This window comes from Saccostrea cucullata, unplaced genomic scaffold (genome assembly GCF_032062105.1).
Source record: "Saccostrea cucullata isolate Sc308-1 unplaced genomic scaffold, CSIRO_AGI_Scuc_v1 ctg2257, whole genome shotgun sequence".
Classification (NCBI taxonomy): Eukaryota; Metazoa; Mollusca; class Bivalvia; order Ostreida; family Ostreidae; genus Saccostrea; species Saccostrea cuccullata.
This window is the reverse complement of record NW_026920537.1, coordinates 1-126500: the sequence shown is the minus strand read 5'-3', so window position 1 is coordinate 126500 and position 126500 is coordinate 1. Positions and strand designations below refer to the sequence as shown.

Below are 126500 nucleotides of genomic sequence, written 5' to 3'. Positions count from 1 at the left end.
GCATGTCAAGATACATATATGATATTTGTACAGTGCTGTATAATGGTGAGCAAATTGAATAGACTTTTGCTTATGAGCATTGAGGTGAGCATAATTTTGCACATGTGCATTTTGGTTAGTATTTTCCTCCCTAACAAAGACTAACAATCTGCACATGAAGATGATGCATGCAATTCTTACTTGATTCTCATGTGAGTCTCATGAGCTGCTCATGAGCATTTGTTAGAATGTTTGGTACGGGAACCTGTATCAAAGTATGTGAGATCTACTATGTTTCCATAGTCGGACTTGTCTGCATTAATAGCTTTGTTCCAAGTGGTCTTTCCTGTCTCTATCCTGTTAAAAAAGCAAATCAATAAAAGAAACAATTCATTTATTTCTAACCTCAATATATAAAACACACTACTGACTTGTAAGTGTTGATTGCCACCCATGTCAGTGAATGTGGCCAGAGACAGCAGATCCAGGAGCTTCACAGAAAACTAAACCTTTCACTTTCTCTCCTTGTCAAACAAAGCAATAATCAGCACTTACACGTATCAATATTCAAGTATAAATCAGATAAAAAAAAATCACATATATTTTTCTTTTATCTTAAATTTTTTTTCTGACAATTCAAAGAAAATTGGGTTCATAAAAAAAAATCAATGACATAATACAGTGTAAATCAAAGTAATTTGTTATTTTACCAGGTATAGAAGAATAGACCAATCCACACTTTACAAAGGTTGCTTCCCCTTGCGGGGTCAACCAAAAGGTCAAGAGGGAAAGAAACAACATTTCTCCTTTTTATGCTACCAAACATTTGGGTGGGCTATGATGAATCCACTGTGTTTTAACACCCTTCCCCGCAGTCACACTTTTTAACACATATACCATTTCCTATCTCTAACGCAAAATCACGCACATACTGTTTTTTTTAAATCACACATTTTCTCACACTTTAAAAAGTTCATTTTATATTTAATTTTTTCCCAATATCCTTCTATTTCATACTTGCAAAAATCTTTAAAAAATAAGAAAATTAACTTATTTTTGTAATAAAATATATAATGTCATAATATTATGAATGCTAAACTTTATAGAAACATATTCCACGCTAAAAGGTGCTTACGGGAAATGGTAAATTTCTATTTCTATGACGTGAACATTAAGTGTATGTTGCATAATAGTTCAGTAAGTTGTAAAGACTTAAATTGTTTTCTTTGGATGTGTGGGTACATATAGCCCCAACATGGGGCAATCAGTGTACACTATGCAACGATTCTTCCCAGTCAAATGACAAAGTTACAAACCTGAAAACTTCGAAGGCTACTATGAGGATTCTTTGGGTTCATCCCTTAAGATGGCGGTCAAGGGACATAACTTTTGAAAAGTGTGGATTCAACTATTCTTGAGGGTCTGTTTAGAGCGGTTAACAACACTGTTTCTCTCCAGTTTTTCTGACTCCCATAATTTGACTGTATCATCATTGGAGGCCGTGGCAAAGAATGCTTGGTCTTGAGAAACTTGAAGCCTGCTAGTAAATAACACATTCTTTAATTATGTACATGGACTAGTATATAATTACTAGGGCTGGGTATTGGCCTGAGATTTCGGATTGCGATATATTGCGATATTTTTTAATGTATTGCGATATGTATTGCAATATTTTCAATGTAATAAAAATGGCATTTTCTTACTATATTTACTTAAAAGTATACACGCTATAACTTGCGCCAGTTAAAATACGATTGGAAATTGATATAATTTGTTTATCAATAAAAGTTAGGAAAATATTGTAAATTACACCATAAAAATTAAACGCGTTACAAAGTTATCAAATTATGATTATTTATTATCCTGCAAGGAAAGAAAAATAGCTATTTTTAAATTAACCCATCACGTGACGCCGTCGCAACTTTTAGATTGATAAACACACGTGGCGTAAAGAAAACAAGGTAGGCCATTTGAAATACTACTCACTTTTGACATGTATGGCAAGCGTCTTACTTAATGGTAGGGTGAATTCACCATGCATCGGATACCCTTGTACTTCAACAAGTTCTAGCGATATCGCTACCGACGGAAAATTATCAAAATGGAGTTTAATAATTATTTTTTGATTAAAATATCAATTTGGGACACAGTTGTATGCCCTTTATTGAGAAAATATCCTAAAAAATCAAGTTTTTAGGAATAACTCAAAATTCACCATGGATCGGACAGTGTTTACCATGCATCGGACAGACGGTATTTTGACCGGAAAAATATTATACCTTTATTAAAGTGCTTTAAAATCCTTGATATGGATATATTTTTATCTTTTATCTAAGAATTAACCCTCAACTTAAATTTAATTTACGATATCGTTGCAAAAATGTAGAACGATTCAACAGACCTCACACTGCCTTGAAAATGCTGTAAAATGCTAATAATGCGGTAATTCGCGCCTTTTTTCATGGTTTATCATACTCTGGTTTGTAGAAATAAATTGAGTCGAATTCCAGAAGTCATATATCGATAACTTGTATTTTGACTGAAAATATAGAGTTTTTATTTTCTTTTTCCGCAAAAACAGCTATCAGCTGGGTTCTGTATGAAAATGGTAGTGCTTACCTTTGCATCGGAAAGTGTCCGATGCATGGTTAATTTGTGTCCGATGTACGGAGAAATGAACATACTAGTGAAAACCAGCTCTTAAAAGAATTATACGAACATTGAAGTGAAATTTCTTTAAAATTTATGTAAAATTATCAATCTTTGACTTTATTCACCAAAGTCTGCCTCGTTCCGTTGAAGTCGAATTTTAAGAACGATAACTCTAAAAATCGCAAAATCATAAATTTCTGGTTGTTCCCCTTTGATGATGTAAAATATGACGTAATTTCATGGCCATTCTCGGGGTATTTTTATCACAACATGATAATAACAATCGGTATCATTATAAAATTCAAGTCTTCAGCTTCAAGACAGAAACAAATAAATACACGGAACTCTTAAGTTGAAAGAGAGTTTATTGTCTAAAGTTGTCCGATGCAAGGTATGTGTCCGATGCATGGTGAATTCACCCTACTTATTTTTTAGTGTTTTCATTACCAACCATCTTCTATATTGTGATGCATATTAACCATATATCAATAATTGTTGTCAAAATGCAACATACCTCGTTGTCTGTGCTTTCCCGTGGACATGTGTTTCTATATATAGGCCTACTGTTTACGCACTTCCTTTATCAATATTCATGAAAAGACTGGATTCTGAATTCCTAGATATTACAGCAACATCTATAGTACAATTTTGTGGAAAGTATTATTTTTCATGACACTTCATGTGTTTTAAATCATTTATCATTTTGTTTCACACAAAATTTGGCGTTCATATAGCGTATATGACTTTAATTTACATGCAGAATTTACATAACTATAATAAGTAACCAGCATGGAAAAAAAATCTTGTTGATTTTATTTAAGATATGCTCTGAAATGTTTTCACAAAACAACTTCCGACTTACTGTTTTCCTTAATAACAAACTTTCATGAGTCCATTTTTATATTTAATCATTTGACACAATCCCTTAATCTTTGCATATTGCCAATATATCGATATTACAAAATCGTATTGCGAATAATTACAAATTATTTGGCTAAGTCAGTTAAATTTCAATAAAGTCATTGCTAAATAGTATTACATAGAGAAGATAGATGTTAGTGCTTAGAAGAGTTATTCCTCTTGATGATGCACTTTACTTTTTATACAGGTCATTAATCAGTACTTTCTGTGACTCTCCCTACCTGTTGACTGCCGCCCTGTGTTTCTGGAGGTGGGCCACAAGAAGCTCCTAGTGTTTCCAGTTACTGGTTGGGGGCCTCCTCTCCCAGGGTTTCCAGTTACTGGGTGGGGGCCTCCTCTCCCAGGGTTTCTAGTAACTGGGTGGAGGCCTCCTCTCCCAGGGTTTCCAGTTACTGGGTGTCGGCCTCCTCTCCCTTGGGTTTCTGTTTACTGGGTGGGGGCTTCCTCTCCTTGGGTTTCCAGTTACTGGGTGGGGGCCTCCTCTCCCTTGGGTTTCTGTTTACTGGGTGGGGAACTCCTCTCCCAGGGTTTCTAGTTACTGGGTGGGGGTCTCCTCTCCCAGGGTTTCCAGTTACTGGGTGGGGGCCACCTCTCCCAGGGTTTCTAGTTACTGGGTGGGGGCCTCCTCTCCCTTGGGTTTCTGTTTACTGGGTGGGGGCTTCCTCTCCTTGGGTTTCCAGTTACTGGGTGGGGGTCTCCTCTCCCAGGGTTTCCAGTTACTGGGTGGGGGTCTCCTCTCCCAGGGTTTCCCACTTCAAGTAAGAACTCCTGGAGCATGGCTTCTGAATGAGACCTAATTCTGTAAGAGCCTGTAGAGCACCTAACGTCTTGTGTACAACAAATTCTTCTGGGTCACTCAGGCCCTGAAACAGAAAATCAAGTTTATACTGTGAAATCATTATTTCCATTGGGGATTTGATTATCACTGTTTCTGTAAGATTTGATTGGCTATAATTATTATCATCCGATTTCCATACCTGGTCAATAAGTGCGCTTATATGGCTTAATTCGGTATACAGCAGCTCTGCCACCTGACACATGCGGCCACACCCACAATGTTGTCAAAGAAGGAGCCACGGAGATGCCAGTCAGTCTGAAAATCAAGAATATAATGTACGTGTACATACAGTGTAATTTGGCTTTTTCAAATTTTAGCGCAATCACTGGGTATGAGTTGTTGGTGTTATCATGAATTTATAGCACTACACATGTCTGTGTCATATTTTGTATTAATAAAAGATTTCTTAGAGATACAGTAAAACTCGGTTATAACAAGTCTAGGGGACATCTGAAATTAATTTGCTGTATCCCTTATTCATTATATCCGTATAAGGAATTAGTTAAATTAATATAGATGGGGGATCCATGATAACTTTGCTATATCCATGGATTTGCAATATCCGTGTTCGTACTAAACAAGTTTTACTGTATTCATAAATTAGCACATTATCCTCTGTTCCAAAGTCTCTTAAATATGAAGCCTGCTATTCTAAATACTGTATACAGAGAAATTTTTGCCCCTTCCACCTACCCTCATTTGGGCAAAATCAAAGATTTCAGTATCATTTCTTAAACAAACAGTACCGATCACCAGACCCAACCTGACACCCAAGCAGTCCCAGAAAGCAGTCCCCGGGACTGCTTTGGGACCGCTCTGGGACTGCTGTGGGACTGCTCTGGGACCGCTGTGGGACTGCTCTGGGACCGCTCTAGAAAGCAGACCCAGGAGTCCCAGCCGTCCCTGGGACTGCCTTCTGGGACTGCCTTTGTTCACCCCTTTGTGAAAAAGGTTCTGAGTGACATGATAGCTCCGCCCCTTTGTGAATTCTGAATTTGCAGGCCCCCTGTTGTTTTGTTTACTTGCAGCAGAGATGAGTTTAAACTGTTTAAAAAGCAAGGATTTCTTACAATCTTTTAATAAGTAGAGATTATTATAGTTAATTAATATTTACTTAGACTGTATATTTACACAAATGTAGTTTAGAATAAACTTTTTAAAAATAAACTTGTTAAATAAGGAAGTCAGGAGAAGAATAATTTTTTTCCCTAAATATAAGATAAGGTTTATGAGAAAAAAATATCCACATGTAGGCCTTTTTATTATGGGGTATTCAATGTAAAATTAAATGCTAAAAATCTGCATTTGTACTATTTTATAATAATTATTACAATTAGATAAATGATTTTTTAATTAAAAAAGGTATATGTTTTTTACCCTCAAATATAAAATATCACACTTTAATAAATGACCATAAAATAAAATTAAAAAATTAAATTAATCAATGCTTCCATCAATTCTTCCGTAACATAAACAATGTGGAAAATCACTGGGGAAATTATTAATGAATTACCGGTAGTTTTTGATTTATATACAAGTAATGAAAAAGTACATAAATTTCAAAAATAAACAGTTGAAAATACCGGAAATTATGATTTAATTTTTTTTGTATTGCTCCTGTTTACACCGCCGATTAATGTGTATAAGAATGGTATCAACATGCACTCGCGGTTTCAATCGCCTTTGGGCAGAAAATCAGTGTATGTTATTTGGGTATACATATCAGCGTTACACATCATTGAACATGCTGGTCAACAATGATCCTAATTTCAATCTATGTAACGCAAAACTAAAATTGATAAATGAAATGTGTATGAATTTCTTTCAGGATTAATTAATTTTGAACATAATCTGAGGGTTCCATTCGGGTGATTTACAGATATACACTCTAACATTAACAACAGAAGTACTTAAAACTTAAAGCACAATATTATAGAGACAGAGAAATTTAAAATAATTAAATTGACATGTCAGTAAAAATAATCATGCCTGAAAATTAATACTTGGCAAAATCAACAAAAAAATTTTTTTTTTGAAAAGCCCCAATACTTAAGAAAATTTATAAGAGTATCCCGATAGTATGGAAATTGGCCATAAGGATACGATCTATTTAAAGCTAATTCTGGTGTAAAATAATTTAATTTTCTGTATAAAAAATAAATAGGGAAACAATATCAATTACAGAAAATAAAGAAATCGAATTATCAATATACCAGATAATTGTGATTTATTTTAATTAATAAATAATAAATTTTAATTAATTTTAATTTAGGACTGCTCTGGTATAATATTCATGTTAAGTTTAATTTCATACATATACGTGTGAAAGCCTTCTTCATTCGATTAATATTATTTCAATTTTGTTTCTATGCGCGTACTGTTCATAAATCATTCGCACACATGTAAGGATTCCAGGCATACTACCCAGAATCAAATTCTACAGCCTTTTATAGTTCCATTGTTTATTGGGAATCTCATTTCTGAGTTAGCTCCGCCCATTAAATAAATAAACCCCGCCCTCTGGGACTGCTGGGACTGCTTTCTGGGACTGCTGGGACTGCTCTCTGGGACCGCTGGGACTGCTGGGACCGCTCTGGGACTGCTGTGGGACTGCTCTGGGACCGCTGTGGGACTGCTCTGGGACTGCTCTGGGACTGCTTTAGCAGTCCCAGAAAGCAGTCCCCGGGACTGCTCTGGGACTGCTTTGTGTCAGGTTGGGTCTGGTCGGTACTGAAGCTATAACTGGATAAATTCTAATTGGGGAAAAATTGTTTGCAACTGTGAAAAGGCAAAAATAACACTCTATCACTGATCAGAAGTTTTCTTAATTTCACATAGGACTTTATAGTTTTAATTATTATTTAACAAAACCTGAGTTATCTTACCTTGTCACTGAGGAAAGTAATCATGTGAGACAGTAGCACATCACTGGCTGAAATTAAAAACAGAAATTAACATTTCTAAAAATTCAAATCAACCATCCTAAACCACATTTACTCTATATCAGGCTAGAGAATGAGATCAAACCTCAAACAACTACCACAACTCAAACATGTTTTAACTTTACATCCGTACATCAGATTGTAGAATTAAATCTTGTTGAGAAAAGTATTTTTCAATGCCTGATTTGGTAAAGTGAGTACCTTTTTGCCTGTCAAAGCAGACACACAGCTTTGTGATTCCGTTCTCCAGTAGGGTCTGTTTAACACTGTTGTCCGGGTCACTCAGCAGGGTCACGACCTTCTGTTGTCTGGGTCACTCAGCAGGGTCACGACCTTCTGTTGTCCGGGTCACTCAGCAGGGTCATGACCTTCTGTTGTCCGGGTCACTCAGCAGGGTCACGACCTTCTGTTGTATGGTCTCTTGTAGAGACAGCAGCTCTATGTCATAATTTGCCTGTTTAAACAACAAAGGCCCATGGGCCACATCGCTCACCTGAGCAATGTGGTTAGGAAAAAAGCATAAATTAGTTTATGATTGAAAAGTTGAAACCCACGCATGTGAGTTAAGGCTAAATATGGAGGTTTCTATGCAAAATATCTAATTAAATTCCATAATTGCTCTACCTACTGCACAGAAAATGTTAAGACTTGTTTTCTTTTACATTCTTAGTACCCACGACATGCAATAGACAGTACACATTATGACGTCATCAACCTCTACTACACAAGTTTATAAGAAACATCAACGAAATCGCTTCGGCGCAAGGGCATACCTTATTTTGTTTTACAGAAGCAAGGTATAAAAAGACGCAGGATATTCCAAGGGTTTAGGATATAGCTGCACAAATGTCGGCACTGCAATTGTTTAGTTACTATTCGTGCAGTTTTAAGTTTAAACAGAGAAAAAATTCACAGTCCAGTGTAAGTTTCCTAAAATTTTTATCGATTGAGAAAGTGCCTAGGATTTGTGCAGCAATTTTATTAATTTTAATAATATTCTCCTTAATATAATACATTATTTATTTTAAATTAGATTGGATATGCTCTTGCGCCGATGTGATTTTGTTGATGTGATTTATAATAAATGCCTTGAATGAGAGAGAACAATGACATCATAATATGACGTCATAATGTGCACTTGCATAAATAAGCCCTGGGTACCAAGTATGTATAAGAAAATCAATTTGAACTTTCTCTGTACATAAAATATACAACTTATGCATTTTTATTAGCTCATTTGCATAGAATATTCATATTTAGTCTTAACTCACTTGCGCAATAGTGGTCCCAAACAATCCTTAAAAAGGAGAGCTAGGACCATTATCTGAACAAACTTGAATCTACACTAACTAAGGATACTTGCATATTTCTTTGACTACCTGTGGTTTTATTGCCCTTTACATTTGAACTTATATTGTGGCCCTGCCCTACCCCCAGGGGTCATTATTTAGCCAAAATTGAATCTACACTACCTGAGAATACTTCCATATGAATAGGACTAATCATGGTTTTGATATTTTTGAAAAAAAGATTTTTAAAGATTTTTTTCCCACCATCCCTAGGCCATAGCGCACTGCCCTGAATGTACCTGCTGGGCCCATACTCTGGACACTGCCCTGTATGTACCTGCTGGACTTATTTTTATTTCAGCATTTGTATAAAAAATTCAATCATAATAAAACCTTGCTTATCGGAGGTATGTTTTGTAATATTTGCTTCTCTAACGTAAGTATGGTAGTAATATTTGAGGAAAAACATGCTTATAGCAAATTCGCTTTATATTAATTGTTATATGAATTTGTTATACGGATATAACGAATTATAAATACAAATACAAATACAAATATTTATTGGCACAAACACAATTACAATAATTTGCAAAGGCACATCATCAATTGTTCATTATATTTAAACAATAATCTGGTATAGAATGTAAGGCTATATATAATCATAGCTAAATTGTACATCATTTGTAAAATAATTATGTTAAGCAGTCATTTCTAGATGTAATACATTTTTTAACAAATGAGTTTGTTATTTTCAGTACTTCTGGACAATGGCTATTAAAGCAAAGTTTAACTTTTTGAGTATTAGACATATTTAATATTTTATCATGGAAGAAATTCATATAAATATAGCAAATTAAATTCACAGGTCCTCTGCATGGCTTTTAAATTAAATTCAATTATAAAAGGAGTGGAGAAAATGTATGGCTGGACAAGGAATCGAGCCCAGGATCTCAGTATCACTAGTCAGGTGCTCTACCAGTATTCAGGTTGATATCCATTACACAGTACTTATATGCGTATAAATCTATATCTCATTTACATTGTACTTGTATAGTGTATTATTTCTGTCCAGAATTAGTTGATGATTGTCAAAGATTTGCACAAATAGAACAATAAAAAGGCGTTCTGACAGTTTTCTAAATAAAATTAAAAAGGGTAACTGATTCTTCATGTTATTGCATCTTTTTCTGTCCATCTTTACACATAATTTTTTTTAAACACTTTGCTTTTAGGATAACAGAAAACAGAACATTATGGATATAACTTACCTACTTTTTCGTGTCACTATTAGAAGTGTTTGTCTAATATTATAGGCCCAGTGTACAACTGCCGACTGGCTACTTTGAGGACAATGAGGTTTTTTGATTTGACGCCAATATGAAACTAATATTTTTTCAATCTTGAACCCGATGCAAATTGACATAAAAAGTGAATACAGCACATGAACAGGTTTTTTAAATTCAAATGAGACAATTTGAAAAGAAGATGATCTTGTGAAACACTGATTCAGTTGATGAAAGCTCTATATGGGACAAGATTAAAGTTTTCAAATATATTTCAAAGTCTAAGATCAAGAACTAGGATTAAAACAGGATAAAATTATTGCACCTTTACCCCCCATCCCCCCATCCCTTTTACCAGTAAAAAGTTATGGCGATCACGGTTTTCAGTTTTTCATTACTTAGTAGATCATACTCCAAGTTTTTAATTTAAACAACTTAATTTAAAATTATTGGTACCAAAGGAAAGTTCTCAAAAGGAATACATATGATTCATGTGCAAGCACAGACACCTGACTTATTTTTTATTTACTTATTTTTTTTTCTTTAAATAAAAAATAGGATACATAACCCCTACCTAATAATTAATGTGTGAAAGCATCAATTAAATGATCTATAGAGCAATTTATGTTATGTAATAGCATAAAGTTATAGATAAGATGTAGCTGCAGATCTGTAGCGTTATGGTTTTATTTATTTGTCTTTGACCATAACGCTACAGATCCTGTAATGCAAAAAAGATGCATTATTGTGACCCACTTTTCCCAAAGAATATAAATTTTGTCTAGCAGTGATTTTTGAGATTCAGTGATTGAATCCGAATTTGTGTTTGTCTTAAAAATCATAATACTTGATAACAACTTATATAAATATTACGCAACTTAAATAAATTTTTTTATTAGAATTTCAAATGTATTTGTTTATAAAGCAAAATGTAATATGAATTCAACGTGATTTCAACCAAATATCAACGTTTGTACATCCGAAAAATTTCAATCAAATCTAAACCTAATTTCAACCAATGTTTACTTTTGTTCAATGTTGATATTTGACGTTGAAACAACTTTGAAGCTTAAACTTTGCCTCAACTTTCATTTGCAACCAAAAATCAACCATAAATCAACCAAAAATTCAACCCATTTTCAACGTTTATTCAACGTTGAAAATTGACGTTGAAGCAACGTTATGTCTCAACGTTGCTGCTGGCCATGGGCCCCCTAAAGTCAATGTTACATTACCAAGTTTTTCCCTCGTCAGATCAATACAGAACAGCTCCATCAAATGTTTGGTTCTCTGTCAGCATTATCCATTACAACTGAAGAACATGGCTACACAATTAAGACACCAGAAGCTGTATCCTGTCCTCCAGTCAAACCACTGCTTGATGAACCAGAGCTCATCACCACCATAGACACTGAATATAGATGTAGCTGCAGATCTGTAGCGTTATGGATTGTCTTTGACCATAACGCTACAGATCCTGTAATGCAAAAAAGATGCATGCAATTTACGGCGCAATATTTTTTGCGCGCTTTGGAGGGGAATTACCCACTTTCAAGTATTGGTCAATCAACCACCTTTCACTACCTAATTCTAGACACATTCTGTAGCCAATATGTATATTTTATACACCTCCCAACCCTTTTTACTCGTCTCTACAAGTGATAAATTCGCTTGATTAAAATTATTAGTTATATACTTCTAACGACTTCTAACGACTTTATTGCCTGAAGAGACAACTATAAAAGGTTGAAAGGTGGATAAAAAAAAGACAAATATATAAAATCATAACGCTACAGATCTGCAGCTAGATAAGATGTTGACCATTCGTGCAATTAAAAGAAAATGTCTGCTTTGAGAGTTTATTTTATCGCAATTTTCGCATATAATTCGCCTTAATTGTACAGGGGCGTAGCAACGGGGGGGGGGGGGGGGGGCTGCCCCCCCCCCCACTTTTTTTTCCCACTCTTACTGTTACTATAGGAAATATTAATTGAAAACCTGGTTGTTGCCCACCCCCCTTTTAGACTTTTTAAGTGATGTACCTTTATAACGTTTTTACCATGTACAAATGATTTATAATTTATAATTGGGTTCGCTTAGGTTTCCTTCCTAAGAATCACGTTTATATCGAATTATGACAAACTTCAATAACAAAGGCGAACAACTGACTGAAAGTCACTATATAAACTTTTTCCTTGGTCCTACCTGGATAATGATGAGTAAACTAAATAACAACGAACTATAACGAAGGAATCGCTTACAATCAAACCAAATGATCAAATATAAAATTAACCTATCTCTGTAGCTGCAGACTGAGTGGTATAACGAACAGTTCTGTTGTTTCCCGACACAGTCTGCAACTACCCTAAACACACCAAAATAATCACAAAGTAACATTATCATATTAAGACACACAAACACAAGCTAAAGTCACCAAGACACCATAGCTATTAACAGGACACGACTTTTGGTAAGACACAAGCTAAAGTCACCGAGACACCATAGCTAGTCACAAACTCACAAAGACACTAGGGAACTGGGTCCCTGGGCTGAGTGGTCTAACAAACAATACTGTTGTTTCCCGACACAGCCCAGGTACCCTTCCCAAGTCACCTAACTCCGACAAAGAGTTACACCAAAAGTAAACGAAACAAGATTGATCCTTGTATTTATACTATGCCTAATTACTACTGATTGGTTAATAAATTCTAATGATTTAATTGGCTAAAATATCAACTCTGATTGGCTACTCATAATATGATTGGGTGATTTAAAAACCTATTTCAATCCACTTAACTGATTCTGTTTCATTACACCTAAAATGGAGCATTAGAATTGGTACTGAAAGTATTTGACACTGGGAAAAAGTTCACCCCCCCCCTCGAAATAGGATTTCTGACTTTGGACAAACTTTTTTTGCTTGTCACCTTTTTTAGGTAAGTAAAAAAAATTCTCTGGCTTCCCCCCTTCAAAATCGATGTTACGCCACTGCATGTTGCCTGAAGTCACCCGTCGTTAAAACTTAGAAATACCAGGTACACGTGTATAGTTCATATTATTACAAACGTCTACAAAATTAAGGGAGAAAATATTTCAAAGACTTTTCGTTTAGACAAAAATATGATGGATATATACAAAGTTGGAAATACAAGATAGACAGAGTGACTCTAAAGTTCATTTTCATGGGTTTAATGACCATATACGGTAACTATTGTTAATAATACCCCTTAATTTTAATCTATTTTAATTTAAAGGTACTCTGTACATTGGTTGATATTTAGATAGCTGAGGTATTTAAATCACATGACCTGGTAACCAGGTTAATATTTAGACTGAAGACAAGGAAGTAAATTGTGATGTACGGGATTATCAGGGAGGCCATGTTGGATTTAGAGGTGAGAATAGATTATATCTAGAAAATTTAATATGTTTAACTCGCTGAAAAACATTTCCAGATTTCATTATTGATTTCAAGTCTAGTACATGTATTATACTTTAGATAAATTTCATGAGCGGGCAACTTTAGATAGATTATATAGATCATATTTATTAACTATATGAACTGTTTTGAATGTTATCTAACATTTTTTCAATTTTTTTTATCAAACATAAGAAAAGTTATCATACCAAATTAAAACTACAATTAAATAGATCCTTCCTGTTGATTATAAAACCGACGCTGTCCTACAATTTCTCTAAACAAAACATAACTCTTATATTTTATTTATTTTAAAAATTGCTTAACATTTCTGTAGTCAGTGAGCCATACCTACATTTACTTTATACAGGGTCGTCTGATTTTGTAACCAAAACCCAAGTGATGGACCCCCTGGACAGAGCTCAAGTTCTCCTCCTCTGTGACCTCTGTCAAAAAGCTGCATTACAAAGTCATTGTGAACTTTGTCAGATTAAACTGTGTAAGGCCTGTGAAGGGGAGCATCTCTCTGATTCATCCATAAGACACAATGTTGTACCATACAAACACAGAAAATCTACTCCTAACGTGAACTACCCAAAATGTCCAAACCACGCTCAGAAACATTGTGAACTTTACTGTGAGAAATGTGACTTTCCTGTCTGTTCTACCTGCATCTCCTCTGGAAAACATCATGGGCATAAATTAACAAATGTCTTACAGAATCCCAGCTTTATAAAAGAAATTTTAAACAATGATTTGAAAGAACTAGAAAAAAAAATATGTCCTACATATGAAGAAATTGCATCAGATTTAAACTCTGAAAAACTTACTTTGGAAAAACATTATGAGAAACTGACAACAGCTGTCACCAAACAAGGAGAAGACTGGCACAGAGAAATTGACATCATTGTCAACAAACAGAAATCTGAAATTGATGACATGAAATCTAAACACCTGGCTGCTCTAAATAAACAGGAAAATGAAATCAAACAGACCACATCTGATGTTAAACAGTGTATACATGATCTGAAAAAAATACTGGACTCCAATAATGTCTCTCTATCCTCTGCCTACAATTCAAGGAATGCTGAATTCAGAAATTTACCTCGTAAAGTAAATGTTTCGTTACCAAGTTTCTCTCCTCATCAGATCAACACAGAACAGCTCCATCAAATGTTTGGTTCACTGTCATCATTATCCATTACAACAGACAAACATGGCTACATAATGAAGACACCAGAAGCCGTATCCTGTCCTCCAGTCAAACCACTGATTGACGAACCAGAGCTCATCACCACCATAGACACTAAGTATATCGGACTATACAGTGTTTATACCTGTCTCAGTGATGAAGAAATCTGGATTCATGGGTATGACAATATAATGAAACTCTACAACCTCCAGGGCAAACTGCTGAAGTCAATCCAAACCAAGTCAGGGAACATACCAAGGGACATAGCAGTGACAAGGAGTGGAGATCTAGTTTATACTGACTCTGGTAAAAGAACTGTAAACATAGTGAAGAATAAACAGATACAGGAAGTGATCAGACTACAGGGGTGGAGACCTTACTATGTCTGTATCTCCTCTGGCGACCTCCTGGTTACCATGGTCAGTGATGATAATAAACAATCAAAAGTTGTCCGTTACTCTGGCTCCACAGAGAAACAAACCATTCAGTTTGATAGTGAAGGTAAACCTCTGTATTCATCTGGAACCTACAGTAAATACATCAATGAGAACAGGAACCTAGATATCTGTGTAGCTGACTATGGAGCCCGTGCAGTAGTGGTGGTTAATCAGGCGGGAAAACTCAGATTTAGATACACTGGTCATCCTTCTCCTAACAAAAGATCATTTAATCCATTAGGCATCACAACAGACAGCCAGAGTCAGATCCTGACAGCAGACTATAACAACCACTGTATCCACATCCTAGATCAGGACGGACAGTTCCTCCGTTACTTTGATAACTGTGATCTACAGCGTCCATGGGGTTTATGTGTAGACACCAGAGACAATCTCTTTGTAGCTGAGTATGACAGTCGTAAAGTGAAGAAAATAAAATACATGTAATCACTGTGTTTTAAATGATGACATGTTTTTGATAGAATTTTTTCCAGTAGCCAAAATCACAAGTTATAGTTTTTTCACTTTCTAGTGATGATATGTGCGTGTGTGTGAAAATATTTTAATATTATCAATAAGGTATAATATATAAATAAAAAATTAAATTATTAATAACAATCGTTTCAGCATTCTACCCAAGATTGAAATGACTTCTCAAAAATATAACATTACATTGGAAGAAAACTTCAATATTTCAAAATGACCAAATGAATACCATGTATATTTGCAAGCATGAAGAAAGAAGTAATATGATGTACATTTTTTTTCAAATTGATCCTGTTTCCTGCACTGCACACTGAAGGGTTGTGATTATACTGTACTTTTGATGTAGTTAGAATAAAATGCCCTTAGATCTAAAATAAATGCACATACTTTTTAATCTAAGTTATATGTAATTTATTTAAGAATCTTAATTGACCAAGATAAATTAACCACTTAATTTCAATGTTTCTTCATGGATTCATTAAGACTCATAGGGCAAAAGATAACAAGGTTTGACTGTATAAGTAACCCACAGTAGGAACTATATGCATTTTCAAAAAAGGAACACCAAAATGTACAATGTTTTGACTCAATTTAATTAAAGACTATAATTCTGTTAAATTACAAAACAAAGATGAGAGATCTGATTCAAGAAACTTTTTATTGTGGATGTTTTCATTTTAATTCACATACATCTTTAATACATGGTCAAAAATGATTTCAACAGATATTAATGCATCAAGTTCCATGGGATATCAGTTCAGTAAGTCAACTGTCAGTAGAACGTACTAAATATTAAAAGGTCATATCAAATTTTATAGACATTGATTATTTCAGTATATGTAGCCACACATCTGTTTATATAACTTATCAGCTCCCCGTGCTGAGCCTCAATAGTCTTTTTACTCTCCTTATGAGGGCCTCCACAAAGATGTAGTGGGTCCTGGACTTACAGTATTCCTAAACTTACAAGCAAAAAATGGATTAATCCAAAGACATTTTTCATAGGTGATGAATTAAGCAATCACAATGCTCGTTTTACGGTACTTCAAACATCAGTGCATTAGCCAATCAAAATGTGTTTTACAACAATCATATTGGAATTTAATTCCTATACATATATAATCCTTCAACTGTAAAACTTTGATCGTCTATTTGATCGTCTATTGAACCTTTGGGCTCATGATTTGAACAAACTTGAATTTACACCACCTGATAATGCTTTAATTTCACACAAATATGACCAATCACTGCTTTGCTGTTCTTAAAAAGCATTTTTAAAGATTTTCCTAAAAATCATTGTAAAACTTTGATTGTCCATTCATGATTGTGGCCCCACTCAACCCCCCCCCCAGGTTTCATGATTTGAAGAAACTTGAATCTACACTAACTGACAATCATTCCAATCATATGAGTTTAATCTTTCATGGCCCAGTGGTTCGATCTTGAGAACGATTTTTTTTAAATGATGCCAAAAATTTTTCACTAATTTGTAATTATATCCCCTTGAAAGAGGGTGTGGCCCTTCATTTGAGCAAACTTGAATCTTCTTTACCCAAGGATGCTTATAATGGCAAGTTTGGTTGAATTTGCCTGTGGTTTTTGAGAAGAAGATGAAAATGAGGATACATACATGTACATACTTTGAACATTTTTTAACTAAACTTTAGAAAAACAATATTACCAGTAAAAATATCAGAATGATAAAGTCTGCTGCCAAAAAGGCACAAACCTCTTGAGTTAGCTCGTGTCAGTACCGCTGTAGTTAGAGCTAGTTCACGTAGAGCTGGGAGACTTAAACTGGGCTGTCTGTCTCGTAGAATTCCGTGGAAAACTTCTCCGTGAGATAAGATAAACTGCATCACCTCTAAGGGCATGGAATGATGAACAATACTGTAACATGTCTGTGGGGGTCTGATATTACTGGATTCCGTGGGTCACTCTTACCCATAAAATTCAGTCCCATGACAATATTTCTTTAAATGTATACATACATGTATCAATTACTCGATTCTAATCTATTTTTAAGTAACCTATGAAATTATGTCTACAAGAACGTGTAACTTGCTTATGAACACCCATACCCACAGGTGACCAAACATGAGAAATTCTACTTGATACGCATATTTTCTATGGAACTATCTAAATACTGTTATTGGTCCATGAGGGGCTCTGCATTAAACAAATACAGCTGTAGTAGATATTTACTTGATTGTCACCGTCCTGGTTTTCTATGCCCAGTGAGGTCAGCATAGCCAGACAGAATTTGAGGGCGGCAAAGAGAATTGTTGACGATAGTTTAATTATATGCAATATGACAAATGTCGGGGTAAAATAAGATAGTAATGGAAGACCTACAAGTTTGGACAGATAGATGTACCGCACTCCTCCTTACCCGTCCTACGTACATCATGTCCATCACACGCGTCGCAACACACCATATTGGTCGCCACATTTTCCCGTCTCAGCTGTTCATACTCAGAGTGAGCGTCGGCCAAAATCCTCTTTCCAATCCCATCACCCCCTGCCTCCGTTAGAAAAAGGAAACATCATTATCAGCCTTTGTCATATAGTGTGGCAAATCAGTGGTTTTTAGTAAATAGATAATAAATAAAGAATATTTATCTAAAATTGTTTTATAGTTCTCATTGCCATCATTGCACTTTTCACTTTGCATGTTTAATGCTTCTTCTGACTGGCTGACCTTGTCGACCTTTGACATTACGTGTAACGTACCGTATATTCTCGCCTTTATCGCAAATCTCGCCTGAAAGTATTACACTGCGGCCGAAATAGCGTTGCCTTGAGTGATGACACTATTGGATTTGACAATTGAACAATTTGAATCACGGATTGAATTCTATAAAACAAGCGCTTTAATTGGTTGATTAGGACTCGCCCACTCTCGTGCAGTATCCTTTGCCTTTGTAAGTTGGAAAGCGTCCAACGGCCTTGTGATGGTCCAAAACCGATGGTGACTTTTTGAGAAAAAAAAACAAAGACTAACTATGAAATCACTTTATAGCATGATATATTCCTATCGCAGACTGTACATGTATAATCGTTTGATGACAAACACTAATTTCATTTTATTCTCCATATAATTCTGCCAATTTTCTATTCACGGCATTTTTAATTTTCGGTGACCAGTGCAAATTGAAAACGCGTACGTGCGTAGAAAGCATATCCAGCTAATATCGGAGCACCCGTTGGAAAAATATAAATTCATATGTGCCAAAACATCGGATTTGATTAAAAGTTTACTGTTTAGTTGTCACGAGTATATCAAAAATTACATGTTTCAAATGTGTGTGTGCTACTGCATACCTATTTTAATTGTCGTCATGGCAATATTTAAACTTGCGATTTGGAAAAAAAAAAAAAACGAAATCCTTGTGCAGTGCACTTTTTACTGTAATAGCGAATATAATTTACATGTTCACTATAAAATAATTAATATCACTTATATATACACCAAAACTAAGTACGTTAAATTTTATTGATCATGTTGATGTACTGAAGAAAAAAAGAAAAAAACGGCCGTGTTTTTCAATCGCAAAAATATGCCCCTGATGATGACAGATATTATTTGAAGATCATTACAGGTTACCCACACTTACAATAATTTAATAAGATTTTGCATAGAGGGTCCTCTGAATACTCCGCTCAGTAAAAGGGGGCCTACAACTCGTTTACAAGTTTCTTACAGCTGTTCTACAATGTATCTTGGAAACATTCCATGAGAAAGTGGGCGGGCCTATAAAAAATCACCAATCAGATTCTTTGTTGCATTGTATAGTTTGAATACAGCCGAATTGAATTGTTAAACTGTTAAATCCAATTGTGTCGTCACCCAACGCAATGCTGATAAAGTCAAAGTGTATACTTTTCAGCGAGATTTGCGATAAGTCGGTCCGCTTTGTATTTAATAAGCTTGTATTTCAGATGAACTGATCTCATAAAATACCATTCTTTTGATAGCTCACCTATAAGTCGGACGCAGAGTTTTGGACCAGAGATTGACTCCCCAAAAACCGACTTATAGGCGAGTATATACGACAGTTTTATTGGCCAGCGGTTTTGGTGGTTACAGTTTTCTATTGTTCAATGTGATGTGCGGGGGCACTTCCTTCTCGCAGGGAAAGCCAACGATACCGGCTGTGAGACAAGTCTGTCTCGACCTTTACATATTCAACAACATACATTATTTTGTGTTTTACAAGATTAGTATACAGACCACATTCATTTTAGTATACATGTAATATAAATTTGAACAACTTGTTACCAGCCTCTTAAAGCAGTCAGCCTAATTCCATAAATTGGTACGCTATAGGAATTATTACTTGTTTTTTAGATTTTTGATATACTTTGATAAATTATTCAAACTTACGTACATTTCTATCTACTAGTAAACAGTATTCTGTAAATCAAAAGAGTTATTTCCCATTTTACACATTCATAAAATTGGAACATTTATAACCTGTTAAATCTATTTTTATTTAAATCCGTGTCGATGTATAAGGACTGCATTAAACTGAATATATTGTTTGATGTCATTTACTTATTGTATTTTATTTCTTATAGGGCTGATATTTTCATTTTATTGATTGTTTATATGTGGAACAAGATCCTGGCAATAAAGAATCCATACCCCAATACACTGTGTTCATCATTCATCAATATGACACGGTCACAATAGTCGTTTATGTTTTTATTTCATATAATATCTCACTTGAAGAGCATGACTGTATTCTATAAATTACATACAATTTTACGTTGATCCTTGCATACCACAAAGTAAGAGCAAAATCTGTGGAGTTTTGATGACATTCAGGCTTTGACATCTTACTTTGAATTATGTTCTTAAACAAGACACGTGACATCTACTTAGACATACCTGTATCTATGTGAGTCAGTGACTTGGGTTTCTGATGGCAGGACCCCATATAGATTGGCTCTAACTCTCTGCTGGCCACCACCTTAACAGAATTAGATATTGATTAAAATTTCTTAGTTTTGTACAAAGATGTTTGAAATTATAGTTTTATAAACACGCACTTGAAAAATTTCTTTTCAGCAAATAAATATGTACATGTACACTTCAGTTATTTTGATATATTCTTACTTGAGAGCAGAATGTGATCTATTACTCCTCTAAGCACCAGTTGAAGGGAGGAAGCAAATTGGGTTCGTGACCCTGACACTTGACCCCATGACCCTGTTTGACCTTGACCTGCTGTGGAGTCAAGCATTGTGAGGAAGTGTGAGGTTTGGTCGTCGGTGACAGAATCCCCCCAGTGTTTCGGCCCCATTTTGATATTCGTTCGATTTTCGATCCCAATTTATATTTTGATTTGTAAATTGCGTTCATATATTTTTTTGTGTTTATGTTATGTGTTAAATGAGTTAAGACAAAGTTGAATTTTCATAATCTGATAATTGTAATTCAATCATATAATGTTTTTTTTTTTCAATTGGGCTGTGTCACATTTCACCGAGTTCATCCCATGGCACTAATCATGCTAATGTAAACACAGATTATCACCACGAAAGGTGATAATTGCTTTGAAGTAACTCACTGACAGGTTTGGCCGGATTAGAAGGAATGATTACCGTTAATTATGAGCAGTTTGGACCAGTATGGCTGTTCGGAATACAGAATAGACAGTATCCGGACTACACAGAATTTTTTCTAATGAATTTGTTAAAGAAGTGCATGGGACTAAAATTTATAAACATCCGGAGTACTCAGAGTCCGGATTAGACAAATTTTACTGTATATCAGATCATTCTCACCCCAATTTCACTTCTCTATGGGACCCTAGTTACCCTCTCCCTCTGGTAAGTGGATTCTCTCTCTCTCTCTCTCCACACTACAGAGTACATACCCTTGTCCCTCTCTCTCTCTCTCTCCACACAATTTTAACATACCCTCCTCCTCTGGTAAGTGGATTGTCTTCTCCACCTTTTTTTCTGGTTCCTCCACTTCCAGACATTCCATAAATCCGTGGAGCAGCTCCAGATGAGAGGTCTGGAATTATAAGGAATTTTATGTGATACAATAAATTAATGTAAACCAAGAATTACATGGCATAAGATTTCTAAAGAACCCTAATAACAATCTAGCGTACCCATTTATCTAATTCTGGAACTAGACACAGTGTACTATGTACTAGCATCTTTTTCAGTGTCAACCAGACTGGAAATAATTCTCAGTTCAAGGAGGATTCAGAGCTTTAAAAAAATGTTCATCTTGGTGTCTTAATCAAACTATACTGTTACCTGATGTGATGTGAACAGATTGACGAGAGCCACTAGGACAGAGCAGTGACACACGCGATACGGGATCTTCATGGCTGACTGGGCATGCTCAGGAAGAGGAATGTTGAACTGTATAAACCTACAAGATTATAAAACACCAATTGTGATCATGATCACACAATATAGCATCATAAAATTAATGTTTCTTACAACTTCCATTCTTTATAAGACTTGAATGACTAAAAGCAATAAAACTTTCATATTATTCAAATAAATTAAATGTTTTGCTTATTATTTTTGTTACTTTTATAGACCTACTTTGTGACATTAACGAGGTGGTCGGCTTTCCCGCTGCGTGGATTAATACTCAGGAGAAGACGATCAATGGCTGACACCATAGCGGAGGCTCCCGTCTCACGACACACGTCCAGGAACGTCCCCGACTTCTCCAGACTGGTCTCTATCAGCTGTAAACACAGCAGACTGGCAGACTCCAATGACTCCTGTCCTGTACAGATCAACCAATCATATCAACTCTCTTAGCATCAGTCAATACAATCAACCAATCAAATTAATTCTCTTAGCATCAGTCAATACAAACAACCAATTAAATTAACCCTCCTACTCCCCTAGCATTGGCCAGTAATATCAAACAATCAAATTACCTCACATAACATTATGTAGTCCATCCAACCAATCAAATTAACTTATTTAACATTTGCCAGTTCAATCAACCAAACAAATTTAAACACTTTACAAAACAAATAAAAACACCTGAATTTCTTTAATCACTATTTACCTGGTATAGCCTTGTATGTTTTAAGTTATGGGACACTGTCATCAAGTATTTTCAACACCTGAAATATGTAACTTCAATCCTTAACAATACAAAGCACATATGTCTCCATCTCCCAGCCCAATTTTAAAAAAAATTCTCAATAAAGATATCCATTTGAGCAGGAAAATATATGAATCTCACCGTGGACAGGAAGTGGGAGTCCTTCAGTAGGTGTAGCATCAGGATGTACCCCGGGGACTTGTTAGCGGGCACCATGCCCCCCATCTGTACCTCAAACAACTCCTCCCCAAAGTCCCTCCCCACCACCTCATACTCCCGCAGGAGCTTACATAGGATCCTCAGACAGTCACTGGCCACCTCCCACTGTAAACAAAGCTTTACATTTATACTTGAAAGAAATCAATCCTGCAGTTGTATACATGGGATTCTTGAACAGTCACTAGCAACTTAATTACCTTTGGCAATAAATCACACACAATAACCACATTTCAATTAATATCAATGCAAATGACAGATACAATTCTAAAATCAGAAGTCTCTGTCAAGACTGAAGCTCTACTGGTTTGTACTTATAACAAAGAATATAACAAGACATTTCTAGTTTTAGTAACAATGGTAACACTGTTCATTGAAATAAAAAACCGATGCTCTATTTTATGTATCTTAGTGTAGTCTACTTGTGTGCCAAGTTATATTAAAATCAGACCAAAACTGTAGAAGGTCAGTAGCGTTTAAAAATATTGTTTACAGTCAGACGGACAGCTAGACAGACAGACAGACGACGGACACCATACTATTGCATAAGCTCTTCTGGTCTGTGACCAGTAGAGCTAATAAAAAATTTATTGTTTCAATCTCTTTCTACCTTTTTTGTCTGTGTATTGTTCATTTTCGTCTGTAATTTTTTTCTTTACTTGATGGTAGTACAGTGTATGTATTTATCAACAAGATTGAAAAAAACATTTTAAAAAATCTTATATCCAACCTTTTCTGATTCTTGTAACTGCTGGCGTAAAACTTCTCAAACATTCTTGATAAACTCTAGGTAATATATATAGGGCTGAAATCCTGGGGCCCTGAGACCTGCCCCGAGTCCCGGGGGAACGGGAATGTCAGTGAGGGAGTCCAGTAAGGACAGGAAAGCTCGCGTCATGGGAAATTTCTCCGCTCGGATCTCTACCTCCTTCAGCTCCACCTATAGGGAAAAAAAGACATCAAAGGTACATAACTCTAACAAGCTTGAGAGACACAATTAGGGAATACCGTATATACTCGCCTATAAGTCGGATTTTTGGGAGTTAATTTCTGGTCCAAAACTCTATGTCCGACTTATAGGCGAGTTATAAAATGAATGGTATTATATGAAGTCAGTACCTTGATTTTTAAGCTTATTAAATACAACCGACTTATAGGCGGACCGACTTATAGGCGAGTATATACGGTAACTATCTTCTAATTTGGTATTTGCGACCGTTAATGCTGATTTAACGGTCGCAAACTGAGTTTTACCGGCAACGCGTAAGAGGAGCCGGTAAAACGGATGTTTTCGACCATTAAATCAGCTTTAACGGTGGCAAATACCAAATTAGAAGTTAAGTTATTCCCATTCTAATGCAATCAATGCATTTTGTCTATTGTTTACGTCTTATTTTGTTGAATTTTGTTACATGAAATACGTCATGGAGCAATAATTTTTGCGTCGCTCTATTATGACGTTACAATGAAAAAGCTTTCACGCTCGTTAATGCTCGTTTTACTGCTTCAAACATAAGTGTATCAGCCAATCAAAGAGTGTTTTACTAAACAATTGCATTAGAATATGTAATTACTAGTGTATTGATCTCTAGATAAATTTCTATGTGTACAGCAAGATTTAGTTCTGTTCTTTTTAGGCTGAAGAATTATAAAAAAGAACAGAGATTATTCAACCTGAGAAAACAAATTAACATTTACCTGGATTCCACTTTGAGAGGAACTGCTGCTCTGAACTGTGATCAGATTCTTAAAAACAAATTAATAACCAAATTAATATAGTAAAACCACATACATGTACATACAGTATAATATAGGGAAAACGAGAGGAGACGTGCAAGTCAATGCAATAAATACACTTAACATCAATAAAGATACAGTAAAGAGCAGTATTTCAGTGGTTTACCTGTGAGGCTTCCAGTGTATGCCACAGGCTGGCTGCCATGTCCGGCGTCTTGGCGAACGCTGCCAGCACCCTGAAGATCTCGGCTTTAAGGTCAAAGGGGATACTACTGGTCACCAGACCAAATAATAACACCGCCACCTGCCACTGATGGTTCTCACAGAACGCCACACGGCAGTTCTCATTCTGTAACATATATATAAGATGTCGATTTTTCTGGTGTAAGATAGTAATCTGCCATTTATGCAGATTTCGAAATAAGATTCCCCTTTTAAAAGTCTTTATTACTTCCTATGCTTTAATTCAGGAATATTAAAATTGATATAAACTCATTGTTATACCTTTAAAATGTGTTCCTATACAAATCTATACAGAAAAAAGTCTAACATTTTTAATGTTTTGCTGAGCGGGCATAAAAAAATCGATGTTTGACCGCTGAGTGAGATGTTGGACCACTCGGAGAGATGTTGGACCGCTTACGTCACAGGATGGGCGGAGCTTAATCTCATTTTCATTCGTTGGTGTTAAACAGTGACAGATCTGATGTTACATTACGGAATATAGTACAAAATACATTTATGTCAAAAAATATAAATTAAAATGAAAGGTATAACAAAACATTTATTGACAGAGTTCTCGGGCAAAATGCGTTTTGTAGGACCCTCGAACCAAACTGTCTGCCTTCGGCCTAACGGCCTCAGGCAGACAGTTTGGTTCTTGGGTCCGACAAAACGCATGTTGCCCTCGAATTCAGTCAATAAATGTATATTATTCAATACAACTTAAAAATAATACAGACCCATTATTATCATGCCTTAATAACAAACTACAATGAATTATGGGTTGATCAAATCAAAACCCTTGGCTATTAAAGTATAATTATTTTTTTTATCTGATGATGAACAAATGTACTCACATATTCAGACAGTTTCAGGACGACCACCAGCCCCTCTAGTTCCTGTGGGGTGATTCCCCGGGGGTGGGGACCTCGGAGTCCCATGTGAGACATGTCAGCACCGCTAGGAACCTCCCGACGTAAACTGGCGTAGTACTGATTCAGTGACAGGAAAATGTGCTGCCACGAAACGGCACTGGCTGGGCCTCCTAGTGTAAAAAATACTCATATAAGACAAGTTCAGGCAAACCATGTTAATTTTTTAGAACAAGAAATTACTTTGAGATATCAATGGTAAAATACTTAAAGAAAAAAGGAAATGGGTCATTCTTTTAATTACTTTGACTTACTTATATCCAAGGTATTCATTCAAGATACAAAACTTCTGTTGTATATTTTAGGAACAGATTCATATGGTAAATTAAGAAAGCTCAGTGCTTGCTGGAATCAATCACGCTCTAAAACTTTTAAATTGTCTTTTTACATCTGTGACTGCAGGTTAGACCGTTTGACAGCACACAAAAACATCTGTCTTTAGAACAATTTTAGAAACACAATTCCACTGAAGCTATCCAAGTTCCCTACCTGTTGTCTTTTCCATTTAAAGCACTAGTAACAGTACATAAAGACATCTGCCATTAGAACTTCTTTAGATACACAATTCCACTGAAGCTATCAGAAATTCTAACCTGACCCCTTCCCATTGACCTTCAGAAGGTCAAAGCAGTAGAGGGCAGACTGTGGGTTACTGCTAAGACCGATCAACATCTGGATGTAAGGTATGTAGAGGGAGGGGGCAGGAAGTCCCCCGCCAGACGGACAAACTTATACAGCGACACCTGTAATGTAAATCAGACCAATCAACATCTGGATGTAAGGTAAATAGAGGGAGGGGGGCAGGAGGTCCCCCGCCAGACGAACAAACTTATACAGTGACACCTGTAATATAAAACAGACCAATCAACATCTGGATGTAGGGTACGTAGAGGGAGAGGGGCATGAGATCCCCCGCCAGACGGACAAATTTTTTCAGCGACACCTGTAATATAAAACGGACCAATGAACAACCTGATGTAGGGTACGTAGAGGGAGGGGGGCAGGAGGTCCCCCGCCAGATGGACAAACTTTTACAGTGACATCTGTACAATTGTAACATAAAACATACAGTCTATGTACATTCCCTACTTATGTAAGCCTAAAATCCTTCTCTTTTCTAAAACTTGATAGAAGATTATTTTTTCTTTGCAGATTTTAATTTTTATCTACCTGTCTTTGTGGACGTTGAACATTGTACATCGTCTCATGAGGTCGGTAATTATCCTGGGGACACCAGTACTCTACAGACAGTCTCAGTCCCAGGGGGTCACTTCTGTATAAATCTCCAATCTGACAATACATGGTAGGATTTTATGTTGCATCATACCACAGATCATCAATATTGATAATGGCTTTCATGGTGATTTCTACAAGAAAGATAAGATAAAACTGATATGTTAACAATTTAATCAATTTTGAATTTAAATCTCAAAATTTTTAAAGAAATTCTATCATTATCTATTAATTTCTATGGAAACAATTATTATACATCTAAGCCAGAGTTATCTCTCTTGTCAAACAGTCAGTATAAACCTTATAATTATGTTCATACAAGCAGTACAGGCTAGCAACAGATACGCACCAGTTTCAGTAAGTACGTGAAGCCATGACTGGGTGACGTGGGAGTTATCTCTCTTGTCAGAGGGTCAATAAACCTTAATCATGTTGATATAAACAGTAAACACTAGGGACCATTACATACCAGTCTCAGTAAATACTGGAAGCCATGACTGGGTGACGTGGGAGTTATCTCTCTTGTCAGAGGGTCAGTAAACCTTAATCATGTTGATATAAGCAGTAAACACTAGGGACCATTACATACCAGTCTCAGTAAATACTGGAAGCCGTGACTGGGTTACGTGGGAGTTATCTCTCTTGTCAGAGGGTCAATAAACCTTAATCATGTTGATATAAGCAGTAAACACTAGGGACCATTACATACCTGTCTCAGTAAGTACTGGAAGCCATGACTGGGTGACGTGGGAGTTATCTCTCTTGTCAGAGGGTCAATAAACCTTAATCATGTTGATATAAGCAGTAAACACTAGGGACCATTACATACCAGTCTCAGTAAATACTGGAAGCCATGACTGGGTGACGTGGGAGTTATCTCTCTTGTCAGAGGGTCAATAAACCTTAATCATGTTGATATAAGCAGTAAACACTAGGGACCATTATACCGGTCTCAGTAAATACTGGAAGCCATGACTGGGTGACGTGGGAGTTAACTCTCTTGTCAGAGGGTCAGTAAACCTTAATCATGTTGATATAAGCAGTAAACACTAGGGACCATTACATACCTGTCTCAGTAAATACTGGAAGCCATGACTGGGTTACGTGGGAGGTTCTAGGGAACTCTTGGACGCCACGATTCTCGCCGCATCTCTTGTAAGCAGCTCTTTCATCTGTGAATCATACAGAATAAAGTTCCTTTAAAAGACTATATTAAAATTTGAACAATATATAAATCTTACCACTTCATAAAGGGTTCGAACTGACTTAAATTTTCCTTTCTCTTTTTCACATGAGCAAAATTTTTCAGATATATTTTAATTACTTTAATCAATATTTATTTCAAAATTTACAACCATAGAAAAGAACTTATTTTTCAGACAAAGTTAGCCATGCAAAATTTGCACTGTTTTGTCATCAAATTCATTAACAATTAGTTTAGGTGTCACTTAATTATAATTACGTACATACCTTCAGTGGCATGTGAAAAATAAAGTCTGTAACCAGCCTTTGGACTTTCTTTAGATAATATTCCTACAAAACAAAAACAATATGCTATTTAATAGTTCCAACCCTGTTAGGATATTAAGAATCCAGTCTGAAGAGTCAAAATAATGATTTGTCAAACAACTTCTTATTTGACTTGCTGCTGAATTACAAATGTGTAAATTTTGATGTCAACTTGAAATATACACCAAATGCCCTACCTCTTTATGGAAATCATGTACGGCTACAACAGCCAGTCGCAGGAAGTGGAACACGTTAGCTTCCAGGGCCTCATTAATAACCACCCCATCCTCTTCACAAATTCCAATCACCCCTACAAATCAAGTTCATGTAAATCAAGAGCGAGTCATCCTTAGATATCAATAAAGCCCAAAATGAGTTTACAGTTCATTTACAACATATCTTAAAGCACTTATGACTATCTTGCCATATCAAATTCATTCATGATGTATTAGGACATACATGTACCAAGGTAGAAATATCAACTCTAAGGCAGGCACCATAAAGGATGTATTAATCTTCTGATTGACATGTTTTAACCATGCATGTGTAATAAACCAATAGTAGGTTTCCCAATCAAGACCTGAGTTTTCTAATAATTCTATAGTGCTGCTCTTTGTCTCATTTTCAAACTTTACCTTGATTTTTTAACTAAGACCTGAGTCACTTGTCCAGATAAAAGGTCCAGGTCAAGCTTTTTAATAAAATTTAATATTTAACTGTTCCTAGGGAGTGGGGTCATTTTTTAATATATAGATTTAATATTTTACATGTGCAGGTTTGGGTGTGACTTTCATTAGATTTGATATTTTACCTGTGGGGTGGGGGTGGGTGGGAGGGGTACACCTTAAGAGTATATTAGATATTTTACCTGTGAGGTTTTGGTGTGACCTTTGATGACATTAGATATTTTACCTATGGGGTTTTGGTGTGACCTTTGATAAAATTACATATTTTACCTGTGGAATTTAGTGTGACCTTTGATCAGATTAGATATTTTACCTGTGGAATTTAGTGTGACCTTTGATGACATTAGATATTTTACCTATGGGGTTTTGGTGTGACCTTTGATGACATTAATATTTAGATATTTTACCTATTGGGTTTTGGTGTTACCTTTGATAAGATTAGATATTTTACCTATGGGGTTTTGGTGTGACCTTTGATGACATTAGATATTTTACCTGTGGAATTTAGTGTGCGCCCTTTGATCAGATTAGATATTTTACCTGTGGAATTTAGTGTGATCTTTGATCAGATTAGATATTTTACCTGTGGAATTTAGTGTGACCTTTGATCAGATTAGATATTTTACCTATTGGGTTTTGGTGACCTTTGATGACATTAGATATTTTACCTGTGGAATTTAGTGTGACCTTTGATGACATTAGATATTTTACCTGTGGAATTTAGTGTGACCTTTGATCAGATTAGATATTTTACCTGTGGAATTTAGTGTGCGCCCTTTGATTAGATTAGATATTTTACCTATTGGGTTTTGGTGTGACTTTTGAATAGATTAGATATTTTACCTGTGGGATTTTGGTGTGACCTTTGACCAGATTAGATATTTTACTTATGGGGTTTTGGTGTGACCTTTGAATAGATTAGATATTTTACCTATGGGGTTTGGTGTGACCTTTGATCAGATGTCAGAAATTTTACCTGTGGGGGTCTGGTACTGATTGAGTTGTCTGAGGGTCACCCCCCAGGCTAGTAGCATCACACCCTTCTGTCCAGGGTTTGTCCAGACTCGCGTCGACATGAGATCCTGGTGTATGTCAGGTACGTAGGTCAAGTCAGTCATCATTGGTAGACGCTGCAGGACCTTGATCTGTAAATGTCAAAAGTCATGAACTTTAACCTTTTTATTTCATTTTTAAATTGATAATTCTTATTATTTCAAAGCAATTACTTAAGAAAGATTGACATGTATATTGCCAAAAAAAGTTCAAACTTGATTTTTTCAAGATTTTTCAAATCAATTGAGTTATACACAGCATTAATTTATGAATAATAAAATTATATGGTTTGTGAAATGATGAATAAATTATCAGGGATCGACTAACCTCTTCCATCTTCATGTTCCAGTAAACTGACATCAAAACAGTACAGGAGGGCCATTAACAGACACAGACTCACAGGGTCCAGGGTGCCATCTGCACTCAGAGTTGTCTGCCCTTAGGTACTGAATCAGCCTTAAGGTGTCAGCTTTCTCCAGGGGCTGTTGTGTGGTCAGACAGAAAAGGCAGTCAGGTCCATATTGTTTAACTGATCTGCCAAAAAAAAAATCATGCGCTTCCCAATGACTTGGAATAAGTCACACTTACTCAGGTAATTTAAAAGTATAAATATTAGTTAAAAATCTACCCAATCGAGTCAATATACCAGTCAAAATTTTAATACAGCTGTTTCCTAGTACACAATAGTGTTAATGGGCCGATCTTTCTGAGTCAGTTGAACCTTTCTCTGCATTCTTGTGATTTTTTTTTTTTGATTTGACGCCAATGTGAAACATAATTTTTTCAATCTTGATCCCGATGAAAATATGATTTCTTAATATTTGAACGTATAGGCATTCCGCGCGTTTTGTGCCCCCTCAAGTTCTTCTTTAAAGTATTTTTAATCATGAGTTTAATCATGGAGAAGGATATGGAGATAACGAACAGTATTCAATCTCAAAGTCGATAAAACGATACAAAATATATGTGGGACATCAGAGGTGGGATCAGGTGCCATGGAGGAGAGAGCATCCCCTGCCGACCGGTCACACCCGCCGTGTACTTCTTGTCATGATCAGGAAATAACGGAAAAATCCGTCATCAATTCACTGTATGAATAATGTGCTAACATTTAGTATGAAAAACGTCAGTCGTTTTTTAACTCTATGATAAATTGTATTTGCTGACAAGGTCATTGTATTGACCATAGAAATTATGAAATGAAGACTTTAAACGTGACGGCTGATATTCTTGTTTCATCAACTTGTTTGTCAATAATTTATCTCGGTTTAGAAATTGTTCATACGAACAGCAAATTCTTGCGTATCGAATCAACTGAGATAAATACACTCCATATGTAGGTGATGAAGGTATATTGATGCATAAGTAAATAAGGGAAATTGACGATAGAGAAGTTAAAGTAATCACGTTTATCATATAGCTTGGTCGTTAGATTACCAGTAACGTCTTTGTCGAGTAAAATATCCTATTGCAAGTATGAAACAGAAGTGTCGGACTCTGTGGTATCTTTTATCTCTAGCTCATCAGGATATATCGTATCAACGTAAGAATGGAAATTACCATTGTTAATTAACAATACGTCGTCGATATATCTTAATGTCGAGTTGGAGGCCATAGCAACTGTTTCCTTCTTTTGCTTCTAAGACTTTGCACAAATTCTGCTACATATGAATATAAAAATAGGTCTGCTAATAATAGAGCGCAATTGGTACCCATAGGAATTCCAATAGATTGTAGGAAAACCTGGTATCCAAAAAGCACATAGATATTGTCGAATAGAAACTCAAGCGCCCTTTTGATGTCAACTTCAGAGTACTTGTGTGTGCAATCAGCATGGCATTGCGTTTTAACAAAGTAATTTTGCGAATGACCAATAACTAGTAAGTAAATTTACGAGTCCAATTTTTATCAAAAAAGGCAGCTGTCAATGATGTCAAAAAGCCTGGGTTTAAATTTTTCGTGGGGAATGGTTGTCATATGAACAATAATAATGTTGTGCTTGTCTCCAAACAATCAGCCAGAACTGCTGCTGGACTCTTTGTTTTGAGATTGTCGTTCTCTGCTGGACTCTTTGTGTTGAGATTGTTGTTATCGAGGCGCTGGACTCTTTGTGTTGAGATTGTCGTTATCTGTTGGACTCTTTGTGTTGAGATTGTCGTTATCCGTTGCCTGTTGGACTCTTTGTTTTGAGATTGTCTTTATCTGCTGGTCTCTTTGTGTTGTGATTGTCATTATCTGCTGGACTCTTTGTGTTGAGATTGTCGTTATCTGTTGGACTTTTGTGTTGTGATTGTCATTATCTGCTGGACTCTTTGTGTTGTGATTGTCATTATCTGCTGGACTCTTTGTGTTGAGATTGTCGTTATCTGTTGGACTTTTGTGTTGTGATTGTCATTATCTGCTGGACTCTTTGTGTTGTGATTGTCATTATCTGCTGGACTCTTTGTGTTGTGATTGTCATTATCTGTTGGACTCTTTGTGTTGAGATTGTCGTTATCGGCTGGACTCTTTGTGTTAAGGTAATGTCGTTATCTGTTGGACTCTTTGTGTTGAGATTGTCGTTATCTGCTGGACTCTTTATGTTAAGGTAATGTCGTTATCTGCTGGACTCTTTGTGTTGTGATTGTCATTATCTGCTGGACTCTTTGTGTTGTGATTGTCATTATCTGTTGGACTCTTTGTGTTGAGATTGTCGTTATCTGTTGGACTCTTTGTGTTGAGATTGTCGTTATTTGTTGGACTCTTTGTGTTTAGGTAATGTCGTTATCTGTTGGACTCTTTGTGTTGAGATTGCCGTTATCTGTTGGACTCTTTGTGTTGAGATTGTCGTTATCTGTTGGACTTTTGTGTTGTGATTGTCATTATCTGCTGGACTCTTTGTGTTGTGATTGTCATTATCTGTTGGACTCTTTGTGTTGAGATTGTCGTTATTTGTTGGACTCTTTGTGTTGAGATAATGTCGTTATCTGCTGGACACTTTGTGTTGAGATTGTCGTTATCTACTGGACTCTTTGTGTTGAGATTGTCGTTATCTGTTGGACTCTTTGTGTTGAGATTGTCGTTATCTGTTGGACTCTTTCAGTTGAGATAATGTCGTTATCTGCTGGACACTTTGTGTTGATGTTGTCGTTATCTGTTGGACTCTTTGTGTTGAGATTGTCGTAATCTGTTGGACTCTTTGTGTTGAGATTGTCGTTATCTGCTGCACTCTTTGTGTTGAGATTGTCGTTATCTGTTGGACTCTTTGTGTTGAGATTGTCGTTATCTGTTGGACTCTTTGTGTTGATGTTGTCGTTATCTGTTGGACTCTTTGTGTTGAGATTGTCGTTATCTGTTGGACTCCTTGTGTTGTGATTGTCGTTATCTGCTGGACTCTTTGTGTTGATGTTGTCGTTATCTGTTGGACTCTTTGTGTTGAGATTGTCGTTATCTGTTGGACTCTTTGTGTTGAGATTGTCGTTATCTGTTGGACTCCTTGTGTTGTGATTGTCGTTATCTGCTGGACTCTTTGTGTTGATGTTGTCGTTATCTGTTGGACTCTTTGTGTTGAGATTGTCGTTATCTGTTGGACTCTTTGTGTTGATGTTGTCGTTATCTGTTTGGCTCTTTGTGTTAAAGGTACTTAGACACAGATTTGAAGTTCATATTTTCTCTATTTTTCTCTATAATATTACGACTTATATATTTCAAAAGCATTGCACACAAAAATTAATTAGAAATCTTATTTCATTTAACAGTTATTAAAACTTAAAATTTTTTGGCGTGTTTGATTGACACATTCTTGCACTTTCACAAAATTTTAACTTTATTCTTAATCCTTAGGAAAAGTGGCAATCTTGTTGTGTACTATTGAGAAATATTAAAACTTAAATCCAGAAAAATAATTTTATTCAGAGTAGAAATGTTAGAAAGCAAAACTCCTTTACAAGTATCGTCATTCCGAACTAAGAGTTGCGTACATAGTTTAGCAAATTGAGCAAACTCGATCGTGTTATGTACACAGTTTTTGTAAACAGGGCAAGAGCTTTGTTGTTGTTTTGTATTTACGATTCACCGGGTGCGTTGAATCGCCAAAGTCTGTTCACTACAACCGCACGGACTGACAATAAATCGTGTGTTTGCTTTGCTTTCGAACATGTCTACTCTGAATTTTTTGGATTATAGTATTAACATTTTTCATTAATACACAACAAGATTGCCACTTTTCCTAAGGATTAAGAATAAAGTTAAAATTTGTGAAAGCGCAAGGATGTCAATCAAACCCGCCAGAAAATTTAAAGTTTTAATAATTGTTAAATGAAATAAGATTTTTAATTAATTTTTGTGTGAAATGCTTTTTTAAAATATATAAGTCGTAATATTATAGAGAAAAATAGAGAAATTATGAACTTCAAATCTGTGTCTAAGTACCTTTAAATTAAATAAGCAGTAACTTATATTTAATTCTAGTTAAACTGTCTGTGTGAATAGAGCAGGGTATGTTTGATCCTGTCTCAATGCTCATTAGAATCGTTTTTAGGACATATGAGTAAACTCAGGTGACCTATTGCTATCCGTTTTCGTCCGTCGTCGTCCGTCGTGTGTTAACATTTGAACATTTTCAGCTTCTTCTCTACAACCACTGAACCAATTTCAACCAAATTTGGCACAAAGCATCTATGGGTGAAGGGGAACAAAAATTGTGAATTTTATGATTCCTGCCCCCCTTGGGCCTGAGGGGTGGGGCCAAAACCACTAAAATTAATGCAATCTTTAAAAAATCTTCTTCTTTACTCCTGGACATCAAGCAGTCAAACTATTTGCATCTTTGTAATCAGCATTGAGTCCTCTACTAAAACTGTGAAATTCATGACCCTGGGGTCAGGGGTTCTAGTGCTAGGGCGGGGCTAAATAAGTATATAGTGAAAATGCATTATTTCTTTGAAAATCTTCTTCTCTGTTCCTGGGTATAAAATAAACCAACTAAGTAGATAATTACATGTATGATGAGCAAGAGTGCCTCTTCCAAAATTGTGAATTTTATGGCCCGAGGGTCAGGGGATGTGGTGTTAGGATGGGACTCTATTGATTATATATTGTGAAAATACATGATTTCTTTGAAAATCTTCTCTGTCCCTTTGTATTAAATAAACTTACTAAGTGCATAGTTATAATGAGCAAGAGTTGGGGGGAGGGCTCTATTGATTATATAGTGGAAATACATGAATTCTTTGAAAATCTTCTTCTCTGCTCCTAGGTTTCAAATAAACTAACTAAGTGCACAGTTATGATGAACAAGAGTGCCTGAACCAAAATTGTGATTTGTATGGCCCCAGGGTCAAGGGTTTTGGTGTGTGTGTGGGGGGGGGGGGGGGCTCTATTGATTATATAGTGAAAATGCATGGATTCTTAGAAAATCTTCTTCTCTGCTCCTAGGTATTAAATAAACTAACTAAGTGCATAGTTATGATGAAAAAGAGTGCCTGAACCAAAATTGTGAATTTTATGGCCCCAGGGTCAAGGGTTCTTGTGTTGGGGGGGCTCTATTGATTATATAGTGAACATCTATGAATTCTTTGAGAATCTTCTCTGCTCCTAGGTATTAAATAAACTAACTAAGTACATATTTATGCTGAGCAAAAATGCCCTTTCCAAAATTATGAATTTTATGGCCACAGGGTCAGGGCTCTGGCGTTAGGGCGGGGCTCTATTGATAATATAGTGAAAATACATTAAATCTTTGAAAATTTTCTTTTCTGTCTCTGGGTACGAAGCAGATGAACTACCTAAAAAGTTATGATGAGCAAGGGCCCTAATCTTGCAGAATTGTGAATTCAAAGCCCCAGGGTCATGAGTGGGAGGGGGGGGGCTCCTCTTATAAACTGAAAATGAATTAATTGTTTGAAACCTGCTCCTTTATATTTATAAAACATGTATTTATTTTTTGATAGGCAATTTTAAGGGTACCTTTTTAAAATTTGTGCAATGTTTGGACCTAGGGTCAGGGGTTTACGTCACAGTGTAAGGGGCACTACTGATTTATATTGCTGAATATTACTGATTAGTTGGAATGCAATATTGTTCCCCTACCCTGCGTATGGGTATTCAGTAACCAAGCTAAGCAACTGATAAGTGTTTTGTTATGATGATGAATGGTGCCTCTTTCAAAATTGTGAATGCCATATAGCATCTGGCTTAAAACATGAATCAAATTCAATCACTGGAAAGTTGTTGCATAATGCTCAGGTGACCTATAAGGCCCGTGGGCCTCTTGTTAGGTATAATGATTAGATGATTAGGAGTGAAAAAAAGGAAATTTGAAGATTGGATTAATTTTTATTCGTACATCTCAACCCTCAGGACTGGATGGGGACTATGAAATTCACAATGTACACGCAGAGCCTCGTACTAGACCACAGCTTATGTTCCCTCGGTGGAATTTTAATAACAATCGTAGTTATGAATGATTCCAAATCATTATATCTCAATTACATCTCACCGTGAATGTTGAACTAAATATTGATACAAACACTATGTGATATTAATTATTTGCTTTAGTTCAATCACCCATACTTCTAGTAACATTGGAATCAGAGCAAATTGGAAGGAGGAGAGAAAAAAATTCCAAATTATCATTTTTTTAACTTGAAAATCCTATTTCGTGAGGGAGGGGGGATACGTTTTCCTAAAACACTATTTGTACCACTAACCCATACGCAACTACACTGAAACGTGCCTGTTGAGAGATGTGGGGGGAGGCTAAACCTACGCCCACATCTTCAATGCCTATAAATAGACTACATGTATTATGTCCATCCCCTGGTAATCCCCCGCCCCTGCCTCCGACGCCTATGGGTAATGGAGACAGAACTATAGAAAAATGACTTAGTCAGACTCCTCCGACGCCTATGGGTAATGGAGACAGAACTATAGAAAAATGACTTAGTCAGACTCCTCCGACGCCTATGGGTAATGGAGACAGAACTATAGAAAAATGACTTAGTCAGACTCCTCCGACGCCTATGGGTAATGGAGACAGAACTATAGAAAAATGACTTAGTCAGACTCCTCCGACGCCTATGGGTAATGGAGTCAGAACTATAGAAAAATGACTTAGTCAGACTCCTCCGACGCCTATGGGTAATGGAGACAGCACTATAGAAAAATGACTTAGTCAGACTAGGATTCGCAAAGGACTGTTCAAGAATTTAGAAAATGTTCATTTAGGATTTTAAAAATTATTTACAAAAAGGAAACGATTTCCTTTTAAAATCAAAATACATTCTTTGTTGCCCATTTTCCAGTCAGTAAAACAGAGGGCATTAATGTACGGAGATTCAGGAAATTAAGCAATAAAGATATAAATAAGATGTTGACAATTCAGGAGTTAGGGTGGGGGGGCGCCAAAATTAGGCAAGTGGTCTGGGGCCGCCTTGAGGCCCCCAGTGGGTCCAGCTCCTGGATTCTAGAGATTTTGAAGGGTTAAAATGAGGTATACCAAAGCCCTGGTGGAAGGCCAGGGGGCGAAGCCCTCGGAAGCTCCTGGATTCTAGAGATTTTGAGGGGTGAAAATGAGGTCTACCTAATAGACATATTTGATTTACGCTAACTTTGACAATTATAGGGGGAGCGCGCACCGGGTGCGCCCTCCCTTAAATCCGCCACTGCAATTCATGGAATGAAAAATGCATGTTTTGAGGGTTTTTTAGTCGCAATTTTGAATAATTATATATTAAATATTTATGAAGTCATTCGTTTGTAAAACTTACAAAAAATAAACTGATCTGTAAATACTAGGTACACTTATCTAGTTCATATTATAATAAACTTATACGTATTTCTTCTACAAAATTTAAAGAGAAATTAATTCAAAGAATTTCAAGGACACAGAGCTGGAGATAAAAATAGATAGATATAATTATAGTAATTCCCAGATAGCATGACTCCGTTGGGCCAACGTTGGTTTTTGGTTGTATGGTTGGTGGAGTGTTGGCGTTGGGGAACAGATGTAGGCCCAACGTTGGTCCAACGTTCATTTACGTTGGCATGAAAGCAACACCAACGGTGTTGGACATGTGATATTGGCCCAACGTTGGTCAAACGTTCATTTACGTTGGGATGAAAGCTAAACCAAGGGTGTTGGGCATGTGATATTGGCCCAACGTTGGTCAAACGTTCATTTACGTTGGCATGAAAGCTAAACCAACGGTGTTGGGCATGTGATGTTGGCCCAATATTGGCTCATTGTAGTTACATGTTGACAAGAAACATAGCGATTTGGTGTTGGACATTAAGATGTTGGCCCAACATATGTCCAACCGAGTAAATGTTGACATGGATTAAGACCATTGTGTGTTGAATATGAAATGTTGGCCCAACATAGATCTAACTGAGTACACGTTAGTGGCAAATCATTGCCACTTATTGTTGGTTATTCAATGTTGGCCCAACGTACGTTGGTCCAGTTTAATAAATGTTGACAATATAATGATGCATTGCTCTGTGTTGGGCGAGCTTGACTGAACTGGAGTTGGTCCAATAGTAGGAATACTGGGATTACTAGTACATGTACAGGTAGCCTGTAATGTTTGAGATGAAATGCTGTATGTTGTTTAATGTTGCAAAAAGTTTTCATCAATTTAGATTTATCTATTGTAAATCGATGGTAATGTAATTTAAGCAACTCATTATAAACATGTGATCTATATTATATATTGAATGGAAATTATTAGACAATCCTTATAAGTCTGTGATAGTAATTTTACATCTTGGTAGATTCTATATTTAGCATCATTGAATCAAATTTAAAGTGCTGTGTTTTGCAATTTTTGGGCTCCAAAATATATAGGTCACTGGTGAAATTCACTGGCTCGGCAGGTGACTCATAGGTCTCCAAGGAAACCGTCATCTTTTAACCGCGCACTTTAACAATTCAAAGCTTATGTGTCTGTTTAAGTGAAAGCAAGAATTTTAATCCTTTCAATGTAAGTATAGCTTTTGTTTTTGTTATTGAAATCATTAATAATGTGAAATACACAACATTGTAATGGCCTGCATGTAGGCTTTCAAATTATTGGTACCAGGTAGCTGATTAAACAATTGTAATTGATTACGACCTTAACTTTTATAGGAATTGGCGGGCTTGAACAGAGCAGATATGTCCGTATCTGTAAGTGAACGCAAGAATATTAACCAATGAAATGTAAGTAACTATTTTGTATTTGTTATTAATAATTACTTATGTGAAATTCAATTTTAAGGATTCCTTTAAAAATATGTGTGATGCTGATGAACATTTGAAAATACTATTTTAATTGATGACAATCTTAACGTTTGCAGGAATTGCCGGGATGGAAAAACCCTATTCACTCTGAGACTATTGATGTGGCATTTCTGTATATGGAAGGGACTGATTTATATGTGTGGGAAACATGGATTCTAAGAACAGATAAACAACAGAAAAAGTGATAAGTGATGCAAATATGTCCTTTCAAAACTCTACAGTTAGAACTTGAAGACTTTTATATCAAAGTGATATTAAGTAGTGGACATAGTGATGTGGAGTGTACTTGAGAAACATTGAACTTTCTACCTCTTCTTTCTTTTAGTTACATTCCATGGAATACTTTAATGAAAGTGAAAGTGGCAAAGAATATATTGTGATACATTTTAGGAGGAAAAAAGTATTTGACCAAACACAGTTAAATTAATTTTATTGTATAAAATGGGAAATAAAAATTACAGAATTTAATTTATTTTGTAAGACATTTGTATTGAGGAATAATTGTGTCATTGATATTTCAAGAATCAGCTTTGTATCAACGTTGAACCAACGTAATAACTATATTTTGAACTGAGGTCCAATGTACGGCCAACGTTACAAAATATTTGGTTAGCATCGGTACGTTGGAATAGCGTTGTACCAACGTATATATTTCAACAAAATTTACCAATTTGAAAGCATTTTTAAAATTCATGATAATATTTTGAACTGAGGTCCAACATTGGGCCAACGTTAAAAAAATATTGCGTTGGCGTTGGTATGTTGGAATAACGTTGTTCCAACGTTGACAAATAAACAAACAGTATTGTACCAACATTGGCCCAACATGTTGGGCCAACGGCGCGCCAATGAGCAGTAAGACATTGGGCCAACGTAAAACTGCCAACATTGGCCCAACATAACCGACATTGTTTGGTCAACGTTGGGCCAATGTCCTAGCTCATGCTATCTGGGAAATCCCACCCCTTAATTTTAATCTGTTTGAAAGTAATCCTTTCTACACAGGCATAGGCATCTCAGGTATTTAAATCACAAGACCTAGTTACAGGTAAATGTTTAGAATGAAGACAAGGAAGTAAATTGTGTACGGGCTTATCGTAAGGTCATATTGGATTTAGAGGTAGGAAAAGATCATATTCAGAACATTTAACATGATATTGCAAGACATTTCCAGATGTCATTAATGATCTCAAGTCTAGTACATATACATGTATAATACATGAGATAAAATGCATGAGGATCACATTAGATCTTACTATGTAAATTGCTTTGACTGATATTCAATGTTAACATTTACTTTCACAATGTAAATTTTTTGTTCAAACGGATCTAGAAGAAAAGTTTACACGGCATTTTTAAACTACAAAAAAATTTTAACTGTTATTTCTAAAGGTCTTACAATTTCACTAACAAAACATAACTCTTATATTGTATTTATTTAAAATTGTGTCATATTCCTGAAGTCAGTGACCCATGCCTCTTTTTTACTTTATACAGGGTCATCTGATTTTCTTTTTAACGAAACCCCATTGATGGACCCCCTAGACAAAGCTCAAGTTCTCCTCCTCTGTGACCTGTGTCAAACAGCTGCATTACAGAGTCACTGTGAACTTTGTCAGATTAACTTGTGTAAGGCCTGCGTAGGGGAACATCTCTCTGATTCATCCATAAGACACAATGTTGTACCATACAAACACAGAACCGCTATTCCTAACGTTAACTACCCAAAATGTCCAAACCACACCCAGAAACATTGTGAACTCTACTGTGAGAAATGTGACATTCCTGTCTGTTCTACCTGCATCTCCTCTGGGAAACATCATGGGCATAAATTAACAGATGTCTTACAGAATCCCAGCTTTATGAAAGAAATTTTAAAGAAGGATTTGAAAGAACTAGAAAAAAGAATATGTCCTACATATGAAGAAATTGCATCAGATTTAAACTCTGAAAAACTTAATTTGGAAAAACATTATGAGAAACTGACAACAGCTGTCACCAAACAAGGAGAAGACTGGCACAGAGAAATTAACATCATTGTCAACAAACAGAAATCTGAAATTGATGAAATGAAATCTAAACACCTGGCAGCTCTAAATAAACAGGAACATGAAATCAAACAGATTACTTCTGATGTTAAACAGTGCATACTTTATCTAAAGAAATTACTGGATTCCAATGATGTCTCCCTAACCTCTGCATACAAATCCAGGAATGCAGAATTCAGAAGTTTACCTCCTAAAGTCAACGTTTCTTTACCAAGTTTTTCACCTCATCCAATCAACACAGAACAGCTCCATCAAATGTTTGGTTCTCTATCAGCATTATCCATTACAACAGATGAACATGGCTACACAATGAAGACACCAGAAGCTGTATCCTGTCCTCCAGTCAAACCACTGCTTGATGAACCAGAGATCATCACCACCATAGACACTGGGTATAAAGACTCATTAAGGAGTGTTACCTGTCTCAGTGATGAAGAATTCTGGACACGTGGAGGAGACAAAATCATGAAACTCTACAACCTCCAGGGCAAACTACTGAAGTCAATCCAAACCAAGTCTGGGAAGTGGCCACATGACATAGCAGTGACAATGAGCGGAGATCTAGTTTATACTGACTCTGATACAAGAACTGTAAATATAATGAAGAATGACCAGATACAGGAAGTGATCAGACTACAGGGGTGGATACCTTACAAGGTCTGTAGTACCTCCTCTGGTGACCTCCTGGTTACCATGGACAGTGATGATAGAAAACAATCAAAAGTTGTTCGTTACTCTGACTTCACAGAGAAACAAAACATTCAGTTTGATAGTGAAGGTAAACCTCTGTATTCATCTGGTTACACTAAATACATCAGTGAGAACAGGAACCTGGACATCTGTGTAGCTGACAATGGAGCCTGTGCAGTAGTGGTGGTTAATCAGGCAGGAAAACTCCGATTTAGATACACTGGTAATCCCTCTACTACCAAGTCCAAGGGATCATTCTCTCCATACAGCATCGCAACAGACAGCCAGAGTCAGATCCTGACAGCAGACTATGATAACCACTGTATCCACATCCTAGATCAGGACGGACAGTTCCTCCGTGACATTGATAACTGTGGTCTACAGCTTCCATTTGGTTTATGTGTAGACACCAGAGACAACCTCTTTGTGGCTGAGTGGGGCAGGGGTAAAGTGAAGAAAATCAAATACATGTAAAACATTGTATTTTAAATAATGACTTATTTGTGAGAGACTTTTTTTCAAAATCATAAGAATATATAGTTTGCTTCAGGTTCACTTTCTCGTGTTCATATGTTTGTGTAAAATAATTTAAATAATAATATTATCAATATTAAAGGTATAAAATATAAATTATAATTCATAAACAATTTTGAAACGTCTGCTTAATAAAGACCCAACATTAGAAGAAACTTTCAATATCTCATGAAAATACTATTTCCTGTGGTTTCATCAACTTTTGTTGCCATTAAGGATTTTGTAAAAAAGACGTTTTCAAGGATAAACAATTTTGAGGACTAAATCATTGCCTATACAAATATATATTGTATTTCTCAATTCAAAGAACATTGAATTTCTTGGATCTGCTCAACAACAAATACCTCAAAAATTGGTGCTCAACAAATATTGATAAAACTACAGTATATTTGTGAGAATGAAGAAAGAAAAAATATTATCAGGGGCGTAGTATTGGGGGTGGCACGGGGGGGGGGGGGTGGGGGGTGGGGGGGGGGTGGGGTGGGGAGGGGTGGCCCCCCACTTTTTTTCCCAACCTAACTTGCACTATAGGAAATGTTAATTGAAAGCCTGGTTGGTCCCCCCACTTTTAGTAGTATAAGAATTGGTACTAAAAGTAGATGACACTGAGAGAGTTTATGTACCTACCTACCCCCCCCCCCCCTGCCCCCCACGAACTAGGATTTTCGACTGGGCAACTTTTACCTTTTTTTTTTTGCTTGTCAAATTTTTCAGGTAAGTAAAAAAAAAATTATCTGTCTGCCCCCCCCACTTTCAAAAACGATGCTACGCCACTGATTATTATGTACATTTTTATCAATTTGACCCTCTAGCTATCATGCACTGCACGCTGTGGAGTTCTGATTATACTGGACTAGAATAATATGCCCTTTGATAAGGATATGGAAATAACGAACAGTATTCAATCTCAACGTCCATTAAACAAATATACAAAATAAGAGCAGAGCAAACACGGACCTCCGAAACATCAGAGGTGGGATCAGGTGCCATGGAGGAGTGAGCATCCCCTGCTGACCGGTCACACCCGCCGTGTGCTCATTGTCATAATCAGGAAATAACGGAAAAAAATCCGTAGTCAATTCAGTGTATAAATAATGGACTAACAATTGGTATGAAAAACGTCAGTCAGCATTTCATTCAATGATAAATTGTATTTGCTGACAAGGTCATTGTATCGACCATAGAATTTACGAAATGATGACTTTAAACGAGACTGTTGATATTCTTGTTTCATCAACTTGCTTGTCAATAATTTACCTCGTTTAAGAAATTGTTCATACGTAGAGCATGCTCTTGCGTTTCGAATCAACTGAGATATAAATACTCCGTATGCAGGTGATGAAGGTATATTGATCTAAAAAAAAATCTAAATCCTATTAATCTAGCTATTTGTTACTTAAATAAATTAATTAAACACTTTATTAGAATTTTTGTTGGACACATTGGACACAGAATAACACAGGGTTTGACTGTGTATGTTATCCCAAAACAATCACAAGATATCTAATTCAGAAACCTTTCATTGTAAATGTTTTCATTTTATTATAATACACAGTTCCACAGCCGCAGGGTTAGCTCCGCCCACCATAGATACGTCATAGCAACGAAACAGCCTCGGACATAGAGAGTGAAAAATGGCGGCGGATACAAACGCACTACGAATAATTCCGCCGAGTATATCTTTGGATTATTTTAAAAATGTTGTCGTTACATCCCGTGTAAAGGAGAGAGGGTATAATTTTTTCATTAATGGTTATATCCATGCAGTAAAACTGTATACTTCCACTGATAAAAGCGTAGAAATTACGGCAAAATGTTACCGGTCGATGAAAAAGAGCGAGGATCCTCACAAGATAAATATGACGATCAACTATGATGTGGGCGTCATTGACGATAGTCATTGCTCTTGTCAGGCAGGGTGAGTTATGTATTTTCTTTTCTTAACTCTGTGGCTAATTTATATTGCGCTTTATCTCATACCGTAAGTAAATAAAATTGATAAACAAATTGTTTACTAATAGACTCTCCGGAACCTGTGCTCATACAACGTGATTGATATATACTCTCCAGCATTATAAACGTCTAGGACTGAATCAGGTTCCTGCAGAGCTACCCTGCACAAGTTTGCCTCAACAATGGCACAAGCCTAGGGGGACTAAAATTCAGCCGGAACCCTTATCCTCCATGGTTTTCTCAAAGCCTAAACCAACCCCACGAAAGAAGAAACCTGTTTATGTGGACAAGCCAAATCAAACGTAATCATACATTATTAATAAATGTAAATATTCAATTTCACAAAGCTATTATATAAATCAACTATTTATAACAGGGCATGATGTTATGGTTTTTCAACTCTTGTCAGTCTTGAATTTAGTCTTTTTTTTCTTTGTGTAGAATTCCTGATGTGTTTCCAGAAGAGATCAAAAAGCTTAAGGTTGACCCTTCACTGCCACTGTCATATTTGCTACAGGAGGATGTTGAATTAGAGCCATCCATTTGTGGGAAAATACAAACAGGATCCATGCTTAAATATCATGTAAGATGGCTTTTGGAGGACATGAAATCAACAGACTTTAATTCAATGATTCTCAAAATAAATATCTTTATTTTTTGAAAAAAGTAAATTCAACTTTCACATTTTAAATTTATATTAACATTGCATATATATATATAAAAAGGATTTCTCATATTTTGTAATTGGATATGATTTTTTATTCAAAAAGTTGTGTGTTCTTTTCTCCGAGTCATAACGAGGGGATAAAAAAATCACACCCAACCACAAATCATGGGAGATTCTTTTTATCACATATTTTAAACATCAATACTAATGTTTTCATCACAGCAGTGGGATGTGAAAAATATCCAATGTCGAGTGATATCGATCATAGAAATACCGGTATGGTGTAAATATAAGTAAACTGATGTACAAATGTTGAACACTATGATAGTTTCACTAATATGTCCTGAAAATTTGTGAGAAGAGATGCACACACCCAATATTCATTTACACAATGCAACAAAGAGACAGGAATTTTTTTGCTGAACAATTTAAAGCACTTGATTTGATTAATGGCTCTTTCAACATGTATTCTGTGAGCAGCAATTTTTCTTGTTAAAGTCACATCAGCTGCACTCATGGAATGGGCTTTAAATAGAAGCAAACGGAGGGATATTCAGTCTAAGTCCCAGTTCAGCCAGCTGATCCTCTATTTTGAACCCCTTATCTGCCATTATCGAGTCCCCTGGATGTAAATATTTTTGCCTCATCCGAGATTCTAAATACTGAAAAAATCCACTTTTGGTACAAATTTCATTGTCTGAAATAGATCCACAGTATAAATCAGACACAAATAAAATAGAACCTCTTGGGTCACACACCACAAGGGATTTTAAGGTGGTTGCTGATTTATATTCACTATAACATTGACTTTGGCATAATAGAGATGAGGGCCTTTGTATCTTGATTTCTGTACAATCAATAATAGCAACACAGTTTGGAAATTCTTGTTTATATGTAGATGGCATGTTCTGAATAATTATATCTCTATGTGGCCAGTAACTGAGAGATCCTAAACGTAAATATATATACTGAGAGATGCCTTTTAGTATGGTTGACACACTTTGAATCTTCAAATTAAATCTACAAGCCAAGTCTTGAAGGCCTTTCCTGATTCTGCATAGGAACAAAAATACTTGTTCATCTACAGGCAGTCTCTTTACCTCTTCCCTATTTGAATCATAAGTAACAGGGTTAGCATCTGAAAAAGTTCCATTCGGAAACAAAAAAGATATCAACATCAAAAAACGTAAATGTGTTATTCCTGTGTAATACTGAAATAATTTTTTGATTTTTGAGTTAGACACAAACTCCACATTAAAAGGTTGAACATGCATATCAGTTTGTGTGTGGATGCTTCGAAGGCTTTGGTTATTAGACTGCAGTGCTTCTAAAGCTTCACGTAGTTCTTTATTTTCCTTCTCCAATTGATGTATTCTGGTTGCCATTGCCAACATCTCCATCGATGAAAATACTGGAAGAAAATTATAAACCTTTACAATTAGATTTTATTACATGTGTATTCACAAAGATTTTCTTTAAATACATAAATATGAAAATATATAAATTTTTTTTTACTAGTTTCAGCATTTTAAAGAACATCCTCAAGTTGATGCAGGGAAATGTGGGGAGACTAAATTTCCAAAAATTGTAAAAAATATTTTGGTGAATGAAAAATACGAAAATATAGTGAAAATGTTTCCTACCACTATGCAAGATGCAGAGAAAATTGAAAAAGAGACTGTTGGTCAAGCTAATTGTGAAACATGGTTCAAAGAAAGAAGGGAACGACTAACAGCCTCACAGTTTGGAAAAATCTGCAAACGGAAAAAGGCTGTAAATGATGCATTTCTTAAGGATATTTTTCCAGCCTCAAATAAAAACTTTTCTACTAGTGCCACACGTTACGGTCAAGGGAATGAAAATGCAGCTAAGAAAAAATATTTGGAATCCTTCCAGGAGAGGCACATACATGATTGTGGGTTGGTAATAAACCCTGATTTTCCTTATCTAGCTGCCTCACCAGATGGCAAGGTGTGTTTTAAGGGGGAAACAGGTGTCCTAGAAGTGAAGTGCCCATTTACTGCACGCGATATGACCATCTCCGAAGCAGTTCAACAGATTCCAAAATTCTGTCTTCAGGAAAATGACGGAAAATTTGAACTTCAGAAGAACCATGATTATTTTTTTCAAATACAGGGTCAGATGATGGTGTCTGGGGCAACTTTCTGTGAATTCATAGTGTTTACTAGAAAGGATATTTTTGTTCAAAATGTAAAAGAGGATTTAAATTTTCAAAAAGATATGTTTGAGATGCTTTCAAATTTCTACTTGCAGCATGGTGCCAAATATGTTAAAATGCCGAGAATCTGACATAGTCAAAGTATATGTAAAATATTTGTGTTTATTTATCATAGCGAAATAAATTAATACTACAAATATACACTGGTTTTCCCCTGACCTATCAGAATGATTACTAGTAAGTTTCTGATAAACAAGGCTGAAATATTATATAATTAGAAATTACGAGAAATCAAACCTACACTGTTCACTTGTTTGACAGGCAGTTTCCTGATGATAAACATCACTCTCCGTTGTACAGGTCTCCATATCTTCAGTGACCTCACTACAAAAAAATGTATTCAAAACTAAGTCTTTCAATAAACATTACATACAAACATTGAGGGTAATAACATGTAACATGTAGAGTCACGAAATAAGGACTTGATCTTTTCATCATAGGTCTGAATCCCACTGTGGGATGTGAAGACCTTCAGATGAGACCATATTTATAACTTGAGGTCTAGTGTTGCAGTAGGTGCTGACACGAAAAAGATCCCTCACTGCTCAATGGCCCTGAATGTTTTTATTGGTCAAAGTTTGCAGTTCTCCACCTACAAGTATTGGTGTCTCCAAATGAGTGAAAAATTCTTGAGTGAGACGTTAAACATCAAACTATATTCAATTTACTTTAACTGCCTCTAATCATAAAGTTTTTAAGTTTTCATTGTTTGAGAAGAATACTGTAATAATCAATACTATGCTGTCTATATCATGTTGGTAATATGCCCCCTCCATGTGACCTATACCCTCAAACATTAAATATCCCCCTCCATGTGCCATACTACCCAGATCATAGTTGATATAAACACACAAAGTGCTCACTATATGATATATCACATAAGCATTAAATGGATGTAAATAATTATTACCAAATATTTTGCTCTAAGAAAATGAACTTGATGAAAAATTCTTTGTCAAGATAAATTTGTCATTTCTGCATTTACCCCTCAAAGTGTCTACATAGCTAATAATATTTTACCGGATTCCATATAATTATAGTATCAGTATATTACCTAAATGACAGTACATTACTGGAAGTAGCATTTCCACTAAATGCACTGAGAGGCTGACGGGATGGAGGATGTCTCGTCTTCTTAAATTCCCCTGTTTTAGCATCACATGGGTCTGGGTACTCTGCTGTTGGCCCATCAATATTGAAGAAATGCTACGAACAAAAATATTACTTGTAAAGTAGTAAGTACTGTACTTTCCTGTCGAGCCATTCTCTGTTTCGATGAATGATACATGTATGGTGAATTAATAATGGAAATTTCATTCATCATTAATATTATGTTGATAGTACCCAATAACTATCGAAAATAAATCATATAAAAGATCTTCTTCTTCTTCCACTGTCTGGCCTCCTTCATCAAGTTGAAGATTATGCCAGTTTGGGTGTGCGCATGTTAAAAAGAAATTTTTGTTTGTTTTTTTTTTTTGATTTTAAATAAAAACTGGATAAAAGGAAGTTTGGATTTAAGTTGTCTTAATCACTTGAGATTTAAATATCTCAAGTGATTTTGCTGCCGCAGTGTCCTCTGGCAAGCTGTTCCATTCTTTGATCGTTCTACAGAAATATGACCACTTCCTGCAGTCCTTGGTTGCTGATGGTATTGCAAATGAGTGTTGTTTTGTATGCCGTGATCTTCTTACAGGCTTAGTGAAGTGGTCCTCTGGGCTGATGGCTACTTTGTTATTTACTATCTTATACATCATTATTAATCTTGCTGTTTTCCTTCTACTTTTTAAGTTTTTCCATTCTAGATGTTTGATCATATCTGCTACGCTGGATCTATTTCTATAATTGCCCATTATGTATCTTGCCGCTCTTCTTTGCACCTTTTCTAACATATCTATCTGGCCCTGTTGGTATGGATCCCACACTGTTGAAGCATATTCTAGCTGCGGTCTAACCAAAGATGTATAAGCTCTTTCTTTAATCGTCCTTGAGGATATGTGAAGATTTCTTTGTAGGAATCCTAATGTTCTATTTGCCTTCTTACAGATATTTGAAATATGTAGTCCCCAATTTAGATCAGATGTTATAGTACAGCCTAGGTATTTTGTGGACTCTTCATGGGCAAGTAGATGGTTATGAAGGGTGTAGTTGAAGATAATAGGATTTTTCTTTTTCGAAACTGTGAGAACTGTACATTTATCTGGGTGAAATTTCATTTTCCATTTTGTTTCCCAAAGAGCAAGTTTATTTAGGTCTTCTTGAAGGATATGGCAATCTGAATTCGTTGAAATAGTTAAGTACACTATGGTATCGTCAGCGAAGAGCCGTACTGTGGAGGTTAGGTGGTCCGGTAAGTCGTTGATGTAGAATAGGAAAAGGCTGGGTCCTAGTACTGATCCCTGGGGCACTCCAGACTTAACTCTTCCGACATCGGACTCTTCCCCTTCGACCACTACTACTTGGCTCCTATTTGAAAGGGAAGCTTCAATCCAACGATGTGTGTTTCCTGTGATACCATAATGATGTAGTTTATGGAGAAGTAGACTGTGGGAAACTTTATCGAAAGCTTTAGAAAAATCGAGGATCAGAAGATCTGTTTGCTTTCCATTTTCCAAATTCCTAGATAGATCATCCACACATTCCAACAGTTGGGTTTCGCATGATCTTCTACTTCTGAATCCATGCTGGAGTGGATATAAGATGTTATTTTTCTCTGCATGATTCATAATATGACTTGTTACAATGTGTTCCATGATTTTACAACACACGCATGTTAGGGATATTGGTCTATAGTTCTCAGGTGTGTATTTCTTTCCCTTTTTAAATGCTGGTGTTATGCGGGCCTTTCTCCAGTCAGATGGTATTTCTCCCTCTATCAAGGATTTTCTAAATATTAGTGTCAGTATTGGTGCCAGCTCATTTGCTAGTTCCTTCAGGATGGTGGGTTTGATGTTATCAGGGCCTCCAGCTTTATGTGCGTTTAGATTTTTAAGTAATTTAAGGACTCCTGCCTCAGTGATGTTAATATCGCTTGCTTCTGGGTAATCTGATGGTTCACCTTCCATGAATTGGCCTCTTTTGAAGTCTTCCTTACTTACATTTTCTGAATCTGAGAATACAGACTTGAATTGTTCATTTAGGATCTTAGCCATCTCTGCAGGATCAGTTTCAAGTTTGCCATTCTGTTTTAATGGTGACACTCCACTTTTATCACTCTTCTTATGCTTGATGTACGTCCAGAATTTCTTTGATACCCCTTTGGCTGTGCTGTCTTTATCCTCTGGGGTGAGTATATTCTCGATGTATGACCAATATGCTCTCCTGGACTGTTTCTGGGTTTGGTGTTTCAATTCCTTATACTTCTTGATGTCATCTCTATGATGTGTTTTCTTTTTCCGCTTGTAAGCCCTGTCACGTCTCTTAATGAGTTTCCTGATGTCTCCCGTTATCCATGGTAATTTATCTTTCTGTCTTGCTAACTTTGTTGGAATATGCGTATCTATTGCTTTTTCTAATCCTGATCGAAACATTTTCCATAGGTGCTCTATATCCCCACCTTTTTCGTCTTCTCCTTTGATGTTTTCATAGAGTGTCTTCATTTCTTCTGCCATGCTTGTCCAATTGGCTTTTTTGTAGAGTGCTATCTTTCTGGGTTTCTGTGAATTTCTTTTCAGATCAGTATCTATTTCCGTGAATACTATATCATGATCAGATATACCTGGTGTTGTTTCTATCTGTTGAACCCTGTTTGGAATATTTGTTATGAGTAGGTCCAATATTGCCTCATTTCTGGTTGGTATCTCCACCATTTGTGTCAATCCGTTGTCATCCAATATATCTGCTAAATGGTAGTGATTTTTCGTATGCTGGGTTCCTGGTTTTAGAAATTTATCTTTCCAATTCCATCCTGGCAAGTTGAAATCTCCTCCAATCAAGATCTGTGAGTTTGGGCTACATGCACGCTGTACTGAAAAGCTGTGAGGTCTTCGGATGCTTTAGGATTATAGAACGCACAAATTCTGAGATCTTTCTGTCCACATTGCTGTATACGGGCCCAAACAATCTCCCCCTCTGTATCTAATTCCTGCATCTCTGAGCTCAGGAATTTATTATGGATGGCAATGAGCACACCTCCACCTACACGGTTTCTTCTATCTTTTCTATATATGTTGTAACTTGTAGGGAAAAAGTGGTTGTTGTCAATGCTCGCATCTAGCCAAGTCTCCGTTGCTAATATTACGTCCGGTTTTAGACTGTCTATAACATTCTCAATTTGATGTTGTTTGTTTCTGATAGATTGACAGTTTATGTTCAGTACCCTTAGCGGTATAAAAGGTTTTCCTTTACCTTGTTTTGGCTTTCGTTCTGGTGTAGATGCATGAATAGGGATAGGTATAGGTTGCACATCTCCGGTTGAATCATCTATATTTGCTAGGAGTGAGAACTGGTTTGATGTCTCTAGTGTTGTGATTCCATAGCAAATGTCACTATAGTTTGGATTTCCACAGATCATGCAATCCCACCGTACAGACCCCCCTTCACTCATCAGGATGCTGTATGTCCCACTATGGATGTCTTGGCAGTGTATGTGGAACCATTGATTACAGGTATCACAAATTATGGCTCTGTGGTCCCATGTGACCGGTTCATCACATGTACCACATCTATAACAAGCTCAGCTAGCCTACAACCAACGGGCCGATACTTTTATTTTCATCCATAGCCTAGTTAATGCGAGATTCCTCTGACTCTAACCCCCGCTTTTATATTGTGACACTGACTAGATCTACTCCGCACAAGTCACAAGGGGGTTCGAGTCAGAGGAATCTCGGATTAATCCCTAGTGTGCCTGTTCGCTTTCTCCGCTGGTTTACAAAATCTCGATAAGATAATAAAAAGCCTCGAAACATATAAAGAACAAAAAATACCCTTACCTTAGTACATATATACGTATCTTTTGTAATTTTGTTGACATTTAGCTGATGCTGCGGCCTATGACATAACGCAATCCATCGCATACACTTGTGCAAGTTCGTCTTTGGTTTAGGAAACGGTAAAAACTTGGCACCGTTAAGCTTGTCTTTATATCGACTGTCCGAATTGCACGTTCCAAATGAACAATGTTTCACCATTTTCTCTTCAGAATAGATCTATTTTCACATTGAAAACAATGTAAACATCACTGTACTAATCGTACACAACATGGCGGTAATGTCCGAGTCTTGTCCGAGGTACGAAATGGTGGGCGGAGCTTATTTTTCGACGTATATCATTGGTCAAAATATAAGGTCACGAACTTCTATGGAACTGTGTATTTTACACAGTTCCACAGCCGCAGGGTTAGCTCCGCCCACCATAGATACGTCATAGCAACGAAACAGCCTCGGACATAGAGAGTGAAAAATGGCGGCGGATACAAACGCACTACGAATAATTCCGCCGAGTATATCTTTGGATTATTTTAAAAATGTTGTCGTTACATCCCGTGCAAAGGAGAGAGGGTATAATTTTTTCATTAATGGTTATATCCATGCAGTAAAACTGTATACTTCCACTGATAAAAGCGTAGAAATTACGGCAAAATGTTACCGGTCGATGAAAAAGAGCGAGGATCCTCACAAGATAAATATGACGATCAACTATGATGTGGGCGTCATTGACGATAGTCATTGCTCTTGTCAGGCAGGGTGAGTTATGTATTTTCTTTTCTTAACTCTGTGGCTAATTTATATTGCGCTTTATCTCATACCGTAAGTAAATAAAATTGATAAACAAATTGTTTACTAATAGACTCTCCGGAACCTGTGCTCATACAACGTGATTGATATATACTCTCCAGCATTATAAACGTCTAGGACTGAATCAGGTTCCTGCAGAGCTACCCTGCACAAGTTTGCCTCAACAATGGCACAAGCCTAGGGGGACTAAAATTCAGCCGGAACCCTTATCCTCCATGGTTTTCTCAAAGCCTAAACCAACCCCACGAAAGAAGAAACCTGTTTATGTGGACAAGCCAAATCAAACGTAATCATACATTATTAATAAATGTAAATATTCAATTTCACAAAGCTATTATATAAATCAACTATTTATAACAGGGCATGATGTTATGGTTTTTCAACTCTTGTCAGTCTTGAATTTAGTCTTTTTTTTCTTTGTGTAGAATTCCTGATGTGTTTCCAGAAGAGATCAAAAAGCTTAAGGTTGACCCTTCACTGCCACTGTCATATTTGCTACAGGAGGATGTTGAATTAGAGCCATCCATTTGTGGGAAAATACAAACAGGATCCATGCTTAAATATCATGTAAGATGGCTTTTGGAGGACATGAAATCAACAGACTTTAATTCAATGATTCTCAAAATAAATATCTTTATTTATTGAAAAAAGTAAATTCAACTTTCACATTTTAAATTTATATTAACATTGCATATATATATGGACCATTCTCTGTGAAAAGGGGTCTTAATGACAAAATTTTCGAAATTGACTTTTTTGTATATTTCAAATCTACTTCAAATTTAGGACACAAAGTGAAAATTTGAGCATTTAATTTGCAATAGTTTTAAAGATTTACCTGCTTGAACATAGCATGTTTTAATTATTATACCAGTAACGTCAGACGACGTTATTTTTTTTTAAACAAAATGACGTAAACATTGCACATGTCTATTTGATTAAATCAAACAGCATAATTTAATTTTTTAAATATTGTATAGAAATAATTATAATAATAAACAGTAATTATCATTCAAAAACAACATTTTCTTTGTCATTATTTGTACGTTATTCACTATTCAAGCGGCGGACAGGTCATATCTTGTTGAGCCGGTCGTACGAATGGTCTTACTTTCGTGAACAAGTACTGCTTGCGAGCATCGGAGAGACCGGTGGGCTGTAAAATAGCTGGTCTATCCTGGTTAAATACACAGTTTCTGTCTTTTAATATGTTGACCTTTATTTCTTCTGATGAATCCGATTCCTTTACCGTCACAGTACCAGGTTCTGTACTTTTAAAGCAAAAATGGCGGTACTTGCGTATTCCCTTGAGGGGTTTAAAAAACTCAGAGAGAAAAGCCTTCCATTCTTGCCACTGCCACGTGGGATACCGGACAGCCGAATTTGCAACTGATGACTTCTCTACAATTCTTTCAAGCTGATCAATGGAATCGCAGTCACTTCTTCTGTAAAGTTTTTTGATGAAAGCAAATACGCCATCAATGATACAACGCGTATGACCCGGAACTTGCATCATATACGTAATTTCATCTTGCTGTCCTGTCATAATACGCCACATAAGGTATCCAATGACAAACTGGTTTTTATTTTGACCTGAGCAATTATCAGCATGAATTGTGATTTTTCTGTCATCTGTTCCGTACTGTGAAAATGACCAGTCGATCATTGAAATAACGGAATCTGGTCCATGTGTATTCGAACCATCACAGCCTATCGTTTCATTTTCATCAATTAAAAAATTTAATTGCTTTGGGATGTCGTCTATTCGAAAACCGAATATTTGAATTTTGCGAAGACTCTGGAAATATAGTGGCCCCATCTGACGAGCATGATGAGGTATGTTTACATTCTGACTGAAATCAAATGTGAAATGTCGAGAACCGTTCTCAAGCGCTTCTTTAATACAATTATTATAAAGAGCTCTCTCTTCTTGGGCATGGGTTATATGTTGCTGCATTTTGGTCGTAGAATCTATTTTTTCTTCTTCCGATACTGAATCTATAATTAGTTTTCTGAACTTTTCACATGTAGCGCACACATCATCCCGTGGCTTTGCAATTTTGATATGAGGCAAACAATGGTTCCATATCCCGCAAAATGTAGAATACTTGACGCATCGCATCGGGTGTTCTCCCTCATCACAGCTAGAAACATACTTACTATGAACATATTTTTTCGTCACGTCAGAAGGGATATATATGGGGGGTATGGTATCTTGTCCTCGAGGAGCTGCTGGCTGGGGCAAACAAGCAAGACTCTGTATAAATTGAAGAGCAGCTTTGATGTCTTCAAATTTCAAAGCGTGAGCAGGCTTGGACCCAACATTACCATGTTTCCGAGGCGTTGGTCCATGTTTTTTCATGTGATCTCTTATGTTCTGTAAAGCTTGTTTTCCAATATCAAAAGGATCATAAATGTTTTTCTGCAAACTTTCTTTCCAGCAAAAATAAATTCAGGTCTTGATCTTTCTCGTTTTCTTCCTCTTTTAGTTTTATCATTGTCACAATCAACAAGAGATCCAATTATGTACAATTCCTTCTCATCTTTCTGCATTTCCCGAACATCGAACACATGTGAGAGTATTTGAGATTCTTGGAATTTATTTATGCAGTTGTGTTTACAGCCACATGTTTTTCGTTGTAAATCTCTTATTCTACAAATGTCTTCATCATCAGTCAATACAAAACAACCCGCTTCATCACCTGTATATATACTTCCCTCTTCCTCGCTGTTTAGGCTGTCCATATATTCTCTAGCTCTGTCATTAATGTTAGCGGGTCTCTCATCCTCTTCCTCTGTGTCAGAAGGACTTAGTTCTTGTGATGCCACTGGAGTAGTACATGGTGTTCTACCGAAGTGCTCAGCGTATAGACTGTCAAGCTCCTGCCAATAAACCAGAACTATTTTAATGTTGTTTAATATGTTTATCACTTTCACAATTAATGAACATCATGCAAATATGTATTTGCTACACACATTAAACTCAGCGTGACATATTAAGGCCAGGGGAAGCAGTTTCCGTTAAGGGGCGCTAACGAAAAATTAAACCCCCCCCCCCAAAAAAAAATAATTCTTGTGTTACTTATGAGGATGCATTTCCATAACACAGTTTTCTATTCTGAAGTAAATATCGGTAAAATTATGAATGGGTTCAACTGTAAATGATGTTTGTTTTCAATTGTATGTTCAATTAAACACCCCCCTTTTCCCTTAAGAGCCTGTTACAAAGTTAAGTAGGCCTAGTAAAGTACATTACACACTGACATAGGATGATATTTTTTTTCCTACGATACAATTTGATATCGGCCTGATATCAAATTGTATCGTAGGAAAAATATCATCCTATGCCAGTGTGTAATGTACTTTACTTCCTATGCCTATCGACAGACCCGATAATCGGGTCTGTCGATAGGCATAGGAAGTGTAAAATTAACATTGATACAGGTAGTATGTGCATGCGCATTTTGAAAATGTAGCCTAGGGATATATATTTTCAATAAAAACACAAACTTTGAAAACTATGTAGGCCTAACTCCCAGTATGATGTGTATCTCTCTCTCCCCCCTCTCTCTCTCTCTCGACATGGCTGCATATCAATATGTGTTGAAATAATACTTTAGATATCATGTAAGCTCTTTGATATTTAAAATTCATAGATTTAATTTTTCTTTATAAAGAAATAATCAGAAAATTAATTTTATAAATGTACTAGCAACGCCTTGCGTCGCCGGTTGAATCGAGTGCACAACTTCTTTTCAAAATATATCGGTGGATATTTTCAGTATCCAAATAAGCTTCGAACAATACAAAATCTAATAAGCCTAATATGTACTACAGTTTCATAGACAGATTTCAGGAAATAAAATGAATTTTGATCGACCGACGTATACATGTAGTGTGTACTACGCTGCATCGTGCATGACCCTGCATAGATAACTCTATGTTTCATGAACTCATCAATTAAAAAATATATAAATTATGGTTGATGACTTATGATGAACCTTGAAATATTCTCCCAAATACGATATCATAGAATTTTACAACAAGTAAAATTGATGCATACCATAAAATAAGCCGCAAACAAAATTTTATATTTCAATTTAGTATACTTTTACAATTTTTTAAAGCTTCCATGGTCAATTTTTGAAGTTGTCTTCAAAACTTTATAAATGAATGTGATTTTTAAAAATTAAATAAATAAAAATTTTAGTGCATATGTTTATCAAATGGATTCATCGAGAAATAAAGTCAATGATAAATGATGACTTTATTGTCATAAAAATTAAGATTTATGCCTCTCAGGATGAAGCACGTGCCTTAGACCCCTTGCCACGTTATAATGTCCATGGCTTCTGTAGAGTGCAAAGTCTATGCTGCAAGGTTCAGTGCAAAATGTTTAGTAGAAAAAATATTTTTGTGTCATTTGCAGCAACAACAAAGACATCCGCCAATAAAAAAACACCTATTAAAACTGTTCCAAGAAATGATTCATTGTAATTCGGTTGTTTACTTTTATATCAAAAGAAGTATTTAGTTAGGGCGAGGGAGCAACCAATAGTATTGAAGTGACCAGAGGTTCAGATGATGGGATAAGTCAGCTACAATAAATTATTTTTATCAAAAGACTATGCAAAAAATTTAAAGAAATACTTTTAAGAAAATAATGCATTAGAAGTTTAATTTAAAAATTACTCTGGGTCAGTATAAAATTAAATGAAAATACAAATTCAGATTAAAAATAGCGATTGCAATTTTTTCAGGACTAACAAATAGGGGGGACAGGCGGCCGACAGACACAATGTAAGGGGAAAGCTGTCTTGGTTGCATTTTATACAAGTGAGATAATTTTCTAGACTTGCGCGGTCAAATTATTAAGTTTTTACATAGCTTAATTTATTTACAGGTTACAATCTTTTATATGAAATCTAATAATGTTTTGTATAATGTTTAGTATATTGTAAGATATAATTTATTTTAATCATGATTATAAATACAAATATATTATTTGATTTAATAAAGAGTGGAAAACTGGATTTTTCTCTTTCTGGTTACATCTATACAGATTGGATAACATCGCCACTCCCGATAACCTGTAATGCGCTGGACATGCAGAAGGAGAAAAAGGGAGAAGGTTGCACACAGTTTTATGTATAATTTTTATATTGGTATTGGACATTAATTGGTTTCAATGCCTACTTTAATGAACAAATAATAGATCACAAAGTGATAATACCTTTAAAACATGCTATTCCCTACATATAGTTTTGCAAATGTTTGTGGGAAATCATTTAAGTCATCTGTGTCAAAATTGAAATATATATACCCGGTAGCTAGGGAAGGAAATGCCACAAACATTGAACAATTAACTCTTTTAAATTGCTAAGAGTTAGCACAGAAAGTGCAATCTACTAAGCTTTGAAAAGTGGTAAGAAACGAAATGAAAAAAAAATTTTAAAAAGGTAGTATAATAAGACAAAGGTTTACGACATAAATACAATCATGTACATGTATATACAGTCAAAATGATAACCACATTGATGTAATCAATAGAAAATTAAATATCATATGAGTGTTCTACATATTGTACATGGCCTGATCATGTATTTCTTTATACGTCTCCTGTTTGTACATGGTTTACAAGTATTTTATTTTCTTCACTCTACCACTGCCCCACTCAGCCACAAAGAGGTTATCACTGGTGTCTACACATAACCCCAATGGATGTTCTAGATCTCAGTTATTGATGTATCGTAGGAACTTTCCATCCTGATCTAGGATGTGGATACAGTGGTTGTAATGGTCTGCTGTCAGAATCTGACCCTCGCTGTCTGTTGTGATTCCGGCTGGCACAAATGATTCAATGTTAGTAAAGGGATGACCAGTGTATCTAAATCGGAGTTTCCCTGCCTGATTAACCACCACCACTGTTTTTGCTCTCCAGTCAGATACGCAAATATCGAGGTTCCTGTTTTCATCGACGCATTTATTAAAGATACCGGAGGAATACAGTGGTTCACCTTTTCTATCAAACTGAATGGTTTGTTTCTCTGTGAAGCCAGTAAAACGGACAACTTTTGAATGACTTTCAGCATCACTGTCAAAGGTTACTAGGAAGTCACCAGATGAGGTACAACAAATATTGTTAGTTTTCCACCCCTGTAGTCTAATCACTTCCTTTATCTGTTTTTTCTTTACTATGTTAACACTTCCAATTACTTGGTCGGTATAAACTAAATCTCCACTCCTTGTCACTGCTATTGCAAATGGATTGTTCCCTGACTTGGTTTGGATTGACTTCAGTAGTTTTCCATTAAGGTTATGGAGTTGTATAGTTTTGTCATTCCGACATATCCAGATTTTTTCATCACTGAGGCAGGTTACGCAACAAAGTCTCTCATTGCCAGTGTCGATAATGGTGGGGTTCTGGATTATCTAGAGAGGGGCGCTATTCCAGTTGCCCATTGTTTTTGACTGGACTTTGGTCAAATATTCTGGTGACTATAAATAAACGTAAACAGAGATATAGATCACAGATCCATTCAAGTAAATTAAAGATTCTTTCAGAAATTAAAAAAAATCATGTTTGTGAAAATGTCATGACATTTAAAGTTAATTTAGCAATGAAAGGATGGAAATACTGATATAAAAATTGTATGTCTTGTATAAAAAGGATTATGAGGAAGAAAATAAAACTAACCTTCTTTTGTAATTAATTTGTAAACTTTCCTCAGTATCAATTGAAATGGATATTTTAACTTATCTCATGTAGATCGTTAGTGTATTTTGATTTAGATACTTAACGACACCTGATATCGGAGTAATATTTTTTGGATCATGTTAAATCTACTTATCATTAAATTATCTCACCTTTAGTTCCAACAAAGCCTTCCTAAAGTGCAATGTATGCTACTACATCTACTTCTCTGCTGTGATTTTGTTTTTGCAGTTTCCGGGTCATGTGATTTCAATACTTGGGATTTCGATATATGTTGGTGTTAAAAAGTGGGCTTGGACACAGTTTAATTGTTTACAAATTAAATTCCATATTTATTTAAATGCATTGAATTACATTGATATTCTTATAATTCGATGACAACGACATCCCCCTCTTCATCACGTCAAATATTGATAATTGTTAACAGGGCACACATTTTTTGAATATTAATATTACGTTTTATCGTTGTCTTCAAAATTGTTTATTCTACACTCATCACTATGCAGGTAGTGACAATTCTGATAAGTTTTGATTTCACTTTCTCAATTTCTTTTTTACTTTGAATATTCTTAATTTTACCAGTACTTTTATTTTGATATATTTCATTTTAACACGACAAAGTTTTAACTTCTAAAGAATAAGGTTTAATTTGTGAAGTTGATGGAAAATATAAATCATTTTTTTTTAATATCCAGATAAAGGAATTTTTTTGTTTTATATTAAACACGCTTCATAGGACATTAAATGCTCTAGTAACAAAAATATATATGTTATGACTTTATGTCAATAAGTTGAGACTCTCTTAAAAATATGGTGATAACGAATAGTTTTCGAGCTCAAAAATTGAATTAAACATAACAAAATCGGAGAGGAGCAAACACAGACTTCTAAACGAAAAGAGGCAGAATTGGGCGTATGCAGGAATGAGCATCCCCTACTTAAACTTACAGAGTGGTAGACACTGTAATTAGAGGGTTATTTTATTTCTAATAAAGAAGTCTGAATCACAATCTTATCACGACTTCTCTTCTTTTTGTTTTTTTTTTTTTTTTTTGTTTTTGTTCTGTTTTGTTTGTTTTTTTAAATAACGACTTCAAACGCACTTGTCATTTCATGATGTTTCGCTAAGTGGAATTAGCTACGAAAAAATTAAATTGTACAATAATTCTTAGTTTGTAGAGACATCTCAAATATTTTATTGATTATATTTTTAGAAGTAAATAGAAAAAAAACATTTATATGATTTATAATTTGAATATTTTGCTTTTTTCCTTTTATGAAAACACACCTTACTATTACATGGCAGCGCAGAGAATCTTCGAAAAATTGAGAGAATACTAAGACACTTTAATAATTCTGAGAAAACTCAGCAAAAACGAAAACAGATTTATATTACCCAGTTGCATGTAAGTGACAAGTTTAAATTTCATGTCTACTTTTTATAATGTGAAAATGCTAAATTTGATATTATCTTTTCAACAACAACTTGAAATAAAAGATATTGTAGAGTCTAACATATCTGTTTCATATCTAGATATTTAAAAGAAAAAAGATCATGTCAATAATTTATGTTATCTTAACAACCAAGATTTATGATAAATGTGTTGGCTTTAACTTTTTATACTTATCTATCAATATACCATTATCCTCTGCGACTGGTGTTTATGTCTCGCAGAGGATTATTTTTTACAAGTGCATGATCTACAAGCATATATGAACAATATTATCTCATTATATCAATATTATCATTATATCAATATTATCAAATATATCTCTATATTAAAATGTTAAAAATCTGTGAATGACTCTGTAAGCTAATAAAACGTACTTTTTAGTCAGGTAATTACTGCCTTTTCTTAAACTAACTTTAGGCCATTTTTTACACATTGAATGGTCTATGGATTTTTCTGACTTTTCCCCCGTCATGATGGTTTTGACCGATCGGCAGGTGGTGGTCATTCATTAATTGCATCTGATCCAATCTTTGATGTTTTTCGTAGGTAAAAAATCTCGTATTGTTTGAATTGTTAAATGGTATTTTGAGAATGATTACTGTTCGTTATCTCCATAGTTCTTACAAGTATTGCATTTTCTTTGCTATCCAGATATAAATTGAAAAATTGAAAATGTTTTGAATTACCTCATACATGTAAATAAAAAAGGTTGTTTGATTTCTCAAACAACAAATGACAACGAGAAAATTTGTAGATTTTTAGCCATATGGAAAGTTCCGATTGTGACATTGCATGACGTCGTATATGTGTTATGTTGCATTTCCATATTAAAGTCTATATAGTGATGTTTCTTTTTCACACAACTAAGAAATGAAAATTTATTGATTGATTGATTGTGTACTGTTTAACGTCCCAGTTTTCGAGTTCAATTGGGAAGGTCATGAAGTCGATACGTGATCAAATATACTATAATGCCCTTCGGAATTTTCACTGCTTAAAGCTGACATGAACTCTTAAAGCCATATATGCCGTATGTACAGTGAAAATTATTATACTAAAATTATAAGAACTTTATACCATGTATCATTACTTTATATAAAGATAGAACTTTTCCGTAAATTACAAAACCTAAGTCGATTGCTTTATAAAGATATCGCAATTTCATTTGGATTCTCGGAATTTTCTCCGACTCGGAAGAAAATACAAAAGATTTAAATAACACATTACAGAGAAGATAAAATCGTATTATTAGATGAAACGAGGTGTTCTCCGTGTTTAGAATTGTATGAAAAGCTTTAATATAAATGTATTAACTATATTTCTTTACTTAATTTTGTATTTTTCAAAAATATATTTTTTTGATCAGTTACGCCATATATGGCTTTAAAAAGGCATCAATTATCATCTTTGTACGACGAACTACATTCCTGTACGCCTTTGTCTGCCATATTTTTGTCCCCCGCTTTTGCGAAAGCGAGGGGACATAAAATCTCATTCGTCTGTCCGTCTGTCAGTCTGTCCGTCTGTCCGTCACAAAAACTTTAACTAGCCCATAACTTTTGATTTAGTGGAGCTATGACTTTCATATTTCACATGTGTATTCCTTGTGAAAAAACCTTTCTTTGGGTACCACCAAATTTGACATTTTGACCTTGACCTTGAAGTTTGACCCACTTTTACACAAAAATTCCAAACTTTTACTTCGGCCATAACTTTTGAATAGTAGGTACTATGGACTTTCATATTTCACATATATATTGTTTGTGGCAAGGCCTTTCATTAGATATTAACAACTCTTATCTTTTGACCTTGACCTTGGAAATTTACGTACTTATGAAAAACATTTAACCTTGACCATATCTTTTGAACAGTGGGGACTAAGGCTTTCGAACTTCATATATGTAATACTTGTGAGAAGACCTTTCATTGGATACCAATAACTTTGACCTTTTGACCTCTACCCGGAGTTTTAACTACTTTTTAAAAACTTTAACCTTTGTCACAACTTTTCAACAGTAGATACTAGGACTTTTATATCTCACATATGTATTTGTTGTGGTAAGACATTTCATTGGATACCAACAATACAACCTTGACCTTTTGACCTTGACCTTGGAGATTTATGTACTTATGAAAAAACTTTAACCTTTAGCATATCTTTTGAACAGTGAGGGCTAGGGGGGTTTTTTTGTACTTCACAAATGTTATCCTTTTGAGAAGACTTTTTATTAGATACTTTGACCCTTTGTCCTTGACTTTGGAGTTTTAACTACTGTTTTAAAAAACTTTAACTTTGGTCACAACTTTTGAAAGGTATATACTAGGACTTTTATATTTCATATATGTATTCTTTGTGGCAAGTCCTTTCATTTGATATCAACATTGACCTTTTGACCTTGACCTTAAAGATTTATGTACTTATGAAAAAACTTTAACCTTGACCATAACTTTTGAACAGTAAGGGCTAGGGCTTTCATACTTCACATAAAAGATAAGATCTCATCCACAAAGAAACCGAAAGCGGGGGACCACAATTCTTTGAATTTGCTTGTTTTCAATTCTTCCATATTTAATTGAAATGTTTTGGTCACCTGTAACTGTTATATATATATAACATATATATATATATATATATATATATATATATATATATATATATATATATATATATATATATATATATATATATATATATATATATATAACCTTTTACAATTTTCTCATCTGACTGATTTTCTAGCCTGGCTGTTGACATATACACATCTACGATAGCATAGTTTTTTTCCGAAGTCCATAAACTGACCAAATACATGTTTGAATATCAAACTTTTCAACAAAACTAAAAGTATATAGAGAATTAAGTTATTTTTGAATGCTTTGCCTGCAATATAGAAAATACACTAACACAGAATACATTCATGTAAAGCAAAAAACATGCAGGTCGAGAAAACGCATCAAACGCAGTGATAAAAACATTAACCTGTTGAATACTGCTATCGTTACAGGGATATGCACATGTCGAAAGAACTATTTTACTTTTATTGAAAAATGCATCTCAGAGGTCATGTAATCCATTGCTAACTCAACAGTAAAAGATGTTTGGACACATGTGGAAGATGCCAATCATTTTATTTGGTCAGGGAAAATATCAAAAGTTGTAAGCTCCGTGAGGTTGATTGAAAAAAAAATGCAAATATTTTTTTTTTCCAAAAATAAACATTACCCTTGTCTACGAAAGCCCAATGAGCTCATTTTCGTAGGTAAGAAAAATGTTTTTTCGCGTTATTACCCTAAACTTACGCGATATAACGCGAATCTTTCGCGAATAAACGCGTAATTTTCGCGTTATTTCGCGAAAAAATATGATTCGAGAATAGGATAGATTAGTCATCAGAATATTTTATTTTATTTCGAAACCTTACTATTTAATTAATAAAATGAATTTTACTTTCTTGTTCATGTTTTTAAATTGTTAATTTCTTTAGACTGATTATTTCTTAAGGAAAATCTCAACTTTACATTTTTTTTCTAGCTGCTCCTTAATCAGTTACATTTACTACAACTGTACCACTAGTAAATTAAGCAGACACTCATTTTGAACAAAAAATTATACACTATAGAAGCAAAATTTTAAAGTGAATGAACAATGTATAATTTCATTGTCTTCAATATCTTTATATTGGGTTATAGAGAAGTTCGTGGACTAGCCATAAATAAACACAATGAAGTTATACAGCAGAGTTTGTACACTTTGGATTGTCAGTGTTTTCGTAAGCTATGGTATGACAATGTGGCGCAACATCAAAATAGGATATCGAATTTCCACGGTGAATCCAACGGAGACAAATGAAAATATGCTATCCAATTTTCACAAATGCGGTGGGACACAATGATTATTGAAATTTACCTTATTTTGTCAATTTTCTGAAATCTTAATCTCTATAAAATAAAATTATTTCAAATTCTCTTAAGAGTTTTGCTTAGCTAACTTTTGGAAAACTCGCATAAACTTTGAATTGTTTGAACAGCGTTGAGAAAGACAAATTCAATAGCAAGAAAAGATTAAAATTTTACTTGTGCTGGTCCAAGATCAAAATAGCCTTTTGCTTATCATTGTAATGAATAAATTTGATGACAAAATCAAAAGAATGCTGACACTAAAGCAAATGTCTGGTTAAACAGTAACAGTTTCGCGTTAAAACGCAAAAGTTACGCGTTACATTGCAAAAGTTTCGCGATATAATGCGAAAGTAACGCGTTCATTCGCGAAAGTTACGCGTAGTATCGCAAAAGTTTAGCGTTATATCGCGAAAGTTTTTGCGTTATAACGCGAAAGTAACGCGTTTATTCGCGAAAGTTTCGCGTTATATTTTATATTTTTCCTACCTTCGAAAATGAGCTCATTGGGCTTTCGTACTGGTCTGTAAATGTTGTTAATAAAATTTATGAAAAAATGGTTTAACTTCATCAAATTTATAATAAATAATGCATTATTACGAATCATTCAACTTTTGAAGACATTATCCTGTGATAGGAGGGAGAGAGGGGTGTAATAAATTATGTATAACACTCTCATAAAAATGATTTATGAAAAACATCTGAAACAGATCAAATTTATTTCTACCTAAAATTAGCATTTTAAAATTTCTCTTGTTTGTTGTCCAGGTCAAGTTCGACATGTTTGAGAAGGAATTTGAGCAAGTTCCCAATGTACTTATTCCTGCCATGTATTTTCACGTTTATTATACCTCCCGTTTGAGGGCATGTAGTAATGTTATGTCCGTCCGTCCGTAGATGTCTGTAACGCTTTGGGATACCCATCTCATATCCTCAAATCCTCCTATACCTCATTGAAACTTTCAAGGAATCTCAAGTTTATTACATATTGTAACCGAGAAGTAACAAGACAAGGTCACGTTTAAATCTTTATTAACAGCAATAAAGACAATGGCATGCGTCTATAAAAGAAAATACATAATTATAACTTCAAATAGAATGAAAAATGACATAAGTTATGAGAAAAAATAACAAGTTATGAGAAAGAAAAGTATTTCAAAAGCAAATACCTTTACGGACAGCACGGTCCGAGAAGTTGTGACCTTGAAAACTGGCTGGCGTGACAAGTAATTTCAATCGAACATGAGTATTTATACCTAGACCTACTGCGCAAGTGGATTGAGTTGTTTTTATAAATACACCAGTCAGGAATAGGATTACAAAGAGTGTTCGGCAAAAGCCTTTACAAAATGTTAGAATCATACTCACTTAATTCAATCGAATAAGAAATAAGTTAACAAAAGTGAGTACAGTATTAGCCAAAATAAATATATGAATTAAAATATGTAATTACTTGGCTACAATATTACAATTGTGCACCTCCTATTTTATTTTTTGATCTGACACACATATCTTAGGTTTACCGACAACAGCAGAATATTTACTTTGCATTATAACCATATACGGGAGACGGAGGTGTTATTTAGTGAGCTCATTGCTCACAATACCTCTAGTTTCTCTTTGTAATTGGACGTTTAGGTTAATGTTTTGTCTAAAGTCAAATCATAATTCAATTTATTTTGAAGTTTCAACATCACGCCTGAAAAAAACTTTGGTCTGTCCTAAGGCTTAAAGAAATGGTACAGCACAAAGTGCGTAGGATTTTATACCTATTATTGCCCTAACGGATGGTTACACAGAGAGAGAGAGAGAGAGAGAGAGAGAGAGAGAGAGAGAGAGAGAGAGAGAGAGAGAGAGAGAGAGAGAGAGAGCTCAATATATACAAAAGAGTAAATAAAAATTAAACCTCGAAAGACTTCCTGTAACAACATTATTATGAAACAGTTATGTTCCTCAAAATGCACATACTTTGTGGTCGGAGTGATACTTTCTAAAAAATCTCAAAATTGAATTCTGCAGAAATGTCTGTATTCGAAGAATATTTAAAAAAATGGCCATGCCCATTATTTTTGCATCCCCCGCCTAAAAAATTCAAATGCCTAAATGTCAATCTGCGCAGGGGATGGCATTTCTTCGCTTGTGTTAAAGAACGTATAGATGTACACATAAAAAACTGTATTCTGTTTAATTGCCTTCATGATTTGAAGTAAATAATATCCGTACATCAAATTACTTGGTTTAGATTTGAGATAAGTATTAAAATAATCAGTTATAATTGACAAATGAATTTTGCGCCGCTAACCGACTGCAGACTATATACATAACTTTGTATGGAATGTATATTAGAACTACATGTAGATAGACAATTTACAATTATACCTTATGAACAGCAGTTATGATACTCCATCCCCCCCTTTTCAGCCGCACAAATACTATAATACAAAATAGCGTCTCTTTCCACTTGTGATATTTTCCCTTACTAAAATCTGATCAGCACAGATAAGTGTATCGACGTTCTAGTCTGTACGGAGTAATAACTGTTTTTACTACTGAGATTATATGGATTTTTTTTTTCTTTTTGTGATGCATATTTCAATAAATGGAATTCAGGGTGCATTTCACTTGACTTGTGCCCAACTTCGAACCGATGCACTAACCTTACTACCAGGTAGGGGTACTAGCTGTTACAGCGCTCAAGGCGTTTTCTTGATATGAATCATTTGAAAAGGACCTACGAATTAAATGTGTTTGCGGATTTTATTGTTTTTTATTTCAAACTTCTCCTGCATAAATTGGCGAATTGTAAAAATACGTACAGGTGCAACTAAATTTCTCTTCTCAACTTGATTTTTTTCATTTTCTTTTTTCCTTTTGATTCAAATCAATAATCATTCAGAAACATGATTATTATGTTGTTATTGTGGTTTTGAATTGTCTTTATCACCTCATGTGTTCTCATATGCTTTACCATCGGAGATGTGCACAAATCTATATCAAAGCCAAAAAATCATTCAAGTGTAACGAGCGCATTTGGGTATATATTCATGTGGCCTTTAACTCGACATTTAAATATATCGACGACGTATTGTCAATTAATAATGATAATTTCCATTCCTACGTTGATCCGATATATTCTGGTGAGCTTGAGATATGATACCACAAGGTCCGACATTGCTGCTTCATACTTGGATATTTTACTTGAAAAACACACTAATGGAAATCTAACAACCAAGCTATATGATAAATGTGATGACTTTAACTTTTCTATCGTCAACTTCCCTTCCTTATGCAGCAATTTACCTTCATCACCTGCATACGGAGTATATATATCTCAGTTGATTCGATACGCAAGAGCATGCTCTACGTCTGAACAATTTCTTAAACAAGGTAAATTATTGACAAGCAAGTTGACGAAACAAGAATATCAGCAGTTACATTTAAAGTCATCATTTCGTTCTATGGTCAAAACAATGACCTTGTCAGCAAATACAATTTATCTTTGAGTCAAATGCTGACTGACGTTTTTCATAACAATTGTTAGTCCATTATTTATACACTTAATTGACACAGGATTTTTTCTGACGAAGGATTTTTTTCCCGTTATTTCCTGATCATGATAACGAGCACACGTTGGGTGTGACCGGTCGGCAGGGGATGCTCACTTCTCTAGGCACCTGATTCCACCTCTGATATTTTGGGGGTCCCAGTTTGCTCTGCTCTTACTTTGAATTGTTTTATGGACTTTGAGACTGAATACTGTTCTTCAACTTAATATCCTTCGTTACAAGGAGAAAAAGTATCTGAAAGAAATATGGCGGAATTCGGCTATAGCTGATATTAAACAAGTCGTACATAGAGGAAAATGTTGCGTTTTTAAGAATTCTTGTCAGCTTTAACTTGTAAGTAATTTGTCAACAAGAGACATGTTCAATTCAGTTTATTATATTCGAAGAAACCAAAATATATGCATTGGTACATGGGGTACAGTAATAACATATATACATTTTTAAAAAAAAAATGGTCAGAGGTGCAAACAAAACATACAATACCATATATGGTACATATATATATATATATATATATATATATATATATATATATATATATATATATATATATATATATATATATATATATATATATATATACAATATACAGTGTCAAACGACTTCATGTTTACATTAATTTTTGAACTTCAACTTACTAATATATGTACATTTGCGTAAACATAATTTAACAGAGAATAAAACAACTCACATATAGCTCACTGTGCTCACTGTGTTCCGTTGTAACAAAACATGTTGCTTTAAAAATTGGCTAACGTGAGCGGCCGAGGTCAGGTCAGGTCATCGAGTGGGCTAGGTCGAGGGTCCTCATTTCACCATGTTGAACTCACAATGGGTAATTAATTGTTTTATTATACCGATATATATTGAAAAGTATGAATCTCTAACCGTTATCAATTCTTTAATTTGATCGGGATCGGGATTCGCTACAGACCGGCATAACTAGCAATGCCAGCGGTATAGGTGGCGCTGCGCGCGCACAGTTTTGTTAACACAAGGAATTTCGACCCCGATGCACATCATGTTATATTGACCCCTTCCCTGCCTTCTCTTATGTTTTGATTGGTGGATATTCTGAAAGTTATGACCTTGAACTAAGTGTATAACAACATTTTACCGGGAAAATCTCATGAGGCATTGTTAGTAAGCGCAATTGAATTTTGTCAACTGCCCTTTTCAGATTTAACTATCGAATACGCGAAAAAAGGGGTGATATTCCACAGGTTTATTGTATAAACTACAGATATCAAAAGATTTCATTCAAGTATGCCCACGTAATATACTTCAAAACATTCGATAATCTCATGTACCCTTAACCGGAAGTTGGGACAGAGGAAATTCGTATGTTAATCTTCTTGGCAAATTAGACTCGTTAATGTGTAGAAAGTATTGCAATGTATATTTTGCTGTATTACACATGTGAAGATTTTTAATATTATCTGTGAGAAAAATCACGACTGTCAGTGCTAGGAAAGACACGTCAGTACCACTATAGAAATACAATATACACTATGCAAATAATACGGCAATCAATGAAAATAATCTTTTTGAAAACTTAAAAAATTAGTTGATCATCTAAAAATTCTCAAACAAAATTCCTAGATACGAGTGATGTGAGTATAATCACATTGTCATAAGTAATTCTATGCATGCACGTGTATGTATTTATAAAAATAAATAAAAATAATCAATGTACAAGAATGTTAAGACCCAACATTTTGAAATACTTTAAAAGATGGCACTTAGTTACTTACTAACTGATAGTTTATTTTTTTGTAAGTTTTCATAAAAAATTCTGTTCAGAATTCTTTGAAACAAGTAGTTCTTTGAAACACAGTAGATCAGTTTTCTTAATTTTCATTCTTTCTGAGTATAATTGCATTTGATCATTTTGTTTCAATTTACAGCATAGATTCATTTAAATAACAACACCATTTATTTTATAAACTTAATGACTTGGAATTGTTCAGTAATCTCATTTGATGTATGAATAGAGGGTGTTAGCTATAACCTAGCATGCTAAACAGTTTTAACTTGAAAAAAAAGCTTAAAATTTCGAATGTTGGTATGTTGATTTTTAACGTTGGAGTATTGGGGTGCTGTTTATAATTAAAAAACATTTTTTTTTCTTTTCTTGTTATTCAAATCTTAAGTAACTGTCACATTTATTGCTTTAAAAATCTTCTCAATTTTATTACCTTTTAATTGAAAAAGGAAAAACCCCTATAAATCAACTCATACACTTGATGTAATTAATACAACTTGTTGTCATGCTCATATGCCATAAGTAAAATGTAAATAAGATTTCATTGATATAAAGGCACATTCTATTATCTATACATTAATCTCACATGCTAAAATATAACACAAAACTTATTAATACTGTGAAATAGTAGCTGAAATTTAAAATATGATTTTAAGCTTAAATTTGGTTTCTTTTTGTTTTACACATTATTGCAATTGTCGTATTTATCATGGTATTGACTGTCCCATAATTGATGGGCAATTTTTATTTTTTGTCTTAATTATTAGTAGAGACATATACCTATCACCTAGAAGTCATAAAATGTAGAAATTTGATTTTTTTTTTTAGTGGTCAACTGGAGTGGGGTTGCGTTTTACTGGTTTTTGTAATTTATCTGTTTTTCATATTTCACAGGGGTGCCGTACTAAAACGTCTGTCATTTTGTTAAAAATTGTTGTATCAACTTAATGTTTTCTGTTTTGACTTTAAAAAAGCTGTAAAAAGCACCAAAAACAAAAAAAAATTAAAATTTTCATTTTAAAATTTTTGTCTGGCATTGCTACATTAACGTCTTCAAGTCGTGTAAGTTTTTTGCATCATGATTTACTGATTAAAACAATATTTAGTTGATAGCGATATACATTGTTATAACTAGCGATTACTTTTCCTCAACACAGTCAAAATCTAACACATAAATCAACTCTTTAAAGAGCCACCTCTACATTCCATGAACTGAATATTGTAACGAAATATTTAAATGATAAAATTTTACCGTATTCTCTATGGTAATGCAAAACGGACCATGCACAATTTTAAAAACATGTTGTTTTTTTTCGGATAATTATTATCTTATACATTTACTTCACTCAAAAACGATTTTTTGATTAAGCGGTCATTTTTAGCGGTCATTAAAAATAATGACCGGGTCATTATATCCCACGTTCAATGGTTCCTAGGTCAGAATTGCTTTAAACAGTACCATTTGGAGTCATTGTTGTGTTTTAAAGTTTTCTTACCAGCCAATCAAATTCGAGTATTATCAATAGAGGTATAATAATAAATAATATGTAAGCATATAGATTGATATTGATATGATTTGATACTTGTGTAATGATATAGTATAAATAGTGTTATGGATGTGAGTTGAGGAATAAAAAAATATTGGTTAATGTTGTATTGCATTTAGGAGATTTCAATCACAGAAAATGTTACATAATTTTCGAATAGGCATAAAGATATTGTTTAATTTAAAAATAAAATCATTTGGCATGATATATGTTTACATTGTCTTAGCATATACATGAAATAATATATTTATTTTGTTAAACATGCTAAAATTATCCTAATTATTTTTTTCAGAACTTAAAAATGTGTGGTTTATGTTCGTAACGCCTGGTGTTCATATGCATTGAATTTTCTGACACCTCTATACAAACATTAAATATTTTTTCAAGTTAAGTTTGTGTGTTAAATTAATGAGTATTTGTGATATATTGTTTTTACCAATATAAAACATAACTCAGTTCTTTTTGTAATTTTAAAATGATCTCTTATTGTAAAAAATTTGGTGTCTTGACCGTTACGAACATTATAGCTTTCAGTATTATTGCTAAAATAACAGCCAATGGTGAATGAATCATAAGTCTGGCTCAGTAAGTCCGTAGCAGTGGTATAACTATAAATTGAAAACGAAAGTAGAAAGGTTGCGCAGATGTCTGCTAAAAATATTGCGACGCTCATTTTGTCCATGTGGAAAAAAGAAGTTACGTACATAATAGATTCGGTAAGTATTTTCATATTGTATCATTTTTAGTGAATGTTTAACACATAAATACAGTCATTGTATATTTATACCATGTAGCTATTAATCAGAAACTAAAATATGTCGCTTATAACCATACAGTACAAAATGCATGAATCTGTCGAGTACTTTCGGTTTTACATTTGACTTTTGATTCGCGTCTTTAGTTACGAGTATAAGTGTTTTTGCATTATTTGTATAATCTATTAATGATAAAGTTATATTGTACTATATTTAATTCTATATGTGTTAGTTTTGTTCTTTTCTTATCAAAGGATGAATACTTATTGGAATTTTTTTTAATATTGCCATATCCTTTACACAATTACGTTCGTAACAGAGACACGAAAACTTGAAGTAGTGACATAATTTGTGCTTTAATTACCTTGTTTCTAATTTTATCAAAGATATATAATAAAAATTATTAAACAGCATATGTATTGATTACATCATAGAGTATTTTGTTTTACATATGTTTTTTTTTCTTTCAGATTTACAAGAAATGACCGAATTATGTTCGTAACAATGACATAAAGATCCACAAGATTCAAAATAGAAGACCTAGGATATTTAGCAATCCATCTGACAATTTACTTGTCTGCATAAATTTTTGTTGAATGCTAGTCTATTATTTAGCTTTGAAATGAGTTATTAAAAGTATTAAAGACAAGTGTTCGAGTGTCTTGTTATTTTTTTGTTCCTTTTGAAAGCCCGATTCGGAGTTAGGTGTCCATGTTACTTACATCATTTCTCCGTTTGTGGAACGAGAAAAAAAAATTGTTACTTTTTAGATTAATTTCATTTAAAAAGCATTAAACATGTCGGCAAAAAGTAGTTCGGATTGTCACATAACTATATTTCAACAAAATTTGTAAGAAATTTATATATGTTGCATGTTTTGCCAATGATGTTACCTGTAATTTAAGCTCTCTGATAGTAAATATTTTCTAACTTTGTCTCTTTGGTTTCAAAATGAAAATGTGTGCAAAAAGTCAAAACAATATATATTGCTTAATAGATTGAGACTGCTTTAATATAATTAAAAGTTTAAAAGAAAAAAGAAGTGCTATAGGCCGACCTTTTAAAATTTAATTTTAAAAAATTATCAAGTTTGCGGGAGTCTATAATTTATTTCCTTTACACAAGATTCTTGTTATTTAGACTACAACAAGTGTCTTGGAGCTGTGTGAGCTTGGCGAGAGGTTGATAGCATTACATATGTAACGTAAACTGAAAACCATAATGAATATTCATGATTTTATTTTGAACATATTGATACTTTGCATATGATATAAAGGAATCACTGTGCCTTTGGAATAGGTGTATATCAGTTCAACTAACTGACGCACCCTTTTGTCAGGGAATCACTCTTTTTACGATATTTTCATAGAATCGGCAAAATATTTCGATTTACTTTTATATAGTGAAAAATCAGTACATGTGTATATAGAGGTATAATAATATTTTAAAGATCAAAAGAAGGTTCTGAAAAATACAAAGACATAGATAGAAGGATATATAATTAGATGTTTAACTTTTAAAAACAAAACCAGATTAATTAATGACTACATCGTTAGAATCATTTAAAGGACACCCAGAGTAATCTAAGTTTTTTTTTTTCGCATCTCTTTTCTTTGATCTATATTTTGAGTAATTGATATATATATATGAGATAACAAACAGTATTCAAACCCGTAAGTTCATAAAACAAAATAGGGGCAGAGCAAATATTGTCCTCCAAAACATCAGGCATGGCATCAGGTACAATGTAGGAGTTAACATCCCCTGCTGATCGGTCACACCTGCTGTGAGCATTTTGTCACCTCGGAAAAAAGGGAAAAATCCATCGTCGATTCAATAATACTGAAAGCATATCCGTATAAATCTCTGAGAGATTGTAATTAAGTAAAATCCAAACCCCTTAGCTATGTTGATCTGTAGGGCTTGTGTAAAACCTGTGGGAAAATCGTAAATTCTATGTCGTTACTAAGACCTTGTTAGGAATTATTGTATTACGTGTCATAGGATCATATCTCCTATGTTAGTTGTTGTGTTTCATACCTTTGTTAGGTTTTGTTAATTATTCCTGAGGTATGCATTTCGACTATTTGATCATGAGTTTTTTCCTTCTCCATTAACTCGACAGCCAACTTTTTAAAGACTTTATTTTGCAATCAACCATTTAAAAAAGATATTTATATTTGGGGAGTTTATATTTGGGGCCCACGGGCCTTATAGGTCACCTGAGCATTATGCAACAACTTTCCAGTTACAGTGTATTGAATTTGATTCAATAACATGTTTTAAGCCAGATGCTATATGGCATTCACAATTTTGAAAGAGCACCATTGATCATCATAACAATAAACTTAGCAGTTGCTTAGCTTGGTTACTGAATACTCATATGCAGGGTAGGGGAACAAAAATATATAATAAGTAATATTCATCAATAATCAGAGTGCCTATATAAACCCCTAATATTGCACAAATTTTTAAAAGGCACCCTTAAAATTGCCTATCAAAAAGAAAATAAATGTTTTATAAATACAAAGGACCAGATTTCAAACAATTTTCATTTCCATATATAAGTGAGCCCCCCCCCCCCCCACCGCTGACCCTGGGGCCTTGAAATTCACAATTCTGCAAGACTAGTTGTCATCATAACTTTATATTTCATTTGATACACAGAGACAGAGAAGAAAATTTTCAAAGATTTTATGTATTTTCACTAATAGTATATAATCAATAGAGCCCCACCCTAACACCAGAACCCTTGATGGGGCCATAAAATTCACAATTTTTGTAGAAGCACTCTTGCTCATCATAACAATGCACTTAGTTAGTTTATTTAATACCTAGGAGCAGAGAAGAAGATTTTCAAAGAATTCATGTAATTTCACTATATAATCAATGATCAATTTTGGAGCCATAAAATTCACAATTTTGGTAGAGGCTCTCTTGCTCATCATAACTATGCACTTAGTTAGTTTATATAATACCTAGGAGCAGAGAAGAAGATTTTCAAAGAATTCATGTAATTTCACTATATAATCTGTTTTGACCCTGGAGCCATAAAATTCACAATTTTGGTATCTTTTATCATAACTATGCACTTAGTTAGTTTATATAATACCTAGGAGCAGAGAAGAAGATTTTCAAAGAATTCATGTAATTTCACTATATAGAAAAGAGCTACCCCCAACACCAAAACCCTTGACCCTGTGGCCATAAAATTCACAATTTTGGTAGAGGCTCTCTTGCTCATCATAACTATGAACTTAATTAGTTTATTTAATACCTAAGAGCAGAGAAAAAGATTTTCAAAGAATTCATGTAATTTCACTATATAATCAATCGAGCCCCCCCCCCCCCCAACACCAAAACCCTTGACCCTGTGGCCATAAAATTCACAATTTTGTTCTCTTATCATAACTATGAACTTAATTAGTTTATTTAATACCTAAGAGCAGAGAAAAAGATTTTCAAAGAATTCATGTAATTTCACTATATAATCAATAGAGCCCCCCCCCCCAACACCAGAACCCTTGACCTTGGGGCCATAAAATTCACAATTTTGGTAGAGGCACTTATCATAACTATTTACTTACTTGGTTTATTTAATACCCAGGGGCAGAGAAGAAGATTTTCAAAGAAATCATGTATTTTTACTATATATTATAAGCCCCACCCTAACACCAGAACCCCTGACCTTGGGGCCATAAAATTCACAAATTTGGTAGAGGCACTCTTGCTCATCATAACTATGTACTTGGTTGGTTTATTTAATACCCAGGAGCAGAAAGAAGATTTTCAAAGAAATAATGCATTTTCACTATAAACTTATTTAGCCCCGCCCTAGCACTAGAACCCCTAACCCCAGGGCCATGAATTTCACAATTTTGGTAGAGGACTCAATGCTGATTACAATCATGCAAATAGTTTGACTGCTTGATGTCCAGGAGTAAAGAAGAAGATTTTTAAAGATTGCACTAATTTTAGTGGTTTTGGCCCCACCTCTCGGGCCCCAGGAGGGCAGGGATCATGAAATTCACAATTTTTGTTCCCCTTCACCCATTGATGCTTTGTGCCAAATTTGGTTGAAATTGGTTCAGTGGTTGCAGAGAAGAAGCTGAAAATGTTCAAATGTTAACACACGACACACGACGGACGACGGACGACGGACGAAAACGGATAGCAATAGGTCACCTGAGTTTACTCAGGTGACCTAAAAAAATATTTGCTCAGACTATTTATTCGTTTCGCACGCACACTTTATATAATAGTAAGACCTATATCAATATTCATTGGTACAAATAAGTTCTTCTCTGTTCAAATTTAATATTTGCTCGGAATAATAAATAGTTGTACAGACAATTTTTGAAATTAGTGAATTAGAAGGGTATAAAATCACATTAATCTTCACATGACAAGACTAAAAAGCTAAATCTTCAGAATCACCTGTCAGTATTGAATACTTTTAATATTCCACAGAGCCAAAATGAATTTGAACTACCTTATATATATTGGATTCCCATAAGAGTCCTTACAAACAAAGATACATTGCAGGTTCCAGTAAATGTTCAACCAAGCCTCTTTCGTTACTTCTCACTAAAATATTGACAGAAGTGAAGGAAAAACTTCAAGAGTACTGTACAACTATATATTCAAGAAGTGGTGTAAATCAGATGTGGATACTTAAAAATTCTAAAGAACTTTTGGACAATTTGAAATCACAAGACTTTACAAAAATCAACAGCATAAAAACTTACGACTTTTCAACTTTATACACAACAATTCCCCACGACAAATTAAAATCCAGGCTTTTTGATATCATTGACAGCTGCTTCTTTTACAAAAATGGAACTCGTAAGTTTACTTACCTCGTCATTGGTCATTTGAAAAATTATTTTGTTAAAACAGATTCTGGTTGCACACATAAGTACTCTGAAGTTGACAACAAGAAGATGCTTGAGTTTCTGATTGACAATATGTATGTGGTTTTTGGAGACCAGGTATTCCAACAATCTATTGGAATTCCCATGGGTACAAATTGCGCTCCGTTATTAGCAGACTTATTTTTATATGCATATGAAGCAGAATTTATGCAAAATCTTTTACGTGAAAAGAAGAAAACACTTGCTGTGGCCTTCAACTCGACATTTAGATATATCGACGACGTATTGTCTAGTAATAATGATAATTTCCATTCCCACGTCGACACGATATATCCTGGTGAGCTTGAAATAAAAGATACCACAGATTCTGCTTCATACTTGGATATTTTACTTGAAAAAGACACTAATGGTAATCTAACAACCAAGCTATATGATAAACGTGATGACTTTAACTTTTCTATCGTCACCTTCCTTACTTATGCAGCAATATACCTTCATCACCTGCATAAGTATTTATATCTCAGTTGATTCGATATGCAAGAGCATGCTCTACATATGAACAATTTCTTAAACGAGGTAAATTATTGACAAGCAAGTTGATGAAACCTCTTTGAAGTGTTAATTTGTCAGCAAATACAATTTATCATTGAATGAAATGCTGACTTACGTTTTTCAATTGTCATTATTTATACACTGAATTGACCAGGTTTTTCCGTTATATCCTAAACCAATTGAATTTTAATGGCACCTGAAAAATATTTGTTTAATGGACAAATTTTTTATTTCCATATCCTTCATGCAAAATATGATCAATCTTTCTGGTTGATCAAAACATCATATACTGTTTTTGTTATATCTTTAAATCAGAAAAACAACAGAAATTGGAAGAGAGCTATCTACAGTGTCCTTTTTATTCAATAGATCTATCAACTGAATAATTTCAAAATCACTTCTTGCAGCAAATTTTCCACTTTCCCTTATGACATTTTTCCTTGATCTCATGACCAAAAACCCCGCGGACCTGTCCCCATGGGGAATTTGTCATATAGATAAAATAGCAAGGCCATTCCAAAGGAGACATCAAAAAGTAAGATGACTCGACTTTGACTATTTTCCATTTTCCCTCAGGACCGGGTTTTCCTTTCATTCCGGCTAAAAATCCCCAAGGGTTGTTCCTCATGTAGACGTAATAATTAGACCATTTACAGGACCGAATGTAGAAGATGTTATCAATTTCCATAGGTAAAGGTTCGAACTGAAAGTCAGCTGATTTCTTATCATCATTAGTCCCCCAAATCGACCCATCCACATCCCATCCCATCTCCATTCGCCAGCTAGGCCATGCTGAAGGATGGATGGTGTATGTGCATCCTTCTTGTAATCCACTGTTAGCCAAGGTTTGAAGTTTGATTCCATTAGCTTTTAAAAGGTTCAAAAAGTCTGCATTCTTGCTGGGGTGAAAGACTGTTAGAAATACCGCTCTCTCAACTTTTGGCTGAGTAATAAATCTGACAAATTCCTGGTCGAGTTTTTCATTCATTTCAATCCTCAGATAAGTAGATTTTGCACTTTGCTGGCCAAATGTATTAAGTTCCTTTTTACAATAAACCTGCCACAGAGTTATCGAGCGCAAAGTCGCCAAACGAGCATAAATATTGATGTAGACAATTGCAAGCTCTGCGGAAGAAAAAGAAGATTCAGATAGAAGATTTTCAATTTTTGTTTTTAAAGACCAAAGAAATTCGGTACATTTTTTGTTAGGCACATCATTAAGCAAGTTTTCTATTTCCCATCTCGAAAAATTTCCAGACATTCCATTTAGATAGGCAAGTGCCTCTTTGAATAGATGAAAAAGATTAACTGCTTCAGTCTGCATGTGGCCTGCATTGCATATCAACCTGCCATTGGAACGATATGCAAATTGATCGGACTGTACTGGACCAATAGAAACATTTTGAAAAATAGAAAATATTACAGAGAATGTCACAGGGTAAGTTATGTCCGATGACTGTAGCACTGGGAAGATTGTTTTCAAAATACGAGAAGCACAAGATATATTCTCAAATTTATTTTCGTGTTGGAGGCAATTGTTCATTTCCCAAAGTGTATCATCCTTTTTGGCTTTACCAATTTGGGTAGAATCGCATGTCGATTCAAACAATGTAGTCAATTCTTCTTCAAGTTTGGCTGTATCAAATCCCTCTTTCCTCAGATTCCTTTCTAAATGTTTGAATCCTGGCATATTTGGTTTGGTTTTCGTTCAACTGCAAGTAAAAAGTAAAAATATATTTCCCGTAAAACTCATGAAAAGATATGATACATGTATTTTTGTATTGGTTAATATTTTTAAGATCCATTAAAAATTGTAGGAAAAAAGTCTTATGAATTTGAGAGAAATTGTTTGTACAATTATGTAGAATATTTATTTTGGCTTTAATAAATTGACAATAGTATGTGTGCCGAATTTTAAATTACCCTGAAAATATTCTTGTAAACCGACTTGATATGTAAATTGTCATAATCCCTGTAAATGTAAATTCACTGTTGTGATGTTTTTGTTGTTGTTTGATATAAACATGTAAATTGCATGTTTACGAGACTATCTCTCTCCTTCTCTCGACTCTAAAGAAATATATTACGCTTTCACTTTCACTCAAACACACCCTCACACATTTTTTTTTTTTTTTTTTTTTTTAGATTTTTTTTATAATATTTTTCTTTGGGGGGATGTTATTGTTTGTTTGTTCTTTTATTTTGATATATATATATATATATATATATATATATATATATATATATATATATATATATATATATATATATATATATATATATATATATGCAATTAAATTCATTAAATTTCCATGCATGTTTACTTTTGTAATTGTGCCGATACTCTAGCTCGTAGTAGCCTAAAATGCGCCTACTCATTGTGCAAATATTTGATATTTATTTTAATTTTTTTTAGAGAGTTTTAGTTCATTTTCTTGGAGAGTTTGAAGATGTTTCCACGACGTGCTATTATTCATATGCTTAAGTAAAAACCATTCATTCTCAAACACGCTCGTGTTAATAAAATATTTCATACTGCTCTTTAAAATATGTTCCTTGGATAGATACCGTCCCTTATAAAGAAACTGTTTGCCAATGTAATAAATGCAAATATTTCAGATGACCTTGTAACACATGTATATCATAAAATTAAAATGAGAGATTTTAAATAGATTTATATGGATCCAAAATATATGCCCACATATTTGTAAATCAATGTAAACAGGTGTTATATCTAGAATATCGGGAGTCTTTAATTTCTAAGTTGATTTTTTTCAAAGTGTATCAATACCAAAGTAGTCCCCATCTTTGTGTATAGGCCTTTAAAAACTAAAAAAAAAAGATCACATACAGTCATTCTCTTAATATAAGTATGAGATCTTGAGGTCATTAATTTCATTCGATGATTGAATTAAAGGACTTATCGCATGATTTGAAAAATTGCATTCATATGAAAAACGTAATCTATAGCCCTCTTTATTAATACAGTTAAGGTTGTTAAAAGAATATGTTGTAAGCGATAATTCATAAATACTGCCATATGTATATTGCAATCGGATAATGGCGATATACTCCTCGGCGTCATAGGCGACAATTGAGTGTTAGAGAGATGAGAAGCTGCACACAATTATTGAGCTAATCAACGCAAATTCAGCTTTGTTTCGAAAAATGCTGAAAAAATACTCTATTTTCAATTGCTAGATACGAGTTCGTATATAGAAGCATTATATTTGTGAAACAGTGATGTCCCCGTATGGCAGCTTATAGTGAAGTTTGGAGGTTCTCAAATGTGAGTCAAAATCCAAGCTTAATGTCAAAAGATCAAAATATTTGGTATCCAGAGAAAGAAATAGACCTTTAAATTTATGACAGTACTAGTACTTACTGTTCAAAAGGTATGGCCGAGTTTAATTTTTTTAACAAGAGGCCTTGGGCCACATCCTTCACCCGAACACTGTAGCTGGGGAAAAGTAGAAATTGGTTTAAGGCCTATTATTGAAAAGTTTAAATCCCAAAAAGTACGAGGGCTGTTCAATAAATAATGTCCTCGGGGCTCAAAAAGAAGCAAACAACGCTTTCCAATTATTTAGTCTTCGTGATTTTACTTATTAATCTCTTTTAACTCAAACACATATCCGTAACATTTTTTTATCCAATTTCTGATTTTTTTAGAACTCATTTTGGGTATGACCCTTAGTATACTAGAAAATGGCAGATCCAATGATTTCCTAGACTTGTTTTTTTTTCCTTCTGAAAGGTATTTTTTTTTAAAGTTTGGAAATAGAAACAAGTCAAAAGGTCAAATATCTGGAAAACATTGTTATTGTGAAAAAAAACAATAATTTTCTACTTATCCCGAAAACCCCTTTACTCTCCAGGGCATGCGGGTTTGCACACTGTCATGAAAAAATTCAGTGTAGTAAATTCCTGATTCTAGGTCCTTCCTCTAATAAACTTTTCGATTTTTTTGCAAAACAGATTGCTTTCTAGACTCTTCCAGATATTATACAGTCTCCCCGAATACGAATTTGAACACCAATACCACTAATATTCAAGAAAATTGCATAAAATATCCGTCTTTGTGCTCTTGCATTACTTTGCTTTTGTCAGACTTTTGTCGTTTGTATCAAGTACATCTTATGGTTAATTTTCTTTTGATGATTTTAAGCAATAAATTCATGTTCCAATATCTGTTTGAATATAAAACAAACGTGGATAACTACAATTACTGATATTTTAAAATAATTGTTAAGACATTCGTACACGCTGTCGTTTTCACTCATTTTCAAAATATAGAGTGACCTTTGATTACCAAGCTTTTTTACTGTAAAACGTTTCTTAAAATCAGAGTAAATTACTCCCGATATGATGTTTATCAAATTTGCTATATATCTTACTGTCAATCATACATCATCAAATTTTATTTGTTTAAATTTGGCAAACAGTACATAAGTTGTAATAATTTTTGTTAGCAAGGAGTGTACCAATTTTTTATGCCCATTACATAATATTTTATCATTGAAATCCACCTGGTCATTTGTCTATAAATCAGGCATCGATTGCTGTACATGACAAATATTTCAGTGAATATTTCTTTGGGATTTTTAACAAGTTTTACAGCAGCTTTAATGAATCCTTTATTTTCACTTTAGTTTACTGCTTCTTTACCATTCATTTATAATGCAGTGTCTCGAATAGCCCTTGTTTCCCAGCTTCTCTCGATGAAACTATGCGATGAAAAGTGGTCACATAAACTGTTATAAACACAGTAAAGATTCAATAATGTGAGAAAGTCAAGCTTTATGTCATCTGATATCTGTATTGTATGTCACACAGTTCAGGACATTATTTATTGAACAACCCTCGTAGTCCCATTACCATCTTGGCTTTGCTATTCTTGAGCAGAAGATTTTAAAAGAATTTTTCTATATATTTCTATGTTAAACTATTGTCGGCCATTTTGGCTCGCCCTACTGCCGGGGATCATGATTTGAACAAACTTGAATTTACACTACCTGAGGATGCTTCCATATAAATATGATCAATTATGGCTTTCCTATTTTTGAGAAAAGAAGATTCTTAAAGAATTTTTCAATATATTTCTATGTAAAACTTTGGTCTTTCATTGTGGCTTCGCCCTACCCTCGGGAATAAAGATTTGAACAAAATTTGAATCTAAACTACCTGAGGATATTTCTCCATAAGTTTAATAATTCCTTGCACAGTGGGTCTAGAGGAAAAGATTTTTTATACATGCCAATAAATTTTCAATAATTCCTCATTATGTCCCCTTGAATGAGGGCATGGTCCCTTATTTGAACAAACTTGAATCCCCTTTACCCAAGAATGCTTTGTGGCAAGTTTAGTTGAAATCGGCGCAGCGGTTCTTGAGAAGAAGTCGAAAATATTGAAAATTTACAGACAGACAGACGGCTATACAGACAGACGGACGCCGGACAAAATGTGATCAGAAAAGCTCAACTGAACCCTCGGCTTAGGTGAGCTAAAAAATCGGTCAAACACTATGGTCTAGGTCAAAATATAAAGAAAACAAGATGTGCTTGTGAAACACTAGGCTCCAATCTTCAACAAAGCTATTTTCTAACATATTGGTCACAAGGTCATTTCAAAAAAACTAGATTCGTGGAATATGCAAAAATCAAAACCGAAATCTCTATCTCTCATGGTTCAAAAGATATGGTGAGGGTTCTATAAAGCTACTTTTAGCATATAGGTCACAGTCGAGGTCACAAGTTCATTGACCTTGGTGTCATATGCAAGAATTTGATTAGTAGAGTATGCATACCAAATATGAATTCTCTATCTTTCATGGTTCAAAAGTTGTAGGAAAGGTCGAAGTTTGCAGACAAACAATCAAACAGACAAATTAAAGATAAACATACAGACAGGACAAAAACAATATATGCCTTGGATCTATCGATCCGATCGCATAAAAAAATATACCAATTGAAAGGATCTTGTCACTATAAATACCAATGTGAAGTATGAAAACCTTAGCACCAACTGTTAAAATGTTATGGGCAAGGTTAGAATTTTGTCTCTTTTCGTAAAAGTGCGTCCAACTTCAAGGTCAATAGGTCAAATTTGGTTGTACCCAAAGAAAGGCTCTGTCACAAGGAATGTGAAATATAAAAGCCATTGTCTCACCCACTCAAACGTTATGGACAAGGTTAACAGTTTTCGGGCAAACAAACAGACAGACAGACAGACGCGGGCAAGGCAAGAACAATATGCTCTCGAATCATCGATGACGGGGGAATAACAACTAAGACGGAAGGAACATACTTCATATAATTTGTTGGTTTAAAATACTTAGCTACCAGCAGCAAATAAAACTGTTTCACAATACTGGAAATAAGTTTGCTCAAGATTTTTTTTTTCTTTTAGAAAGGGGAATTGCCCAGTGTAAAGTCAAGTCATGTTTTATTAGATTTTTTAGTTTATTTTTTCCTTTTTCTCTTTTTAATATAAAAACCATGTGTAAGTTTGGTATATATACATTCAACAATTCATTTTTAGGGACCTCTGTGTTGTCAAATTGATCCCACTTCTCAGCTATAAAGTATTTATATTTTCTCCGTTTATTTTATTTAACATCCGATATACATGCATGAGTGTAAGAACCCTATTGGTAATGAGCATTTGGTATTCACGGGTTATCCTTGATATACAACTGTCATGTGAATTACTTTCATTTCTTTCGAAAAATGTTTGATTACAATATTTTATCTTTTGTAAATTGTATTGTTAAGTGCCAAACAAATATATATCATAAAATTAGATTGTCAAAATATCCATTGTAACAAACGTAAGGGTAGTATACCAAATAAATATCTAGCTAGCTTATAACATAAAAAACTTTAAGAAATTAATATTAACTACTTTATTGATGAAGCAAACTTAATAAAATTAGAATACTAACTATTTGGCGGCAAAGTTTTAGATGGGCACGACTTCTTCCACACACTGTATGTGTCATAAAACTCCGTCGAGAAATGTCTGTACGAAGTCTTTTGTTAGTGTGCACGTAGGAATAACATGTCTGCAGCCGATCTGATCAATTATATACATTACCTTGTTCCTCAGGTATTTAAAATGGAAGTAAAACGAAGCAAAATCAATAAATTTTTCACATTTAATTCTGTGACTCTTTAACACATGTCACCAGGAAAATATTTGCATGTGGATTGAGTTTCTCCAATATAGGTATTTAAAAGAAAAAAATATCGTTGTGAAATGAAAAGGATAAAAGGATCAGACAGATTCCTTTAAAAAGCATATGTGTTGGATGGAGAAATTTTAAGTTTGAAAACAAGATGTGTTTGTGAAAGACTGATACCCTCGTATTTCAACATAGCAAAGATTAAACTTTTCTTAAATGCAAAGGAAATATATTAAATATATTGGTACCCAATGAAGGGTCTTTGCACAAAAAATACAATATTATTGTGTAATAAAATAGTCCTAGCACCATCTGTTCAAACGTTATAGCCAAGGATAAGTTTTTGAAAGGTAAGTCAACTCGAAGGTCAAAAGGTTTAAGTTGTAGTCACAAGGGTTACCTACATGTATGTGGAGTATGAAAGCCCAAAAGTTATGGTCAAGTTTTAAAGTTTTTTAAAAAAATTGGTCAAACTCTAATGTCAAGGTCAAAGGGTCAAAAGTTCCTGATATCAAATGAAAGGGCTTGTCACAAGGATTGAATATGTGAATTATGAAAGCCCTTGCCATAACCCTTTAAAAGTAATGATCAATGTATGTTTTTTAAAAGTATGTCAAACTCGAAGATAAATTTCAAAGGGTCAAAGGTCCTGGTATTCGATGAAGGGTCTTCTCACGTGGACTATATCTGAAATATGAAAGCAATAGCTATTACTGTGCAAAAGTTATGACCAATACTAATGTTTTTCATGAGCACGGAAATCTCCAAGGTAAAAAAAGTCAAAAGTGGTGGTATATCCAATGAAAGGTCTTGTCAAAAAAAATACATGTGAAAGTCCTAGTAGCTACCCTTCAAAAGGTATGGCTACAAATGTTTAGAATTTATGTGTAAAAGTGGGTCAAACTCAAAGGTCAAGGTCAAAATTTCATACGAATAAAACTTGGAAATTCGACATAACGAGTTCATACACCTTTTTTCTATCGGCCCTAATTGTTGAATTTGATAAAGCGAGATTAATTCATAGTGACAATTTAAGGAGTTTTTTCAAACAGATTAAATTAAAACAAATAATTTAAATTAAACAAAATAACGAATCAACAGTCCATAAAACAATACAAATACGAGTAGGAGCAGAGCAAACACGGACCTCCAAGAACATCAGAGATGGGAGCATGTGCTATGAACGACTTAGCATACCCTGCTGAGAAAATTCAGTTTTTTGTGCATTGTTGCTGAAGAACTGTAGCTCTCTGCTTGAGAAAAGTTATAGACGGATAAAGCAGAAAGCTACAACTCCAAGCGTTGTTAAAACTTATGATGTACGGCGCTACTTGATTGTCGCCCACTTGGGGTATTATTGAAATCATTTGTGACTAAAATTTCCGCATTGAAATCTAAAACTATCGAATTTATAGTTATCGTCTTCATTGAAGTTCTCATCACATAAGATTTCTTCATCTTGAGGAATCTGAGGAGTGCTAGGTGTTGCTGAAAATACAACAGTAAACAGTCTAATTTTATTAAAATTTTATTAAAAAATATGGAAAATAGGTTTATTTAAGTAAATAATTACTACTCTAGATATGTTTGATACCTCTTATTCAAATAAATTGTGTTATCCGGATCCTACTCAAATAATTGTTGAGGTGGTGCTTTCTGACATACTTCTTACAACTCTTTGACCTCTGTTCTGAAATGTTGTATCTTATGATCATAATTATAGCCATATATAGAGAAGGTTGGATCTTTGGAAGTTACTTTTGTCAACATACGATTCAAACATGTACATGGTATATATATTATAATTTATGTTATGGCTAAATATTTCCATTTGTTTTCTCTATGATAAACCCTACAAAAGTGAATCTTGTTAATTACATGGTAATACCTACATGTGGTATGTATATTTCTCTATTGAAATACTACTGAAAGGTCAAATTTCAACCTGCATGTGTATCAGTGGCGTATAAAAATACTAAAGAAAAAATGGATGTTTCGTTTGTTTGTTTACTAAGTAATTAGATAAAAATATATCTTTTAATTAACAAACACGATCAATAATGAATTATCTTCGGATCAAAACAAAGTCACTAGCGCAACGCTGTCCACTATCACCCAGACCTCGCGAGACCGAGAACTCAACTTCCGTAAACAAGGTAAACAGCCCATCTGAACCACGTAGAAAAATTGGTATTGCCACATAGATCTGCACTCCATCAACTGATACAGACATCATCTTTCAATCGTTAACATCCGACTTCTTAAGCAACTAACATCCACAGAAATCAGTTCCCTGACCATGCTGACAAACTCCCGTTTCATCAACTGCAACATTACATTCAATATAGCGGCGGCGAAGTGACTTATGGTCTATACATATATTCGTGCTTCCGACAACCATAATCTAGCTGGTTCACATATATAATTAAAGTTAACAAGATTGTTTTGATCATAATTTAAATACTTTTGTTGTTTATTTTATAAATTTTGGTATTTGACTATTTAAATAATCAATATATTTGATTCGTGTTTTATGGGGCAATTTTTTAAAATTTGACGTCATCGGGCCTCGTGCATTTTAAATCTACTAAATTCGACGTTATTTCGATTTTTTAAAAAATTTTATTTCAAGAAGGAAATGGATATAAGGAACAGTATTCAATTTAAAATTCCATATAACAATACAAAATAGGAGCAAAGCAGACACGGACCTCCGAAACATCAAAGGTGAGATCAGGTGCCATAGAGGAGTGAGCATCCCCTGCCGACCGATCACACCCGCCGTGTGCTCGTTGTCATGATCAGGAAATAACGGAAAAAATCCGTAGTCAATTTGTTGTAGAAATAATGGACTAACAATTGGTATGAAAAACGTCAGTCAGCATTTGACTCAATGCTAAATTGTATTTGCTGACAAGGTCATTGTATCGACCATAGAACTTACGAAATGATGACTTTAAACGAGACTGCTGATATTCTTGTTTCATCAACTTGCTTGTCAATAATTTACCTCGTTTAAGAAATTGTTCATACGTAGAACATGCTCTTGCGTATCGAATCAACTGAGATATATATACCCCGTATGCAGGTGATGAAGGTATATTGCTGCATACGTAAGGGAAGATGACGATAGAAAAGTTAAAGTCATTACTTTTATCATATAGCTTGGTTGTTAGATTACCAATCGTGTCTTTTTCAAGTAAAATATCCAAATATGAAGCAGAAGTGTCGGACTCTGAGGTACCTTTTATCTCAAGCTCACCAGGATATATCGTATCGACGTAGAGATGGAAATTATCATTATTAATTGACAATACGTCGTCGATATATCTAAAGTAAAACTGGAAATATAAGGAATCACTGTTTAGTTAGGAGACTATGCCAGGGACATCAACATTACTGGAAAATGAGATAATTTTAGCATAGCGGGCTAAATTAAATTCAGATGGAACAAGAGAGAAGAAAATGTTTGGCTGGACATGTACAGGGAATTGAACCCAGGACCTAAACACTAATCAGGTGCTCTACCCATTTTCCTGTTGATATCCATGACCCAAACCATTATACAGTACTTATATGCGTATTAATTAATCTATATATCATTTACTCAATTGTACAGTTTATTATTTCTGACCAGTATTAGTTGATGATTCTCAACATTTGCACAAACAATTTTAAAAAGGCGTTGTCTTAGCCTTTAAGGAAAATAAAAAAAGATAACTGATTCTTCATGTTCTTTCATCCTTTTCTGTCCATCTTTACACTTAATTTTTTCAAACACTTTTTTTTAAGATATTTACAGAAAATAGAACGTTATGGATATAGCTTACCTACTTTTTCGTGTCACTGCTGTAAGAAGTGTTTGCCGAATATTATGGGCACTACATTTTGTATTAAACCTCAGCATGTCCAGTGTTAAACTACCTACTTTGAGGTGTTTTGATTTGACGCCAATATGAAATTATTATTTTTTCACTCTCAAAACCCGATGCAAATTTGACATAAAAAGTGAATACAGCACATGAAAAAGTTTTACATTCAAATGAGACAATTTGAAAAGAAGATTATCTAGTAAAAAAAAACTGGTAGGACATCATTTGTCATACCGGTGTGCGCCGATTGCACCGATTGACTTTTAGTAACCCGGCATGCTACTCCATTTGATCTAGGAAGGTTTGCCGGTGTAAAGACGAATAATGACCCCCATCGAATAATGACCGGGTGTCATTTTTCAACGACAAAAAATGACCCCCCACCCGTAGAAAAAAATCATTTTTTGTAGAAAAAGGGTCCTAGGGGTCATTATTTTATACGTTAGTCCTATAAAAAATTGACCCCCATTGAAAAATGAGTTATGTGTATTTCTTGTGACAAGACCTTACTTTGTGTACTACCAAATTTGACCTTTTAACCCTTACCTTGGAGTTTGTACCATTTTACACAAAAATGCCAAATTTTTACTTTGGCCATAACTTTTAAACGGTAGATGCTAGCACTTTCACACTTCACATACATTGTATTTTAGTTTCCAAAATTATGGAGCAATGACCCACTATACCAAAAAAATAGAAGTTTATGACATAACTTTCGTATCTTTTTGAGAAATACTTTAAGTATCTTAAGTCGATGGTCATATCACAAACAGGATTTAAATGCCACACTTCATCAGGACTTGTGTAGCGTAGTGGTTAGCATGCTAGTCTCAACAGAGAATGCAACTCGGGGTTTTTATTGCCAGGGTTCGAATCCAATGGATACCACATCATTTTTCTTGATAAAAGAATAAATTTTAACGAAAAATTTTCTCCAGAACTTTTTGTTTATCGTGATTCTACAGAAATCAATGATGAGAACTTTACTCTAGATACTAAAATAACAATTTGAATATGATTTTTATATATCTGAAGCTTGTGGGATTTCTGCACGCTAAGTTCACCCATCTTCTTTGTGAAAAAAGTTTTCCAAATAAAGGTCAAATTCTACGAGTAATGTCAAAAAATGTTGGTACTCATGGAATGAAAACACTTGTCATATAAAGAACCTCTTGACCCCAACATCACTAGTCAGGTGTTCTACCCAAATTTATGAATTTAAAACAATGAAAATATGTATTATAATAAGTAAAAAAAAATCATAATTTTAAAAAATAAGGAAGCTCTAAACATTGCTCATTAAAGAGTTCAAAATCCAAGGTAGTTTATTGAGTTCGAGCGATCTGTCCTTTGATCTTTGACGACATAAACGCAAATTTTCAGTGAATGACACGATTTGAAATAGATTAAAGATTTCAAAAGATTATACATTTAATATAATTATAGACCAAAGTAACATACATATATTTCCAAATATAAGGAAAAAACGTTTCAAAAAATGCACGTCATTGCTGTCGTTCATTTTTGTTGGGGGGTGGGGGGGTGGGGGGTGGGGGTGGGGGGGGGGGGGCATCTCATATAAGATACTCTATGTTCAAAACGAATTAGATTTTCTTAGTGCTCAAAAACATTTTTTTTTCATTTTAGGTCATATTTAAAAAAGTGACTTTAATTTATGCAACTTAAGCTACATTTTAAAGTATTAATATTTTGTTAATCATGAGTTTTATTCATGTCAGATGGACAAAAAAATGTTGTGGTCGTCGTAAGAGGTCACCAAACAACCAGCCGGAGGTGCTACATGAGCTCTTTTTGTTGAGATTGTTGTTATCTGCTGGACTCTTTGTGTTGAGATTGTTGTTAACTGCTGGACTTTTTATGTTGACATTGTCGTTTTCTGCTGGACTCTTTGTGTTGAGATTGTCGTTATCTGCTGGACTCTTTGTGTTGATATTGTCGTTATCTGTTGGACTCTTTGTGTTGTGATTATCATTATCTGCTGGACTCTTTGTGTTGAGATTGTCGTTATCTGTTGGACTCTTTGTGTTGAGATTGTCGTTATTTGTTGGACTCTTTGTGTTGATTTTGTCGTTATCTGTTGGACTCTTTGTGTTGAGATTGTCGTTATCTGTTGGACTCTTTGTGTTGTGATTATCATTATCTGCTGAACTCTTTGTGTTGAGATTGTCGTTATCTGCTGGACTCTTTGTGTTGAGATTGTCGTTATCTGCTGGACTCTTTGTTTGAGATTGTTGTTATCTGCTGGACTTTTTGTGTTGATATTGTCGTTATCTGTTGGTTATTTAGTGACTATAAAGCCACCCTTTTTAACCTTAAACTTCTTTATAAAACACCATCCTTATAAACCTGGCCTCAACGACATTAGAAATAAAAACAACATTTAATTATGTTTGGCGTGCTTGTCATGACCTTTTATTATATGTACATTTTAATATGTAATTCACAAATATATGCGCCGATTACAATTATATGGCAGCATAAATATAGATGAGACAGCAATAGAAATACCACCTGGATCCAAGGAGCCTGGAGACAACAGTACCCCCCGGAGACGGTATTCTATGCAAAATTATGCCAAATGGTACATATGACAAAGTCGAATGTACCATCCGCCATAAAACAAGGCGGCAATTTTGCCCCTTCAACAGATTGAAATATTCAAAACAATCAAAGTATTTGCACAAAATGCGCACAAAGAGGTGAAATTCACCAACATTCAAAATTTGATATAAAGTTGCGTCAGATGCGCTCATGATAAATTTGCGTCAGATGCGCTCATGATAAAATTGCGACGGATGCGCTCATGATAAAATTGCGTCAGATGCGCTCATGATCCAATTCAAAATAATAAAAATTGCGACAGATGCGCTCATGTTCAAATTGAAAATAATTCAATCAAATTATATGACAATACATATCGATATACACCTAACCCATGACAAGCACAACCATTTTAAGGAAAGGTCCTGTTTTGAAATTTACAAGACAAAAATTGTTTCAATGCACCCTTTACAGTATTAATAAACAAATCATTGCCTAAATCTGTCATGTGAACACCATCTGAACGGAATAAATTCCTTTGATTTGCAGTTATATCTGGGTACTTAATAGCTGCTCCGTTTAATTTATTTAATACAAAAGATGCTACTGAACTATTAATTCTCCGCCTACATTTTTCTCCTTCAGTGTTAGCTACTACATTTGACCAGTTTCTACGTTGCAAGATATGAGACCAAATAATAATGCAATTTGGTAATCGTTCTTTTATTTTTGCTAAATTAGCCTTTATCATCATTTGTATACCCCTTAAAGTGTTATGCTGTTGACAAATGTTGTTCCCCCCACAGTGAATAATAATGATATCTGGACTCTCTGTGTTGAGATTGTCGTTATCTGCTGGACTTTTTATGTTGACATTGTCGTTTTTTGCTGGACTCTTTGTGTTGAGATTGTCGTTATCTGCTGGACTCTTTATGTTGAGATTGTTGTTATCTGCTGGACTATTTGTGTTGAGATTGTTGTTATCTGCTGGACTTTTTATGTTGACATTGCCGTTTTCTGCTGGACTCTTTGTGTTGAGATTGTCGTTATCTGCTGGACTCTTTGTGTTGATATTTTTGTTATCTGCTGGACTTTTTATGTTGACATTGTCGTTTTTTGCTGGACTCTTTGTGTTGAGATTGTCGTTATCTGCTGGACTTTTTTTGTTGAAATTGTTATTATCTGCTGGACTCTTTGTGTTGAGATTGTTGTTATCTGCTGGACTTTTTTATGTTGACATTGTCGTTTTCTGCTGGACTCTTTGTGTTGAGATTGTCGTTATCTGCTGGACTCTTTGTGTTGAGATTGTCGTTATCTGTTGGACTCTTTGTGTTGAGATTGTCGTTATCTGCTGGACTCTTTGTGTTGAGATTGTTGTTATCTGCTGGACTCTTTGTGTTGAGATTGTCGTTATCTGTTGGACTCTTTGTGTTGAGATTGTCGTTATCTGCTGGACTCTTTGTTTGAGATTGTTGTTATCTGCTGGACTCTTTGTGTTGATATTGTCGTTATCTGTTGGGTAATTTATGTTGAGATTGTCGTTATCTGTTGGGTTCTTTGTGCTGAGATTGTCGTTATCTGCTGGACTCTTTATGTTGAGATTGTTGTTATCTGCTGGACTCTTTGTGTTGAGATTGTTGTTATCTGCTGGACTTTTTATGTTGACATTGTCGTTATCTGCTGGACTCTTTGTGTTGAGATTGTCGTTATCTGCTGGAATCTTTGTGTTGAGATTGTCGTTATCTGCTGGACTCTTTGTGTTGAGATTGTCGTTATCTGTTGGACTCTTTGTTTGAGATTGTTGTTATCTGCTGGACTCTTTGTGTTGATATTGTCGTTATCTGTTGGGTAATTTGTGTTGAGATTGTCGTTATCTGTTGGGTTCTTTGTGCTGAATTTGTCGTTAACTGCTGGACTCTTTGTGTTGAGATTGTCATTATCTGCTGGACTCTTTGTGTTGAGATTGTCGTCATCTGCTGGACTCTTTGTGTTGAGATTGTCGTTATCTACTGGACTCTTTGTGTTGAGATTGTCATTATCTGCTGGACTCTTTGTGTTGAGATTGTCGTCATCTGCTGGACTCTTCGTGTTGAGATTGGCGTTATATGCTGGACTCTTTCAATTGTGTTGAGAATTTCGTTATCTGCTACATGTACTTGGGCTCCTAGTATAATGACATTGTCTTTAGCGGCTACCAAACAACCAGTAGGAGATTATGCGAAGTAAAATGATTCGAATCAAACTTATTTGCATCAAATTTTCCATGCAAAGAAATTTTAAATTAAATAAGCAGTAACTTATATTTAATTCCAATTTAACTCTCTGTGTAAAAAGAGCAGAGTAAGTTTGATCATGTCTCAATGCTCATTAGAATCATGCTTAGGTATGGTGACTAGATGATTTGGAGTGAAAAAAAGAATTATAAAGATTGGAATAAATTTGATTCGTAGATCTCAACCCTCAGGACTGGATGGGGACTATGAAATTCATAATTTACACGCCAAGCCTCGTCCTAGACCACGGCTTACATGTATGTCCCCTCGGTGGAATTTCACTAACACTCATAGTTATGAATGATTCCTAATTATTATATTATTACATTTTATCGTGAATATTGAACTAAATATTGATACAAACACTACATAATATTATTTGCAGGAAAATTTAAAATTAACGTTGTCTATACCTGAAAATCCTATTTCACGAGGGAGGAGGGGGGGGGGGGGGTAAACAAATTTTGCAAAAAAAACTATTGTTATATCTTAAGCCACACTAAAGCGTGCCTGTTGAAAGATTACGGAGGGATCCAAAACCTACGCCCCAATCTTCAATGCCTATACAAGTACATGTAATACATGTATTATGTCTATCCCGTGCTAACCCCCTCCCCTGCCTCCGACGCCTATGAATAATGTAGACAGAACTATAGAAAACTAACTAAGTCAGGAAAGGACTCGCACAGGACAGTTCAATGTACTGGAACATGTTTATTTAGGATTTAAACATTTATACACAGAAAGCGATTTCATTTAAAATCAAAATACATTCTTTGATGCTCATTTTCAAGTTAGTAAAACAGAGGGCATCCTTATAATGGTACAGGGATTCAAGAAATTGTGATGACCTCCGACTTTGAAAACAGATTCGTACTTCGTAAATAAATACTTTAAATTCATGTTAGGCAATTCATATAGCATAAAGATATAGATAAGATGTTGAAAATTGATGGAATTAAAAAAAATGTTTTGAGGGTTTATTTTGTCGCAATTTTTGCATATCTTTAATATGCATGAAGTCATTTGTCGGTAAAACCAAGAAAAAAACTGATCGGAAAATACTAGGTACACTTATCAAGTTCATATAATAAAAAAAACTGATATGTATTTCTTCTACAAAATCTAAAGAAAAAACATTTCAAGGACACAAAGCAGGAGAAAAAAATAGATATAATTATATTTAATCCCAGCCCTTAATTTTAATCTATTTTAAAATTAACCTCTCTATATATCTACAGATTGATATAGATAGCTGAGGTATTTAAATCACATGACCTGGTAAACAGGTAAAAATCTAGAATGAAGACAAGGAAGTAAATTATGTACAGGCTTATCGGGAGGCCATGTTGGATTTAGAGGTGAGACTAGATCATATTTAGAAAATTTAACGTGGCAAGACACTTCTAGATGTCAGTAATGATCTCAGTTCTAGTACATGTAATACATAAGATGAAATGCATGAGGATCACTTTAGATCTTACTATGTAAATTGCTTTGAATGATTATAACAATGTTAATATTTTTTTTCCTAATTTTACGGAAGCCCATTAGTGCCAACCTGTTTATATAAAGAAAAGCGATATATAAAAGCAAACCTCTATATATAAAGGATATGCGATATATATAAAGAAAACCTCGATCTATATAAAGGAAATGCGATATATATAAAGAGAAATGCGATATATATAAACAAAACTTCGATATATATAAAGGAAATGCGATATATATAAACAAAACTTCGATATGTATAAAGAGAAAAATTTCCATCGCCTGACCTTTAACATGTTTAATGACCTTCATTACAACGGACTTCGCTAACATATGATAAGCAGCTCCCGGTCCAATGTTTTGATTGCAATCAGTTGATGTGGCTGTTTCAGGATGGTATTCATCAGCGTGTTTCCTTGATTTGTGTATCTTGATAATTATGACGATTAAAATTAAAGCTAAAAAAACCTGCTGCTCTTCTTACATTTCAGACGTGTTGGGCAGAATGACACCAATAAGAGACTTTTCTGCTTATAATGTATATTACTTAGCACTTAAGGTAGTGTGTATTTTTCAATCAAAATATAATTCAGTGCAAAATACAAGTTTTTATCATGTTTTATTAGTTCTTTAACGTTTTACTATGTTTTTTTTACATAATTTATGGAGAATTTCAAATCGAATTAATTTACGACGTGGGACAAAACTCCGCAGTTTAATTATGTAAGTGTGCTTGCACTAACTCGTTTTTTTTTTTTTTATTCACAAATACTTTGATTTTTTTCACAGCAAAAGACCCTAAAATTACCACGGTAATAGTTACATATACATGTCGCTTTCTTCCCTCATATTAAAATGAAGTGCATACCTCCATCTCTCCCATTCCGATTCTTTTTTATATTGGCATACTACATGTAGTAAATTATTTTTATAATGAGTTTAAATAAATTTGAATTAGGGCATTAAAAGAATTGTTAAGACTCCACGTTTAACATTATTTTCATTTATTCTCGGTTGTGAAACCAAAGGTAGTAAGTTTGGTAAAAACGAAATAAATAAATAAAAAAAAAAAAAAAAACAAGGTTGGGTTGTCAAAATTAACGAAGTGGATCAAAATATATGTAAATCAAATAAAAACACAGAAAATACGATGCATTTATTACATTAAAAGTTTAAATATAAAGTTTAAACTTATTTATAAATATTATCAAGATAAGTTTAAACTTTAGATTTAATTTTCTAATGTAACACATATACTTATTTCATGAATGTATTTAATTAATCAATTCAATTGCTCTTCTTATTAATTTAAGCGCATTATTCTAAGTAATGTTACAATTACAGTTCATTGATATAGCATGAACCATAAACAAATAAACACTAATAAATAGAAACAATTTGCCGATTCTTGGAAAGTTATGCATGAGTACTGTATAACTGATTTCCCCCTGCCAGGGGTTAATCTGTATATAATCTTGATGGACAGCCGAGCGCTACAGTTCACGCAGTGGAAAATTTTCTCTTTATATATATCGCATTTCTCTTTATATATATCGAGGTTTTGTTTATATATATCGCATTTCCTTTATATATATCAGGGTTTTGTTTATGTATATCGCATTTCCTTTATATATATCCAGGTTTTGTTTATATATATTGCATTTCCTTTATATATTGAGGTTTGCTTTTATATATCGCTTTTCCTTTATATATAGAGGTTGGCACTAATGGGCTTCCGTATAATTTAAATTTTTGTTCAAATATAAGAAAAGTTTATATGCCATTTTTAAACTACAAGAGATCTTTCCTGTTATTTCTAAACCGACTCTGTCTTACAATTTCACTAACAAAGTAAAACTATTATATTGTATTTATTTAAAAATTACGTCATATTCCTGAAGTCAGTGATCCATGCCTCTCTTTACTATACAGGGTCATCTGATTTTTTAACCAAAACCCAAGTGATGGACCCCCTGGACAGAGCTCAAGTACTCCTCCTCTGTGACCTGTGTCAAAAAGCTGCATTACAGAGTCATTGTGAACTTTGTCAGATTAACCTGTGTAAGGCCTGTGTAGGGGAGCATCTCTCTGATTCATCTAAAAGACACAAAGTTGTACCATACAAACACAGAAAATCTACTCCTAACGTGAACTACCCAAAATGTCCACAACACATCCAGAAACACTGTGAACTTTACTGTGAGAAATGTGACATTCATGTCTGTTCTACCTGCATCTCCTCAGGTAAACATCATGGTCATGAATTAAAAGATATCTTGCAGAAACCAAGCTTTATTAAAGAAATTTTTAAGACGGGTCTGAAAGAACTAGAAATAAATGTATTACCTACTTATGAAGAAATTTCATCAGATCTATACTCTGAAAAAGTAAATTTGGAAAAACATTATGAGAAACTGAAAACAGCTGTCACCAAACAAGGAGAACACTGGCACAGAGAAATTAACATCATTGTCAACAAACAGAAATCTGAAATTGATGAAATGAAAACTAAACACCTGGCTGTCCTAAATAAACAGGAAAATGAAATCAAACAGATTACTTCTGATATTACACAGTGTATATTTGATCTGAAGAAAATACTGGACTCCAATGATGTCTCTCTAACCTCTGCATACAGTTCAAGAAATGCTGAATTCAGAAGTTTACCTCCTAAAGTCAACGTATCATTACCAAGTTTCTCTCCTCATCAGATCAACACAGAACTGCTCCATCAAATGTTTGGTTCTCTGTCAACATTATCCATTACAACTGAAGAACATGGTTACACAATGAAGACACCAGAAGCTGTATCCTGTCCTCCATTCAAACCACTGCTTGATGAACCAGAGCTCATCACCACCATAGACACTGGGTATAACAGATTTTGCAGTAATTCCTGTCTCGGTGATGAAGAAATCTGGACACGTGGAGCTGACAATACCATGAAACTCTACAACCTCAAGGGCAAACTACTGAAGTCAATCCAAACCAAGTCTGGGAACGAACCACAAGACATAGCAGTGACAAGAAGTGGAGATCTTATTTATACTGACATTAATACAAGAACTATAAACATAGTGAAGAATGACCAGATACAGACAGTGATCAGACTACAGGGGTGGATACCTTACAGTGTCTGTAGTACCTCCTCTGGTGACCTCCTGGTTATCATGGTCAGTGATGATTATAAACAATCAAAAGTTGTCCGTTACTCTGGTTCCACAGAGAAACAAACCATTCAGTTTGATAGTGAAGGTAAACCTCTATATTCATCTGGTTACATAAAATACATCAGTGAGAACAGGAACCTGGATATCTGTGTAGCTGACAATGGAGCCCGTGCAGTAGTGGTGGTTAATCAGGTAGGAAAGCTCCGATTTAGATACACTGGTCATCCCTCTACTGACAAGGGATCATTCTATCCATACGGCATCACAACAGACAGCCAGAGTCGGATCCTGACATCAGACTGTGACAACTACTGTATCCACATCCTAGATCAGGACGGACAGTTCCTCCGTTACATTGATAACTGTGATCTATGGCTATCCATATGGTTTATGTGTAGACACCAGAGACAACCTCTTTGTGACTGAGTATAGCAGTGGTAAAGTGAAGAAAATCAAATACATGTAATCAATGTGTTTTAAATAAATAACGACAAGTTTGTGATAGAATATTTTTCCAGTAGCAAAAATCACAAGATGTAGTTTAATTCACTTTCTAGTGTTGATGTGTGCGTGTGTGAAAATATTTTCAATATATCAATTAGGTATAATACATAAATAAAAAAACTCAATTATTAATAATAATCGTTTCAGAATTCTACCCAAGATTGAAATGACTTCTCAAAAATATAACATTACATTGGAAGAAAAAAATTCAATATTTTAAAATGACCAAATGAATACCATGTATATTTGCAAGCATGAAGAAAGAAGTATGATGTGTTAATTTTTTTTCAAATTGATCCTGTTTCATGCACTGCACACTGAAGGGTTCAAGTGATTATACTGTACTTTTGATGTAGCTAGAATAAAATGCCCTTAGATCTAAAATAAATGCACATACTATTAAATCTAAGTTACATGTATATGTCATTTACTTAAGAATCTTAATTGACCAAGATAAATTAACCACTTAATACCATGTTTCTTCATGGATTCATTGAGACTCATAGGGCCCAAGATAACAAGGTTTGTCTGTATATTAAGTAACCCAAAACAAAGACGAGAGATCTGATTCAGGAAACTTTTATTGTAGATGTTTTCATTTTAATTCACATACATCTTTAATACATGGTCAAAAATGATTTTAACAAATATTAACACGTCAAGTTTCATGGGATGTCCGCTCAATAAATCCACTGTCAGTAGAACTAAATATCAAAAAGTCATATCAAATTTTATAGACAACAATCATTTCACTTTAGTGAGCCACCTGTGTCTGTTTTATAGCTTATCAGCTCCCCTTGTTGAGCCTCAATAATCTTCTTACTCTCCTTATGAGGGCCTCCACAAAGCTGTAGTGGGTCCTGGACGTACAGTATTCCTATAAACTAACAAACAAACAAACAATGGTTTAAACAATTCCAAAGACATTTTTCATAGTTAGGTTATAAATTAAGCATTAGCTCAATTAAAATACACTGTATTTAATTCTCATTTTCAAGTATTCAGTGTTATATAATGCCATCTGGATCAAGTTGTACCCTATTATGGAATAAAATATGCTATTTCCAATGTTCTACAAGAAAAGCGAATTTCCATTTATCATTTAATCTCACAAAACATTGACACAATTTTAAGGCAGCTAGGCTGGAGGAAAGGGATGGACAAAACACTTTTTAATTATGGCTGTGGGAGAGAGTTAAATGTGGACCATGGAAGGAAAGATGAATCAGTTTTAAGGTAGAGATTGGGAAGGATGTATTTGAACTAAATCTTTTAAGATGGGCCGGGGGAAAGGTTTGGCTGTAACACTTGGATGTGGGTGAAAGGTGAACTACGGTGGTGCATGGTTGTGCTGTAAGGGGGGGGGGGGGGGGGGGGGGGGTTGAACCATTTTTTTTAAATGTTGACTGTGGGAGAGGTATGGACTAATTTTTTTCTTTCATCTTTGTACACTTTTTTTCTCATGGCTTCTCCCTATATTTGGAATCATCTATCCTTTCACTACCTCGTCAATCTTTGTATCTTTTTGAGGAGTGAGTCATGTATGGCAGAGTTTGCTGTCTGTTTCAGTGTCTCTATATCTTCACTGGTCACCCCCGTCATAAGCTGTCTGTCTATGTCTGATAAAGAGTCGGCATCAGATTCTCCCAGTGATGAGTAAGAAATTCCTGTCAGATCTGTTAAAAATTAAAGATTAACTAATCAGAAATCACTATCTGGAATGATGAGTGGGAAATCGACCCAATCAAATCTGTAAACATTAATTAACTAATCAGCAATCACAACCTAGAAGTACATTACACACTGAGATAAAAAAATATTGTATGCAACATTATTTTCATTCGGTTTCATATTTGCCCACTTAAACTTTCGAAACAATTTTTAAATTCACCTAGATTCCGTCATGTCTGGGTTTTTTTAAATTCGCCCTATTTTTTATTCTCAGAAGGTATGAAATAAAATTGGAGGTAAAAATATTCATGCATACAATACAATTAAATAAAAATTAGTTTGTACCACATAGAAAGACCTGAGATACAAAGATCCTGACTAACCTTGAAGCCTCCTGAGTTGTGTGTGTCTGCGAGTCTGATACGTAGATGTCTGCTGATCGACAGGAACGCACTGAATGAGATAATACTCCAGGTGGCACCACAACATAAACAGACAGTTCTTCAAGATGTCTGCAGCATAGTAAAGGGAGATTACTTCAAATCATGTTTGTTCTTGCTTTTCAATGCCTCTACAGTGTACCTATCCTCATGTTTGAAAATGCAAAGAACTTGCCAAAACTTTTTTTGAAAATAAGCTAGCTTCAACTTCAAAAAAAAAGTTTACATTGCACAAATTCTTATATTTTGCTTCATTCATAAAGGATACAAGCAAAGTACTGCAGTTGTTCCTCCTTGTAGTGTACGATTTTGGTGAGGCGAGTTTTAGAGAGTTTCTGTCTCTGATGAGATGTGAGCTTCTCTTCTACTCCAGAAAACTAAATAAACAGATTAAAAACATTATAATATAAAAATAAAAAGACATAAAAGACATATATTCTAAATGACTAAAAGTTACAACCTACTCTGATTTTATATTCCTTTGTAGTACGTTATGTTTTGATTTAATTATTATTTTTGTACCTGTTTGAGGTCGTCTGTACTAAGGTCAGCCAGACTGTTGTTTACGGAGATGTTGTGTGTGTCTTTATCTGTTAGAGGTCGTCTGTACTTAGATCAGCCAGACTCTGTAGCTTACGTAGATGTTGTTTGTGACTCTCGTACACACACATGAAGTGGTTCGAACACTGACGGAGTTGGTACACCACCACCCCTAGACTGGGGGCCTGGACTGTACTGCTATTCAGGAATGAGGTGTCTGTAACCAGATATATTACACGTACATTTAAAACAAGAAATGTTTAAAAATAAAGACCTCTACCCTCTTTTTTCAAGTTTACCTTAACAAGATATGTTACAAGTACATTTAAAATAAGTACTGCAAAATAAAATATATGAAACTTTTAATAAATACCTGTACTTGTATCATGACTGGGATGTTTTTAAGTTTACCTTAACAAACAAGAATGACCTTTTAAAGTAGAGAAAAAAATCTCCAAATATATATTGGACCCTCCTCTTACTCAAGTGCCCTGACCCAGGGCTTAGGAATTTCACTATTACGTTTGAGGCATTCTTACTAATTGTTACTTTACACTTAGTTTGTCTGCTAAATACCCAAAGTGGAGAAGATATTTAGATATCATCAACTCTGGTATCCTAGTTTGTCCTTCAAGTAACATGCATTCCAAATTAAAAATTTAAAGGACAATCACAAATCCTGTAAAAATTAAAGGAAAAACGGATTTTTATACACAATACCTTCCCATATATAAATTAATATTTTGGATAAGGGCTAAGTCTTGTTTATTAAACATACTATAGGGTTATTGAACTTAAATCGGTTAATATTGACACACGTTGACTGTACAAATGCATGGGCTTACAAGTGCATTTGTACAGCAGAGTGCCATTTTCACCAATACAAGTTCAATAGCTCTTATATCATGTAGCTAAGACATTTCCTCATAATTCATAATAATTATTCCAACTTTAAAAAAAACACAAATTAATGATTTTTTAGTATTGGTATTCAAATTAACGACTGTCCTGTAAGTATTCAATATTGTATCATTCCGATGACCCTACCGAGCCTTATGATTTGCTTGGGTCTAATACATGCATACTAATTTTTTAATAATAATTTTTTTTTTGTGTAAAAAATAAACACATCTTACCTAGATCCACTTTCTTTTTATAATTTAGTTCTGAGAATTGACTAAACAATTTTTATTATTTAAAACAGGGCGTTCAATATTGAGCGCACGTATTAGGAATGTTAAGGGCATACTCATATTAATACGTATATAAATTTCAATAAAATGTTAAGATATTGAAAGCTAGAATTCTTTAGATTTTTGATAGTATTCTTTAGAGACTATTTATTAGCTATATAATAACACAGTTTATTGACCTCTGACCTCTAGTGCTATAAATAACTTACCGTCAGTACTTCCTAGATCTCTAGCAAGGGCTTCATCCAGACTCGGTCTGAACAGAACTCGAGAAAACTGTGAGGTTGGACCTAGAAATTTAAAAAAAAACTGAACATTACAAAAAGTTACAATATGTTTTTGTGATGCTGATATTACTTAACATTTACAATATGGTAAAGGCTTCTGAGAAAGAATAAGGATAACAATTCCATTATCTGTTTTTTTTTCGATATGACATATCTTCTGACACACATAAATTCAAAGTGAAAGATTTACAACTTCAAATTTTTTTTGACAGTTCTGACAGGTTTATCAACACTTATTTGATCAATCTGACAAGATATGTCCTTAAATTTGTTGTTTCACCTGAGGTTGAGATGACAGCTTGACAGTAGGAGGTCACATTGAAGGACACTTCTAAAAATACCACCACAAGTTCTGAACTTAAGTCCTTCCCCCGAGTCGACTCGTCATCCAGTAACTTGAGTTGTCTGTTGACTCTCTCAGATATACAGTACTTTGGCATCAAAGCCAATATCTGTCTCTCAATCCTGACCTTTTGACCTTTCAACACTATTCCAGCTGGGTCAAGGTCATCAAATTCCCCATCTGGAATGCATGTTTTGTACAACATTAGAAATGAAGATACACATAATACTTTGAACATTTTATAATTAAACTTTGGGAAAAAATATACTACCAATAAAAATGTCACAATGAAGAAATCTACTTCCATAAAGGCACAAACTTCTGGAGTTGGCTCGTGTCAGTACTGCTGTAGTTAGAGCTAGTTCACGTAGAGCAGGGAGACTTAAACTGGGCTGTCTGTCTCGTAGAATTCCGTGGAAAACTTCTCCGTGAGATAAGATAAACTGCATCACCTATATAACAGCATGGAATAATGAACATTACTGTAAAATGTTTGTGGGGTCTGTTGTTTGTGGATTTCGTTGGTCAGCCTTACCCATAAAATTACATTCCCATGACAATATATTTTTTTAAATGTATGTATCAGTTACTTGATTCTAATCTATCTTTGAGTTACCTATGAAATTATATATATGCCTTCAAGAACATGTCAATTGCCTATAGTAATACTGTATGAGTGGAAATTTTAGTGATACTAATATTTAGCGATTTCTCCTTAAAAAATGGTAATTTATTTAAAGCCAGAGGTAATTTTAGCGATTTTAAAATGCTTAATAAAGCAGCAATTACAAATACAATTAATTTTTAGCCGTATTCAGTTTTAGCGATCTCATGACCCTCGCTAATTATGCCAAAATTAAATCCTCGCTAAAAATTCTACTTATACGGTACTAGCACTGATAAGGAGAGGAACTCATAAGTTGAAAGAACTTGTTTCCAATCCTTTTGTTTATACAATAAAATATGTTCAAAACAAACAACACTGATACCCACAAGTCAAAACAGTGATAAATTCTACTTGATGTAAAGACTTTCTACACAACTAATTCTAAATACTGTTATGGGTCCAACCGTCCAAGGGACTTTGCATTAAACATTAGATCTAAAGCTGGAGAGAATATTCATGCATCTGATTGCCACAGTCCTGGTTTTCTATGCCCAGTGAGGTCAGCATGGCCAGACAGAACTTGAGGGCGGCAAAGAAAATTGACGATAGCGGGCCATGGGGCTGGGCAGGAAGTCCTCCTCTGTATCTACACCCGCCTGTAGAAATCATCATAAGGTCAAAAATCAACATGTAAACTACATGTATGCTCATGCAATGGTTACTGATGAGAAAATGATTTTCTTAATTCATTATACATTGTAAACTGTTAAACTCTATACATGTACTACTACTACATGTACATAATTACAGTGGAAAGTTTTGATTTATTTAATTTAAAGAGTTGTCAACAATCAAGACATATACATATATTGAGTACATTTACTAAAGTAATGATTAGAGACACTCTAATTTAATCATAGGGTTTATGCAAACCGCCTATATCTGCTAACCTCTAAACCACCACTGGGACATGTTTGATTTCTGTAAAGATTCTTCAGACCTTTAAGCTGACACATCCATCTGTCAAAGTCAGGTCGAAGGTCAAAGAAGACACATCCAGCCAGTCTCTGCATGACTTCACACGGTAACAAGGTGTGGGCCCCCATGGCTGACTCTGTCTGTAATACACAGTCACTGTATTCATATATGTCAGAGCCCTTAAATTTCATATCAATATTGAAAATCAATGGAATACTGCTAAATCGAAATTTTTGAATGAGTTACAGATTAATGTTTTGTTAGATGCATGATGACAAATGTGGGGGTAGAATAAGGCAGTAATGGAAGACTTACATTATAGTTTAGACAGGTAGATGTACAGCACTCTGAGTTGGGGGGTGGGGGACACAAGGGTCTGTAGCGGCTGGTCGTCATGGAGAAGGCTGTCCACCAGGTGTTGGAGGTAACCTTTAGAGGACAGAAAGGTCATCCACTGCTGGAACTTGTCCATAGACAGAATGGTGTCCAGTACTGATAGAGCCAGCATCTACAACAGAAAGATATGACTGATAAAGCCAACCTGTACGAAATTGCACGCCTGGTAAAAGCACGTAAACCAGGCGTCATTTTCTGCAAAAACCAGGCGGATTTTGTCTCAATACCATATATGTAAACCAGGCGTACAATGAGATGGAAACCAGGCGTAAAAAGAGGTGTAATATGCTAATTTTACGCCTCTTCTATAAACCAGGCGTAAAGCATTTTGTCCTGGGATAAAAACTGTCCAGGCGTAAAAAAAGTTGTCCAGGCGTAAAAAAAAATTGTCCAGGCGTAAAAAAAATTGTCCAGGCGTAAAAAAGTTTGGAGGTATACAGTATACATATAATTTACAAACTATAATACAGGTATAGAAAATACAGAATTTATTTTATCAAAACACACACTAATATTTAGGTATTAATTTTGATAGTTACAAAAATATCATTTAGGTATTAAATTACATAAAATCTCTTCCAAAGGCTTTTTCTCTTAATTTTGATAGTTACAAAAATATCATTCAGGTAATCTTTATATTGATAAATTAATAATCCATCCAATTTCAAAAAATAATGATTTAAAACATTGCTACATCTTTGACATTTCACTTTAAGGTCTTATCTGGCATTCAGAGATCTTCATTTTCTTTTTTCCTGCTGTTCCCTTTTAAGCTTTTTACGGCAATGAGACACCTGCTCGGTTATAGCATTATTCAGTTCTTGGTCTTTCGGTTCACATTTTTCATTTTTCCTACACTAGCGACGAACATAACCTGAAGAGAAAATGTAGTCATACTTATATTTATACTGGGGAGACTGGGGAGTGTGTCTTTATTAAATACTAGTAAATTATGATGCTATCAAAAATAATACAGAATAGGCTAATAATGATTTCAATCATTCATGTAAAAGAGAAACCAATAAGATTTGTTGTTGTTGGCCTAACATATATTTTGCATGCATTACTGTTATATATTTTTGCTGCTTAAGAATTTATTTTTAAAAATTGATGTCTATTACCTTTGATAGCAGCAACTTTGTCTTTATCAAGAACTTTCCTCAGATCTCCCTCCTTTTGTTTAGTAAGCCCTTGTCCCCTTGAGATAGCAATCTCTTGAATGCTGAATACCCCTGGTAATAAATTATAACACAGGGTATATCCTGATTTGTTGGATTTCTTTGCTGATCTCACTGCATGCTGCAGGGTCTCCGATTTGATAAACACTCCTGGATGTGTTCTAACTAACATCACCATTCCGTCATTCTATAAATGAAAAATGACTGTACTGAAGCATGAATGTTAAATACAATGAAAACAAAATTTTGATTGCGTTTTACTTTTTTGTAATTTGGTAGAATTTTACCATAATGAGAATATACAATGCTTGTTTATAAAATAATTAAACAGCACTGAGCAATAGGGAGGATTTTTTTGACAGTTAAATTAAGAATATGATTATTTATACACTACTTTAATTTGGTACTCACCCCTTCTGCTCTTCCTGGGGATGAAATATCCTGATCAGTCTCCCTTGATCTATCTGAAGATGGAGGATTAGTGGTGGCCTGCTTGTTTATTGTCTAAAAAAGAAAAAAAAATGAATAAATTACAGACAATTAATTAAATGTATCAAATACTAAATGTGTTTCACACAGATAATTTTTTTTTCATTTTTCTTTTTTAATTCTTATCTCACCTCAGTAGATACTCCAGGTGATGAAAAAATGTTAGGATTGGTAGGATTGGTAGACCAAACTTGCATGGATGATGCATCTAGGGATGGACACTACCAGACTTGCTTCGGATGCTGGATCTGACCTACATTTTCATTCCCATGTAACTATGAGCCCTACCTGAAGCAAACTTGCATGGATGATGCATCTAGGAATGTACACTACCAGACTTGCTTCGGATGCTGGATCTGACCTACATTTTCCAGATGAGTGAACAGGTTAAAGTTTTTGGAGCAGGTCCATTCCCAAGGAACTATAAGCCCTACCTGAACCAAACTTGCATGGATGATGCATCTAGGGATGTACAATACTAGACTTGCTTCGGATGCTGAATCTGACCTACATTGTCTAGATGAGTGACCAGGTTAAAGTTTTTGGAGTAGGTCCATTCCACAGGAACTATAAGCCCTATTTGGACCAAACTTGCATGGATGATGCATCTAAGGATGGACACTACCAGACTTGCTTCGGATGCTGGATCTGACCTACATTTTCATTCCCAAGTAACTATAAGCCCTACCTGAAGCAAACTTGCATGGATGATGTATCTAGGGATGTACACTATTAGACAAGTTTCAGATGCTGGATCTGACCTACATTTTCATTCCCAAGGAACTATGAGCTCTATTTGGACCAAACTTGCATGGATGATGCATCTAGGGATGGACACTACCAGACTTGCTTCGGATACTGGATCTGACCTACATTTTCATTCCCAAGTAACTATAAGCCCTACCTGGACCAAACCTGCATAAATGATGCATCTAGGAAAGGACACACCAGACTTGCTTCGGATACTGGAGCTGACCTGCATTTTCATTCCCAAGTAACTATAAGCCCTACCTGAACCAAACTTGCATGGATGATGCATCTAGGGATGGACACTTCCAGACTTGCTTCGGATGCTGGATCAGACCTACATTTTCATTTCCTAGTAACTATAAGCCCTACCTGAACCAAACTTGCATGGATGATGCATCTAAGGATGGACACTACCAGACTTGCTTCGGATGCTGGATCTGACCTACATTTTAATTCCCAAGTAACTATGAGCCCTACCTGAAGCAAACTTGCATGGATGATGTATCTAGGGATGGACACTACCAGACTTGCTTCGGATGCTCGATCTGACCTACATTTTTCATTCCCAAGTAACTGTAAGCCCTAGCTAAACCAAACTTGCATGGATGATGTATCTTAGGATGGACATTACCAGGCTTGCTTCGGATGCTGGATCTGACCTACATTTTCATTCCCAAGTAACTATGAGCCCTACCTGAAGCAAACTTGCATGGATGATGTATCTAGGGATGGACACTACCAGACTTGCTTCGGATGCTCGATCTGACCTACATTTTTCATTCCCAAGTAACTGTAAGCCCTAGCTAAACCAAACTTGCATGGATGATGTATCTTAAGATGGACACTACCAGGCTTGCTTTGGATGCTGGATCTGACCTACATTTTCATTCCCATGTAACTATAAGCCCTAGCTAAACCAAACTTGCATGGATGATGCATCTTAGGATGGACACTATCAGACTTGCTTCGGATGCTGGATCTGACCTATATTTTCCATACAAGAGCCCAGGTTAAAGTTTTGGGAACAGATCAATCCGAATGAACTTGAAGTCTTTGATATCTGTAGTTTTAACAGTTATGAAAATTTTTGTTTACACAATACATGTTTTTCACACTACATGCATAGAAATGTGTATATACCATGTAGAGGGTTAAGCATAACTTGCAAGAATATTGTTGTTGGGATGAATACTTAATATTAAGAAAATATGATGTAGGATTTGCATTACTTAAATTGATAACATTCGTCGAGGTGAGCTTCGTAATCTTTGATTACCTATGTTTTTCAAATGTAGTCGAAAAATATTAAAAGTTGCACATGATGGATATATTCATATAAAACTGATCATGGTATATTTTTAAGAGGTCAATATAACTCTTAAAGTATTTTACAGTAATTGTGCCTCTAAAGAAAACATGAAAATTCTCTAAGTCCAAAATTACGTTTCAGTAAATTTTCTAAGTCCAATATTACGCCTCATGATTTCAAGATACGCCTGGTTTTACATTTGGAACTTTTACGCCTGGTTGTTTCAGACGGAAAATGGCACGGAATCCATGTCAAGAAAGAGCAGGATTACGTGTCCTGCTCATGTACGCCTGGTTCTGAGGCGTAATAGTAAATTACGCCTGAAAACCAGCTGGTTTCCGTGTTCAAACCAACTGGTTTCCGCTTCATCAGTTCGTACGGGAACCTACAAATATAACAGATAGACCCATCGTCTACAACAGACAGATATAACACATTATATTAATATAGGTCATGCGCTGCTGGAACCTGTTCAAAATGAAATCAGTGGAACTAAAAATACACAAGGATATCAAGAAATATTCCCTCCTAACCCTTCCTATATCATGTCCATCACACGCGTCACAACACACTATCTCCATAAAGTTGTCGCCGTATGACAGAATGGTCGCCACATTTTCCCGTCTCAGCTGTTCATACTCAGAGAGGGCGTCGGCCAAAGTCCTCTTCCCAATACCATCACCTCCTACCTCTGTCAGAAAAAGGAAACATCATTATCAGCCTTTGTCATGGTAGTTTATGTTTTTATTTCATATAACATAACACTTGAAGAGCATGTATTCTAAATACATAAATTTTACGTTGATCCATGTATGCCACAAAGTATGAGCAAAATCTGTGAGTTCTGTTGACATTCAGGCTTTATAACCTCTTACTTAGAATTATATTCTTAAACAAGACACATGTGACCTCTACTTAAACATACCTGTTTCTATGTGAGTCAGTGACTTGGGTTTCTAAACAATTTGTAGATAATTAACAGCAGGGCCCCATATAGATTGGCTCTTACTCTCTGCTGGCCACCACCTTAATAAAATTTCTTAGTTTTGTACAAAGTTGTTTGAAATTATAGTTTTATGAACACTCACTTGAAAAATTTCTTTTCAGCAAAAAATTATGTACATGTACACTTCAGATATTTTGATAATTCTTACTTGAAAGTAGAATGTGATCTATCACTCCTCTAAGCACCAGTTGAAGGGAGGAAGCAAATTGGGTTCGTGACCCCGACACTTGACCCCATCTGACCTTGACCTGCTGTGGAGTCCAGCATGGGGAGGAAGTGTGAGGTTTCGTCGTCGGAGACAGAATCCTGACAGAAACACTGACGTAGATTTGTCATCAGAGTAAGGATGATCCCAGCCACAGGGGCAGTTAACTCTGTCAACGCATCATCTTCTGTCATCTAATAATAATGAGTAGATTGATATTAAATGAAGTATCAAGGGACGCAATCCTACAACTTTTTTCTCTGAAAAATCAAAATTTCCCCTCCCTTTCCCCAAAATGAAAGCAATTGTCAACATGAATATTAGGATGTGAGAGAAGGAAAATGTTATGGTTCCATTTTTCAATAAATCTTTTTGCAAGATTTACACTTTTACCTTAAGTATACAGATGAAATTTGGCCAATACCTGGCATTAGCTAGATGCTCATGTTCTTGTACATTAATACCAGATACATGTACTTTAGGGTTGGTAAACAAAACACACAGATGTTGTTCTACCTTTCTCTGTAGTTCCGGTAGCAGCTCAAACAGAACGGTCTGTCTGTCCTCAGCGGTCAGTAAGTGCTCAGGACACACGGTCAACAGAACCTCAGTCACCTGACACCACGCCTCCAGAGCCTGGTGTTTGGTGGACAGTTCCTGGTGGATTCTGACACCACGCCTCCGGAGCCTGCCGTTTGGTGGACAGTTCCTGGTAGATTCTAACACCACGCCTCCAGAGCCTGCTGTTTGGTGGACAGTTCCTGTCGGATCCTGTTACGCAGCACCACATGATGAAGAATATTCTCCACTTCCTGAAAAGTTTGAAAAATCAATAATTTTAGCTAGAAATTTTAACATCCTGTTTTCTATTGGCAAGGGAAAAAGGGGCAGGTCAAAAGCATGAAGAGAACGACCCGCTGAGAGTTTTACCTCTTAGTCACTATGATATCGATCTCACCTCTAATACTCGCGGCCTCTGAGTCACCATGATGTTGCCCTGGTTATAGTTGTTCAGTTCGTTCATCAGTAGGCAGTGAAGTCGTTTGACATCACAATACAAAATGTCCTGTTCGGTCCGAGTCTCTACACTTTTAATGGCTTGTTCAATCATCGACAATTCGAAAAACTCCAACTTCATTGTAGGAGGATAACGTTGTGAAAAGTCAACTTCATCCAGAAGTCCTAGCAACTTCCTGCGCACTTGGCGGCCTGAACAAGGAAGATAAAGTTTTTAAGAGCAAAAGAAGAGCAGTGTGATAATGAAATGAAGTGAGAAAGAGTTTACATGAGAAACAGAAGAGTAGTGAGTTAAAGATTTTTAATGCTGTTCTTTGCTTACTTCTGAATGGCCTGGCTGTCTGAGACAGATACGATGTTTGTAGACTCTGCTCTGTAAATCTGTCGTACGTCAGGTCAGCTTCGTCTCCTATTATGCTGGCTGTAATACTGTGAAGATCACAAAACTTTATTACTTTCTTTAATTACAAGTGTCCAAGACATCAGACTCAATTTGTTATGATACAGGAACTCGATTCTCAAAGTTTTGTAAGACTGTAATTTAACTCGACTTTACCATTTATACCCCTGACAAGTCATGGATCAAGGCTCTCACTAACTTGAGTTTGTGACCTTAGAACTTGACCTTATCTGTTTGACCTTCTGACCCATAATCCCATTAAACTCAGTCTGTGTGACCTTTGAACTTGACCTTACCTGTTTGACCTTCTGACCCATCATCCAGCAGGGCTTTCATTAACCTCAGTGTGTATGACCTTTGACGGTTCAATGCAGTCAGTCGCAGTTCAATGGCTATCAGCTTCAAAACCAGGACTGAGAAATCATTACAGGGCGTTCTAAAAATACATACACAAATTTAATCATATAAGGTTTGACTAGCTTCTCTGCGCACATTAAGATGTATAATTATGTATTACATGCAAGTATATCAACTCGCTATAACAACTCTTTGATAAATTAAATAATCTAAATTTTTTAAAACATTTTTTATGATATAGTGAAATTCTTGATTAAATCTTAACTCACTATAAAACTGCTGAGTGAAAGGTAGATGCTGGAGCTGTCTGTACAGGAAGTCCCTGGTTGTACGCAAATATCGTAAAGTGGGCGTCGACGTCTCCTTGTTGGCAGCCAAGAGGTAGATGAGTTTGTAGGCCAGCTCAGACAGTCATGGAGTGTCCCTCAGGCAGGTGGGGCCAGAGTGTGTCCCCACCCCCCTCTCTAACAGGGACAGGACCACATGTAGACAGGTCTTAGGGGACCCTAGGATACCTGGTTTTAGAAATATGAATATAATTTCTGAATATGCAAAATTTTACCTTTGAATCTTTAGCTATTAGACTGAAATTTATAAATCTTTTCAAAATAAAAACTTTATCAAAAATCAGGATTATAAAACACCTTTATTGCAATTTCAAATGTACTAGATTAACTTTTGTCAGGGATAACTTATTGTGCAAAACACCAAAAACATTTATAGATCATTTAATAATTCCATCAAATCTTATCCAATGAAGTGTAACTATTTTCTTAAAGGTAGACTTACTAATTCCTCCAAATTAAAATGAGTGTACACGTGCCCGGACAATGCTCCCTGATAACATTTAGCTCACCTGGATCCAGACACAGAGTCCTGTTTACAGTCTTCCTTATGACATTATAATTACATTCTTTGAACTTCTCAGAAATTTAAAACATTATATTTGTGTTAATGATTACATTTATATCTGAGAGAGAAAAATGCAAGTCTTTTAGCATCAACTATATGCAGGAATAATTCTGTTTAGTATGTAACAGGAAAGGAGAAAATGCATGGCTGGACCGGGAATCGAACCCGGGACCCCTGTATCACTAGTCAGGTGCTCTACCGATTGAGCTATCCAGGCCGATATCCACGGCCAGAACCATTACATTCCTCCCTCCTTAAAGGTCTTTGGCCCTCCAAAGACCCCAACCCAGGCTCATCCCTGGCAGGTCTTTCACCTGTCAATTCCAGGGCATGGCACGGCACCAAATCTGTAACAGGAAAGGAGAAAATGCATGGCTGGACCGGGAATCGAACCCGGGACCCCTGTATCACTAGTCAGGTGCTCTACCGATTGAGCTATCCAGGCCGATATCCACGGCCAGAACCATTACAAGTACATCTTTTTTCACACTAACACTCCTGAAAACAATTTGATTTTATTTTCACTAAGATACAATTCTGTTTATGAGATAATGTTATTTCAAAGAACAAAGTGCGTTATTGGTTGATTTTCGCCGAACCTTGAACTAAATTGAGGTTTGTCGCACTCAAAAGTTGAAAAATTTATCTTTCTAACAATATATAACTTGTTTATATCTAATTACGTGTAAAACATTGCAAATTATGATAAAAAGTGATGTTTCAGCGGTAGTAACGTCAGTTCCGACGTTCATTTTGCTAGACGACGTCAATAACGTACATGTGTCTCTAGCGTCATACAAAGCTCCTATATGTATTAAAACGACATGCGATTGTGTGTAAAATAGAAATCAATCCATTCAAAGATATTTTAAGAATTTCATTTGCAATTAAGTTTTCATTTTATCATTTGGGCCATGGCAGAGATTGGGGTAGGAATGACAGTATTTTACATGAATATATAATGCATAGCCAATCATCCGACTGCCTGCATAGGACACAAAACAACTACCCATGATTTTAATTTTTTCCAGGAGTTCGAGCCACCTCAAATATCTTATTGAATACACCGTTACATACCTATATGTGAACATCCTGTATATTTTTCAAAATTTGAGGTTATGGAAATCGGAGAATAATAAATGATGGTAGCTACAGTGCTTGAAATTAATCTAAACCTGTCACAGAGATTTTTTCAGAGATAATGCAAAAAAAAAAACAACAAACAAACAAACAAACAATACAAAAACAAACAAAAAAAAACAAAAACAAAAACATTAAAAAACAACATAATTTCAGGAACTGTTGACATTCATTTTTCCGTCGGACTAAGTCCGATTGTATCCTTTAAATATTTATCGAAATAATTATAAATTGGAAACGACGGATGGACCGTCTTGACGATGTTGCACGTGTTGTTGATGAATCTTGGTACTCTAACCGGAATTTGATCTAGCGACACTAAACAGAATTTATACCCGTGGCACATAAGTTATATTCATTGTTTTTAAAAATTAAAATACTAAGTATATTTGTTAAGTTTTCCGTATTAATTACTTTTATTTTTTTTCAAAAACAAATTGATACTATGAACACGATGCTGGAAAGTCAATCTTGCGCACACGTAAATTATTTGTATGAAATAAAACTTTCATGCAATTAATGGAACACAGTGGGAATAAACGCCCATTCTACTCAGTATATTGTAGTCCTTTCAACTGCCGCTAGGGGTCGGTGTTATGAACGATAATTCATTGCTGAAACTTGTTTAGAGCAGGCTCGGGGTATCCAACGTGTAAGCGCAAGTCAGTTTTTAGCATTTCCCGAGTGTTTCTTTGCACTCAGTAGAATCCAGTGGTTTTTAAATTTAGCTCTAATGTTAAACTTTTTACTGTCTACTTGTGGACACCATTTAACAACATATAATTTAAATTTTTAATTAAAAAAAAGGAAAATCTACCCTCCTTCTTACATGTAGTTCTTACCTAATAAAATTGTTATACTCGGTCGTTCCCCTTCGTGCTTAGTAACACAAATAAGATGCATGATCAATTGTTGCATTTACTTGTAAATATATATATATTTACACAGGAAGCCAAAAAGTGCGAACACAAAAAACATAACATTACATTTTCTTCTGTTCTTCATAATAATCGTTAAAGAGAGTTAGAAATATTGATTATAGTCTGTTCCCCATTCATTTGACCCTGTTATTTCAGGTAGAGTGAAGGCATGCTCTTTCTCTTGGTCACTTTTGTGTACAAAACAATGTAAGGAACCCTTTTGAGTACGTATATGTCCTTCCTATAAACGATAACTAATGAATCCGCACTTAATTTGTGATATTCCACACCTGAGTTGCATGTACCTGTCCTTAAAACACAACATCGGAAAAGTCAATTATAAATGATTAAACTTTTTAACAATGTAATTAAAAGTATATTTATAATTATTGTAATTAAAAGTATATTTATAATTATTATCTTTTTTTGATAATTTCATGTACCTATAAATCTATCTATGTAATGTTCTTACCATATGTGCAACATGAAAAAATTGTTGAAAGGCCTATATATTGTTAGCTGGCCAATGGTACCCCCCTCCTTTTTTTCCGAGACAAGTTTTCTGGTATGGATTTTTTTTTATCCAAAATCCGTTCCTCATGACCTCTCTTTTTGTGTTGCATTACGATCACCCCCTACCTTTTTAACGTTCAATTGAAATCTGTCTCATTGAAAATGGCAGCTGTATTACACAGGCGGCGCACTGCACAATGCTCAAATGTTTCGAACCTGAGGACACTCCTTTAGAAACGCATGATAAATAAATATCTACATTATGTAAAAACACTGGTTTCGTGTATATTCCTTATTTAACCTTGGAAATAAAAAATGGACACAAAACCGAACTTTTGCGACTGTACATGGTTTTTACGGTCTTCGGTATAATTAAAGGGCAGAAGCGATTTTTTCCTATATATTAGAAAAATAAAGCACAGTGGAAACTATGGGGAATAAATTGTTGTCAAACTGACACTGTCACTGTGCTTTCCTATTTGTGAGCAAAGATGAAAAATAATCCTAGAAATGGGGATATTAAATCATTAGAGAGCTTTTGTTACTCGAATACTGCTTAAGGTGTACGTGTAAAAACTTTATGCGTAATTAGGTAATGGTTATTAGGGCATTTCCCATAGACACTTGCTTCGTATATAGAGTATCCCCTCCTTTCTCTTTCCACTAGTTACCTCAGGCGCGGATCCAGAAATGTTTTCCAGGGGGGGGGGGGGGGGGGTCCATCTCAGTCAAAAAAAAAATCCATTCCCAGAAATTTCTTGACATGCAAAAAAAAAACCAAACTTGTCAAAACGTCAAAAACCTATTTCGTGTGTGTGTGTGTGTGTGTGTGTGTGGGGGGGGGGGGGGGGGGGGTACCCATTTCACAAATATTCGCGTTAACCAGGGGGGTCTGCGTATTCCAAGGGGGGTCCATGGTAACTATTTCCTTGTTTAAGTATATAATTTTTTTAACCTGGTAAATTCCAGGGGGGTCCTGACCCCCCGACCCCCCTCTAGATCCGCGCATGTACCTAGATCAGTTTCAGACACCCTCTGCTTCAACAAGGTCGAATTTTTTTTTATCAGTTCATTGTTCTTCTTTAAATAGTTCGCATTGACAGAATTTTTTCTTCTTTTGTAATAAATCGTTTCCGACTTACGTTGTCGAGTCTCTTTCTTGTAAACTATCCATGTGCAGCCACGTAGCATCGTTTTTGAAAGTTTGGGGGGAGTCAGAAAAAAAAATTACTTACCTGAAAAAATTGACCAAAAGAAAAAAAAAGTTGCCCAAAGCCAAAAATCCTATACTTCCAGAGTGGGTTGGGGGTAGGGGGTGTAGAAGCCAATTTTTTTTTTCAATGCAGATTTCCTTCAGTACCAATTTCTTTTACATACAATACTACATTTCCCATATATCACAAACCCCTACCTCCCCCCCCCCCCCCATTGCTACGTGCCTGATGTATTCCTCAAATATTACCTCAAGGAATAACCTAGAGGAAATCTCATTTTGAGGGAAAGGGTGTGGTTTTGACAAGGAACTTTCCTTATTCAATTTTCTTCAGATTCATGGCTTTTTTACCTTGTTACTAGGAATCCGTGTTTCACTAGGGGATGGAGTATTTTCCAATGTGATTTTTTTTTATTTTGGAAGTATACTTTATAATGCTGAAAATGCAATCGGAGAGGGGGGGGACTCCGAGCCCCCTCAAGATTCAAGTATTGTGATGAGGCGGGTCTGAGGTAAACGCATAATTATATGTATAAAGTTGATGGCTGGTATATTTTACACCCTATGCATTTGAACAAAACCGATAATACAGAACATTTGACATAAATTAAGATAAACTTGTGTGCACAGTGTTCATATTCTGAACAAAACTACCGCTACATAACGAAATTTTCCGCTATATTTTTTTTCAATAAGACTATTGCCGACTACAAATCATTACCACTACATATGTCCCGGCCAGCAATGCCACTGTAAATAAATTCTATTCATAATGTTTCGTTACAATGATAGGAAAGTTTTTGTAGCTTTTAATTGCCGTTCTATAATATGTCTTGTTTCATATATCAAACAAACCTTCGACATCGAAAAAAAAAGTCATATGAGCTTCTTAAAGGGCACAAGTACTCGGATAATATTGTGAATTTATTGATTAAGTAGACATATTTATCTTGTTTATTTTTTGTATTTGTTGTAATTCATGACTTTTGGGTTTTCTCAAGAATGAATTGTGCAAAGTATACAGTGGTAAATAAGGTTCGCAAATTCGGAAGCGCGGAACGATTCAAGACACATTACGGTATGACCCCCCCCCCCCCCCCCAAAAAAAAAAAAAAAAAAAAAAAAACCATGAAGACTACCATCACGTACATGTATCTGGTGATAGCTATATACTTGTAAAGTCTTACTATTTTGAATAAAAGAATAACTTAAAAGATTATTTAAAATGCATATGTATGATTTATCCTTTATCTGGTCACCATCAAATGCACATATATTTAGGAAGGATTATAACGCTATATACGTACATTCTGAATCATTGCATGCAATCAATGAAATCCCCGACACTAGAATGGTTCATTCTTTATTTAATTAAAGGATTTTATAAACTTGAAAGATAATTATAAACATATGTGGATTTTATCTTGCATGATTTTGTTTGGGTTCACATCATGTTAAAACAGCTGTTGATATTACAGTATTCGTTTCCTGCGTAAATACTGTGTAAAATCAGAGTAAAATAATGAATGCTAATGCTGCATAATTTTCATTACCGGACTTAATATTTATAATTAAATACTGTTCCCACACATTAACCGACACGAATTTAATACTGGACGGAGATTTTTAACCAGTTATTTTATACACAAAAAATAAAAGTGGTTAATGCTTGGAAACATATTCAAATTCATCAACATTTACTGATTTTTCATGAAAAATGAACGGATTTCACTGAGCAACCACTGTTTGGTGTGGTATTATGACGTCACTGTAACATATTACGTCATTTGTATATAATTTGCGTTAAGCTTTATCCTATTGTAAACGAAACATAAGGGACTTGCATAAATAATGGTAGTTTAAAAATAGTAAAATTTCTCGGCCGCATATAGCCAATAACGTACTTTGTTCTTTGCCCAAGTTAAAAAAGGGAGGGGAGGGGGGATTCACTGTAAATACTGTATTTGGAAATTTTAGCAAGACGCAAATTTAGCGATTTGTTCTTAATAACTGGTATTTTATTTTTTGCAAGATGTAATTTTAGCAATTTAAAAATGTTGATTAAAGAACCTATTACTAATAATAACCAATAAATTTTTAGCAATATGTAATTTTAGTGATCTCAGCAGCCTCACTAACAATGCCAAATTTAAATCTTCACTAAAATTTATACTAAATGTACGGTATACAGTATTGTTTAAACAAAATGGGAAATGAAAACTATATGAGATCAATCCACACTATTGGGATTCCTAGTTACCATCTTCTTCAGGTTTATAAGGTGAATGCCCCCTTCCTTAACATCTCACTGTTGAAACCATTATCATCTTCCTCTGAACAATACACCCCAACCCTCTCTGTAAGACCCTCATTTCTCCACTTCTGTACTGAGTCCCTAGATACTGTCTTCCTCTGATAAATCAGATCATTCTCACCCCAGTTTCACTTCTCTATGGGACCCTAGTTACCCTCTTCCTCAGGTAAGTGGATTCTCTCTTTCTCTCTCTCTCTCTCTCTCTCTCTCTCCACACTACTGAGTACATACCCTCTTCCTCTGGTAAGTGGATTATCTCTCACTCACTCTCTCTCTCCACACTACTGAGTACATACCCTTCTCTCTCTCTCTCCATACAATTTTAACATACCCCCCTCCTCAGGTAAGTGGATTGTCTTCTCCACCATTTGTTCTGGTTCCTCCACTTCCGGACATTCCACAAATCCGTGGAACAGCTCCAGATGAGAGGTCTGGAATAATAAGGAATTTTATACAATACAACAATGTAAACCAAGAATCACATGACATAAGATTTATACAGAACCCTAATAACAATCCAGTGTACCCATTTATCTTATTCTGAAAGTAGACACAGTGCATTATGTAGCATCTTTTTCAGTGTCAACCAGACTGGAAATAATTCTCGGTTCAAGGAGAATTCAGAGCTTTAAAAAATGTTCATCTTGGTGTCTTAATCAAATTATACTGTTACCTGATTTGATGTGAACAGATTGATTAGGGCCACTTGTACAGGAGCTGAGTGACACACGCGATACAGGATCTTCATGGCTGACTGGGCATGCTCAGGAAGAGGAATGCTGAACTGTATAAACCTACAAGATTGTAAAACACCAATTGTGACCATGATCACACAATAAAGGATGATAAAATTAATGTTTCTTACAACTTTACATTTTTTATAGGACTTGAATGACCAAAAGCAATAAAACTTTCATATTATTCAAATAAAATAAATGTTTGCTTAATTTTTATGACTTTCAGTGACCTACTTTGTGACATTAACGAGGTGGTGGGCTTTCCCGCTGCGTGGATTAATACTCAGGAGAAGACGATCCATGGCTGACACCATGGCGGAGGCTCCCGTCTCACGACACGCGTCCAGGAACGTCCCCGACTTCTCCAGACTGGTCTCTATCAGCTGTAAACACAGCAGACTGGCAGACTCCAGGGCCTCCTGTCCTGTACAGATCAACCAATCAAATTAACTCTCTTAAATCAGTCAATACAGATCAACCAATCAAATTAACTCTCTAAGCATTGGCTAGTAATATCAACCAATCAAAATACCTCACATAACATTATCTAGTCCATCCTAACAATCAAATTAACTTACTGAACATTAGCCAGTTCAATCAACCAAACAAATTTAAACACTACAACACAAATAAAAACACCTGAATTTCTTTAATTACTATTAACCTGGTATAGCCTTGTAATGTTTCAAGTTGTCGGACACTGTCATCCAGTATTTTCAACACATGAAATAATTATGTAACTTCAATTCTTAACAAAACAAAGCACAAATTATGTCTCCATCTCCCAGCCCAATAAAAAAAATTCTCAATAAAGATCTCCATTTAAGCAGGAAAATATATGAATCTCACCGTGGACAGGAAGTGGGAGTCCTTCAGTAGGTGTAGCATCAGGAAGTACCCCGGGGACTTGTTAGCGGGGACCACGCCCCCCATCTGTACCTCAACCAACTCCTCCCCAAAGTCACTCCCCACCACCTCATACTCCCGCAGGAGCTTACATAGGATCCTCAGACAGTCACTGGACACCTCCCACTGTAAATAAAGCTTTACATTTACTTGAAAGAAATCAATCCTGCAGTTGTATACAAGGGATTCTTAAACAGTCACTTGCATTGACTTAATTACCTTTGGCAATAAATCACACACAATAACCACATTTTCAATTAATATCAATGCAAATGACAGATACAATTTTAAAACCAGAAGTCTCTGTCAAGACTGTAGCTCTACTGATTTGTACTAGTCTTGTAACAAAGGATAAAACAAGACATTTCTATTTTTAGTAACAATGGCAACACTGTTCATCGAAATAAATAACCAATGCTCTATTTTATGTATCTTAGTGTAGTCTACTTGTGTGCCAAGTTATATTAAAATCAGACCAAAACTGTAGGAGGAGTAACATTTTGAAAAATTGTTTACAGACAGACGGACAGGTAGACAGGTATACAGCTACAGTAAAACTCGGGTTATATGAAGTCACAGGGACCTGTGAAATTACTTCGCTATATCCGTAATTCGTTATTACCGTATAAGAAATTCATTACATTTATATAGCTGGGGATTCAAGATGACTTCACTATAGCCGTAAATTGGCAATAACTGTGTTCGTACTAAACGAGTTTTGCTGTAGACGGATGACAGACACCATACTATCGCATAAGCTCCTCTGATCTGTGATCAGTAGAGCTAATAAAAAATTTATTGTTTCAGTCTCTTTCTACCTTTTTAGTCTGTGTATTGTTCATTTCCAGCTATATTTTTTTTTTACTTGATGATAGTACATGTACAGCTAGTGTATGTATTTATCAACAAGATTGAAAAAACATTTTTAAAAATCTTATATCCAACCTTTTCTGATTCTTGTAACTGCTGGCGTAAAACTTCTCAAACATTCTTGACAAACTCTAGGTAGGGCTGAAATCCTGGGGCCCTGAGACCTGCCCCGAGTCCCGGGGGGACAGGAATGTCAGTGAGGGAGTCCAGTAAGGACAGGAAAGCTCGCGTCATGGGAAATTCCTCCGCTCGGGTCTCTACCTCCTCCAGCTCCACCTTCAGGAAAAAACAGACATCAAAGGTAGATAACTCTTACAAGCTTGAGAGACACAATATGTAATTACTAGTGTATTGGTCTCTAGATAAATTTCTATGTGTACAGCAAGATTTAGTTCTGTTCTTTTTAGGCTGGAGAATTATAAAAAAGAACAGAGATTATTTAACCTGAGAAAACAAATTAACATTTACCTGGATTCCCCTCTGAGAGGAACTGCTGCTCTGGACTGTGGTCAGATTCTTTAAAACAAATTATTAAACAAATTGATATAGTAAACCCACATACATGTACCAACAGTATAATATAGGGAAAACGAGAGAAGAGATGCATGTAAATGCAATAAATACACTTAACATCAATAAAGATAAAGTAAAGAACAGTATTTCAGTGGTTACCTGTGAGGCTTCTAGTGTATGCCACTGGCTGGCTGCCACGTCCGGCGTCTTGGTGAACGCTGCCAGCACCCTGAAGATCTCGGCTTTAAGGTCGAGGGGGATACTACAGGTCATGAGTCCTTTTAACACCACCGCCACCTGCCACTGCTGGTTCTCACAGAACGCCACGCGGCAGTTCTCATCATGATCTGTAACATAAGATGTCAATTTTTCTGGTGTTAGATAGTAATCTGCAACTTATGCAGATTTCGAAATTAGATTCCCCTTTTAAAAGTCTTTATTACTTCCTATGCTTTGATTCAGGAATATTAAAATTGATATAAACTCATTATTCAATACAACCTAAAAATAATACAGACCCATTATTATCATGCCTTAAGGTCATACACAACATAGTTTGAACTTTTATTGGGTTCTTCCTTGGAGTTTTAGAGTTCCACTTAATGAAGGACTCGTGTGCAATATTTTTAATTTTTATCTATGGATTTGTACATCTCTTCTAAAACAATTTTTGATGAAACAAAATCTGGAATTTATGTTTTATAATTTTTGTACATTTTTATTTGAATAATGCAATTTTTTTTAAAATTCTATATCTTTTCAAAACCTCTGGTAACGCATGCTGATTTTTTGTCAAAGAACATGTAATGATATTATACATATAAGTTTAAATTTAGAATATCTTGGAAAATTATCAGTAGGTAAGGTACGTTGCGTATGTCCTTAATAACAAACTACAATAAAATATGGGTTGATCAAATCAAAACCCTTGGCTATTAAAGTATAATTATTTCCTTTATCTGATGAATCGACAAATGTACTCACATATTCAGACAGTTTCAGGACGACCACCAGCCCCTCTAGTTCCTGTGGGGTGATTCCCCGGGGGTGGGTACCTCGGAGTCCCATGTGAGACATGTCAGCACCGCTAAGAACCTCCCGACATAAACTGGCGTAGTACTGATTCAGTGACAGGAAAATGTGCTGCCACGAAATGGCACTGGCTGGGCCTCCTAGTGTAAAGTAATTGTACATGTATTAGAAATTAAAATACAGGCAAAATTGGTTAATTTCTTGAAACCAAAAAATAAATTGAGATATCAATGGTGAAATACTTAAACAAGGGTGTTAGGACTTTCAAATCACTTTGATATATTCAACACATTCAAGATACAAAACTTCTGTTGTATAAGAAACAGATTCATATGTAAATTAAAAAAGCTCAGTGCTTGCTGAAATCACTTATGCTTTAAAACCTTTAAATTGTCTTTTTACATCTTTGGCTGCAGGTTAGACCATTTGTGACAGCACAGAAAAACATCTGTCATTAGAACAATCTTAGATACTGTACATTCCTTATTTTTCGCAAGTACTTTTTATCGTGAACTGGGTCTGTAGCGTCAAATCGCGATAATTATAAAGGAGAGGAGAGGTGCATGTCAATGCAATAAATACACTTAAGGATATACGATCCTCAGCCAGGAAGGATAACTCTTTAATTTATAATTTAATTCAAAAAGTCTTAAAATAAAGCTTGAAACTGAATTTTTTTCATGCAGGAATTTTCATTTTATGCCTCTACGTATGCTTCAATGTTTTTTAAAGTTTTAACAAACGGTATTTAAAAAGTTGACATTTGTACCTCATAAGATGAAGTAAAACTTGCATATTTTCAAAAAAACCAAGTTTCTTTTAATTTAGCCTTAGTGACCAATGTTTATATGCATGATTTGAAATTAGAAGTGATTTACAGTGTTTTCTTTGAAAGGAAACACTTCATACACTATGCATTATGAAACAATGGAAGTAAGTAGGACAAAGTAAAGTCCAAATGAGTGTAAAATTCATGCAATTTTCTTTAAAAGCCTGGATACCTATGATTTTTATTCATTAAATGTATTTCTTGATCAATTATCAATTAAAAAATATGCAGTAGGTAGTTCAAATCGCATTTCCTGAAAAATTATTCGAGATTTACTAATTTTCCCTATATAATATGATTAAATTTAAAGATGAATTTTAAAGAAACACTGTGGGTAAATACATTTTAATTTGAGAATTTAGAGACATCTTTTTGAGCATTTTCAATTACCCAATGCCTGATTTTCAGAACCTGAGGATCGGATAACCTTAACATCAATAAGGATATAGTAAAGAGCAGTATTTCAGTGGTTACTTGTGAGGCTTCCAGTGTATGCCACAGGCTGGCTGCCACATCCTGCGTCTTGGTGAACGCTGCCAACACCCTGAAGATCTCAGCTTTAAGATCGAAGGGGATACTACAGGTAGCCAGACCAAACAACACCACCGCAACCTGCCACTGCTGGTTCCCATTCTGTAACACAAGTCAAAGTTTTGTGTCCGAGTTGTTAAATGCACTTTATGCAGGCTTCAACTTTTGATTAGCTTCGAAAAGTGTCTTTTACTTCCTTTTGTTTAAGGAAATCAAAATTATTCATTACTGAATACAGTTTATAATACATGTACAAACCCTATACATAATGTCTTTATACTGAGTTATCAAAAGTGATAGATTCTATCTTGGATATTAAAGTATTACTTAAATACTTAAAGTATTACTTATAAAGCGACACCTGTAATGTAAAACCTCTTGATAGTAAGATTTTGATATTTGAGTTGCATGCTTATAGTTATTTTGGTTACTAGTATTTTCTCTAAATAATTCAGAATTTTCTGTCCCAAAGATACTCATCTTTATTTTCTGTTTTGTTTGTAAGACTGATTTGTTTACAGACGTGGATTCTCATTTATAATTTTCTTTTACATCCTAATCAATCAAGCGCTATATACAAATTTTTGTTTTAAGGACCCGTGTCATATGATATCAATTCATCTATCGATCTGTATGTAATTAGTTTGAAACTCTGTTGTACACATTTATGTACACAGATTCCATAGCATAAATATAACTGTTTTCAAATAATATTTGTTTATTTTCTCCTTCTTGTGTCAATTGTATAAATTAAGTTTATATATTTAATATTAAATTCACTTAATCAGTGATCGTATCTGTAATTGATAAGGCGTCGGACTGACAATCTCATGGTTGGTCGTGAATTTGATCCCAGGGATGTGCACAGAAGAATTTTATTCGGTAAATAAGGCCGTGCACTATTTCGGCATAGTATGCTTACGCTATATAAATCCTTAGACCACTATCCCAGAATAGTAGGGTATGGTTTGTATAGAGACAAACTGACAGGAAGCATAATAATATAAGATAGTAAACACTAGCGACAGTTACGTACAAGTCTAAGTAGGTACTGGAAGCCGGGACTGGGTGATGTGGGAGTTATCTCTCTTGTTAAACGTTCAGTAAACCTTAATCATGTTGATATAAGCAGTAAACACTAGCCAAAATTACGCACCAGTCTCAGTAGGTACTGGAAGCCGTGACTGGGTTGCGTGGGAGTTATCTCTCTTGTCAGAGGGTCAGTAAACCTTAATCATGTTGATATAAGCAGTAAACACTAGCGACAATTACGCACCAGTCTCAGCAGGTACTGGATTAAGTCATGACGTGGTGATATGGGAGGTTCTAGGGAACTCTGGGATGCCGCGATTCTTGCCGCCTCATCTCCTCTTGTATGAAGCTCTTTCACCTGTAAAAATTGTTCATCCACAATAAAGTTTCTTGCAAAAACTTTTAAATTATGTATATTTTTGTCACTTTCTAAAAATTTT

At 34.9% G+C, this 126500-nt stretch overlaps 5 protein-coding genes, 2 long non-coding RNA genes and 2 pseudogenes across 13 annotated transcripts; 4 read left to right on the top strand and 5 right to left on the bottom strand.

The window, feature by feature from the left end:
• Positions 1-4563: 4563 nt before the first annotated feature.
• On the bottom strand, positions 4564-9969 carry LOC134250621 (uncharacterized). Of its 2 annotated transcripts, XR_009988541.1 has the most exons (4): positions 9907-9969; positions 7534-7786; positions 7262-7322; positions 4564-4645 (listed from the first exon to the last, which is right to left on the bottom strand). It is a non-coding gene; the product is annotated as an uncharacterized LOC134250621 (long non-coding RNA). The 2 variants fall into 2 exon arrangements; XR_009988546.1 differs by lacking the exon at positions 9907-9969 and having other exon boundaries at positions 4593-4645; positions 7276-7322; positions 7534-8943.
• A 1182-nt stretch (positions 9970-11151) lies between these two features.
• LOC134250629 (uncharacterized) lies at positions 11152-11422 on the bottom strand. Its single transcript, XR_009988549.1, has 2 exons — positions 11247-11422; positions 11152-11216 (listed from the first exon to the last, which is right to left on the bottom strand). It is a non-coding gene; the product is annotated as an uncharacterized LOC134250629 (long non-coding RNA).
• A 1761-nt stretch (positions 11423-13183) lies between these two features.
• On the top strand, positions 13184-15462 carry LOC134250544 (uncharacterized). Its single transcript, XM_062732911.1, has 2 exons — positions 13184-13299; positions 13693-15462. Exon 2 carries the CDS (start codon positions 13725-13727, stop codon positions 15396-15398), a length of 1674 nt encoding a protein of 557 aa, XP_062588895.1. The 5' UTR covers positions 13184-13299; positions 13693-13724; the 3' UTR covers positions 15399-15462.
• Positions 15463-16100: 638 nt separating this feature from the next.
• Positions 16101-126418, bottom strand: LOC134250506 (nuclear pore complex protein Nup205-like; annotated as a pseudogene).
• LOC134250573 (nuclear pore complex protein Nup205-like) lies at positions 24446-30862 on the bottom strand. 4 transcript variants are annotated; one of them, XM_062732941.1, is made up of 9 exons: positions 30449-30862; positions 30045-30213; positions 28580-28692; positions 28344-28406; positions 27941-28045; positions 26811-26930; positions 25554-25753; positions 24653-24835; positions 24446-24495 (listed from the first exon to the last, which is right to left on the bottom strand). In XM_062732941.1, the coding sequence occupies exons 1-5, from the start codon at positions 30479-30481 to the stop codon at positions 27974-27976; spliced, it is 450 nt and encodes a 149-aa protein (XP_062588925.1). In that variant the 5' UTR covers positions 30482-30862; the 3' UTR covers positions 24446-24495; positions 24653-24835; positions 25554-25753; positions 26811-26930; positions 27941-27973. The 4 variants fall into 4 exon arrangements, with proteins under 4 accessions (XP_062588925.1, XP_062588929.1, XP_062588936.1 ...); XM_062732945.1 differs by lacking the exons at positions 24446-24495; positions 24653-24835; positions 25554-25753 and adding an exon at positions 26396-26483; XM_062732952.1 differs by lacking the exons at positions 24446-24495; positions 24653-24835; positions 25554-25753 and adding an exon at positions 26503-26683.
• LOC134250526 (tripartite motif-containing protein 2-like) lies at positions 40882-42968 on the top strand. Its single transcript, XM_062732890.1, has one exon. It carries the CDS (start codon positions 40916-40918, stop codon positions 42593-42595), a length of 1680 nt encoding a protein of 559 aa, XP_062588874.1. The 5' UTR covers positions 40882-40915; the 3' UTR covers positions 42596-42968.
• LOC134250551 (uncharacterized) lies at positions 44205-48541 on the top strand. 3 transcript variants are annotated; one of them, XM_062732930.1, is made up of 4 exons: positions 44205-44573; positions 44677-44910; positions 45050-45191; positions 46794-48541. In XM_062732930.1, the coding sequence occupies exons 2-4, from the start codon at positions 44840-44842 to the stop codon at positions 47583-47585; spliced, it is 1005 nt and encodes a 334-aa protein (XP_062588914.1). In that variant the 5' UTR covers positions 44205-44573; positions 44677-44839; the 3' UTR covers positions 47586-48541. The 3 variants fall into 3 exon arrangements, with proteins under 3 accessions (XP_062588914.1, XP_062588907.1, XP_062588918.1); XM_062732923.1 differs by having other exon boundaries at positions 44205-44910; XM_062732934.1 differs by having other exon boundaries at positions 44205-44933.
• LOC134250535 (uncharacterized) lies at positions 95597-99747 on the top strand (annotated as a pseudogene).
• LOC134250495 (uncharacterized) lies at positions 106038-107751 on the bottom strand. The gene is made up of 4 exons (XM_062732863.1): positions 107686-107751; positions 107477-107569; positions 107009-107252; positions 106038-106761 (listed from the first exon to the last, which is right to left on the bottom strand). Exons 1-4 carry the CDS (start codon positions 107749-107751, stop codon positions 106745-106747), a joined length of 420 nt encoding a protein of 139 aa, XP_062588847.1. The 3' UTR covers positions 106038-106744.
• Positions 126419-126500: the final 82 nt, after the last annotated feature.

Bases quoted from the DNA above. Each gene is read 5' to 3' on its own strand.
- LOC134250544 (XM_062732911.1), top strand. From the start codon at position 13,725: ATGGACCCCCTGGACAGAGCTCAAGTTCTCCTCCTCTGTGACCTCTGT.
- LOC134250573 (XM_062732941.1), bottom strand. From the start codon at position 30,481: ATGTCAGTTTACTGGAACATGAAGATGGAAGAG. The intron at 30,214-30,448 runs GTTAGTCGATCC...TGACATTTACAG, and splicing joins GGAACATGAAGATGGAAGAG to ATCAAGGTCCTGCAGCGTCT. The intron at 28,407-28,579 runs GTAGGGCATTTG...TTTGTTTTGTAG, and splicing joins TACATGATTTCCATAAAGAG to GAATATTATCTAAAGAAAGT.
- LOC134250526 (XM_062732890.1), top strand. From the start codon at position 40,916: ATGGACCCCCTAGACAAAGCTCAAGTTCTCCTCCTCTGTGACCTGTGT.
- LOC134250551 (XM_062732930.1), top strand. From the start codon at position 44,840: ATGGTTTTCTCAAAGCCTAAACCAACCCCACGAAAGAAGAAACCTGTT. The intron at 44,911-45,049 runs GTAATCATACAT...TTCTTTGTGTAG, and splicing joins GTGGACAAGCCAAATCAAAC to AATTCCTGATGTGTTTCCAG. The intron at 45,192-46,793 runs GTAAGATGGCTT...TTTTTTTACTAG, and splicing joins GATCCATGCTTAAATATCAT to TTTCAGCATTTTAAAGAACA.
- LOC134250495 (XM_062732863.1), bottom strand. From the start codon at position 107,751: ATGCAAGTTTGGTCTACCAATCCTACCAATCCTAACATTTTTTCATCA. The intron at 107,570-107,685 runs GTGAGATAAGAA...TTTCTTTTTTAG, and splicing joins CACCTGGAGTATCTACTGAG to ACAATAAACAAGCAGGCCAC. The intron at 107,253-107,476 runs GTGAGTACCAAA...TTTCATTTATAG, and splicing joins CCCCAGGAAGAGCAGAAGGG to AATGACGGAATGGTGATGTT.